The sequence below is a fragment of the Protomyctophum parallelum genome, assembly GCF_964188405.1.
Source record: "Protomyctophum parallelum genome assembly, chromosome: 10".
Classification (NCBI taxonomy): Eukaryota; Metazoa; Chordata; class Actinopteri; order Myctophiformes; family Myctophidae; genus Protomyctophum; species Protomyctophum parallelum.
Genome location: NC_139704.1, coordinates 31,442,527 through 31,586,705, shown reverse-complemented (window position 1 = coordinate 31,586,705; position 144,179 = coordinate 31,442,527). Strand labels below are relative to the sequence as shown.

Here is a 144,179-nt window from a genome sequence, read left to right as displayed (position 1 = left end):
ACAGCAGCAGACCTTCTACTGGGGTCAAGGCTGACAAAAAGTACCGTTTCCGGACCCAGAATGGACACTGGACAAAAGACGGCTCCGCGAGGCAACTATCTGGACATACCCACGCGTTCGGAAAGATGTCCTGTACCACACCCCACTCTCCGCTAAGCGGGAGAGGTGTAAAATTCACAGCAGCAGACCTTCTACTGTGGTCAACGCTGAAAAAAGTACCGTTTCCGGACCCAGAATGGACACTGGACAAAAGACGGCTCCGCGAGGCAACTATCTGGACATACCCACGCGTTCGGGGAGATGTCCTGTACCACACCCCACTCTCCGCTAAGCGGGAGAGGTGTAAAATTCACAGCAGCAGACCTTCTACTGTGGTCAACGCTGAAAAAAGTACCGTTTCCGGACCCAGAATGGACACTGGACAAAGAGGCCTCCGCGAGGCAACTATCTGGACATACCCACGCGTTCGGGGAGATGTCCTCTACCACACCACACTCTCCGCTAAGCGGGAGAGGTGTAAAATTCACAGCAGCAGACCTTCTACTGGGGTCAACGCTCAAAAAAGTGCTGTGCCTTGGGGCATTGACATGAAATCACTTTCTCTACGCAAGCTAAGTCAGGTCAAGGAGTTACCTCTAGCTTTGGAATGGGTGTCACTTGTGTGCGTTGATTGCATCTGTCTGTGCATTTATGCATTTGTTTGTCCTGACGAAACTTGATTATTTCTCGACTGTTTATTTTCTCGTATGACACGACATAGAAACTACTTGTGACTACTGTCTTTGTGTGCTGTCGAGCGGATGTTCTTTGCATCAAAGGTATAGCCTGCTGTGTCATTCGATTCATTTGTCCAGATATGCCATTTATGATCTTTAAGGATGTACAATGACGCATATGGTGGCCTGTCGAAAAATACACACATACTGGTCAAAGCATACTCATTTTGGTGGTACAGACAGGATAAATTGAACGTTTTTGGAATTTTTGTGCCAGCTCTTAACAGGAGAAGTAAGGTCTGTGGGCTGTTAATTACTTCATATGTTGATAAGCTCTTTTCCTGCTGACATGTTTCACATTGTTCAGATTGAGCAGGTAATATTTGTGCAATAGTGTCTAAGATGCCTTTTTGTGACACGTCAAGTGGCTGCACTATGAATTGTGACATGTTCTTTGTAGATGGTAAGGCCTTGTCACCACATTGAGTACAACTATACAGACTAAGACTTTTCAGGCAAAGCAGGTCATCTCCAAGGAAAGGAGACCGAAGTGTGTATTCTCCAAAGCTGTTTAATATGGTGCATTCTTCTGTCCTAGAACATTTCTGAGACACTAATGACACTGATGTGTTGGCTAGATTGAATTTCTCAAGTTTCCGTCTAAATGTTGAGTCCTGCGCTGCTGCTTCTTCAAGCCGTGTGTGACATTTTTTGATAGCAGATGTCTGTTGTAGAAATGTTAGAATTGGTAATGGTATAGCTTCACACATATTGTCATTTAGACTTTCATTGCATAAAACCACATCATCATCATCTTCTTCCAAATTGTCCTCCGTTATTGTTCTGTTAATTGCTTTCAACTGTCCAGGCACAGAATGTACAGATGTCTGTATGTTTTGCTTGAACAACTGTGTGGACACCACACATACTCAACCAAACTACTAGTTTGTGTATAAAATCTAATGGGTCATTGTGCATTCCTAAGGCCAAGTAAGATGCTATTCACTAGTTGTTGAGTGACACCACAGATTGTTTTGCAATCAAATGTGTGACCTGGATTTTGAAAAAACGCTTGAATGAGAGCTGCTAAATTCCCCGGCATAGATGACAACTGAACCATCGAAGTAGGTGTCAATGGTTTCAATTTATCTTGTACTACTTGTAGATGCAGTATACCCACGCGTTCAGGGAGATGTCCTGTACCACACCCCACTCTCCGCTAAGTGGGAGAGGTGTAAAATTCACGGCAGCAGACCTTCTACTGAGGTCAACGCTCAAAAAAGTGCTGTGCCTTGGGGCATTGACAATTATTTAATTAACGAATTAAATAACCTTATTTTATTCTGAAGGCAACCGGATGTCTTAAATTAGCTAGCTCTCAGACAGGAAATTCTAAATTAGCTCATAAGACGGAGCCAAATATCTGTCTGAGAGTGGAGCCTGCCTGGCAAATGACATGGGGGGTCCTTTTTGTGGGCTTGGCCGAAAGTGGGCGTTACCAAAAGGTGGGCGTGGCCATGGCCGCCAGAAGTCTGTCAGATTTTGACAGCTTCAAATTAGTGTTAAACATAATATAACCCAATTGACTCCAGTCCTCTCTGTTTAATATATCTATAATGAAACTATATAAACTATGCATATACCATGAAGTGCTATGACTACTAGCTCTGGTCCATAGCTCTAATGCGTTTCATTTAGAGCTATGTTACTCTAAACTTCCCCGCTCGCATGAATGCAGACCAGCCTCTACTCTTTGGCGTAAATAAAAAGAACGTTTTTGCTACACATAAAAACAAAGGCGAGTTGTGTCATTAGAAAGCCTACTTTGGTAATTGGTTCTAGTTCTAGTGAACAGAAATAATAAATAAATAGACTTGGTAACCTAACTGTAGGGAGTGCAAACACATTAAAGAACCTGGGGGTTATCATCTATGAAAAGGCAACACAATGAGCAGAAAATAAAAATGAACCATGTAAATACAACAAATTGAGCAGAGCACTGCAGGGAGTTGAACCCCATTCCGGTAAACCAGAAGTACCACAACCAGTGCCTTGGTTTTTGTTTTGTTTTACGAGGTCCATTCGTTGAAATGTAAATTTTGCATTGCAACGGTAAAGTAATTTCACAATTGACATTGTAGGCAATAATTAATAACGGTATGGCACCAGGCCAAAGCCATGGGGATAGAGTATGTTTTGCACTCTGAGTGTGTGTGTGTGTGTGTGTGTGTGTGTGTGTGTGTGTGTGTGTGTGTGTGTGTGTGTGTGTGTGTGTGTGTGTGTGTGTGTGTGTGTGTGTGTGTGTGTGTGTGTGTGTGTGTGTGTGTGTGTGTGTGTGTCCGTCAGTTTGTTAACAGCTAATCTCCAGCACCATTAACCCGGTCGATGCCAAATTTTGCACACACACTCCCTGGATGCCAACGATGAACCTCTGTCCCAAATTTTCCAGAACGGCCTGTATAGCACCACACATTTTTGTATGCTTTCCGAGACTATGGACTATAGCCTTTAGCTTTTCCGTGATTTTCACCTTTTTTTCAAATCCTCCGAAATCTTGAAAGACAACATACTATAGTATGCCCTCCGTGACCATGGACTATAGCCTTTCGCACTATAGCATGCCACTTAATGACCTTGGGGTCATCAAGGTCATTGATATTGATCAATGACCTTGAGCAGTATAAATGACCTTCAATAAGACTAGTAAATGACCTTGACCAGTATAAATGACCTTGACAAGTACAAATGACCTTGACCAGTATGAATGACCGTGACCAGTATATGACTGACCAGTATAAATTACCTTCATGAGACTAGTAAATGACCTTGACCAGTATAAATAACCTTCATAAGACTAGTAAATGATCTTCACCAGTATAAATGACCTTGACCAGTATGCAGTCTGTGACCATGGATTATAGCCTTTTGCTTTTCCTTGATTTTCACCTTTTTTTTTAAATCCTCAACAATGATGAAGAATCGCACACAATAGCGCGCCGCTCAATGACCTGAGACCATGGACCGATGAACCATGTAAATACAACACATTGATCAGGGCACTGCAGGGAGTTGAACCCCGTTCCGGACACCAGTGCCTTAGTTTTTGTGTTGTTGTTCATTTACAGGTCCAGGTGTGCATACACATGTGCGCCTGTGTGTGTGTAGGTGCATTTGTGCATGTGTGTGCACGCTTCAATGACCACTGTTGGACCCCATGGGGATCAAGGACCTCAGGGAGCCACCCATAATTCACAACGGTCACAGCGAACTCTGTTGCATCACAACTGGTGGCCAACAGTCGTAACCAACACCGCCACGACCCACAGGAGAATACCATCGCACAGTGGTATCAGACCAACCACAATCAGCCAGCCCTCAAACCAAACCCTTCGACCTAGAAGAACTCAAAACTGCAATGGGAAAGTTGAAACCCGGAAAAGCAGCAGGGATTGATGACATACTGGCAGAAATTATACAGCACCTGGAACCTAACGCAAAGACCTGGCTCGTGGGGATGCTGAACACATGCATGGCACAGAAAACCATCCCTTCTGTCTGGAGAAAGGCCAAAGTGGTTGCAATCCCCAAACCTGGCAAAGACCCATCATCCTCAAAGAGCTACCGACCCATTTCCCTCCTCTGCATCACCTACAAGATAGGCTGCTACTCCAACGCCTCATACCACTCATAGACACCAAGCTGACTAAAGACCAAGCTGGTTTCCGTCCTGTCCTGTGCTGGACAGAGCTCAACCTCACCCAACACATTGAGGATGGGTTTGAGGGAAAACAAATAACTGGAGCAGCAACTGGAGGGCGAAGCAAGCACGCAGGCAGCTTGTGCCTGCCTGCGTGCCTGCCTGCCTTCCTCATGTGGAAGCTGCATAGTTGAGTTTGTGTGTGTGTTTCTTTTTCTGTCTTTCTTTCTTTCTTTCTTAGGACGAAGATCAAGGTAGACGCCGTTGGAAGGCTCAACACAAGCCGATGCCCCTAGAGATCCATCCCAAAGCTTCCCTCAGGGAGTCCAGCAAGCCAGCTAGCCAGCAAGCCCGCCCAGTCAGCCAACGCAGCCAGCCAGCTCCGCCAGTCAGCCAGTGTAGAAAGTCAGGCTGCCAAGCCAGCGCACATCAGCCCTTGCAGTCAACCATTGTAGCCATACCAGCCTTGCTCAGTCAGCTCAGCCAGGCCTCTCTTGAGGCCTGGCTCTCTGTCTGCCTGGCCCGGTCTGCCCCGCCCTGCCTTGCAGCAACAGAACCAGCCTTGCTGGCAAGCCAGCCAGCTCAGAATACGAGCTCAGCAAGCCAGCGCAGCTGGCAAGCACGCAGTTAGTCTAAACCAGTTTCAGACTGGCAGGCCAAGGCAGACAGACAGGAAGACCGAGGCGCCTAGGCAGGCAGACAGGCCAGGAAGGCAACAAAGTGCAGGCAGGGGGACTATCCGGCCTACGGCTGCGCTGCAAGGGTTGGAGCCTGGCCAGCTCCTGCTGGTCTAGACTGAGTGGCTGTGGCTGCACAGTAAGGCTGCGGTAACCTAGTCTGGGCTTGCTGCTGCACTGGCTTGCTCAGCTCGCATTCTGAGCTGGCTGGCTTTCCAGAAAGGCTGGTTCTGTTGCTGCAAGGCAGGGCAGGGCAGACCGGGCCAGGCAGACAGAGAGCCAGGCCTCAAGAGAGGCCTGGCTGAGCTGACTGAGCAAGGCTGGTATGGCTGCAATGGCTGACTGCAAGGGCTGATATGCTCTGGCTTGGCAGCCTGACTTTCTACACTGGCTGACTGGCGGAGCTGACTGGCTGCGTTGGCTGACTGGGCAGGCTTGCTGGCTAGCTGGCTTGCTGTGCTCCCTGAGGGAAGCTTTGGGATGGATCTCTAGGGGCATCGGCTAGTGTTGAGCCTTCCTATGGCGTCTACCTTGATCTCCGTCCTAAGAAAGAAAGACAGAAAAAGAAAGACACACACAAACCCAACTATGCAGCTTCCACCTGAGGAACCGAGACGCGAGAAAAGAACTGAGCGTCACTTGGGATGGTCACAAACTCTCCAACCATACCCACCCCATGTATCTTGGAGTTACACTGGACAGGACACTCTTCTTCAAAAAAACACCTGGAGAACACAAAAGCCACGGTCAACACCCACAATAACATCCTGTGAAAACTAGTGAACTCCCAAGTGGGGCGCAGACCCACAAACAATCTGTGCAACTGCCATGGCCCTGTCTTTCTCTACAGCAGAGTATACCTGCTCAAGCTGGAGCCGATCACGTCACACCAAATTGGTCGACACAGCCCTAAATGACACCTGTCGCATCATCACGGGATGGGTCAAGAAAACACCTGTCCCGTCCGTGCCTTTATGCGCTAGCCGGCACCTCCCCCCGCACATCAGACGACTGTGTAACGCTCAAGATGAATGGAAAACACAGGAGATAGACAGTGAAGTCTGGAATGAAATGATAGAGAACACCTCACACACACAGTTTCCTTTCGTGGCTGTTTACATTCGAGGGTCGCCGGTCCTCTCAAACGGAACAGTTTAACGTCATGCCCAGGACGAAAAGATATAGAGAACACCATAATGACAAATGACAAATAACAGCAGGAAGGCATGGGCCACAATCCACCGTCTTGGCAAAGACCACACCACCCATAATTCACAACGGTCACAGCAAATTCTGTTGCATCACAACTAGTGTAGGTATTGGATGGAGCCCGCACACCACAGGTATAAGAAAGACGTGATGCAGAGGAGGGAAATGGATCGGTAGCTCTTCGGGGATAATGGGTCTTTGCCAGGTTTAGGGAATGCAACCACTTTGGCCTTTTTCCAGACAGAAGGGGTGGTTTTCTGTGCTGTGCATGTGTTCAGCATCCCCACAAGCCAGGGCCTTGAGTTAGGTCCCAGGTGCTGTATCATTTCTGCCAGTAGGTCATCAATCCCTGCTGCTTTTCCGGGTTTCAACTTTCCCATTGCAGTTTCAAGTTCTTCTAGGTCGAAGGGTTTGGTTTGAGTGATGGCTGATTATGGTTGGTCTGATACCACTGTGCGATGGTATTCTATGTGGGTCGGTGGCGGTGTTGGTTACAACTGTTGGCCACCAGTTGTGACCAAGACCGCCACCAACCCACAGGAGAATACCATCGCACAGTGGTATCAGACCAACCACAATCAGCCAGCCTTCAAACCAAACCCTTCGACCTAGAAGAACGTGAAACTGCAATGGGAAAGTTGAAACCCGGAAAAGCAGCAGGGATTGATGACCTACTAGCAGAAATGATACAGCACCTGGGACCTAACGGAAAGACCTGGCTTGTGGGGATGCTGAACACATGCATAGCACAGAAAACCATCCCTTCTGTCTGGAAAAAGGCCAAAGTGGTTGCAATCCCTAAACCTGGCAAAGACCCATTATCCCCAAAGAGCTACCGACCCATTTCCCTCCTCTGCATCACCTACAAGCCTATCCCGTCACACCAAATTGGTCGACACAGCCCTAAATGACACCTGTGGCATCATCATAGGATGCATCAAGACAACACCTGACCCTGTCCCAACACCTGTTTACATTCGAGGGTCGCCGGTCCTCTCGAACGGAACAGTTTAACGTCATGCCCAGGACGAAAAGATATAGAGAACACCAACATGACAAATAACAGCAGGAAGGCATGGGACACAATCCACCGTCTTGGCAAAGACCACACCACCCATAATTCACAACGGTCACAGCAAACTCTATTGCATCACAACTGGTGTAGTTATTGGATGGAGCCTGCACACCACCAAAAAAAAAGAAAAACAACATACTATAGTATGCCCTCCGTGACCATGGACTTTAGCCTTTCGCTTTTCTGCAATTTAACCTTTTTTCAAATCCTCAACAATGATGAAGAATCGCGCACTATAGCGTGCCACTTAATGACCTTGACCAATATCAATGACCTTGAGCAGTATAAATTACCTTCAATAAGACTAGTAAATGACCTTGACCAGTATAAATGACCTTGACAAGTACAAATGACCTTGACCAGTATAAATGACCTTCACCAGTAGAAATGACCGTGACCAGTATATGACTGTGACCAGTATAAATTACCTTCATGAGACTAGTAATTGACCTTGACCAGTATAAATGACCTTTAGAAGACTAGTAAATGATCTTCACCAGTATAAATGACCTTTAGAAGACTAGTAAATGATCTTCACCAGTATAAATGACCTTGACCAGTATGCAGTCCGTGACCATGGACTATAGCCTTTTGCTTTTCCTTGATTTTCACCTTTAAAAAATCCTCAACAATGATGAAGAATCGCACACTATAGCGCGCCGCTCAATGACCTGAGACCATGGACCAATGAATGAAATACAACACATTGAGCAGGGCACTGCAGGGAGTTGAACCCCGTTCCGGTAAACCAGAAGTCCGACACCAGTGCCGTAGTTTTTGTGTTGTTGTTCATTTAAAGGTCCAGGTGTGCATACGCATGTGCCCCTGTGTGTGTAGGTGCATGTGTGCATGTGTGTGCACGCTTCAATGACCACTGTTGGACCCAATGGCGATCAAGGACCTCAGGGAGCCACCCATAATTCACAACGGTCACAGCGAACTCTGTTGCATCACAACTGGTGGCCAACAGTCGTAACCAACACCGCCACGACCCACAGGAGAATACCATCGCACAGTGGTATCAGACCAACCACAATCAGCCAGCCCTCAAACCAAACCCTTCGACCTAGAAGAACTCAAAACTGCAATGGGAAAGTTGAAACCCGGAAAAGCAGCAGGGATTGATGACATACTGGCAGAAATTATACAGCACCTGGAACCTAACGCAAAGACCTGGCTCGTGGGGATGCTGAACACATGCATGGCACAGAAAACCATCCCTTCTGTCTGGAGAAAAGCCAAAGTGGTTGCAATCCCCAAACCTGGCAAAGACCCATCATCCTCAAAGAGCTACCGACCCATTTCCCTCCTCTGCATCACCTACAAGAGAGGCTGCTACTCCAACGCCTCATACCACTCATAGACACCAAGCTGACTAAAGACCAAGCTGGTTTCCGTCGCGTCCTGTGCTGGACAGAGCTCAACCTCACCCAACACATTGAGGATGGGTTTGAGGGAAAACAAATAACTGGAGCAGCAACTGGAGGGCGAAGCAAGCACGCAGGCAGCTTGTGCCTGCCTGCGTGCCTGCCTGCCTTCCTCATGTGGAAGCTGCATAGTTGAGTTTGTGTGTGTGTTTCTTTTTCTGTCTTTCTTTCTTAGGACGAAGATCAAGGTAGACGCCGTTGGAAGGCTCAACACAAGCCGATGCCCCTAGAGATCCATCCCAAAGCTTCCCTCAGGGAGTCCAGCAAGCCAGCTAGCCAGCAAGCCCGCCCAGTCAGCCAACGCAGCCAGCCAGCTCCGCCAGTCAGCCAGTGTAGAAAGTCAGGCTGCCAAGCCAGCGCACATCAGCCCTTGCAGTCAACCATTGTAGCCATACCAGCCTTGCTCAGTCAGCTCAGCCAGGCCTCTCTCGAGGCCTGGCTCTCTGTCTGCCTGGCCCGGTCTGCCCCGCCCTGCCTTGCAGCAACAGAACCAGCCTTGCTGGCAAGCCAGCCAGCTCAGAATACGAGCTCAGCAAGCCAGCGCAGCTGGCAAGCACGCAGTTAGTCTAAACCAGTTTCAGACTGGCAGGCCAAGGCAGACAGACAGGAAGACCGAGGCGCCTAGGCAGGCAGACAGGCCAGGAAGGCAACAAAGTGCAGGCAGGGGGACTGTCCGGCCTAAGGCTGCGCTGCAAGGGTTGGAGCCTGGCCAGCTCCTGCTGGTCTAGACTGAGTGGCTGTGGCTGCACAGTAAGGCTGCGGTAACCTAGTCTGGGCTTGCTGCTGCACTGGCTTGCTCAGCTCGCATTCTGAGCTGGCTGGCTTTCCAGAAAGGCTGGTTCTGTTGCTGCGCTGCAGGGCAGGGCAGACCGGGCCAGGCAGACAGAGAGCCAGGCCTCAAGAGAGGCCTGGCTGAGTTGACTGAGCAAGGCTGGTATGGCTGCAATGGCTGACTGCAAGGGCTGATATGCTCTGGCTTGGCAGCCTGACTTTCTACACTGGCTGACTGGCGGAGCTGACTGGCTGCGTTGGCTGACTGGGCAGGCTTGCTGGCTAGCTGGCTTGCTGTGCTCCCTGAGGGAAGCTTTGGGATGGATCTCTAGGGGCATCGGCTAGTGTTGAGCCTTCCTATGGCGTCTACCTTGATCTCCGTCCTAAGAAAGAAAGACAGAAAAAGAAAGACACACAAACCCAACTATGCAGCTTCCACCTGAGGAACCGAGACGCGAGAAAAGAACTGAGCGTCACTTGGGATGGTCACAAACTCTCCAACCATACCCACCCCATGTATCTTGGAGTTACACTGGACAGGACACTCTTCTTCAAAAAAACACCTGGAGAACACAAAAGCCACGGTCAACACCCACAATAACATCCTGTGAAAACTAGTGAACTCCCAAGTGGGGCGCAGACCCACAAACAATCCGTGCAACTGCCATGGCCCTGTCTTTCTCTACAGCAGAGTATGCCTGCTCAAGCTGGAGCCGATCACGTCACACCAAATTGGTCGACACAGCCCTAAATGACACCTGTCGCATCATCACGGGATGGGTCAAGACAACACCTGTCCCGTCCGTGCCTTTATGCGCTAGCCGGCACCTCCCCCCGCACATCAGACGACTGTGTAACGCTCAAGATGAATGGAAAACACAGGAGATAGACAGTGAAGTCTGGAATGAAATGATAGAGAACACCTCACACACACAGTTTCCTTTCGTGGCCGTTTACATTCGAGGGTCGCCGGTCCTCTCGAACGGAACAGTTTAACGTCATGCCCAGGACGAAAAGATATAGAGAACACCATAATGACAAATAACAGCAGGAAGGCATGGGCCACAATCCACCGTCTTGGCAAAGACCACACCACCCATAATTCACAACGGTCACAGCAAACTCTGTTGCATCACAACTGGTGTAGGTATTGGATGGAGCCCGCACACCACAGGTATAAGAAAGACGTGATGCAGAGGAGGGAAATGGGTCGGTAGCTCTTCGGGGATAATGGGTCTTTGCCAGGTTTAGGGATTGCAACTACTCCAGCCTTTTTCCAAACAGAAGGGATGGTTTTCTGTGCTATGCATGTGTTCAGCATCCCCACAAGCCAGGTCCTTGCGATAGGTCCCAGGTGCTGTATCATTTCTGCCAGTATGCCATCAATCCCTGCTGCTTTTCCGGGTTTCAACTTTCCCATTGCAGTTTCACGTTCTTCTAAGTCGAAGGGTTTGGTTTGAGGGCTGGCTGATTGTGGTTGGTCTGATACCACTGTGCGATGGTATTCTATGTGGGTCGGTGGCGGTGTTGGTTACAACTGTTGGCCACCAGTTGTGACCAAGACCGCCACCGACCCACAGGAGAATACCATCGCACAGTGGTATCAGACCAACCACAATCAGCCAGCCCTCAAACCAAACCCTTCGACCTAGAAGAACTTGAAACTGCAATGGGAAAGTTGAAACCCGGAAAAGCAGCAGGGATTGATGACCTACTGGCAGAAATGTTACAGCACCTGGGACCCAACGCAAAGACCTGGCTTGTGGGGATGCTGAACACATGCATAGCACAGAATACCATCCCTTCTGTCTGGGAAAAGGCCAACGTGGTTGCAATCCCTAAACCTGGCATAGACCCATTATCCACAAAGAGCTACCGACCCATTTCCCTCTGCATCACCTACAAGGCTATATGAGAAGCTGCTACTCCAACGCCTTGTTGCCACTCATAGATACCAAGCTGACTAAAGACCAAGCTGGTTTCCGTCCCAGCCGCTCCTGTGCTGGACAGAGCTCAACCTCACCCAACACATTGAGGATGGGTTTGAGGGGAAACAAATAACTGGAGCAGCATTCAGAGATCTCTCTGCTGCCTACGACACTGTCCAACACCGCACAATGGTCAGGAAAAGCCTCCTCAACAACAGGCGCTTCTATGTCCAGTTAAATGACCAGAGGAGTAAATGGAAAGCCCAAAAGAACGGCCTCCAACAAGGTAGCGTGCTCGCCCCCCTCCTTTTCAATATCTACACAAACGACCAGCCACTACCCAATGCCTAATGCCAGCGTTTCATCTACGCCGACAACCTCTGCATTACGACCCAACAAGCAGACTTCCAGAAGATTGAGTCTGTCCTTGAAAGTGCCCTCCAAGAAATGTCAAGCTACTACAATACAACCACCTGAAACCCAACCTATAGAGAACACCTCACACACACATAATTTCCTTTCGTGGCCGTTTACATTCGAGGGTCGCTGGTCCTCTCGAACGGAACAGTTTAACGTCATGCCCAGGACGAAAAGATATAGAGAACACCAACATGTCAAATAACAGCAGGAAGGCATGGGCCACAATCCACCGTCTTGGCAAAAACCACACCACCCATAATTCACAACGGTCACAGCAAACTCTGTTGCATCACAACTGGTGTAGGTATTGGATGGAGCCCGCACACCACAGGTATAAGAAAGACGTTCTTTGTTGAAATACTGACAGCGTTTCGATCCATTTGATCTTCATCAGGTCATGTGTACACAAAACATACACTTTTATACTAAGGGAGTGCCCCCATTAAACAATCAAAATACCACATTTTGGTGCCCCTCCCATCACTGCAGGTGTGACACGTCAACCCTGAGTGAGTAGGTGGGGACCCAGACATATTGATGTAAATATAGTCTGTTCAGAAATTGTAGTGCCTCTCATAGAGCTTGTAGGTGATGCAGAGGAGGGAAATGGGTCGGTAGCTCTTCGGGGATAATGGGTCTTTGCCAGGTTTAGGGATTGCAACTACTCCAGCCTTTTTCCAAACAGAAGGGATGGTTTTCTGTGCTATGCATGTGTTCAGCATCCCCACAAGCCAGGTCCTTGCGATAGGTCCCAGGTGCTGTATCATTTCTGCCAGTATGCCATCAATCCCTGCTGCTTTTCCGGGTTTCAACTTTCCCATTGCAGTTTCACGTTCTTCTAAGTCGAAGGGTTTGGTTTGAGGGCTGGCTGATTGTGGTTGGTCTGATACCACTGTGCGATGGTATTCTATGTGGGTCGGTGGCGGTGTTGGTTACAACTGTTGGCCACCAGTTGTGACCAAGACCGCCACCGACCCACAGGAGAATACCATCGCACAGTGGTATCAGACCAACCACAATCAGCCAGCCCTCAAACCAAACCCTTCGACCTAGAAGAACTTGAAACTGCAATGGGAAAGTTGAAACCCGGAAAAGCAGCAGGGATTGATGACCTACTGGCAGAAATGTTACAGCACCTGGGACCCAACGCAAAGACCTGGCTTGTGGGGATGCTGAACACATGCATAGCACAGAAAACCATCCCTTCTGTCTGGGAAAAGGCCAACGTGGTTGCAATCCCTAAACCTGGCATAGACCCATTATCCACAAAGAGCTACCGACCCATTTCCCTCTGCATCACCTACAAGGCTATATGAGAAGCTGCTACTCCAACGCCTTGTTGCCACTCATAGATACCAAGCTGACTAAAGACCAAGCTGGTTTCCGTCCCAGCCGCTCCTGTGCTGGACAGAGCTCAACCTCACCCAACACATTGAGGATGGGTTTGAGGGGAAACAAATAACTGGAGCAGCATTCAGAGATCTCTCTGCTGCCTACGACACTGTCCAACACCGCACAATGGTCAGGAAAAGCCTCCTCAACAACAGGCGCTTCTATGTCCAGTTAAATGACCAGAGGAGTAAATGGAAAGCCCAAAAGAACGGCCTCCAACAAGGTAGCGTGCTCGCCCCCCTCCTTTTCAATATCTACACAAACGACCAGCCACTACCCAATGCCTAATGCCAGCGTTTCATCTACGCCGACAACCTCTGCATTACGACCAACAAGCAGACTTCCAGAAGATTGAGTCTGTCCTTGAAAGTGCCCTCCAAGAAATGTCAAGCTACTACAATACAACCACCTGAAACCCAACCTATAGAGAACACCTCACACACACATAATTTCCTTTCGTGGCCGTTTACATTCGAGGGTCGCTGGTCCTCTCGAACGGAACAGTTTAACGTCATGCCCAGGACGAAAAGATATAGAGAACACCAACATGTCAAATAACAGCAGGAAGGCATGGGCCACAATCCACCGTCTTGGCAAAAACCACACCACCCATAATTCACAACGGTCACAGCAAACTCTGTTGCATCACAACTGGTGTAGGTATTGGATGGAGCCCGCACACCACAGGTATAAGAAAGACGTTCTTTGTTGAAATACTGACAGCGTTTCGATCCATTTGATCTTCATCAGGTCATGTGTACACAAAACATACACTTTTATACTAAGGGAGTGCCCCCATTAAACAATCAAAATACCACATTTTGGTGCCCCTCCCATCACTGCAGGTGTGACACGTCAACCCTGAGTGAGTAGGTGGGGACCCAGACATATTGATGTAAATATAGTCTGTTCAGAAATTGTAGTGCCTCTCATAGAGCTTGTAGGTGATGCAGAGGAGGGAAATGGGTCGGTAGCTCTTCGGGGATAATGGGTCTTTGCCAGCTTTAGGGATTGCAACTACTCCAGCCTTTTTCCAAACAGAAGGGATGGTTTTCTGTGCTATGCATGTGTTCAGCATCCCCACAAGCCAGGTCCTTGCGATAGGTCCCAGGTGCTGTATCATTTCTGCCAGTATGCCATCAATCCCTGCTGCTTTTCCGGGTTTCAACTTTCCCATTGCAGTTTCACGTTCTTCTAAGTCGAAGGGTTTGGTTTGAGGGCTGGCTGATTGTGGTTGGTCTGATACCACTGTGCGATGGTATTCTATGTGGGTCGGTGGCGGTGTTGGTTACAACTGTTGGCCACCAGTTGTGACCAAGACCGCCACCGACCCACAGGAGAATACCATCGCACAGTGGTATCAGACCAACCACAATCAGCCAGCCCTCAAACCAAACCCTTCGACCTAGAAGAACTTGAAACTGCAATGGGAAAGTTGAAACCCGGAAAAGCAGCAGGGATTGATGACCTACTGGCAGAAATGTTACAGCACCTGGGACCCAATGCAAAGACCTGGCTTGTGGGGATGCTGAACACATGCATAGCACAGAAAACCATCCCTTCTGTCTGGGAAAAGGCCAACGTGGTTGCAATCCCTAAACCTGGCATAGACCCATTATCCACAAAGAGCTACCGACCCATTTCCCTCTGCATCACCTACAAGGCTATATGAGAAGCTGCTACTCCAACGCCTTGTTGCCACTCATAGATACCAAGCTGACTAAAGACCAAGCTGGTTTCCGTCCCAGCCGCTCCTGTGCTGGACAGAGCTCAACCTCACCCAACACATTGAGGATGGGTTTGAGGGGAAACAAATAACTGGAGCAGCATTCAGAGATCTCTCTGCTGCCTACGACACTGTCCAACACCGCACAATGGTCAGGAAAAGCCTCCTCAACAACAGGCGCTTCTATGTCCAGTTAAATGACCAGAGTAAATGGAAAGCCCAAAAGAACGGCCTCCAACAAGGTAGCGTGCTCGCCCCCCTCCTTTTCAATATCTACACAAACGACCAGCCACTACCCAATGCCTAATGCCAGCGTTTCATCTACGCCGACAACCTCTGCATTACGACCCAACAAGCAGACTTCCAGAAGATTGAGTCTGTCCTTGAAAGTGCCCTCCAAGAAATGTCAAGCTACTACAATACAACCACCTGAAACCCAACCTATAGAGAACACCTCACACACACATAATTTCCTTTCGTGGCCGTTTACATTCGAGGGTCGCTGGTCCTCTCGAACGGAACAGTTTAACGTCATGCCCAGGACGAAAAGATATAGAGAACACCAACATGTCAAATAACAGCAGGAAGGCATGGGCCACAATCCACCGTCTTGGCAAAAACCACACCACCCATAATTCACAACGGTCACAGCAAACTCTGTTGCATCACAACTGGTGTAGGTATTGGATGGAGCCCGCACACCACAGGTATAAGAAAGACGTTCTTTGTTGAAATACTGACAGCGTTTCGATCCATTTGATCTTCATCAGGTCATGTGTACACAAAACATACACTTTTATACTAAGGGAGTGCCCCCATTAAACAATCAAAATACCACATTTTGGTGCCCCTCCCATCACTGCAGGTGTGACACGTCAACCCTGAGTGAGTAGGTGGGGACCCAGACATATTGATGTAAATATAGTCTGTTCAGAAATTGTAGTGCCTCTCATAGAGCTTGTAGGTGATGCAGAGGAGGGAAATGGGTCGGTAGCTCTTCGGGGATAATGGGTCTTTGCCAGCTTTAGGGATTGCAACTACTCCAGCCTTTTTCCAAACAGAAGGGATGGTTTTCTGTGCTATGCATGTGTTCAGCATCCCCACAAGCCAGGTCCTTGCGATAGGTCCCAGGTGCTGTATCATTTCTGCCAGTATGCCATCAATCCCTGCTGCTTTTCCGGGTTTCAACTTTCCCATTGCAGTTTCACGTTCTTCTAAGTCGAAGGGTTTGGTTTGAGGGCTGGCTGATTGTGGTTGGTCTGATACCACTGTGCGATGGTATTCTATGTGGGTCGGTGGCGGTGTTGGTTACAACTGTTGGCCACCAGTTGTGACCAAGACCGCCACCGACCCACAGGAGAATACCATCGCACAGTGGTATCAGACCAACCACAATCAGCCAGCCCTCAAACCAAACCCTTCGACCTAGAAGAACTTGAAACTGCAATGGGAAAGTTGAAACCCGGAAAAGCAGCAGGGATTGATGACCTACTGGCAGAAATGTTACAGCACCTGGGACCCAATGCAAAGACCTGGCTTGTGGGGATGCTGAACACATGCATAGCACAGAAAACCATCCCTTCTGTCTGGGAAAAGGCCAACGTGGTTGCAATCCCTAAACCTGGCATAGACCCATTATCCACAAAGAGCTACCGACCCATTTCCCTCTGCATCACCTACAAGGCTATATGAGAAGCTGCTACTCCAACGCCTTGTTGCCACTCATAGATACCAAGCTGACTAAAGACCAAGCTGGTTTCCGTCCCAGCCGCTCCTGTGCTGGACAGAGCTCAACCTCACCCAACACATTGAGGATGGGTTTGAGGGGAAACAAATAACTGGAGCAGCATTCAGAGATCTCTCTGCTGCCTACGACACTGTCCAACACCGCACAATGGTCAGGAAAAGCCTCCTCAACAACAGGCGCTTCTATGTCCAGTTAAATGACCAGAGTAAATGGAAAGCCCAAAAGAACGGCCTCCAACAAGGTAGCGTGCTCGCCCCCCTCCTTTTCAATATCTACACAAACGACCAGCCACTACCCAATGCCTAATGCCAGCGTTTCATCTACGCCGACAACCTCTGCATTACGACCAACAAGCAGACTTCCAGAAGATTGAGTCTGTCCTTGAAAGTGCCCTCCAAGAAATGTCAAGCTACTACAATACAACCACCTGAAACCCAACCTATAGAGAACACCTCACACACACATAATTTCCTTTCGTGGCCGTTTACATTCGAGGGTCGCTGGTCCTCTCGAACGGAACAGTTTAACGTCATGCCCAGGACGAAAAGATATAGAGAACACCAACATGTCAAATAACAGCAGGAAGGCATGGGCCACAATCCACCGTCTTGGCAAAAACCACACCACCCATAATTCACAACGGTCACAGCAAACTCTGTTGCATCACAACTGGTGTAGGTATTGGATGGAGCCCGCACACCACAGGTATAAGAAAGACGTTCTTTGTTGAAATACTGACAGCGTTTCGATCCATTTGATCTTCATCAGGTCATGTGTACACAAAACATACACTTTTATACTAAGGGAGTGCCCCCATTAAACAATCAAAATACCACATTTTGGTGCCCCTCCCATCACTGCAGGTGTGACACGTCAACCCTGAGTGAGTAGGTGGGGACCCAGACATATTGATGTAAATATAGTCTGTTCAGAAATTGTAGTGCCTCTCATAGAGCTTGTAGGTGATGCAGAGGAGGGAAATGGGTCGGTAGCTCTTCGGGGATAATGGGTCTTTGCCAGGTTTAGGGATTGCAACTACTCCAGCCTTTTTCCAAACAGAAGGGATGGTTTTCTGTGCTATGCATGTGTTCAGCATCCCCACAAGCCAGGTCCTTGCGATAGGTCCCAGGTGCTGTATCATTTCTGCCAGTATGCCATCAATCCCTGCTGCTTTTCCGGGTTTCAACTTTCCCATTGCAGTTTCACGTTCTTCTAAGTCGAAGGGTTTGGTTTGAGGGCTGGCTGATTGTGGTTGGTCTGATACCACTGTGCGATGGTATTCTATGTGGGTCGGTGGCGGTGTTGGTTACAACTGTTGGCCACCAGTTGTGACCAAGACCGCCACCGACCCACAGGAGAATACCATCGCACAGTGGTATCAGACCAACCACAATCAGCCAGCCCTCAAACCAAACCCTTCGACCTAGAAGAACTTGAAACTGCAATGGGAAAGTTGAAACCCGGAAAAGCAGCAGGGATTGATGACCTACTGGCAGAAATGTTACAGCACCTGGGACCCAACGCAAAGACCTGGCTTGTGGGGATGCTGAACACATGCATAGCACAGAAAACCATCCCTTCTGTCTGGGAAAAGGCCAACGTGGTTGCAATCCCTAAACCTGGCATAGACCCATTATCCACAAAGAGCTACCGACCCATTTCCCTCTGCATCACCTACAAGGCTATATGAGAAGCTGCTACTCCAACGCCTTGTTGCCACTCATAGATACCAAGCTGACTAAAGACCAAGCTGGTTTCCGTCCCAGCCGCTCCTGTGCTGGACAGAGCTCAACCTCACCCCACACATTGAGGATGGGTTTGAGGGGAAACAAATAACTGGAGCAGCATTCAGAGATCTCTCTGCTGCCTACGACACTGTCCAACACCGCACAATGGTCAGGAAAAGCCTCCTCAACAACAGGCGCTTCTATGTTCAGTTAAATGACCAGAGGAGTAAATGGAAAGCCGAAAAGAACGGCCTCCCACAAGGTAGCGCGCTCGCCCCCCTCCTTTTCAATATCTAAACAAACGACCAGCCACTTGAAACCCAACCCATCAAAAACCCAACTATGCAGCTTCCACCTGAGGAACCGAGACGCAAAAAAAGAACTGAGCATCACAAACTCTCAAACCATACCCACCCCATGTAACTTGGAGTTACACTGGACAGTTTAACGTCATGCCCAGGACGAAAAGTTATAGAGAACACCAACATGACAAACCCTACACTTAAACCCTCTATATTTAATAAAAAACAATTCTGGACAGGAATCCTGTATTGCAGGGGTGCCCAAAAGGTACATCGTGATCTACCAGTAATCACAAAGGCTGTGCAGGTAGACCATATGGCATGCCCCTGTATATAATCTATCACTTGAATTAAGGTGACTTGACACCAGCTCAAATGTTGCACACAAACATCAGTAGCAAAAGTACAAAGTTATTGTGACAGTAATAATTGCTATAGTGTGTGTTCAGTAACAGGAATATTCCTGTCTCTCCAGCTCTTTAATAAATAGAAAAGGGTTTAATCAGGAGTTGTAGTAGCCACAGGATAATCAAAGCGGTGGATATTGCTCTTGTCTTCATGTCTTTATGTATGTAAATTGTCTTGTTGTTTGTGTTATGTCAAATGCGTGTATACGTGTTCTGCATATACTTGGCTGCTGTGTTGCAAGATAATGGGAGTTACTGATACTATGGGACTGAATGGGAGTGAAAGGGAGGTACTGTTACTATGGGACTGATACTATGGGAGTGCATGGGAGTGGATGGGAGTGAATGGGAGGTATTGTTACTATGGGACTGATACTATGGGAGTGAATGGGACTGAATGGGATGTACTGTTACTATGTGACTGAATGGGAGTGAATAAAAGTGAATGGGAGTGAATGGGACTGAGTGGGAGTGAATGGGAGGTACTGTGACTATGGGACTGTGTTTAACAAAAAGCTGGAGAGACCGGGAGACCTCTGTTACTGAACAAACACTATAGCAATGATTACTGTCACAATATAGAGCTATTTAACACTGTTACTGAACACACACTATAGCAATGATTACTGTCACAATATCTATTTAACACTGTTACTGAACACACACTATAGCAATGATTTCTGTCACACTATAGAGCTATTTAACACTGTTACTGAACACACACTCTATAGCAATGATTACTGTCACAATACAGAGCAATTTAATTTAGGTAACCAAATTGACCCCAATAGTAGATCTTTACACTCTCAATAGTTCAATTGTTGTTAAGCATCTGCTTAATTTCCAAAAAACTACACAATTAGAGAATGTAGAAGATTGCTACTTTTGATCCTTTAATTATATAATGCTGATTGTAGCATAGTGGTTAGTGACTGAGCTTTGTTAACATGAGTGCCCGGGATCGTTTCCCACCAATTTCAAAGAATGTTTGTTGCTTCGCGCCAATTTTCACAGAATGTGTGTCCTTTACCTACCAAACAATACTCTTCTCACCTCTAGTCGATTATTTATTCAGCGTTTGAACCACGGACCAACATTTGACGCCATCTAGTCTCTCAGACCCATTTGAGCCACTGACCACCATTGTGAGAGTCTATTAATGTGAAATGGTGGTCCGTGGCTCAAACATGTTATCACTTTTTAAGTTACTTGTTGTGTTTAGAATCTGTGACCAGTGCCAGCAGAATATGCCTCAACTCGATTTTTACAGATTACAGTAAATTATTAAAGTACAGAATGTAAGCTTTCATATGATGTATCATTCAATGAAATTGGACAATAATTGAAGGAGATATGACCATCTAAAACTTGTTGAAACAGAAACCCCAAAGCAGAGAATAAGCCATGCAAAGAATCCTGAAATTTTAGCACCACTTGAATGGGTGTGACAATAGATACTTGTCCACAACCCTAATTTCTTGCATAATCACTCCCCCACCCACTAACCACTCCCCCACTAGGTTAAAGTAAAAGTAAGTAAAAGTAAAGAAATATAGGACTGAAGTTGTTTAGTGTATATTTTGTAATAATACAATCTAAAAAGTAACTAGTAGGCTAACAGAGTTTTCAATGGATATAGGCTATGTAGTTTTAGACCAATGCTTTAACATGTGTGCAATGAAACAAAGGGCAGAAGAATGAGATCTAACACCTTAGGTGCCCCAATAAACCCTTTTGAAAGTACAACAATTCAATTTAACTTATACACTACCTGGTTGTAAATAGCTGCAGTACAGAATTTTATGCAGGTCTACTTTAAGCAATCAAAGTCAGACAATTGACCCAGTATTTTGCTATTTAAAAAAAACAGATACAGCAAACAGCAAGTCATAATGATCATTAGTCAATTGATACCGTTTCGTAGAGACGGCCTACACGACGATCTTGGCGCTGGGTGCGCGAGGGAAAAAATAAAGCGATTTCCCGACATTTCCTTTTCAATTGATACCGTTTCATAGAGACGGCCTACACAAACGTTCTATATACCAAATGAAAGCCTGCATTTCATAGTTTACATAGTATATAACCTTTTTTTTAATGAGCAAGAAATGAGCGACACAGACGGCTAGCTAACTAGGCTAGCTTCTAGCCTGTTGTTTGTTGGTGAAAGACTCCAAGTTGGGAAGTGTATTTCAGCGAGTAGCTATACGTGGTTTTGTTTATTTACTCCAAGCTGGGAAGTGTATTTCAGCGAGTAGCAGCGAGGGTTATACTTTACAGAAAATAAACAAAACCACGTATAGCTACTCGCTGAAATACACTTCCCAGCTTGGAGTCTTTCACCAACAAACAACAGGCTAGAAGCTAGCTAGCCTAGTTAGCTAGCCGTCTGTGTCCTGTGTTAAAGAGCAAAGAGCCAAGATCATACGTCTTATACGTTCTTTTAATCATAACTCGCTCATTTCTAATGTGAGTCTATAAATGTAACATGGTGGTCCGTGGCTCAAATACTTAATGAATAATGGACCTCGACTAGATGGAAAAACAATTGTGTTTGTTTTGGTAAGAAGGAAAAACACTCGGTCATCGACGGGCCGTTGTTTATAAACCTTCACGGTTTCGTACAAACATCATATATAAACATCATAACAAGTAACTTCAAGTGATAGACGTTTGAACACAAAAACAACAACAGCGTTAAGTATTAAATAACATTTAATCACTTACTTGCTCCGAAGACGGACCCGGAAGATGGTGACGTGGCACTTCCAAACAAACACTGACCAAGCCGACCTCCACGCGTCTCTTCCGTATTTGAGGACGGCGGCACTTCCTTCCGGTGTGAGGCCACGCCCGCGAGATTTAACCGCGAATCTATTGTAGTCATCATTTGTAGTCCTCCTACGTTACATCCGGGTCCCTTGGTCCCATCCGCTTCTACCTTCTAATGCAAAATAGCTACATATGAACTCGTGAATCTTTTTTTTTTTTTTTTTTACAATAACGTTATTTGTCAGAAAGGAAGCCATTGAGGGTTAAAATGGGTCTTAATGCTTCCAACTCATATAACTGTCACCAACAACACTTTTAATGATATTACATGAAGCAGACAGCCCTGTGATGAAACCTTTAGCATTACACTGTGGTTAATACGTTTTTATTCACAATGGAATGTTATTGTACTCTTAATATATCATGGTGTAGCACAGCACAGTAGATTCATATTTCAATCGATCTGGGATGTTAAAATTGTGCAAAACTCTGTTCAATGAATGGCCTCTTCTGCTACATTAAAAATTACTAAACATTAAACGTTACTTATACCTGTTATTGAGACTCCTATAGAGCATGTTGACATGGACAGCTTGGTTAGTAGTATCTCTGTTAGTTAATGCAGTTTGATTGATTAAATTAATAGCCTATTTTATTAGACAAAAATGTAGAACAGTAGTGTCATAGAGTGGAAAATGCCATTTGGTTTAATGTCACAGAATGCAGTGCCACGTAGAGCAGCATGATAAATGGTTAACTTTATAGTGTGTTCAAAAATGGCAGATCTGCAAGTTCAGTGTCTTGAATGAGATGTGCTGTGAGTTTGCATATCTGCTATTGTCCAGCATAGGACCGTTGCACAGTGAAGTATAAACAAGGCTTTAGGATTTATAAGTCGTTTTTAGAATATAATAGAATATTCACTCCAGTGAATAGCATTTATCCATTTAGATAACTTTTTGGTGTTATTTAATTACTTATTTTTACACAGAAACATAATGTGTGTCTTTACAATAACTGTAATGCAATAATAATACTAATAATGTAATGTAATAATTATTAATTAAATAGCCTTATTTTATTCTGAAGGCAACCGGATGTCTTAAATTAGCTAGCTCTCAGACAGGAAGTTCTAAATTAGCTCAAAAGACGGAGCCCAGATAGCCAGGGTGGGAGTTCTGTGGGTATTATAAACAGTGCCACCGCTCCCCCTTGTGGACATGTCCTCACATTAATCATTTGGGCCAAATCTCAAAATCAGCTCCCCTAAAATTTAGGGTGGCTGATTTTGAGATTTGGCCTTCTTTAAGGGCCCTAAAAGATCCACTGGATGAACAAAAAACAAGACCAAAACTCTGACGACGACAACAACATGCTTACAGATTAATGTGACTGGGGAAGTCAATATCAGTGAAAGGATGGCCATTGGCCAGGCAAATAAATAAAATAAAATAAATCTAAGCAAACAAACAAAATATCTCCTCATCAAGCTGCAAACAGTCACTGACACAAGGCAGGTAGGGTTGAAGATGTCTAGGGTGGCAAAGCAGCCCTGGTTCATTCTGAAATACAGATAGGATTGGTTGATGTCATAAGTCATAATCAAATACACCTCCTTTTTAAACACAAACATCAGCCAAGTGATACAGACTTTATTCTCCAAAATATTCCAGCCAGGTCAAGGAGGACAATATAGGCCTACATTTGTGCTCTGTGCCAAAATACGTAAGCATATTTCCTTTGCCAAGAGTACAAAAAAGTGAAATGTGAGTATTGTGTCCTCCTTGACCTGAAATGTGAGATGTGCTCTTCTTCATATTTTTTGGGGTTTATGCTCACTGGATGTTGCGTTTACTCTCCACTGAGAATGCCATAGAAGTGTATTGTATAACTGTTAAATAGAATTTCAAATGTTATCTTGGTGTTATCTTATTCTTAATGACAAGAAAACAAGTGTTGACCTAGAATCTTCTAGGTCAACACTTGTCTCCTTTGTGTAAATGACATGCTACCAAAGGCACAGCAAAGCAACGTTAAAAATAACCATTGTTAGAGAGGCTTTCACGTCACCATGGTTGTTCATGCTAGATTGCTATGGTTACTCAATGAGTCCTGACTTCATGGGCTCCATATTTGAACTACGATAACCTCCTAGATTCCATATATATAATGGATATGCCATGGATAGTTGACCTGAGTTTCCATTTTTTGACATGGTTGATTCAATATTCCATATTTGGGCATGGATGACATGAGAAAACCCAGTCGGCCTCTATAAGGCAGGCACAGATTAATTTAGAGGGAAGTTTAACTTTTACCCGTGGCCTCGAGACATCAACAACTCAAGACTTAAGATCTTATAATGCTTCAAGTTCCAATGGACGACGGTGGACTTTACAATCCAACCTCCTCCCTAACTCTTTTACAACAACCAGGTACATTTGAATTTGATTATTATTCCAGGCACAGAAGATTTCACATTTTATCATGCTCGCTCATCCCACAAATGCGTGACATGTATTCTTAAAAAAAATAAAGCCTGTCTAATTGTTAACATACAAATTGTACATTTGTTAGGCTACATTTAAAAAAGGAACTAAACAGGATTTACAGTGGTATACAAGTTATTGCCAAGAAGCATTGTTAATTTAAACAGAAATAATCTACCAAACACACATTTCTGAACTTTCTTTTATTTGAAATATTAGATATTTTAACTCAACCTCACCAGCCTGTCGGCCTAGAACAAAAATGGTGACAAAGGGACTTTTCAAGCAGGGCTCCCAGGCTCTGGAACAGCCTGCCATCTGACCTGAGGTCTATTAGATCCTTGGCTATTTTTAAAACTAAAAATGTAAAACTTTTAATTACCTTGATAATGTAATTTTATTCTGCCTGCTGTTTGATTGTTATTGATTGTTATGTAACACTGTCACTGTGTGACACTGTCAAAAAAGGTGCTATATATATAAATAAAGTTTATTATTATTATAAAAACAAAGGTTTCTCTGTGACCTGGAAACCGAGTGACCATCTACAGCCATCTAGTGGTTATTCAAAGGTACATCACTTTAATCTGTATTTTCTGGGAAAGTGACCACCACCACCGGTACGTGCGCGCGCGCGTCAGTGTGCGTGCGTGATGGGGACACGTCATAATTATGCGACACGGCGTCTGTTGCTTGCAGAGTTCTGAAGGACGCAAATATCAGCATGGATTACAGGAGTGGGATGATATAGTATTATAAAGGTTGGTTTCATATAATGTCTACACTTAAAGCATCGATAGAACCAGGTTACTAGTATGTAGTCATATCACATGTTAATTGGCTGTAGCGTAATGGTAAACGTAACTAGCTATAACGGTAACCTCACGAGTCAGTTCACGACATCTGACATTTGTTGCATTATGGAAAATATACTACAATCCTAGTAAACGTTTATTCTCGTCTTCTCTACAGTGTTATATCGACCTTGTTGTAATGGCGGTGTCTTCTCTAAGTCGCGCTCTGCGGACGCTGTCTCTGTCCTCACAGGTAAGTCTACAATGTTGTTGATTGATCAATTGAAATATGTATTATCACTGCAGTTTGCAGAATTACAGTAGCACAACTCAATACAAAAACTGTTAACTCTGGACACGGTGTCAACGCAGTATGTGAATTTAACGAGAGTGTCAGTGTACTAAATCATAATGGGATGTTGAGTGAGGACACGAAATGATCAATAAATATCACTGGTGGAAATAGCCCTGGAACATGACTGCCATGATAATTATCATGACAGTCATGCAGTAACTTTGCCCTGTTTTTTGCAGTCGCTGCATTTACAAGATTTCCGTATATATAAACATTCAGATTTCAAATATAAAGTACTCACAAAGTGTCCCACGGGTGTTAGTTAGTAGCAGCGCGAGCGATTAGAATTGCTGCGTCCCGCGTTGTTTAATAAAAAGCATTTTTGTCCGAGCTCTCCGGCTACTTTTTTCAAACGGGGTTCGTTTCGGAAATCCACAGTTGCACACCGGGAGCGCACTCGCCTATTAGTCTGTATTGGCAGGGCGGTCAGCGTACCTATATCGAACACACCGAGTGCCACCCTCCTCCCGACCGATAGGGGCGCGTAGTTGAAAGCCAATGGCAAAATAACACCTCGGATAAAAATGCTTTTTATTAAACAACGCGGGATGCAGAAATTCTAATCGCTGGCGCTGCTACTAACTAACACCCGTGGGACACTTTGTGAGTACTTTATATTTGAAATGCGAATGTTTATATATTTTTATTATTTGTAAATGTAGCGTCTGCAAAGACCAGGGTGAAGTTGCGTCATGACTCTCGTATGAATACGAGAGTCATGTTTACAGGGCTATGGTGGAAAGTACTGTACAAGTTTGAGGTATTTGACTTTACTTGAGTATTTTCGATTTACAGTACTTTTATTTCTACTCCATTACATCTCGGATCCAAATATTGTATTTTTGTAAACTCTAGTTACTTTGTAGATTTTAATTATTACAAAACATGCATTAACTTAACCACTAACAGCCCTATATACATTTGGAAATGGCAGATGGACAAGCTCACAATGCGTTGCGACCATAGGGCTGCGACGCATTGAACTTTCCAAAATATTTTCATACATTTGAAAACTTGAAATGGGACATACTTTTACTTGTGGTAGTTTAAGTACGTTTTGAACAACAAGAGTATTTCTATATTGCAGCTTTGATACTTTCACACAAAAGTGAGGAGTACCTTTTCCACCACTGCCAAATCTCCTGTTTCCACTTTCCAGGTTCTGGGACAGGCTGTGCATAGAACAACTCACACCGTCTTCACGACCCAGTCACCACTAACCGTCCTCGGCACATCACCACTATGCAGAGGGTTCCTCACAACGGCCACTTTGGAGCAGAACCGGAGAGATTGGAAGGCGACGCAGAAGGCAGGGAAATACACCGTCAGAACCATGGGGTTGAAGAAGACAGGGGGCAGAGATCACTCTGGTATATAGACGGACTGTTAAAATATATCTTCTCTAAATCATGACAGTTTTCTGGAAAACTTATTCAGTGATGCTCAAACGTTTTTCATGTCAATTATCTATTTGGCCGCAGAACCCCATCTGAAAAAAAACTGTTCCAGTGATCGCCCAGAAGCAAATGAGTTAACTTAAAACGTTTGCTTTGAAAGAATAGCAACAAACTTTCACGATTATTATTAGCAGATCTACAAGCTTGTAAGCGTGGCACTCAGTGTCGCACTATTAGCTTGTAGATCTGCTATTTTTCAATAGTTAGTTTTAAAGTGGTTACAGTAAGTGGTTTAAAGCTAAGGTGACACAGATTGTAATGGTTTGCTTTGCCGGGTTTCACATTTTCACTGTTGTCTGTCACTCAGGAAGGATACGAACACACGGCATTGGAGGTGGACACAAACAGTTATATCGCTGGCTAGACATCCATCGACTTCCCCTAGAACCAGACAAGCCGGTCTTTGAAGAGAAGGTTGTTGAAGTCCGTTATGACCCGTGCAGGTGAAATGAAACTCCTCTTATTTAGCCCAAATGTCATTAACATGTCCTAAAAACGTAAGTAATCGCACGCAACTGACCCTACTACTGTTTGGCCTTTTCTTGTTTCTGAGTAGATCTGCAGATATTGCTCTAGTAGCCGGGGGCGAAAAGAAGAGATGGATCATTGCTACAGAGAGCATGCAGGCCGGAGATATCATCAAAACATCTTCAGTTATTGGACGCATGGCAGGTATGAGATCCACCTGGCTGGCAGCTTGTTTGGTTAAATTGCCTCACGTAGCCACTTACCATCGAGTCCCCCAGGTGTCTTTAATAGGCCTTTTTCCCCACCAAATACCTTTGCCGAAAACAGCTGATCTACAAGCTCGTGAGCGTGTAGATTGGCTATTCTGTGTGTCAGATTACACACGTGACTTCACTCTAATTATCTTAGATCCTCCACTGCTCAGTCTAGAGATGTGAATTTTAAGAACAACTTCATGACTTTGGTGACAACACAGTATGTGACCACCAGCCCTAGTTAACACCTGACAGTTTTGGTATGTGTTACCTTTGATACCAAAATAGAAAATACTAATGCATTTTGTCATAACTCAGTTCAAGCCAACGAGGGTGATGCCCACCCACTCGGAGCTCTTCCTGTGGGTACGTTGGTGAACTGCCTGGAGATATACCCAGGAAAAGGAGCCAAGTACATCCGTGCTGCAGGTAATTATCATTTACAAACTTACAAAGATTTTGCACAATTATAGGCCTATGTACATACAGTAGGCTATGTTTCTTACTAATTATGTTATGGGAATACAGAAAGCAGCCTAAATCAAACTCATTGGTATTAGGGATGTCCCTTTTTTTCACTTTCGATCCAAATACCTCAATATCTGTGTCAACCGATACCAGTGTCGTGATCTCATGTTGTGTTTATAGCAGACTCCTCACTCAAATGTGCACTTGCAGTTTGGGCAACTCCAAGGCAAACTCCACATGTCCCAATTTTATTTACCTGCCATAGATAGTGTCAACCCCTTACCCCTGTGTCGGATCGGTGGTTAGACTGACATATCCACCGATACCGATATGACAAATAAGGGCCGATCCGATACTTTTCCAGATACAACTATCGGGTCATCTCTAATTGGTATTAGTAGTTACAGTAGTTGCTGTAACCTTTGATAACTCTGTTGAATACTAAAATGTGTTGTTCTTTACTCAAAAGGCACATGTGGCGTACTGCTCAGAAAGGTCAATGGAACCGCCATTGTTCAGTTGCCTTCAAAACGGCAGGTTCAGGTAAAAATAATATATATATATATATTTGGGCGCTGACATCTGTCAAAGAACAAATGCATTTTACCTCAATCTATGAAATTATGTCATACACAGGTACTGGAGACCTGCATGGTAACGGTGGGCCGCGTCTCCAACATCGATCACAACATGAGGGTTATCGGCAAAGCGGGTCGTAATCGCTGGCTCGGCATTCGCCCCTCCAGTGGCCTGTGGCAGAGGAAGGGAGGCTGGGCAGGACGCAAGATCAAACCGCTACCGAAGATGAAGAATTACCTCAACCTGCCCTCGTATGCAGGAGCAAAATAACAACATGGACAATATCAACTCGACTCTCGATACTGTATGTTTTGGGACTGGTATTATTAGTCTCGCGTTACCAGACTATTGACTCTCGCTATTTCCAAATGCTTCATCATACAGTCTTGACCAACGGAAGAGCTGTCATGAGTAAGCGATAAAGCGGAAGTGGAGCCTCCTCCCCACTCCCGTTTCCTCTTTACAGTCGCCTGATGAAGGTCTGACGACCGAAAGGTTCCTCAATAAAATCAAAACTCAAGTGAAGACTGTGTGCGGGATTCTTTTTCTCTACGTCTTTACAGTCGCGCAAATGTATTCTAATATAAATCATCTAAGCATATATAGCTTGTTGCTTAGCAGAAAAGAAAATACAATAAAATGTAAAGATATTTTAAAATATATTTTCGTGAACTGAAATGGTAGCTTCCTTACTCAGCTCATGGGGGCTATAGTTCCAGACTCTACAGCATTCCTTACTCAGCTCATGGGGGCTATAGTTCCAGACTCTACAGCATTCCTTACTCAGCTCATGGAGGCTATAGTTCCAGACTCTACAGCATTCTGAGATTGTGGAATAGTTGTCTGGCTACGTGAGACTAGGACTGGTATTGACACCACCAGTTCTCACCGGACACATAAAAAGATGTATCTTGCATCGTAATAGAGTATAGTTTGTCATTAGAATGATGTATTGAGTGGCTCAATTGGTCAAAAGATTAACCAAATAAATGTTTGTTTGTACAGAAGATTAAAAATTTTATTAAACACAACTGCTTGTGAGAGCATGGAAAGAAACAAAACAATATAAAATTCCAAAACATATTTACATCTAGTAAAACATGCAAAGAGTAACCCATATTTTTAGTGGTAAATTTAAAAATACTGTCATGTCATTTAAAATAGGGTTTGTGCAAAGACACTGGGTGGCATTTCAAGTAGACCTCGAATTATATTTGGTCCTGCGCTCCTGTCGTACAACACGCAAATAGATCTACAGGCTCTGTCGCGCTGCGTCATGTCGTACAACACGCAAATAGATCTACAAGCTCTGTCGCGCTGCGTCATGTCGTACACACGCAAATAGATCTACAGGCTCTGTCGCGCTGCGTCATGTCGTACAACACGCAAATAGATCTACAGGCTCTGTCGCGCTGCGTCATGTCGTACACCCGCAAATAGATCTACAGGCTCTGTCGCGCTGCGTCTTGTCGTACAACACGCAAATAGATCTACAGGCTCTGTCGCGCTGCGTCATGTCGTACAACACGCAAATAGATCTACAGGCTCTGTCGCGCTGCGTCATGTCGTACACCCGCAAATAGATCTACAAGCTCTGTCGCGCTGCGTCATGTCGTACAACACGCAAATAGATCTACAGGCTCTGTCGCGCTGCGTCATGTCGTACAACACGCAAATAGATCTACAGGCTCTGTCGCGCTGCGTCATGTCGTACACACGCAAATAGATCTACAGGCTCTGTCGCGCTGCGTCTTGTCGTACACACGCAAATAGATCTACAGGCTCTGTCGCGCTGCGTCATGTCGTACAACACGCAAATAGATCTACAGGCTCTGTCGCGCTGCGTCATGTCGTACAACACGCAAATAGATCTACAGGCTCTGTCGCGCTGCGACATGTGCTTGTAAACCGGCTATTTGACGGTGTGAGACACCTGTGAGGCGCCACGTATAAATCGGGCATAACGGGATCAATGAGACGGCATGTTTTAACCCATTTAGGCCTGACCTCGAAATTAAAAAGAAATCTTCTAAATCCTCCAGTTTTCTGAAATAAATATTTTCACGATTTAAAAAAAATAGCAGACCTACAAGCTCGTAGTGCGCCACTCGGTGGCGCGCTATGAGCTCGTAGATCTGCTATTTTTCAATAGCTAAATTATAACATGTTCAAAACACCAAAAGGTGTTCCCGCCCAAAATGGGTTAACCCTGGAAGTTTGACCTCTTAAATGCAAAAGTGATTTCCCGTAATTGTTAAATTGAAACATTGCAGTAAGGTTAGCCAGCTCATTGATCCAGTAATATAAAACACCCCCATGCTACCTCCTAGATTTAGGGCGAAAAAACCCCCAAAATAAACAAGGTCAAACACATTGAAATACGCTTGTTGAATTGTGCCATTAATGTCATTTAAAGGGCTAGCTCACATGAATTTCCCCCTATCCACACACACACAACTGCCTTGGCTAGCACTTAATAGCCCAGGTATACAAAATATACAAGGGCCAGGTCATTCCTATCGGTTAAGAGAAGATAGTGAACACTTCAAAACTAAATAGACAACCCTGGCTGTACAATCACAGGCAAACACATGGTGGCAGGTGATGAGAAAGCCTTTCAATATGCGGCAACATAAAAAACAAAGTCGGAGAGCATTGTAGTTGACCAGACAACAGAAGGCGCTCAATTAACTTATCGACATAAACATGACCCCACTTTACTTTAAGAAGTGTCATGTCAACGCAGACAAAAAAAAACTGCAAACCTTCTGGTGAATGTGGGTAGTGGTTAATATTCCAAACATAAGTAACACTCCACCTGAAAACCAAATTGTGTCCCGATTTAGAGCTGAAAAGGTGAAGAAACCACAAGAAAAGTGCATTACATAGTGGGAGAGCATGTACAAGAATTGACATGTAGTAGTGTTTTGCATTGTACAAATCTAAAGTCATGGGGTTAAGGAAATATTTGGCATTTTGGGGTGGGGAAACAAGGGGGTAAATAGTTGTGCTTTCAATTTAGTGGAATGGACAGCTGCGGTTCACAAATGGTAACATCTTGTATATTTATATACAATACTATAAAAGTCTAACAAAGCTTGCAAGTCTTCCACTTTATAAAAGCAAACAGCAAAGAAAACCCATACAAACAGAAGGCCCTTTCTGTCCACATTTTTCCTATTGCAAAAAGTTCACACACGAGTAACACTATTGAGGGAGTAGTACCATCGAACACTTAACACGCCAACAGAGACACACAGGCAGTTTGACAGGAATATCTGGCAAGAATCTATATGCTTCCCCAAGTTCCCCCATCATCATCAGATCCTTTTAAAAACGGCTAATAGCTCACTTGATACTAGTTCTTTTCAAGTCGGAACAAATTCCTTTGAGAATCAAAACGTACAAAAAGAGAAACAATAGGCCAATACAATACTGAATAGGTAATCTGTCAGACTACATTTTAGGTTATGTACTATTTCCATATCTAGCCAATGAGGCTGTATTAACAGACTGCTAATATAATGTGTGCATGTATGTACAGTACAGCACACGGACATGTTTTAGAATATGGCCAAATATAATTATGCCAACACTTCACAATATATATATATATTTTTTTTTCTTTCCTTTTTTATTTTCCTTCTTTTTTATTTTTTTACAAACTCAGTACTCTCAATACAGATCTCTGTAATGACAACAAACGTCCAAGGCTATTAGCTGGCTGAAGCGTAATAAAGTACAAGTGTATATAGTTGAATGCTCTGCTGGTTGGACTGGAGAACAAATTCGACTTTGGCACATCTCTACATCTGGCTCTAACCGAGATCAGCACAGACCTTAGATCAGCACTACATCTGGCTCTAACCGAGATCAGCACAGACCTTAGATCAGCACTACATCTGGCTCTAACCGAGATCAGCACAGACCTTAGATCAGCACTACATCTGGCTCTAACCGAGATCAGCACAGACCTTAGATCAGCACTACATCTGGCACTAACCGAGATCAGCACAGACCTTAGATCATCACTACATCTGGCTCTAACCGAGATCAGCACAGACCATCTTGCTCTAACCGAGATCAGCAGAGACCTTAGATTTCAGACAACTGACAACTTCTGTCTGTGAGACAGACAGAAGTCCAATATGTCAATATACATATGAGCACATTGCGAAGTATCCAAACATATTTCGACCACTTGTCACAAACAAGTGGGAGCCAAAAACCTAAAATGAAATGCCAAATACACTACTAGGTGGAATTGTTGCAATTTAGAACGAAATTCGAAAAATCGATCAGCACCTTAAAAAATAATAGATGTGATGTATAGTCACAACTAAAGGGTTTTCTTACATTTGGCATTCAGCTGTAAGAGATCAACAAAATGTGTGTTCTTGTGTATCAGATGACCCTGTTTCAAAGTGGTTATGATAACTGCACAGTAACTCCAATGTCAGGTAATGAATCTACACAAAATCCTCAATGTTCAATTAAGAGTGAAATGTACGAATGTTAAATTTGTACACTATTGAGTTAAATGAGCAGTAACGATGTTACTGTGTATAACGACATGACACATCAACTTCAGCATCTACAATTAAATAAAGAGGGGGAAAAATGAATGGTCATCTTTTTTAAGTACTGCTTACATGTGTTATAAATGCATTATAGCTACATTCATAATAGCTACCTTCCCAAATATGTTGCTTGACTTGTTATAGATACACAGTGTGCTTTTAACAGCAAAAGGCAGAAACATTTAATATGCAATGTTCCTTTAGGATAAAAAAGAACAGGAATTGGGAGTTGAAAATATGAAATAAGAGACAAGTCAGGAAACAGAAGACTTGAGTTAGAAGGGAAGGATTCCATCTAGATTCACAGCAATATTCTTTTGACTTTCAACAAACACGAACACAGTCGCAAAATGATCTCGCGCACGCACGCACGCACGCGTGTGCACCACTGCACATCACCATCATACTTCTCCATTGTCTATAGAGCAACGTTTAAAAACGTAGGATTTCACAGAAATAATAAAATGCTAATGAGAACAAAGTGCAAACACAGCTGCCGTTACCGAAATGTGGCAAAATTGTCAGAAAAACCTCAAAAAAAGAAAACACACACACATTCGAGGCGGCAGCACAACTTACAAAATAGTACTTGTCGTTCTTTTTATATATCGTGTAAAAAAAAAACCCAACAACAACAACCAACAAGGTCAACATCGATAATATCAACTTGAACAACGTGAAATGTTTGTGTATTTTGAACACATGGTTACAAGTCAGTCAGTAAGGTTTCCACAGGAAAACTATTACTGCCGGCCCGGGGAGTTGGCTTTCCTCTCCTTCTCTGTAGCCTCGCCATGAGACAAGTGCAGCGGGGAGAGCGTGTCGGTGGCGGTCGGGGGGCGTGGCTAGGGTCACATGGGTTTGGTGTAACCGAAGACCCCCACGGGGAAATGCTTGACGTGCGTTGGCCACTGAGCGGCTAGCTGGAAGAACTTCACATCGTTCCACTCCACTCCGTCGATAGACACTGAAAACAAAGCCATTAACAAATCGCAAATTGAGCACCTGACGATAGAGGTATGCATGCTTAAAGTGAATGGCACATCGAGTGGCAAAGCAACATGCAAAGTGAGTTTAACATTGTTTAATGCAATCAGACTTTTCTGTTTGGAAGCATGGGTTGTCAAGGCCAGAAAGTAGTTTTTTGCCACTCAGTAGGCATTCCTGCGAAACTTCCGGGTTTGATGATGGTGTCACGCGCATACCCTCTATAAGCAAATTGCAATCCATCTTTTGGGAGTCTGGGGTTGTACGATATTGCCTGGACAATGACATACTGTATTCACAGTATGCACTGTATTATACACACACTATTTAAGTACACAATTCGTTTTATACATTCTGCTCTAAGAAAGTAGCTTCTCTTAACCCATTTTGGGCGGGAATCCTTTTTGGTGTTTTAAGCATTATGTTGTACTTTAGCTGTTGAAAAATAGCAGATCTACAAGCTCATAGCGCGGCACAGAGTGTCACGCTACGAGCTTGTAGGCCTGCTATTTAAAAAAAAAACGTGAAAATGTGGCCCAAATATTTGAATATATTCTTTCAGAGCGTTAGTTTTTAGCTCAAATCTTTGCTTCTGGGGGGTGGGTCCCTGGAACAACATATTTTCAGATGGGGGTCGGCGGCCAAATACATATAATTTTAGGGGTCTTTGACATTAAATAGTTTGAGAACCACTGACATAGAAACATAGGGTTTTTTCCGAAAACTCAAAATGCTCAGGTCAAAATGGGATAAACTATTGAGATTAACGTAGTGTCCGTTGTCATCCACTAGATGGCAGTAGAAGTCCTCCATAGTCTTACCTCTCAGCATGGTGTGCTGATGCTTGGCGGTGCAGATCAACCTGCTGATGCCATCAATCACTTGGCTCTTGGAGTCCAGGTCTTTCTCCTTCGGCTTCTTGCTGAGGAAAATCACTGCCGAGGAGAAGGAATCAATCATCTCACCGGTGTCAAATAAATACATCTATAAATATAATAAATAATCATTTAAAGTCCAACATCTTAATTACAGAATTAATACCTTTTTACACCTCTCAATTTTACATTATACCCCCAGGAATATGCCCCCAGGCTCCTTGTTGTAATGTTAATGATATGAGATTTTATATAACTGCTGAGTTACATGGAGATAGACTGGGAAAGGAGAGTTGGAGAGGGACATGCGACATAGAGCCTCAGGTCTGATTGGACCCCAGGCTGACTGCGCCTTAGGGCAGATTCACACTGAGTCCGTTTGATTCAAACGGACGCAGCGATCCGTATCCGAGTACACTTCATTCAACTGTATTCAGTGCTTTCACATTGCATCGATCCGTATCCGAGTACACTTCATTCAACTGTATTCAATGCTTTTTCACATTGCATCGATCCGTATCCGAGTACACTTCATTCAACTGTATTCAATGCTTTCACATTGCATCGATCCGTATCCACTATCCGAGTACACGTCTTTCAATTGTATTCAATGCTTTCACATTGCATCGATCCGTATCCGAGTACACTTCATTCAACTGTATTCAGTGCTTTCACATTGCATCGATCCGTATCCGAGTACACGTCTTTCAATTGTATTCAATGCTTTCACATTGCATCGATCCGTATCCGAGTACTCTTCATTCAACTGTATTCAATGCTTTTTCACATTGCATCGATCCGTATCCGAGTACACTTCATTCAACTGTTATTCAATGCTTTTTCACATTGCATCGATCCGTATCAGAGTACACTTCATTCAACTGTATTCAATGCTTTTTCACATTGCATTGATCCGTATCCAAGTACACTTCATTCAACTGTTATTCAATGCTTTTTCAGCTACAGATTGTGTGGGACAGAAGTGGAACTGGAACACTGATACATTGATGCTCTCTCCTCCTGATTGACTGAAAATGTGTCACCTACCTGAAAATGTATTTACTGTCTATCAAAGAGCATGAGAGAACAGTATTTTTGAGTGGTGCAACCACTCCAAGGAACAGCAATGTCCGAGTCCGTGTCCGCCTAGTATGTATGTGACGTTAATGAGCACGAGTATGACTATTAGTACCAGTAGGGGCGCTGTTGTGCCAGAAACAGAGAGAGATAGTGCTGTACTGTTGCCTGCTAATGAGAGAGAGAGATGGGTGGAGAGAGAGAGAGGGGAGTTGCAACAATCAGTTCACACGGGTGTGATCGTTTTAATCCCCACTGTGCTGTGGTCCGTACCTTTCTTGTTCTTCTCCTTGGTGACCACGGTCATGGCCATGCTGGGCGGAGGGCTGAGCTCTCCTCCGCCGGGCAGTCGGCTGACTTGGAGAGAACGGAAGTTGCTCTTCAGGGTGTTCTTCATCCCCACGTCTCTCTTCTCTCCCTCCTTCTTCTTCTCTCCCGGGCCCTGCCATGTCCAGTAGTCCACCTGGAGCCCCATCACCTCGCCACCCGTGCACGGAGAACTGGGAGCGCATCGCAAAACAAAAGGTCAAACTCTTGACACAGGACATTCAAAACATTCTTATATAACCCATTTTGGGCGGGAACGCCTTTTGGTGTTTTAAGTAAGCATTATGTTATACTTTAGCTATGGAAAAATAGCAGATCTACAAGCTCATAGCACGTCACCGAGTGGCGCGCTACGAGCTGGTAGGTCTGCTATTTTTTTTTTATCGTGAAAATGTGGCACAAATCTTTGAATATATATTCTTTCAGAAGGCTTTTTATTTATTTCGATGTCAGGCCTAAATGGGATAAAGGACATTCAAAACATTCTTATAAATAAAAGTCACCAGTATCTCCATAAATCGTCTGTCAGGTGGGAACCTAATATGTCCGAAACCGTTACTTTTCAGGATTCATTTCAAATACAAAAACCGCTAAAGTGGCAGTTCGTCAAATACAGATAATTCTGGGGGTCCTTGGCATGAAATACTGAGCAAATGATGATAAAGAAAACATAGGATTTTCAGAAAACTGTCATGATTTAGAAGTCATTTATAGAATCTACGTCAGGTCAAAAAGGGTTAACCCATTTTGGGCGGGAACCCCTTTTGGTGTTAGCATCATGTTATGCTTTAGCTATAGACAAATAGCTACCTACAAGCTCGTAGCGCGCCACTCGGTGGCGCGCTACAAGCTTGTAGGTCTGCTATTTGTTTTAAATGACTGACGACTGACATAGAAACATAGCTTTTTCAAAAAACTGTCAGGATTTGTAGAATCGACGTCAGGTCAAAATGGGTTAATTAAATGTCCACCACAGGGTGGTGTTGTCATGTGTGTGCAGGGTGGTGGTGCCTTGTCGTACCCAGCTCCATAGAGGTCTATGTGTTGGTTTTGTGTGTGTGCAGGGTGGTGGTGTCTCGTCGTACCCAGCTCCATAGAGGTCTATGTGTTGGTTTTGTGTGTGTGCAGGGTGGTGTTGGTTGTGTGTGTGTGCAGGGTGGTGTTGGTTGTGTGTGTACAGGGTGGTGTTGGTTGTGTGTGTGTACAGGGTGGTGTTGGTTGTGTGTGTGTACAGGGTGGTGTTGGTTGTGTGTGTGTGTACAGGGTGGTGTTGGTTGTGTGTGTACAGGGTGGTGTTGGTTGTGTGTGTGTACAGGGTGGTGTTGGTTGTGTGTGTGTACAGGGTGGTGTTGGTTGTGTGTGTGTACAGGGTGGTGTTGGTTGTGTGTGTGTACAGGGTGGTGTTGGTTGTGTGTGTACAGGGTGGTGTTGGTTGTGTGTGTGTACAGGGTGGTGTTGGTTGTGTGTGTACAGGGTGGTGTTGGTTGTGTGTGTGTACAGGGTGGTGTTGGTTGTGTGTGTACAGGGTGGTGTTGGTTGTGTGTGTACAGGGTGGTGTTGGTTGTGTGTGTACAGGGTGGTGTTGGTTGTGTGTGTGTACAGGGTGGTGGTGGTTGTGTGTGTGTGTACAGGGTGGTGTTGGTTGTGTGTGTGCAGGGTGGTGTTGGTTGTGTGTGTGTACAGGGTGGTGGTGCCTTGTCGTACCCAGCTCCAGAGAGGGCGGTGGAGACCGAGGGCGACTGAGGAGGAGTGCTTCCTATCTCTTTACCATACGGACCAGCCGAGGGGGGGGTGGGAGAGGACAGGATGCCGGGGTTACCCCCCATGGCGTCGTCAGAGTCCACTGCAAACAGGACAGAGAAATGGTATAAAGACACAGTGCTGCTTCCCCCAAAGCTTTTAGCTCGAGGACCCAAACAATTATTTTAATAAATACAATACAATATGAATGAACCTGTTGAGGCCGATTTAATTCTAAGGACGTCTGGAGACGTCTTGGGCACAAATTACTTATTCACTGCTGGACTAAATATAAATAAATAATTCTCTTCCCTCAGCTGTTACAATTCCAAACCCGCTTTAATTACTTCATGACTAGTATTAAATGACTAGTACTTAATGACTAGTATTAAAATGTCATTGTCTTTTTGTGTCCAATGTAGTTATGTTAACAGTTCATAAAGTTAACATAACTATAACTAAATGCATTTGAAATTCAATAAAAAGGTTACTTTTCAGGATTCCAATTCAAAAATAGCAAAAATGTCTGACATAGAAACATAGCTTTAGATTGTGGGGGCCTAAATAATATAGTAGTTTTTTATCAAGATTTGATCAATGTCACCACATGGTCCACACACTACAAATTAAGGGAAAAAAAATAAACCTTTATTTTTCTTTATTTTTTTTTAGAGCAAAATTGCCAAAAGGGCAAGGGGTGCTCTAGCACCCCCTAGTGTCTATCTGTGCACGCCACTGTTGGTGTACAGTATTCTTTGCAACTGCAAAACTCAATCCTGGACATAGTCTTTATGAGCAAAGATGATAGTCTCAGTATTTCAGTGAGTAATAAATCCGGGTCACTGGTTGAAATCTATACACAGCAGTGCGATGCATGCATGCTGCGCTCATACAAAAATACAAGCTGTGAAATGTTACAGCCCTTATAATATATTTAGATCAAAGAGGGGTATAATCCCTCGGTGGAGGAGACTGAAACTCTGCGTATGCTCTGCACCCCTCTCACCGTTCCTCCACAACTTCTCTGCATAATCACACCATATGTGGAGGAGGAGGTTTCACGTTGGTAGCCATTTAAATGTGTTGTGAGCTTGTCAAGATTGGCCAATTTCGAATATGTTGAAGTATGAAACGGTTATTAATTGTTTAATAAAGCAATAAGCCACAAGCGGTCTCACGTTACGGGGTATTTTATAATGGCTGAGAGGCGTAGTGAGACACGTGTGTCTCAAGACCCTTTCAACCATTATAAAATACACGATAAACTGGGGACCTCGAGTCGAGTGGCTCATTGCTTTTCTAAAACGGTTACAAGCATATAATATTAAAACCCATTTTGGGCGGGAACCCCTTTTGGGGTTAGCAGCATTATGTTATGCTTTAGCTATTGAAAAATAGCAGATCTACATTTTTAACTAAAATATTGGCTTCTGGGGGGTCCCTGGAACTACATATTTTGAGATGGGGGTCCGTGGCACAATAGAGATAATTCTGGGGGTCCTTGACATGAGAAAGGTTGAGCACCACTAAATGAAGCCTTTTTTTTTAATCGACCTCAGTCTAAAATGGGTTAACCTCGTAAAACTATTACATTCACAAAAGCAGGGGGGGGGGGGTGTAAGTTGTGGGTAATCAGCCAATCAGAATCAAGTATTGGGACTAACCGTTTTAGAATGTATGTTCTATAATAATAATAAATAAATCTGAAAAGTCCCTAGTAACTTGCGTTTTCAAATAATTGTAAAAAGGACATTGAGATGTAGCGGAGTAAAAATATAAATTATTGAAAAGTAAAGTAAAAGTAAAAGTAAAAGTATCGTAACTTAAGTACATAACTTGAGTAAATGTATTTAATTACTTGACATCGCTGCCTACTACTGTAGGTGTTGGCTACAGTCTAGACTAGAGACATACAGTTAGCATGCATTCAAAAACAGACGGGCTTACCCGAGGTTGAGAGGCTGTGCTCCACTATACCAACTTTCACAACCTGAAAAAAAAAATGAATAAAAACGTTAAAACAACCAAGTCTGGCACCGACCGAACACATTGCACTGACACACGTCTGTCACTGTGCACATGAGAAAGAAATTAATAAAAAATCACGTCGTCTTACCCCAATAAATGGCACGAATTTCTGACAGGAGTCGTCATCGGGGCTGTGAACAGAGACACAAGGTACAAGGCAGGGCTGTGAGCCAGATCATGGGGGAATTGCGGTTTTTAAAGGTTTCAACACTCCAGGGTTATCGAAAATGATGAATGACTCGATGGCCCTGGATTGGAAGAATGATGGCCTGTGTGTGCCGTGCGTACGTGGCCCACTACTTCATGTCTCATCACAGTGGGATGTGATGGCACATGCCTGGTTGGTTGACTGGGTGGAATGTGGTTATTCTGGGAAGGGGGGGGGGGGGGGGGGGGGTGGTGGTGTTATGCTACAATGAGATTAATGAAACGGCTCCGCTCCTTACAACCAAAATGACTCAGGGTGTGCGGGGGGGGCGAGTCCACTTCAATTCGACAGTAGCGCAAACATCGATCACTCTCTGCTGATTTCTGATCTTCTGCACCTTTGTTAAATTGACGCACACACACACACACACACACACACACACACACACACACACACACACACACTCCTCTCTCTCTCTGTCTGTCGCTCTAATGAATTAGTCTCATGACACGCAGAGGGGCGTCTAGATCCTGCCTGGAGCTAGCTGCCTATGCCATAGAAAGCATAGGTGGACCCCAGGCTACCAGATAAGTGACCAAACAGTGGAGATCAGGTTGGATTCGGTGGTGGTGGTGGTGGTGGTGGTGGTACGGTGTGCTTATTTTAAACCGTACCAGTGCGCCAATAAGGAAAGCGCCAGCTGCAGATTTGAAGGATTGAGCAGACGTGACCTTTTCAACATGCTAGGACTAAAACTGAACGGCCTTCTGTTGATGTGTTCCTCCGTCTAGAGGGGATTAACAGATGTACTGCATGGCGAGCAGTAACCACCTGCTAGGGCATTCACTTCTAGTCATGTTTACTAGTTGACTACGGTAGTTGTTTAACTACCTATTATGTAAAATATATATATATATATTTTTTGGAAATAAATATTTGTAGTTTTGTACATTTAAAAACTGTGTACATTGGTGACTATAACTATCTGATCTTGAGGCCTACAAAATAGTACTAGTCAACTAGTACGAACAATGTCGACTAGTGGATTTACTAGTCGACTAGTAGCTTAATGCCCTACCACCTGCCCCGAGGAAACTCACCCGAGGAAGATCACTTCTGTTGTTAACCCGTTTAGGCCTGAAAAAGAAATCTTTTCTGAAACACCTCATGTTTCTCATCAGTGCATTCAGTGGTGCTCAATATTTCATGCATGTTTGGACTAACGGGACTTTGGATCTATGGGCAGTCCCCTTCATGTCAAGGAGTCAGGACCCCCAGATATGATATGTAATTGGCCGCCGACCCCCCCCCCCCCCCCCATCTGAAAATATGTTATTCCAGGAACCCCTCAGAAGCATGTTTATAAAAATAATGTTAATCGACAGCGTTTTTTCCGCACGTGCGCGTTTCCAATGTCTCTCTGGGTTGAGAGGGTAATCAGGGTATAGCCTGAGATCAACTCTTGTGGTTTTGTTCTCCTAGTACTCAATCGTTTAACCACCGTTAATGCTTAATCCATTCTGGGCGGGAACCCCTTTTGGTGTTTCAAGCATTATCATGCTTTAGCTGTTGAAAAATAGAAGATCTACAAGCTACGAGCTTGTAGATCTGCGATTTTTTTTAAATCGTGAAAATATGACGCAAATCTTTGCATATATATTCTTTCAGAGCGAACGCTTTTAACTCATATCTTTGCTTCTGGAGACATATTTTCAGATGGGGGTCGGCGGCCAATTTCATATAATTTCTGGGGGTCCTTGATATGAAAATGTTTGAGAACGACTGCTATAGAAACACAGGGTTTTTCAGAAAACTGTCAGAAAATCTGGTAGAATCTGGTCTCGGGTCTAAATGGGTTAATGAATAGAGTACCAAAGTCCTGATGTCTAAACCACCACAGGGTCATAAATAAATGATCCCGTTCAATAAAACAGGATCTAATGGTGTGTCTTTCCTGAGGATCCCTCATGTAGGGATGAGGTGACGTCAATCCTGCTCAAACAGGGAGGCATGGACGGGGCACACAAACCTTCTCCTGGACCAAGGAAGGGCTTTCCAAACGTTTTCAGCTCCAGACCGAAAAGAGACATTTGGGGCTCCAATTTTCGTCACCGTTAAACCCCTTATCCCTAAACGTATTTGCCTTTTTTTTTAATTTATTTTTTACTATTTTGCAAAACATTTTTGAACTGTTAAAATTGCCAAAAAGCTCACAACGTGTCAAAGTAAATTGGGTAGTTGAACTATTCAAAAATGTTTTTCAAATTTGCAAAAAAAAAAGGCTAATAATTTTAGGGATAAGGGGTTTAGCGGTGACGGAAATGGAGCCCTTAGTGTCTCCCTGGGACCCAAACTTAAAAATCAATCACTTATTTTTATCACGTAAACCCCCCTTTAATCCCCATTTCAGGAATAGTGAAAATAGCTAATCTACATGACTCTAGCGTAGGCGGTGCTACGTGCCTATCGGGCCTGGCTCTTTAGCAGACTGGTAACAGACGTGCCAACGGATTTATAGGTCCCGGTTTCGCCTCCCGGCCAAGGCTACACTAGTATGTCGCAGTAAAAAGAAAGAAAAATCATTTTAGAATAGAATTTTAGATAGATCTAGATTTTAGAATAGAAATAAATCTTGATGACGAGCAGGGTGTGGTTTTGACATCAGATAATAGAGTCATGGGTCAAGTATGTCCCTCACATGGCAGCTCATCTTAAATCACCTTACATGACCAATGCCAGTTTCTTTCTAATTGAATGCGGAGGGTTCCGGAGGCCATTTTCGAAAAACTCCTATTCACTTACCATTGGGGCAAAGGGCAAAACACAACCATCAATGTCAATTGATGAATGTCACATGATGAAAGACGTGAGAATTCTCCTTAGAGTGTTATTATTGATTAATAAGGTTGTTAGGCATTTCTTTACACCAACAGAGACGGAAGGAATGACAGCGTGTCAGAATCAAAAGTCACAGCAAACCAGGACAGACAAGTCAGGACATGAGTGCGTCGTGAGGTTATGGGGGGTGTGAAAAAAGGGAAATGTGTTGACACACACGGTAAGACGGCTCAGGCCAAATGGAGGACAGGGGGGACGGGGGGACGGGGACGGAGGGGGACCAGGGTGTACAAACAGTTGAATTGGAATACCTGATGTAAAAATCAAAATACAAACTTCTCTTCCTTGAATGCAAAGCAAAGGGGAGCGGAAGAGGGGAAGAAGGAATGCAATAGTGTTAAATTGTCATGTCGCATCAAGTACCACCTGTGTGTCTATTAGGAAGCCACTCTGACAAAGAGAAGGGAGAGGTGGGGTTCCATCAAGACTCGAAGGAAAACAGACAGACAGACACGCAGCAAGCAAATAAACAAACAAAACAAACAGTTTGTTGTTAGCACTGTTTGAGGTACTGCAGCAAAGAAATCCTGATCTATTCTGGGAAGATGATGGACAGAAGTTAGACTGGTTATTTAATTATGAATTATTTACGACAGCCCAGTTTGTTTCTAGAGCCTGGAGTTAGAAGACAATCCCAGCTCTTCAAGTAGGTACATGTGTCTCCTGTCACAGCAGGCCAAAAGGTGTATTTTATTTTATGGTTATTTTATTTTATGTTGTATATTATGTAATCTGAATCGTAAGGATCTGGAGTGTCAGTTTGGTATTCACTTGATCATTGTTTGCAAACTGTCATGTGGGTTTATTGTCATTGTTTATGTAAACTGTAAAAAGTGTCCTGTAAGTTCATATTGGCTGGGCTTCTTCGGAAGCATGACACTTAAATAAAGAATCAATCAATCAATCAATCAATGAGTCCATGTTGTGTTTGTAAGGTGACCGACCGGGTTCAGCTCATCCCTGCCTGAGCCCGTGACCTCTCTGATGGAAAGTGAGCTTAAAACCGGTCCTGAATGTATTAACTCGTTTGTACCGTCAGACTCAAACCAAGGTTAATTAAATAAGGTTAGGAAGCGAAGACTGTACGTACGGTGGACTCCATGTTGCTCCCTGGAAGGAAAGAAACATGGGCAATAATGGGCTATATGCAGCCAACACTTCCGCGTTCCGCTTCCTTGGTCTCAACTGTGCATGTTTCTTTCCTTCCAGGGAGCAACATGGAGTCCACCGTACAGTCCTCGCTTCCTGTCCTCATTTAATAGTCCTTGGCTCAAACTAGGAAGTAGATCTTTATGTCGGAGATTACTAACCATGAGGTGCATATTAATCACACATCACAGCCGTCTGTGTGTGTGTGTGTGTCCACCATGGTACGTGCATGTTTTGTGTGTGAGCTTGCATGCATGTGCATATATTGAAATGTTTCTGCCGTGCAATTAAATGCATGTTCATTCACATCTCTCTCTCTCTGACAACGAGGATCAGGCCGAGCTTAGCCAACTGTAGCCCCTGACACTGCTTCTGTCCACATGCCATGCTAAGTAGAGACTGTAGCCCCTCTGACACTGCTTCTGTCCACATGCCATGTTAAGTAGAGACTGTAGCCCCTGACACTGCTTCTGTCCACATGCCATGTTAAGTAGAGACTGTAGCCCCTGACACTGCTTCTGTCTACATGCCATGTTAGGTAGAGACTGTAGCCCCTGACACTGCTTCTGTCCACATGCCATGTTACAGTAGACTGTAGCCCCTGACACTGCTTCTGTCTACATGCCATGTTACAGTAGAGACTGTAGCCCCTGACACTGCTTCTGTCCACATGCCATGTTACAGTAGAGACTGTAGCCCCTGACACTGCTTCTGTCCACATGCCATGTTAAGTAGAGACTGTAGCCCCTGACACTGCTTCTGTCTACATGCCATGTTAAGTAGAGACTGTAGCCCCTGACACTGCTTCTGTCTACATGCCATGTTAAGTAGAGACTGTAGCCCCTGACACTGCTTCTGTCTACATGCCATGTTAAGTAGAGACTGTAGCCCCTGACACTGCATCTGTCTACATGCCATGTTAAGTAGAGACTGTAGCCCCTGACAATGCTTCTGTCTGCATGCCATGTTAAGTAGAGACAGTAGGAGGTTACACACAACATCAAAGCATCATGTTAGGAATCATTCCAACAGAGAGGCATGCAAGATAACATAAAACAGAAACACAACACACACACACACACGCACAACGATAACGTCACATAAACCGAGTCAGCTTACCTCTTCTGTTTGTAGGTGAGCATGGCTTCCGAGATGGGGAACTGGTGGGACACATTAGCGCCTGCCAGATACTGAACAACACGTCCTGCTACGTCGATGTTATCTGCCAGAGACACACAGTGGCGAGAAATATGGGCTATGGACATTGTAAACGATGGAAGATGCATGCAAGTTCATTCAAAGGCAAATGTGTATGTGGGGTCTGGCTGCTACTAGGGGCTTGGTATAGACAAATCCACAGAGGGTTTCCTGGGTGCGGCCATTACTGAGGTGTACCATTAAGCACAGCAGCACTGATTAGCTACACCTGGCCTAGAGCACCTGCTCCATGGATTACACCTCAGTAATGGCCGCGCCCAGGGCACCCCTCTGTGGATTCGTCTATACACAAATACCTACTTATTGTATTAAAGGAGAATTCCATGCTAGAAGGCTTTCTTACCTTTATTTGTAGTTGTTACGTCCTCACCAAAGAGGTCTAGGTGTTATTTTGTGCAAACGCCCATTATTGGCTATTAGGGGTAGGGGTACCCCCTCAATGAATTTAATTGAATGGGGCATTGGGGTGTTGTGATAATTTGCTTATTTCCATCGCTCAAACATATTTTTTTTGTATATATGCTCTCTTCATAATGTAAATAGTATCCCAAGCGGCACACTTTACTACTTATTTGGATAGAAATAAGCGAATTAGCACAAAAACCCAACCCCCATTGAGGGCTTATATTAGGGGAAATAGCCAATAACGCACTTTTGCACAAAATAAGACCTGGACCTCTTTGGTGGGGACGTAACAACCACAAATAAAGGTAAGAAAGCCCTCTAGCATGGAATTCTCCATGAATGCTTTCACAATAAGATGTGGTTGAGGTCGACGGCAAGATACCTGGGAGGAATTACATGTCAGGCACAAGACAAATGGGACAGATAATATGGGCCGCTCGCTAGTTCTGTGTACCACAAAGGGAGGAACCTTCGCCATATAGTTTTAGACCGTGACGGAGGGGCGCCCTAGTTTTAGATCGTGACGGAGGGGCGCCCTATAGTTTTAGACCGTGACGGAGGGGCGCCCTAGTTTTAGACCGTGACGGAGGGGCGCCCTATAGTTTTAGACCGTGACGGAGGGGCGCCCTATAGTTTTAGACCGTGACGGAGGGGCGCCCTATAGTTTTAGACCGTGACGGAGGGGCGCCCTAGTTTTAGACCGTGACGGAGGGGCGCCCTAGTTTTAGACCGTGACGGAGGGGCGCCCTATAGTTTTAGACCGTGACGGAGGGGCGCCCTATAGTTTTAGACCGTGACGGAGGGGCGCCCTATAGTTTTAGACCGTGACGGAGGGGCGCCCTAGTTTTAGACCGTGACGGAGGGGCGCCCTAGTTTTAGACCGTGACGGAGGGGCGCCCTAGTTTTAGACCGTGACGGAGGGGCGCCCTATAGTTTTAGACCGTGACGGAGGGGCGCCCTATAGTTTTAGACCGTGACGGAGGGGCGCCCTAGTTTTAGACCGTGACGGAGGGGCGCCCTAGTTTTAGACCGTGACGGAGGGGCGCCCTAGTTTTAGACCGTGACGGAGGGGCGCCCTATAGTTTTAGACCGTGACGGAGGGGCGCCCTATAGTTTTAGACCGTGACGGAGGGGCGCCCTAGTTTTAGACCGTGACGGAGGGGCGCCCTAGTTTTAGACCGTGACGGAGGGGCGCCCTATAGTTTTAGACCGTGACGGAGGGGCGCCCTAGTTTTAGACCGGGACGGAGGGGCGCCCTAGTTTTAGACCGTGACGGAGGGGCGCCCTATAGTTTTAGACCGTGACGGAGGGGCGCCCTAGTTTTAGACCGGGACGGAGGGGCGCCCTAGTTTTAGACCGTGACGGAGGGGCGCCCTAGTTTTAGACCGTGACGGAGGGGCGCCCTCCGTCCCTCTCAAGCGAACTTGAGCCACAAGAGACACCACCGAGCGAGCTATAAAGCCAGCGGGTTGTCGTGTCAAGCGCTGCATGCGAAGTTCACTTCGAGCCGACTCAGTCCCGTTGGAGTTGCGATCCGATAGGCAGAGAATAGTAAATCCTCGTCGACCCCCTACAACGAACACAGCAGGAGGAGCGCTCCCTCTACCCCGCTGACGGCCGGCCCATCTCACCCAATTACAAGCCCTCCCCTCGTGGTGCGGTAAACGCATATGGGCCGCCGCACCACCGTCAGATGTTTTGAATTCAAAGCGGCGGCTCAGGGCGATTTGGCTCGGCACTTCATTTTAGCTCAGAGCTTCACTACGCTTCAGCTGGCAAACAGAGTAGATGAAGAATAAATCCCCTCTCTGTAAGCAAGCATGCACAACATCGCCTACAGTGTTGTGCAGACATATTAATGAATAATAATGCGCCGGGCTCTCGCGGGCTGTCACAGGAGGAAGCAGTAACTTCTGGTCCAGCCAGTTCTCCTCACTTGTCCTCCTGACCCCAGTGTGAGCGTGTTGACATGACGGTATGTGACTCTATGTGGGCCTGTTTCCCTCAAAGATGTACTTCATTATTATTGACTCTATGTGGGCCTGTTTCCCTTGCAGATGTACTTCATTATAAATGAAACGTTAGGGTTGAGTGACAAGAAAGAAATGGGTTTGACACCGGTTAGAACTGAGGGGCTGGATGGAGAGAGGCTTGTGTTTGAGTGTGTGTGTGTGTGTGTGTGTGTGTGTGCGCGCTCTGTCCTCACAGCCTATGGCAACTGGCAACCCGTCTGAGATGTACAAGCTGCATGAGGGTTTGTAGTTAATTGGAAGCCTAATTACAATTTCACTTCAAATCTGTAAAGACAACATTAACCACTTAAGCCCTGTATACTTCGTCGTACAACAAGTAGTGTAAATACTAAACAGACGATCTACGTGCTCAAGTGTCACGGTGCAACATGTTGTGAGCTTGAGCTTGTAGATCTGCTTTTTGAGTGGTGCAACCACTCCTATAGAGCGCCGCAGTCCCGCCCCCTTTCATGACGACGCCAGGAAACAGTTCCCAATGCATTTTTCCCTTTTTAGCGTCGGACAAAGCCAACTCTTGTCGTGACAAATCATGACAACAAACACAATATTTTGGACCAAACAAATAATTACAAAGAAGAAAAACAACAAAAAATGTGTTGTAACCTGCCGTTTTCTTCTTCTTTCTAATTATTTGTTCAGCCCGAAAAATAGTGTTTGTTGTCATGATTTGTCACGACAAGAGTTTTGATTGATTGATTGATTGAAATCTTTATTAACAGTTTGTAGAATTTACAGTACATTTTAAGCACAAACTCAATACAAAGACTGTCAACTGTGAGTGGACGACCCAATTAAGCATTACACTTGTTTACAACAGGGTCCACATTGTTCAATTCATCAAAACATTTAAAGACATACAAACATTTAGAGACATACAAATAGACATTTCTCTGTAGGTAAAGAACAGAACAGGAATTCATCATATAGTTGGCTTTGTCCGCGGCGTAAACGTCTTTAAATAAATACTTCCTGAAAAGTCTACGAGGAAAATGAACGGCGATTTCTTTTCCGGGTCTCTCGAGGGGGCGGGACTGCGACGCTCTATAGACAGCTATGTGTGTGTGTGTAACAAGACAACTCACCCCTTTTCCGTTTTCCTCCCCGGAATTTCCCCAGGGAGAGGCTTTGAATTTATCTAAACTATAAACTTTCGCAACAGCAGAACAGACCGAGTACAAATATAATTTATGAAAAAGCTACTACAGTGAAGTCAGTTCACGGAAGTTGTTGTAGGCCAAATGGGGATTATCTGACGAGGTACCATTTGAGCGGGCAAAACCTTACATATACTAAATTATACTAAATTGTGTATAGGGTCAATATAAGTAAAATAATATAGCCTTTCCACAGGAGTATCTTTTTATATTTTTCCAAAAAGAATACAAAAGTTATCCCCCTCACTGGGGAATATTCCGGGAGGAAAAACGGGCAAGTTATCCAGTATTCGTCTCCCTGTGTCCGAGGAAGATATACGAAGATATATAGCGTTCACCACCAGGTGTCACTGTTGCACAGCCTAACACACAGACAGGCCAGGGAGGAGGGCTTGTACAGTACAGTACAGTACAGTACAGTACAGTACAGTACAGTACAGTACAGTACAGTACAGTACAGTACAGTACAACTCACTTCAGACGGGATTGAATTGGATGCTTGGATTAAGTCAAATGTTTTCATTCACTAATGTTGGCTAGCAGATAAAACACAAACACACACAGACACACACACACACATACACCCCCCTTTGGAATTCCCAATTACAGGTGACCACACAGCCGACCCCTGGTCGTCTGTCATCTGACATTTTTACTGTAGCTTCTTTGGCTCTGATGGAGTTCGACAAACCCTGGAGAGGATAAATGATTGAATTGCCCCGGAGTCTGTGGTGTGCGGATGAGCGCTTCCTTTCATCACAGCGAGCCCCAGATGGGGTTTCTATAGCGGTTAGGATGATGGAACCGAGCCCTGTCCCCACAGTCCTGTCCCCCCTGTCCCCACAGTCCCTCCCGGACCTCGCCTCTCCTCCACATCCATCAGCCTCTGACCCCTCGCAGCACTCTGATCCCATTTCTTCTCTCTTTCACGGTGGGTGAACACGAGACACACAGTGGCCTGTTCTGTTCTGCGTCCAGATCCAACAACTACTACACACTGTGGTAATCCTCCTGAGTCCCACCAACTGAACCCCGTTGAGTTTGTAACCTATACGTATATGACGGTAATCACCCTCTTGTGTTGATAACAGTGTGAGTTCACCCGAAAGTGCATTATTGGCTATTTCCCCTAATATAAGCCCTCAATGGGGGTTGGGTTTTTGTGCTAATTTGCTTATTTCTATCAAAATAAGTAGTAAAGTGTGCCGCTTGGGATACTATTTACATTATTAAGAGAGGATATATACAAAAAAAATAAAAAATTGAGCGATGGAAATAAGCGAATTAGCACAACACCCCAATGCCCCATTCAATGCAATTCAATTTATAGAGGGCTTATGGTAGTGGAAATAGCCAATAATGCACGTTTGCACAAAATAACACCTGGACCTCTTTGGCGGGGACGTAACAACTACAAATAAAGGTAAGAAAGCCTTCTAGCATGGATTCTCCTTTAATACAATAAGTAGGTATTTATTTTGTGTATACCAACCCCCTAGTAGCAGCCAGACCCCACATACACATTTACCTTTGAATGAACTTGCATGCTCATGTTCTGTGTCCAGATCCAACAACTACTACACACTGTGGTCTCACCAACTGAACCCGTTGAGTTTGTATAACCTATAAGTATATGACGGTATAATCACCCTCTTGTTGTGTTGATAACAGTGTTGTTTTTGGGATTTCTATTTTAGTTTAGTCATACTCTCTGGAATGAAACTTCATTTAGTTTCAGGGCGCGTTCGGAAATAGCGCACTGAGAGCACTGTGCAATGCAAACTAATAGCCGAGTGCGCTCCGGTGCGGTGTTTTCCGAGTTTTTATTTGTTGACAAAATCGACAGTATATTCAGTCATAGTCACCCCATAGCTTAGTTTTTCATTTAGTTTCCATTTAGTTTTCGTCAGTGAAAAAAGGATAATTGACACTGGGTGGAAAAAAATTGGTCTGCAAAATCGTGGGATCAGAATTATATGAAAAATAAATAAAAACCCTGGTCAGCGCCGGTCCTACCTGAGGTGGGTTAGGGTTAGGGTCCTACCTGAGGTGGGTTAGGGTTAGGGTCCTACCTGAGGTGGGTTAGGGTTAGGGTCCTACCTGAGGTGGGTTAGGGTTAGGGTCCTACCTGAGGTGGGTTAGGGTCCTACCTGAGGTGGGTTAGGGTTAGGGTCCTACCTGAGGTGGGTCAGGGTCCTACCTGAGGTGGGTTAGGGTTAGGGTCCTACCTGAGGTGGGTTAGGGTTAGGGTCCTACCTGAGGTGGGTTAGGGTTAGGGTCCTACCTGAGGTGGGTTAGGGTCCTACCTGAGGTGGGTTAGGGTTAGGGTCCTACCTGAGGTGGGTTAGGGTCCTACCTGAGGTGGGTTAGGGTTAGGGTCCTACCTGAGGTGGGTTAGGGTTAGGGTCCTACCTGAGGTGGGTTAGGGTTAGGGTCCTACCTGAGGTGGGTTAGGGTTAGGGTCCTACCTGAGGTGGGTTAGGGTTAGGGTCCTACCTGAGGTGGGTTAGGGTTAGGGTCCTACCTGAGGTGGGCCGCTCCGTCCTGCAGAACAGCTCCCGCCACGCCGTGTCCATGAAGATACTGTTGAACCTGCTGTCGAAGGAGGCCACGTATTTGGCCAGAGGGTGAGAACCTGGAGGGACGTACAGTACAACATTATATACTGTACTCCATTATATTAACCAGGGGGTGAGAACCTGGAGGGGGACATACAGTACAATATATACTCCATTACAATACAATTCCAATACATTCCAATACATTATGTACTCCATTATATTAGGGATGGGTAAATGTGTCCAAAATGAAAATCGATTTGTATAATTCAATATTAACGATTAATCGATTAATCGAATTTTGGGGGGGGGGGGGGGGGGGGGGGGGTTTATGAACCCTACAAATAAAATAAAAATCTTCCCCTTTCCAACAGATTTTCATTTAAAAAAAAAAGAAAAAGAAGAAAAAAAAAAGATTATCGATTATTAATTTTCATAATCGATTTCGGGTCCTATCAACGATAATCGATTAATCGGACCCATCCCTACATTATATTAACCCATTTTGGGGGCGGGAACCCCTTTTGGTGTTTTAAAGCATTATGTTATACTTTAGCTATTTTCTTTTAATTGTGCAAATGCGGCACAAATCTTTGAATCTATATTATTTCAGAGCGAACATTTTTAACTCAAATCTTTGCTTCTGGGGAGGTCCCTGGAACAATATATTTTCAGATTGGAGTCGGCAGCCAATTACATATGTTTGGGGGTCCTTGACATGAAAACGACTGACATAAAAACATGGGTTTCGTCAGGCCTAAATGGGTTAACGTAATATTGTTTTTGCAAAGAGGTGTGAAGTGTCCCTTTGACCTACCTATGGGATGACCAGAAAGGGTCCCTTTGACCTACCTATGGGGATGACCAGAAAGGGTCCCTTTGACCTACCTATGGGGATGACCTTTGACCTACCTATGGGGATGACCAGGAAGCGGATGTAGCTGAGCCAGTCGGGCGTCTTGTTGGCGAGCTGCTCCACGAAGAACCGGAGGATGGTGCTCAGGTAGCTCTGGTCCCCCGCCACCGCCACCTTGATGGTGGGCGGCGTCTGGGCGTTGCAGTTACAGCTGGAAGACAGGGTGACGGAGAGAGGGTGAGAGAGACACTCAAACCTCTTTAAAACAGGGTGACGGAGAGAGAGTGAGAGAGACACTCAAACCTCTTTAAAACAGGGTGACGGAGAGAGAGTGAGACACTCAAACCTCCTTAAAACAGGGTGACGGAGAGAGAGTGAGAGACACTCAAACCTCTTTAAAACAGGGTGACGGAGAGAGTGAGACACTCAAACCTCTTTAAAACAGGGTGACGGAGAGAGAGAGTGAGACACTCAAACCTCTTTAAAACAGGGTGACGGAGAGAGAGAGTGAGACACTCAAACCGCCTTAAAACAGGGTGACGGAGAGAGAGTGAGACACTCAAACCTCTTTAAAACAGGGTGACGGAGAGAGAGTGAGACACTCAAACCTCTTTAAAACAGGGTGACGGAGAGAGAGAGAGAGTGAGACACTCAAACCTCTTTAAAACAGGGTGACGGAGAGAGTGAGACACTCAAACCTCTTTAAAACAGGGTGACGGAGAGAGAGAGTGAGACACTCAAACCTCTTTAAAACAGGGTGACGGAGAGAGAGAGTGAGACACTCAAACCTCTTTAAAACAGGGTGACGGAGAGAGAGAGTGAGACACTCAAACCTCTTTAAAACAGGGTGACAGAGAGAGAGAGAGTGAGACACTCAAACCTCTTTAAAACAGGGTGACGGAGAGAGGGTGAGAGAGACACTCAAACCTCTTTAAAACAGGGTGACGGAGAGAGAGTGAGAGAGACACTCAAACCTCTTTAAAACAGGGTGACGGAGAGAGAGTGAGACACTCAAACCTCCTTAAAACAGGGTGACGGAGAGAGAGTGAGAGACACTCAAACCTCTTTAAAACAGGATGACGGAGAGAGTGAGACACTCAAACCTCTTTAAAACAGGGTGACGGAGAGAGAGAGTGAGACACTCAAACCTCTTTAAAACAGGGTGACGGAGAGAGAGAGTGAGACACTCAAACCTCCTTAAAACAGGGTGACGGAGAGAGAGAGTGAGACACTCAAACCTCTTTAAAACAGGGTGATGGAGAGAGAGTGAGACACTCAAACCTCTTTAAAACAGGGTGACGGAGAGAGAGAGTGAGACACTCAAACCTCTTTAAAACAGGGTGACGGAGAGAGAGAGTGAGACACTCAAACCTCTTTAAAACAGGGTGATGGAGAGAGAGTGAGACACTCAAACCTCTTTAAAACAGGGTGACGGAGAGAGAGAGTGAGACACTCAAACCTCCTTAAAACAGGGTAACGGAGAGAGAGTGAGACACTCAAACCTCTTTAAAACAGGGTGACGGAGAGAGAGTGAGACACTCAAACCTCTTTAAAACAGGGTGACGGAGAGAGAGAGAGAGTGAGACACTCAAACCTCTTTAAAACAGGGTGACGGAGAGAGAGAGTGAGACACTCAAACCTCTTTAAAACAGGGTGACGGAGAGAGAGAGTGAGACACTCAAACCTCTTTAAAACAGGGTGACGGAGAGAGAGAGTGAGACACTCAAACCTCTTTAAAACAGGGTGACAGAGAGAGAGAGAGTGAGACACTCAAACCTCTTTAAAACAGGGTGACAGAGAGAGAGAGAGAGTGAGACACTCAAACCTCTTTAAAACAGGGTGATGGAGAGAGAGAGTGAGACACTCAAACCTCTTTAAAACAGGGTGACGGAGAGAGAGTGAGACACTCAAACCTCCTTAAAACAGGGTGACGGAGAGAGGGTGAGAGCGACACTCAAACCTCTTTAAAACAGGGTGACGGAGAGAGAGAGTGAGACACTCAAACCTCCTTAAAACAGGGTGACGGAGAGAGAGTGAGACACTCAAACCTCTTCAAAACAGGGTGACAGAGAGAGAGTGAGACACTCAAACCTCTTTAAAACAGGGTGACGGAGAGAGAGTGAGAGAGACACTCAAACCTCTTTAAAACAGGGTGACGGAGAGAGAGTGAGACACTCAAACCTCTTTAAAACAGGGTGACGGAGAGAGAGTGAGACACTCAAACCTCTTTAAAACAGGGTGACGGAGAGAGAGAGACACTCAAACCTCTTTAAAACAGGGTGACGGAGAGAGAGAGAGAGAGTGAGACACTCAAACATCTTTAAAACAGGGTGACGGAGAGAGAGAGAGTGAGACACTCAAACCTCCTTAAAACAGGGTGACGGAGAGAGGGTGAGAGAGACACTCAAACCTCTTTAAAACAGGGTGACGGAGAGAGAGAGTGAGACACTCAAACCTCCTTAAAACAGGGTGACGGAGAGAGAGTGAGACACTCCAACCTCTTTAAAACAGGGTGACGGAGAGAGAGTGAGACACTCAAACCTCTTTAAAACAGGGTGACGGAGAGAGAGAGAGTGAGACACTCAAACCTCTTTAAAACAGGGTGACGGAGAGAGAGAGAGAGAGAGAGAGTGAGACACTCAAACCTCCTTAAAACAGGGTGACGGAGAGAGAGAGTGAGACACTCAAACCTCTTTAAAACAGGGTGACGGAGAGAGAGTGAGACACTCAAACCTCTTTAACCAAATGTTATTTTAGATTTTAGCTGTTGAAAAATAGCAGATGTACAAGCCCAGTGCTACGCTACGAGCTTGTAGATCTGCTATTTTTTTGCAAATACATACAATACATTCTGGGGGTCCTTGACATGAAAATGTCAGGGCAGAAATCGGATTAGCACCTCTGAGGGCCCCTGGGCACCTCTGAGGGCCCCTGGATTAGCACCCTGGGCACTGAAAGCTCGAAGGCCCCCACCGCCCTGCACAAAGTGTACATGGACGTGCAGACCCGTGAGCAAATCCTTTGCGTTTTTTTGGGGGGCATTTTTATGCGGTTATTTTTGGCCTATTCCCTCACAGGCCTCCTCACCGCCCCCAGATTGACAGCCAGCCAGGCAGTAACAAACACGTCTTTGATCCCACCAGAATCACCTCTCCACCTGTCACCCACACCCACCCACCTTGAACGACAGCCAATCTAGCGCATTGTTGCTGCTTTACAACAATAAAACACTCATTTTGAATAGATAAGAACAAAATGAGGGGAAGTTTCCATGGAGCTAAAGAAAAAAGATTGAGCTAGCGAGATAGACTTTAATCAAATTTAGTTTCCAGTAGGAGTTATTTACACGACTGCGCGAGGTGAAACGGAAGCGGGCAAATGACTCATTCTCAGAGCTTCTGAAGGACAGACGGGTAGGCGGAAGGAAGTGTTTGAAAACTGTTGGAGACGAGCAGCGCGTCAGAGAGAGAGAGAGAGAGAGAGAGAGAGAGAGAGAGGGGGGGGGGGGGGGGAGAGGGAGAGAGAGAGCACTCTGCAGCCAAAGCAGTTAGAAGTCATGGAGGGAGGGAGCGTATGGACTTCAGAGCGGTGTGTGCAGCGCTCTGCAGGACACAAGCCCCCCCAGACAGAGCAGACGGGGTCGAGTGAGGAGCAGGTGTGAGAGAGAGAGGAAGTCTCTCTGTCCAGACAGATTACTATGAAACAGGAGATGGGTTGGTTTGACAGGGCAGAGGAGAGACAGTGGACCAGATTACTATGAAACAGGAGACGGGTTGGTTTGACAGAGGAGAGGAGAGACAGTGGACCAGATTACTATGAAACAGGTAGCCTCGATACCCAGGCTTTCATTTCGTCTGCGCGAAAGATGAAAGCCTGGAAAAAGCAGTGGGCTGAACCAGTCTAAAAGTGGGAGTCAACCCTTCCGGGTGGGTGTCGCTCTAAATGATGTGACGTAGCGCTGCACTAGGGGGGAGAGGAGGGGCCGGGGGTGACGGACAGATCGATGAGATCCAAGCAGGTTGCGCGCATTTCTGAGGCGCGACCCGCCCCTCTAGACCAGAAATGTCTCTGCTTAGGTCAGGCTATGAAACAGGAGATGGGTTGGTTTGACAGGGCAGAGGAGAGACAGTGGACCAGATTACTATGAAACAGGAGATGGGTTGGTTTGACAGGGCAGAGGAGAGACAGTGGACCAGATTGCTATGAAACAGGAGACGGGTTGGTTTGACGGAGCAGAGGAGAGACAGTGGACCAGATTACTATGAAACAGGACATGGGTTGGTTTGATAGGGCAGAGGAGAGACAGTGGACCAGATTGCTATGAAACAGGAGATGGGTTGGTTTGACGGAGCAGAGGAGAGACAGTGGACCAGATTACTATGAAACAGGACATGGGTTGGTTTGATAGGGCAGAGGAGAGGAGAGACAGTGGACTGAGGCTACACCTTCTCCCACTGACACCATGTCCTGAGGAGAGGAGACATCGCATCAGGGAGGAGGAGGAGGCTGACATGCAAAGGCCTTCACCGAGACGAGGATGAACTCAGAGAGAAGGAAGTCAAGGGCAGGCAGCACTCCTGCAGATGTGGCTGGCTGGCTGGCTGGCTGACTGGCTGACTGACTGACTGACTGACTGACTGACTGGCTGGCTGGCTGGCTGGCTGGCTGACTGGCTGACTGGCTGACTGGCTGGCTAACTGACTGGCTGGCTGGCTGACTGACAAGATATTCAGAGATTAAACAAAGCAATGTGTTGTATGATTCTTTTGAAGAACACCGTTAGATGTTGAACGGTAACTTAAAATATGAACTGCTGTGTTCGTGCAGGGGTTAGGGTTCCTACACTTTTCCCCATTTCAAAATTCAATACGTTTTTCAGACAAAACAAAACCTGAACTCTCTGTAGATGGCCAGACATGGGTACAAATAGCTAGATGTATATTATGTAAATAATACATTTTATTTTAAAATCTAACTGTTAATGTGTATGCATACTAGGCTATGCTATATATATTGCAGTGTGTGTGTGTGTGTGTGTGCGCACGCACGCGCGTGTGCATGACTCACAATCTCTGGATGCGTGTGACGATGGTGTTGAACGCAGCCTGCACGTCAGCAGCCGAGCAGGTGGACACGATGGGCTGACCTTGTTCATGGAGCACCTCCGCTACATACTGTAATTACATTACAATTACATGGAGCACCTCCGCTACGTACTGTAATTACATTACAATTACATGGAGCACCTCCGCTACGTACTGTAATTACATTACAATTACATGGAGCACCTCCGCTACGTACTGTAATTACATTACAATTACATGGAGCACCTCCGCTCTGTACTGTAATTACATTACAATTACATGGAGCACCTCCGCTACGTACTGTAATTACAATTACATTACAATTACATGGAGCACCTCCGTTACGTACTGTAATTACAATTACATTACAATTACATGGAGCACCTCCGCTACGTACTGTAATTACAATTACATTACAATTACATGGAGCACCTCCGCTACGTACTGTAATTACAATTACATTACAATTACATGGAGCACCTCCGCTACGTACTGTAATTACAATTACATTACAATTACATGGAGCACCTCCGCTACGTACTGTAATTACAATTACTTTACAATTACATGGAGCACCTCCGCTACGTACTGTAATTACAATTACATTACAATTACATGGAGCACCTCCGCTACGTACTGTAATTACAATTACATTACAATTACATGGAGCACCTCCGCTACATACTGCAATTACAATTACATTACAATTACATGGAGCACCTCCACTACATACTGTAATTACAATTAGTTTGAGGCATTTAGACACCCTTATCCTGTAAGCAAGGTAAATCAATTAAATCATTAAAAAGCAAACGTTTCGGTCCTAAGACCTTCGTCAGTGCTATATGTGGTATAGCACTGACGAAGGTCTTAAGACCAAAACGTTTACTTTTTAATTGCACTTTGAGCACAGAGCACTTTATCAGCATGATAAAATTAAATAAAAAATATTGTCTTAAGTCTCAGTCTAAGGAGTTTTACTTCTATTTTCTATGCGGTGAGCGAGTCTTTTTCAGTCAAAATTTCCCTTATGTTTTTGAGACCACCGCTACCGTAGTCAATTTTGGGAAAAAAAGGACGAAGAAAGGCGCAACAGTTTTCTCAGTGCTTCAGCAAGGTAAATCATCACATACATAGAATGCAGAGAGAACAATAGTGCCACAATAAACTAGGATACCAGGTAAACCATGAAGCTAGCTTTTGTCTAGAACAGGGGTTTTCAACTGATTGTGAACCAGGGACCACCACCCTGACTTAGAATCAACCTGGGGACCACTGTTGGGTTGGGTGGGGATATGGGCTATAAGATTAATGCTTTTGTAACACTTGCTATGCATCCCAGGTGTGTATACATCCCACTGTTTCTCAACCAATGGTCCATTGACTACTAATAATTTCCTAATAATAATGACTCATCCAGACATTCCGGTGAACTTCCCCCTCTTGAGATTCTTACTCCATACAATAGTCAGCAAAATGGGCAGAGGTTTTGCAGTCACAAGAAAGTGTCAATCTTATGTTCATTCTGACATCATGGGTCAAGTTTGTAAATCATTCGTTTTGTGTCACTTGGATTATTGTTCAACTGTATTGGTCATCTACGTCTAAAATGAATCTAGCTAAATTACAGGTTGCAGCCAGACTTGTTCTAGAAGAACTAGTATAGTAAATATGCAGTCCAGTTTCTCATGGCTCACTATTGACCAAAGAATTTCCTCAAGTTTGGCCACATTTTTCTTTGACCTCCAAACTTGTCAGTAAATGACTACAGTTCATGGATGGCCATCATATAGGTCACTGGGTCATTCAGTTCACTGCTTCTCAACTAGTGGGACGACATTTTTAAACAAATCCTACATTACTAAATGCATGGTCAAGGACCACATGCAATACTTCCAGGGACCACCAGTGGTCCACGGACCTGTTGAAAACCCCTGGTCTAAAGTAAACAATATAAGACTTGCAGAGCAATGTGGTCCATGAATAACAATCTGTACATTGAAACATTGTCCCTGATTTTGTCGAGATAACTCTATTCCTCATAGCTTGTCCTCGCTCATTACATTTTGCTGAGATAACTCTATTCCTCATAGCTTGTCCTCGTTCATTACATTCGTATTCCGTCCAATCTTTAGTCTGCAAATGAGTAGTTAATGTTTACAAAGGCAGAGCCTGGCGAGTTGTCGTCCACAGCGTTCAGCTTTGGTTCTGCCTCATTTGTGTACAAATGATGCCCCACAGCAGGGTAACACTACGAGATTGGTGCCGCCACTATTAATATATAAATAACACTGTCTGTGTTGTGTTAACATTTTATGATTAAACTGAATTAAATAAGATTAAACCTTAGACTTAGGCCAATTTACTTACAGACTGATTCCTGATGACAGCCAGAAATTGCCTATTTTGGCCGAAGTCACACTCATTTTACTAAAAAGGGGCGGGATAGCATGTTCCTTTTCAATTCGGATTTTGGCCAGTGTCATGAGGAGCTGACTTAGGCCAAAAAACGAATTTCTTAAAAAAATGACTTTGGCCTTTAGTTTAAGGTTAATGTTATCTATCTGACTGAGGCGTCCACCCCAATGCGGAAATAAATATATACTAGAGGGGCAATGTGCTTCCTCTAGGGCAGGGTTCCCCAATAGGCGGCCCGCGGGCCATTTGCGGCCCACAGAGCACCCCCTTGTGGCCCATGAAAGAATTTCCACAAAAAAAAAAAATGTTTTTTTTTTTAAGGGTCCAAGATATAAATGGCATTAAATGGGGGTCAGTAGCCTATGCATGTCAAACTGGGCATCCTTTTCAAATGGGGTCTTGCCCTGAAAATGAATTTTCAGGGCAAGACCTCGACCTCGCGCGTGCACTCGGCCCCCAGCCTGGTACGCTAGTCAAAATATGGCCCTTGAGGAAGATTTATTGGGGAACCCTGCTCTAGGGCTTGTAAATCCACACTAATGGTGGAGGAAACACAAAGTGTTTACTTTGTATTTAGTAATATATATAAGTGCAAAATTGCAATAAAGAATTTAAGACATTTATTATCCCTATTATGTAAAGGACTGGTGGCATTACAAACTAGCACGTGTGCATCAGTGAGGATGGGGACTTAAAAATAACTTGTTTGATGTGGCGGTTGTCTATATTGATACTTGTTTGAGGTGATGGCGGTTGTCTATATTGATACTTGTTTGAGGTGATGGCGGTTGTCTATATTGATACTTGTTTGAGGTGATGGCGGTTGTCTATATTGATACTTGTTTGAGGTGATGGCGGTGGTCTATATTGATACTTGTTTGAGGTGATGGTGGTGGTCTATATTGATACTTGTTTGAGGTGATGGTGGTGGTCTATATTGATACTTGTTTGAGGTGATGGCGGTGGTCTATATTGATACTTGTTTGAGGTGATGGTGGTTGTCTATATTGATACTTGTTTGAGGTGATGGCGGTGGTCTATATTGATGTTTTCACATGGGTGTCTCTATAACAATTACCTGCCTTGTCTATATGGTGGTCATGTGACCCCACTACACCTTTAAAGGGAGATTGTTATCCGATCTACAAGCTCATAGTGCGGCACCGAGTGCCATGCTATGAGCTTGTAGGCCTGCTATTTTTTAAGTATCGTGAAAATGTGTTGCAAATCTTTGAATATATTATTCTTTCAGAGCGAGCGTTTTTAACTCAAATCTTTGCTTCTCTCTGGTCCCTGGAACAACATATTTTCAGATTTGGGGTCCTTGACATGAAAATGTTTGAGAACGACATGAGGTTTTTCAGGAAACGGTCAGGATTTAGAAGGCATTTGTAGAATCTTTTCTCAGGTCTAAAAATGTGGTTAAACGACTTAAAAAGAGTAGTCATTAAAAAGAACCACACGTACCTGTCCTTGCCATTCCACAGTGTTGATGAGGATGATGCTCTCTGGCAAGCGTTCGTCAGAGATGAGGATCTGGTTCAGCTGGTCGTACACAGACTTCCTGGGGACCTTTAGAGCAGGGAAGGGCAACGTTGACAATGTGTTTTATGTGATGTTATGCGGTGAAATTGCTAGGTCTAGTTAGGTGACCTGTAGGGTTAGAAGATCGGGTGTGTTTATTGGGTGTCGTGACGATATACCTGCGCTATGAGCCGCGACTCCGGAGAGCACTCGCTGTCCATGCTGCTGGTCCTGTCGTTGTTCTGGGCCTTGGAGTTCTGCCGGTCCTTCATGGAGGTGCTGCGGGGCCGGCGCTGGAGCTTGTTCTCCGCTTTGCTGTGTGGGAGAAGAACGCACATTATACAGCAAGAACAACACATTGGTAATAAATCAAATACATATAGTCATCATAAATGGTACCTGGGAGACATGTGGTTCTGGGACTCTGTCTTGCAGAGTTTGCCCGCGGTGGTTCCAGCCAGTCGCTCCGTGCTGACGTCCCAGCCGCTGTTCACCTCCCCGCCGGGCGCCGTTACACTGTCATCCATCTCCGCCTCCTACAAAGAGCCAGCCGAAAAAACAAAAAGATAAACCTAACGCGACGCGCCATCGTCCCGCCAGGCTTTTTTTGGTGGCTTTGTGCGATGGGGGCATCCATGCAACATCACTTTTACGAGAGATGGAAGACGAAGAGTGAATGAATGTATAACGTTAAGAAGAAGAGAGAGAGGAGGGATGGTGCAGTTTGAGTTGTAGTCGAGTCTGGAGGCCGGCACTTTTGGGGCAGCGGTGGCCTAAGGGTTAGGGGAGCGCCCTTGTTGGCCTAAGGGTTAGGGGAGCGCCCTTGTTGGCCTAAGGGTTAGGGGAGCGCCCTTGTTGGCCTAAGGGTTAGGGGATCCCCCTTGTTGCCCAAAGGTTGCCGCTTCGATTCCCCGGACGGGCAGGAAAATCTGGGTGGAGAAGTTGTACTGGTTGTACTGGTCAGTACAACAGTATCAGACTGAGGTTGTACTGGTCAGTACAACAGTATCAGACTGAGGTTGTACTGGTCAGTACAACAGTATCAGACTGTGGTTGTACTGGTCAGTACAACAGTATCAGACTGTGGTTGTACCGGTCAGTACAACAGTATCAGACTGTGGTTGTACTGGTCAGTACAACAGTATAAGACTGTGGTTGTACCGGTCAGTACAACAGTATCAGACTGTGGTTGTACTGGTCAGTACAACAGTATCAGACTGTGGTTGTACTGGTCAGTACAACAGTATCATACTGTGGTTGTACTGGTCAGTACAACAGTATCAGACTGTGGTTGTACTGGTCAGTACAACAGTATCAGACTGTGGTTGTACTGGTCAGTACAACAGTATCAGACTGTGGTTGTACTGGTCAGTACAACAGTATCAGACTGTGGTTGTACTGGTCAGTACAACAGTATCAGACTGTGGTTGTACCGGTCAGTACAACAGTATCAGACTGTGGTTGTACTGGTCAGTACAACAGTATCAGACTGTGGTTGTACCGGTCAGTACAACAGTATCAGACTGTGGTTGTACCGGTCAGTACAACAGTATCAGACTGAGGTTGTACCGGTCAGTACAACAGTATCAGACTGTGGTTGTACCGGTCAGTACAACAGTATCAGACTGTGGTTGTACTGGTCAGTACAACAGTATCAGACTGTGGTTGTACTGGTCAGTACAACAGTATCAGACTGTGGTTGTACTGGTCAGTACAACAGTATCAGACTGTGGTTGTACTGGTCAGTACAACAGTATCAGACTGTGGTTGTACCGGTCAGTACAACAGTATCAGACTGTGGTTGTACTGGTCAGTACAACAGTATCAGACTGTGGTTGTACCGGTCAGTACAACAGTATCAGACTGTGGTTGTACCGGTCAGTACAACAGTATCAGACTGAGGTTGTACCGATCAGTACAACAGTATCAGACTGTGGTTGTACTGGTCAGTACAACAGTATCAGACTGAGGTTGTACCGGTCAGTACAACAGTATCAGACTGTGGTTGTACTGGTCAGTACAACAGTATCAGACTGTGGTTGTACTGGTCAGTATAACAGTATCAGACTGTGGTTGTACTGGTCAGTACAACAGTATCAGACTGTGGTTGTACTGGTCAGTACAACAGTATCAGACTGTGGTTGTACTGGTCAGTACAACAGTATCAGACTGAGGTTGTACTGGTCAGTACAACATTATCAGACTGAGGTTGTACTGGTCAGTACAACAGTATCAGACTGTGGTTGTACTGGTCAGTACAACAGTATAAGACTGTGGTTGTACTGGTCAGGACAACAGTATCAGACTGTGGTTGTACTGGTCAGTATAACAGTATCAGACTGTGGTTGTACTGGTCAGTACAACAGTATCAGACTGTGGTTGTACTGGTCAGTATAACAGTATCAGACTGTGGTTGTACTGTTCAGTACAACAGTATCAGACTGTGGTTGTACTGGTCAGCTCCCAGGTTTTAATGTCTGTCTGTGTGTTTCTATGTGCAGGGCGTTGATGAAAATGAGCACTTGTGCTCAGCTACTCCCCTGGTTAAAATAAAAAAGGGAAAAAAAAATATATATAAAAAAATAAAATTAAGAATAAATAATTGAGAATTCTACAGGCCGGGCCCAACCTGGAGGGGCAAAGAAAAGACACGACTGCTGCTCTGCTGTTCAGTTTGAACAGCGTTAGTAGCAGAGCAGAATGAAGGAAAATGAAAATGGAAGGTGAGAGTGAGGAGAGTAAAAAAAACATGAGATGTACGTTATACAAATGATGACATCCCCGACAAAAAAAACATACCCCAACAGGTGTGTCCGCAACGCTGTCATCCTGATACCTGGACCCTTGACCTTTACATCTCTCTACGGAGAGGAACTCTCCCACCTGGACAGACACACACCACACACACACACTTTACCACTGCGGTTCTAAATAAAAGTCACACACTTTGACAGCCCCAAATGAAGTTCTACGCTCCACCTGTGCGGTGTGCAGAAGTCCAGACTGTCTCAAACAAGTGGACCCGGCGACAGTGGCAGAGTTCAAACATCTCAGAGCAGGGTACCTGGTTGTAGTTGTAGGACTAATGACTGGTCTAACCCATTGACACCTGGTGCAACGTATACGTCGTTCTACCCTTGATGCCAGCGCACGTTCTGTGTCTCATCAGCTATTGCTATACATGTAGCAACATAACTATTCTTTTTTTAAATCATCAGAATTTGAAGGTTTTCAGAAACCTTAGGTCGGGCCCTAGAAGGCGTTCCCAGATTCGGCCTCAGGCATCAATGACTAGTCTAAACCAAAAACTGTCTAAACTAAGTACTTTGATGTCTGCTCACTCTCCAATGGTGCACACATATTATATTGTATTTATTTTTTTCACGAAGTGAACCATCGCTCTGCTCAAACATACCCGAGAAGGGTGTGATTCCTTTCTGCACTCGGTTGATTCAGTCATATCCAGTTGAGTGATTATGTACATCGGCGTTTGATGAAAACACATTCCTTTGTGCTGAACCCATTTGGGGCGGGAACCCCTTTTGGTGTTTTAAAAGCATTATGTTATGCTTTAGCTATTGAAAAATAGCAGATCTACAAGCTCATAGCGCGCCACCGAGTGGCGCGCTATGAACTTGTAGGTCTGCTATTTTTGAAAAATAGTTAAAAAGTGCCTCAAATCTTTCAGAAAATTGTCATGATTTAGAAGATTATTTTTTTTATTTCGATGTCAGGCCTGAATGGGTTAAGGAGTGTCTTATTTCGAGATAGAGAGACATTTATTTAATAGAGTGACATTACGGACGGTATACTGGAGAAAAGGAAAGGCCCTTAGGCTGTAGTAATAATGCCGGCTGAAATCAACTCTCAGATATTTATAAATACTCGTCTCCCTGCTGGTCATCAGACACTCCATCTCTCTTTGTTCTCTCTCCGTTCCTGTTCTTTCCAACAAACCATAAATGTCAAACATTACAGCAATTAGCCTGTCGCTAAGTCCCACCCAAGCCCGTTGTTGGCCAATACCACGTTAGCAACGGTTACTAGGTTATAGGATCCTGGTCAAGCTCTCAATGCTGGTCAAAATGGTTAAGCGGTGTCAATAAATATATTTGCTGTACAGCATGTGTGGACCTCAGAAAGAGGTTCGTTTTCTTACCAGTTATGAGCAAACTAGTCCATTCCATGAATTATTTCGCTCCGTTGTGCAGTTTAATAGTATCTATAAAAATAGGCTCTCATTGACTTCCATTGTAACGGGGAAACAGCTCTCAAAATCAGTCAGTTAGCACATAAGCGAACACAACAAAAGCTGATTCTGACAGTTTATGACATCAGGAAAACTCATGCGTTTTATTTTCGTCTTTTGATAGATTTATAAAGTAACTATATTGGTTGGAGATATACAGCGGTTCTGGTGTTCCTCGATCGTTTGTAAACAAGTCGCCATGCTGTTTGAGATGCACCCAGCTGCAGTCCCAGACATTTCTCCTAAAGCGTCTCCCTCAAACACGTCCAAAATTGTGTATGGTGTTTGCGACAAGTGGACGAGATCAGATACATTATTTTGTTTACATCCAACGGTCTGGATGGTAAGTCTGGGACCGAGGCTATACTTCAGGAGTGTGTGTACAGATTTGGACCAATCAGATCGTTTTGTAGGCAAACTTGTCAGGGTTGCCAAGTCTGCTTATTTCCCGCTACTTTTGGCTTAAGGCTAATAATTAGTACTGTAATACATTACCAAAACATTAATTATCATAGACATAGGCCTACATAGTATTTATAATGATAAATGCATACAATATTCTTATTAGGATTATATATGGTCATATTATTGTGTTTGTTTTGGCTTGTTTTTCTTGATTTGGCTTTAAGAGTTGGCTTGTTTTTCGGCAACACCGAAGTCAAAACAAAAACATGTTTTTTATTTTTTATTAAAAATAAAACCGCACGAGTTTTCCTGTCATAAACGGTCATAATCAGCTTAGTGTTATAAAAGAGTGAGTTTGAGAGTTGTTTCCCTGTTACAATGGCTACTATTAAACTGCACAACGGAGCGAAATAATCCATGGAATGGACTAGTTTGCCCATAAGGTAAGAAAACAAACCCACACATGCTGTACATCAAATATATTTATTGACACTGCAAAACCATTTTGACCAGCATTGAAAGCTTGACCAGGATCCTAACCTACTGTAGTAACCGTTTCTAACGTGGTATTGGCCTGGGTGGGACTTAGACTTAGACTCAATGTCTGCCAAGGACTTTTAACTGTTTTTTTATCAATGTCAATCCCTAAGTACCCAACTAGTAATCGTAGTGTTGTGATGTATTATTATAAATTAATTATTTCAGACAATAAAATCACTTAAGATGAGCTGCTAAACAGCAGTTAGCCTGCTATCTAATCTGTATATTTAGTTTTTTACTGACAGATAACTATCCTGAATATACCGGGCATAGCGATACATATTTAATAAATCACACTTAATTTCCAACATTGCCGTCAGATTGTGTAGCGTTTTTCCATCCTTTCCGTGAATGTGGTCTCACAACTGTATATGTACAGTAATGGCTGCTACAGCTAGTTTGGGTCTGTTTAGGCCGAGGCATATTAAGAATGTGGCCCAGCCTGATGTCTTCAACCTCAGTGGATGTTCTATTATTACATTAGCCATCCGGAGGTTTATTATAGATCACGGTTGAAGGTCAGTGCTATCCGTTAAGGATGGGGGGGCTGTCGTCAGAGAGGAGAGATGATAAGACCGAGTGCCAACAAGATGTACATAGTTGTAAGAGTTATATCAGGAGTCTGAACTTACAGGGCAGGACAGTTCTCGTTGTTGGCTCTTTTGGCTGTGCACGCTTCCGATCTCCGTCTGGGAGCTGGAGTGGGACATCCCTTCGAAGAACGGCCTGAGAGTGCAGAGGTTTTTTTAAAACTGTTTAGCAAAACTTGAAAGACGTTAAATACGGTGTGTGTGTGTGTGTGTGTGTGTAAATACTTATAAAAAGGGGTAGTGCTCGGGAGAAGAGTATTTGTTGCGTAAGCCACAGTTTTCTTTTTTCTTCCCCACGCCTCAACCCTTTAAATGATTTACACACAGTTTTATAACAACGAAAGCGATGAGACTGTGGAAGTGAAGTCTACTGTTCTGCTGTCAGAAAATGCATTAAAACGGTGCCCCACTGAATCACTCTAATGACATGGCTTGACTGCGAGTGTGTATTGGGAAATGTGAAAAGGACATTTAAAAGCTCACATTTAACCACACAGCGTGACGGGAGTGAAGTGACAATGGAGTATAATTGAGCCTCTGTGTGCGGCCTTGCATCAACCTCAGAGATGTAGGCTACGGCCTATGGCCTTTCCAATTGAAGTCACATGGTTTGACCAAACATTTTTGGTTGATGGGTGTGTTCTGCCCCCCTACCCCCCATCAAACAAAAATGTTTGCTCAAACCATGTGACTTCCATTGTAAGTGCCTTGGAGCGGCCATTAAACACGGACAAGACACGGACCAGACGGGCGTCTTTCAGGTGTGAACGAGGCCTCTGAGATCAGGGGTGGTAGTAGTACATACTTGAGTTTTGGCTTGGGCGTGCTGAGGACGCTCTCGTTGTCCTCCATCTCCGGCCCACTGTCGCTCTGGTTGTAGACCTCCAGGCTGTCGTAGAGCAGGTCCAGGTCCTCCTCCACCTCCTGGGTCTGGTCCACGGGGTCAGAGTCCAGCACCTGGCACGGACCAATGAAAACACAACCGCGTCACTATAGTTCTGTAATGAGGTAGGGTCAGTAATGGACGCCACGCTGAATGAAAAGGGAGCGTTAGTCACCGCTGCTGTGCATTAACCCATTTTGGGGGCGGGAACCCCTTTCGGTGTTTTAAAGCATTATGTTATACTTTAGCAGATCTACAAGCTCATAATTGTAGGTCTGCTATTTTTGGAAGATCGTGAAAACGTGGCGCAAATCGTTGGATATATTCTTTCAGAGCGAGTGTTTTTAACTGAAATCTTTGCTTTTGGGGGGTGCCTGGAACAACATATTTTCAGATAGGGGGTCGGCGGCCAATTTCATATATTTTTGGGGGTCCTTGACATGAAAATATTTGAATACGACTGACATAGAAACATGGGTTTTTGATTTAGAAGACATTTGTAGAATCGTCCTCAGGTCTAAATGGGTTAACTGATCTCTCTCAGTGATGAGCTGAAAGTGACTGAAGGCGATGCATCGTCGAGATCTGTTATGCTATAAAGGCATATACAGTAGCTACGTTCCAATCCTCAATCGGCCTAATTAAAAGGTGAGTGAGTTACTGTAGTGTACAGGGAGGTGGTACAGTATAGGAGGGCTGAGGAGGTGCAGGAGTACAGTAAGGCAGCCGGGTCGGTTGGGGGAATAATCATCAGGTGATTAATGCTACTGCTGGCAGGGAGCAGATAAACACAGTCTGTCCACCTCTCACCCTCCTGGACAAGGATTTATACTACCGTTTGCACAGACTCACTGCCACGCCGCAAAAGGCGTGTATTAGAGAAGGGGGGGGGGGGGGGGGGGGCGAGGTGATAAAAGACGATCCAGGTCAACGGGATGCTTCCAGAACCATCCAGCTGAGCATGGGTCAAAAGGCCTTGGGTTCTAATGCCAGGTTAAGCTTCACAAGAACAGTAGAGACCAAGGGCCATATTTCAGTCAGTGCCTTACCCCTTAACTTCTTCGCCTTTTTCTTTTCTTTTACGATATCGAAAAACATTTTTTTAATAGTTCAAATAGCCGATCTACAAGCTCACAACGTGTCAATATAGATCGGGTAGTTGAACAATTTTTAAATCTATTTTAATATCATCAAAAAAAATGACAAAGAAGTTTAGGGATAAGAGGTAAGGCACTGACGAAAATAGGGCGCCAAGAGATCAGTGAATTTAACTACGCTGAAAAGATGACCCAAAAAAAGAACAGAAAACGCATCAATCCCAGATCCTTGTGTAGTCTGAAACTCTCAGTAAGATTTAAAATGGGAGCAAATACATCAAAGACACGTACTAACTGTACCCATCACCATGCTTGTTCTTTAAGTTACGAGCCATATCAGGAACAAAATGATTCAATTATTTCAATTATGGACATGGCTACTATACTCTTATCTCTGCTGCCGGAAGAACACTCCGCTCTATATTACATTAGAAAGGACTAGCCTTTTAAGTGATACCATAACATGCTCAGAACGTCGTCCAAGTCAGAGACAGCACAAGTAAAGCCAGCCGAGCTGAGCCAACTGAATGTAACTCTACTGCCCGTTGGCAGAGGGAAGGTGAATGTAACTCTACTGCCCGCTGGCAGAGGGAAGGTGAATGTAACTCTACTGCCCGTTGGCAGAGGGAAGGTGAATGTAACTCTACTGCCCGTTGGCAGAGGGAAGGTGAATGTAACTCTACTGCCCGCTGGCAGAGGGAAGGTGAATGTAACTCTACTGCCCGTTGGCAGAGGGAAGGTGAATGTAACTCTACTGCCCGCTGGCAGAGGGAAGGTGAATGTAACTCTACTGCCCGCTGGCAGAGGGAAGGTGAATGTAACTCTACTGCCCGCTGGCAGAGGGAAGGTGAATGTAACTCTACTGCCCGCTGGCAGAGGGAAGGTGAATGTAACTCTACTGCCCGCTGGCAGAGGGAAGGTGAATGTAACTCTACTGCCCGCTGGCAGAGGGAAGGTGAATGTAACTCTACTGCCCGCTGGCAGAGGGAAGGTGAATGTAACTCTACTGCTCGCTGGCAGAGGGAAGGTGAATGTAACTCTACTGCTCGCTGGCAGAGGGAAGGTGAATGTAACTCTACTGCCCGTTGGCAGAGGGAAGGTGAATGTAACTCTACTGCTCGCTGGCAGAGGGAAGGTGAATGTAACTCTACTGCCCGCTGGCAGAGGGAAGGTGAATGTAACTCTACTGCCCGCTGGCAGAGGGAAGGTGAATGTAACTCTACTGCCCGCTGGCAGAGGGAAGGTGAATGTAACTCTACTGCCCGCTGGCAGAGGGAAGGTGAATGTAACTCTACTGCCCGCTGGCAGAGGGAAGGTGAATGTAACTCTACTGCCCGCTGGCAGAGGGAAGGTGAATGTAACTCTACTGCTCGCTGGCAGAGGGAAGGTGAATGTAACTCTACTGCTCGCTGGCAGAGGGAAGGTGAATGTAACTCTACTGCCCGTTGGCAGAGGGAAGGTGAATGTAACTCTACTGCCCGCTGGCAGAGGGAAGGTGAATGTAACTCTACTGCCCGCTGGCAGAGGGAAGGTGAATGTAACTCTACTGCCCGTTGGCAGAGGGAAGGTGAATGTAACTCTACTGCCCGCTGGCAGAGGGAAGGTGAATGTAACTCTACTGCCCGTTGGCAGAGGGAAGGTGAATGTAACTCTACTGCCCGCTGGCAGAGGGAAGGTGAATGTAACTCTACTGCCCGCTGGCAGAGGGAAGGTGAATGTAACTCTACTGCTCGCTGGCAGAGGGAAGGTGAATGTAACTCTACTGCTCGCTGGCAGAGGGAAGGTGAATGTAACTCTACTGCCCGTTGGCAGAGGGAAGGTGAATGTAACTCTACTGCCCGCTGGCAGAGGGAAGGTGAATGTAACTCTACTGCCCGCTGGCAGAGGGAAGGTGAATGTAACTCTACTGCCCGTTGGCAGAGGGAAGGTGAATGTAACTCTACTGCCCGCTGGCAGAGGGAAGGTGAATGTAACTCTACTGCCCGTTGGCAGAGGGAAGGTGAATGTAACTCTACTGCCCGCTGGCAGAGGGAAGGTGAATGTAACTCTACTGCCCGTTGGCAGAGGGAAGGTGAATGTAACTCTACTGCCCGCTGGCAGAGGGAAGGTGAATGTAACTCTACTGCCCGCTGGCAGAGGGAAGGTGAATGTAACTCTACTGCCCGCTGGCAGAGGGAAGGTGAATGTAACTCTACTGCCCGCTGGCAGAGGGAAGGTGAATGTAACTCTACTGCCCGCTGGCAGAGGGAAGGTGAATGTAACTCTACTGCCCGCTGGCAGAGGGAAGGTGAATGTAACTCTACTGCCCGTTGGCAGAGGGAAGGTGAATGTAACTCTACTGCCCGCTGGCAGAGGGAAGGTGAATGTAACTCTACTGCCCGCTGGCAGAGGGAAGGTGAATGTAACTCTACTGCCCGCTGGCAGAGGGAAGGTGCAATGCCTTCCCTCGTCAGACACACACCACCAACACATACTTCCCACTCAACATCCCGGTAATATTCCTAGTCCACAATCAGCACCAATGCTATGACTGAGTGCCGACTGGGCTTGGACCATTCATGAATCTGTGTGAGCCAGAAACGGCCCACCGTCCTCGAATTATTGGCACAGGCATAAAACGTGTGCAGAATATGGCACAGGGGATGGTCATCACTGGCACATTGGAATAAGTGTGTTCATTTTCTTTCATTTTCTTTTTTTTGCACGTGATTCTACATTCATTCAAACTCTTAACTCTGTCTGTGCAGATAGGTGAGGTTATTGCTCCTGAAGAAGAGAAAATAATTACGGTTATTGGAAATAGTTTATTTTGATGTTGAGTAATCAAATGTGTGTGCATCGTGTGGGTGCAAACTGTATTCACAAAGAACTGCAGGATTTTACCAAACTGTTAATATACTTGTCAAAGCCGAGTCTCAGTCATCCATCAGTGGACCGACAGAGAACTAAACATGTTCCAGCAGGCTTCTCTTCTCTGGCCAAAACACATGTTTCTGTCTGCAAACCTGCAACCGCTACGTCTGATCAACACTGATGCTTTCAATCTGTTCTGGAGACACGGACACATCTTCAAAGCTCCAAACAACTTCCCACTCTGGTGTTCTCTACATTGTTTATTTGTTACACACACCACAGTCCACCCTGTCCACAAAAAAACAACCTTTACCCCGCCAGGTCAAGAACAACTATGAAGACTCGGGATGTTAATAGTTAATAGGACGTTAAGTTCTTCAATAAAATGTAACAGTTAATCGAACATTCAGTAGTTCTATCATTGGGTGGTTTTGTGTGCATGTAATGCTGTCTGTGCGTGCACGGGGTCGAGGAACACACACGTGGGCCGGTAAAAAAAACTCCCCCCCCCACCTTGGTAGCCACAGAAACATCTCTGCTTTTGCATGCGATGTGACTGACAAGACAGAGCACTTTTCATTTTATTCCTCATACAAAGATGCCATTGCCTGGCCCTGTATCTCAAATGGCCAAATACATATTTGATATGCCTTGCCGTGGTTGCACACTGGACACGTTTTTCGGAAAATTGATGGAGAAACGCCGCTAAAAATCAGGAATAAAACGCGATCGGTGTGCAGGGACCTTTAGTCGTCGTTTCTTCCCTGTTCTACTGCTTTCCTTTGAACCCGTCTCTCATCTGCAGGTCACTGATAGGACAACTAGAACAGACTGGCATCATATTTACTTCCACCTAGAAAAGATTTTGTAACCCATTTTTCACCCGTGTCAATCATCTAATGTGATCCTGGTCTCTACACACCCTCCGCCAACCTAGTCCCCATATATGGAGGACAAGGGGAGAGCAACAGACTTGAACTCATGCTTCCTTCATGCCTGAGTGTCCAAGTCGCTCCTTTACACCTGACAGGGGGGAGTTTCCCTGGTTGGACGTAGCGCGTGGAAGGAACACGTTATTCCAACCAGTTCCTTTCCCCTCCATCAGGCTGGGCCAGGGGGAGGCAGTTTAGAGACCAGGATTACTGCATGTTTTTTGTGAGGGTACCTACCCTAGGGGACACGGGGTGAACATGTGAGGGTACCTACCCTAGATTCTCTTTAATTTCATGTAATGCATTTTAAGCTGCATGTTTTGTATGAAAAGGTGTTATTACAAATAGAGTTCATTAGTACTACTACTACTAATTAATCCTAAATAGTATGCAGTAATATGTAAAACTAAATCTTTCACTGGAACAGCTCATTTGCAAATTGCATGAAGCAAGATAGATGCAAATAGCCTTTTCTGCTGCTTTCTGCTGACCTGATTCCAAACCACTACTGTATGCAGGACGTTCCATGGAAAACAGCCACTGAAAAGGACGCTAAAACGGGCCCTGAATTGGCTTCGAAGTTTATGAGCCCACATTAACATTAGGCTAAAGCGGTTGGGAATGACAACGATAATGGATTCACTGCGTAGACGCACTGCTTCTCGTAGCAATGTATGAAACGCGCGCGCACGCACACACACACACACACACACACACACACACACACACACAACCACACACAACCACGGTGGAAACACAGCCTTTCACCATAATGATGCGCCAACAACATCCATTGAGGCCATCATTTCTTTACAGGCAATTCTCCTCCGGCCTCAAAACACATTAGCGGTGATGTAGCGATATGCTGTTCTTCAGATCCTGTTCACCATGTCCAGAGAGAGCACTTTTAATCCATTTAGACCTTTCTATATTAGTGGTTCTCAAACCATTTCATGTCAAGGACCCCCAGAATTATAATGTAATGGGCCTCCAACAGCTCATCTGAAAATATGTTGTTCCAGGGACCACCCCAGAAGCAAAGACTTGAGTTTAAAACGCTCTGAAAGAATATATATATATATATATATATATATATATATATATACAAAGATTTGCGCCACATGTTCACAATAAAAAAGCAGATCTACAAGCTCATAGCGCGGCTATGAGCTTGTAGATCTGCTATTTTTCAATAGCTAAAGTATAACATAATGCGTGAAACAACAAAAGGGTTTTTCCGCCCAGAATGGGTTAACAACGGACCCTTTTCATACGAGGCGGGTGGACAGCATCGGAGAAGAAATATGTATTCATAAAGTCCTGCACACTTGACAAAATATGTCACCGCTATCTCTCTTTGATCACGCAGTGCTGCTGAGGTTCCTTTTAACCCATTTTGGTGTTAGCATCATGTCATGCTTTAGCTATTGAAAAATAGCAGATCTACAAGCTCATAAAGCGCCACCTAGTGGCGCGCTATGAGCTTGTAGGTCTGCTATTTTTGAAAAATCGAAGAACGACTGACATAGAAACAAACAACTTTTTCAGAAAACTGTCATTTTCAAACAGACATTTTTAGAATCTGATCTCGGGTCAGAATGGGTTAATAGTGATTAATAATTGATTCATTAGATAATTATTCTCTCACAACTTACCTCGTCTGTTACCTTGAACCTTTTCAGCAAGGCCACAAACTTCTGCTTGAAGTTGGGTTGCTGTTGAGAGAAAAGAAGGAGAGCATTATATTACTATGAAAGAGAAACTTCCGGAAGGGGTTAGCGATGCTCCACATGAGAATGAGAATGGGGTTTTGGCATCCCTGGACTCTGAGTTTAACCCCCTCTCTCTTCCCAGTCGAGCATCCACTGGATTACTCATTCAGAGAGCCGGTCCACGTTTTTGAGTGCCATTAGAATCACTCCAGTGAGCACATTACATTCATTTACATGCTCATCCACATCCTCCTAATGGGCCTGGGACTAAATGGAACACACGGTTCTCTCTCTTCGTCCCCTTAAAAGCCCTGAGCAAGGCAAACACAAGGCTCTGCAGCTATTCTCGCACAGTCAATGATTGACTGTGTGAGGTGTGGGGAACAGGCTCACCCGGGTTAGGGTAATAGTAAGAAGGTGGCGACACTAGCGTTGACTCCCATTGGAATGGGGAAGTGCTCATTCTATCTCAATGGGATAGTTCCAGCCATAGGAGCAATGTTTGGAACTATAGCCCATAATGAGCCCGCTTTGCGGCGAAATCAAAGCGTGTCGCTACTCTCCTACTCTATACTCTGACCTGGGTCATGGAAGAGGAGGTATGAGAGGGGAACAGACTCACCCAGGAGGAGGTATGAGAGGGGAACAGACTCACCCAGGAGGAGGTATGAGAGGGGAACAACAGACTCACCCATGAGGAGGTATGAGAGGGGAACAACAGACTCACCCAGGAGGAGGTATGAGAGGGGAACAACAGACTCACCCAGGAGGAGGTATGAGAGGGGAACAACAGACTCACCCAGGAGGAGGTATGAGAGGGGAACAACACTCACCCAGGAGGAGGTATGAGAGGGGAACAACAGACTCACCCAGGAGGAGGTATGAGAGGGGAACAACAGACTCACTCAGGAGGAGGTATGAGAGGGGAACAACACTCACCCAGGAGGAGGTATGAGAGGGGAACAACAGACTCACCCAGGAGGAGGTATGAGAGGGGAACAACAGACTCACCCAGGAGGAGGTATGAGAGGGGAACAACAGACTCACCCAGGAGGAGGTATGAGAGGGGAACAACAGACTCACCCAGGAGGAGGTATGAGAGGGGAATAACAGACTCACCCAGGAGGAGGTATGAGAGGGGAACAACAGACTCACCCAGGAGGAGGTATGAGAGGGGAACAGACTCACCCAGGAGGAGGTATGAGAGGGGAACAACAGACTCACCCTGGTCATGGAAGTAGTACGGATCATTTTCCTCCGTGCTTTCTTGGGCTTCCTGACCTCGTCGTCCTCGTCGTAGAGGTCCTGGAACGCCACCAAAAGGAATTACATTACATTACAGCAGTGCTTCCCAAAGTGGGGTCCGGGGACCCCCAGGGGTCCTTGAGGGAGTTCCAAGGGGGACCCCAGCTAAATGATAGTTTGGAACCAAAGGGACCCTTATGGGTCTGTAACTCTGAGACCCTAACGGGTCCATTTGGTTCCAAAAAAAGTACTCAAATGTTTTACTTACAGTAAAAGTATCAATACTGCACCATTTCAAAGTAGAAGTCCGGAATTCAAAATGTACTTGAATAAAAGTACAAAAGTATTGGCATTAAAATGTACTAAAGCTAATATGTCAAAAATGTAATTATTTTTTCTCTCGTTCTTTTTTTGTTTTCAGACAGCCAGCACTGGGTAGAAGTAGAACGCTCTCTGTGACACGTCTAGGGGCCACAATCTGCATTAAAATGTTTTCCTATAGAAACCCACCTTTTCAGACTCCATCATGGCCCGTAGGACTTACCCTACCCCCTTAGATAGCATTTCTGTAGACTTAGATAGCATTTGATACAGACTTATAGCATGTTATGTAGACAGCACTATAATTGCATTGTATGTAGTCATAGCACGTCATAGTACATACATATGTATAGCATAGTATAGTATAGTTATGTATAGTTTATATGTATAGTTTCTTATATAGATATTCCACTGTTACGTTTCATGATAAATGCTTTTTATGTAATTTTATGTGATGTATTCCCATGCTTTTTTGTTCTTGCTTAATGTAAGTCACTCTGGATTAAGAGTGTCTGCTAAATGCCTAAATTGTAAATTGTAAGCTTTGTCATTGGTCGATTTGCCTGTCTACTTCCTGATTGGTTAGTCATTGCGATCTGGGTTTTTTTTTTCCCGACCAATGACAAAGCTTCTAGGAACATCTTTGAATGCAGATTGCGGCCCCTAGATGAGTCACAGAGACTCAAAACATTTTGGGAGCGTTTTACCCGTTTCTGGCTGCAAAAAAAGAAAGAAAAAAAAGTTCATACAAATGTTGACATATTATTCCTTATAGCAGCTTTAAAGTACCAAAAGTAAAAGTACAAATTATGCAGAATATATAATAAATAATAATAAATGGTCAAAACGTAATAAACATTTTTGTTATGCTTTTTCCCCCATGCACATCTCTTGTTAACCTTTAACTATTATAAACCTTTAATTTTTGCCAGTCTGCAACTTTTCATAGCCAGTAGTCAATGTGAAATAAACATTATAATGTTTTGTTCTCATGCAATTTCACAGATGTGTTGATTAAATCAACTGATCAAACAAATCGACAAATTCTACTACTTGTAGCCGACTATTAGTCGGCTACAAATTAATTTAGTCAAGGACAACCCAAGTTGCTAAAAATAAATAAATAAATAAAAAATAAATTACAATGTAAAATCACTGAAAATGTAAAATGAATGAATGACAAAAAATCAAGACTGTGTCTGAACAAATGCCTCCATGTTGGAATGAAGTGACAGCAGCATTGTGCCAGTGACATAATGGGACACATGGACGTGGCATGTGTTCAACTGATAATACTTCAATGTTCATCTGGAGTGGTTGCATAATAAGCCACAACACGCATCTTTATTTGGCTCACACACACACACACACACACACACACACACACACACACACACACACACACACACACACACACACACACACACACACACACACACACACACACACACACACACACACACACACACACACACACACACACCGACCTGGCCGTGCACCGCGTCATCGCTGGCTTCCTGCTCCGATGAATAACTGTCATCGTCCTCCTCGGAATAGTTATCCATGTCAGGGGATCGGTCTGAGGAGGAGACAACAGGAGGCACGCACACACACACACACACACACACACACACACACACACACACACACACACACACACACGCGCGTCAGACTCAAAACACACGCAGGGACATGTTCACAGCTATATCAAGCACACACTATAACAGACTACCCATTTTGACCTGAGATCGGATTCTAAAAAATGTCTTTTACATCCTGACAGTTTTCTGAAAAAGCTATGTTTCTATGTCAGTCGTTCTTCGATTTTTTAAAAATAACAGACCTACAAGCTCGTAGCGCGCCACTCGGTGGCGCGCTATGAGCTTGTAGATCTGCTATTTTTCAATAGCTAAAGCATAGCATAATGCTAACACCAAAAGGGGTTAACAGAGTCGACGGTATGAGGCATAGCAGATCTACAAGCTCACAGCGCACCGCAGTGCGGCGCGTCGTGAGCTTGTAGATGTGCACTTATTGGCATGGCGACGTCCGTTGTATGATGAAAAAGATGTATTTCAGGTACACTTAGCTTCCCAAACACCACGTGAAACGGTGACCTACATTTTACAGATGCCGTGAAATCACGATCCAATAAAGACGATTTCTTTTTTGCTTTACATTTTTTAGATATCTTATGTTGTAATACATACAAATGTAATATCATGTACACCATGTAGGCCTTTTAATCTCTTGAATGAGGCCAAATAATATTTTCAATTCATTCTATTTAAAAGAAAAGTGAAAAGTGAATTTCCCTACGAGGATTAATAAAGGTTCAAAGGTTCATTCAAATGTATTCATGAAATTAATTATATAAGATTGGGACAAATGTGGTGAATGTATAAATACATCCTTTTTGTTCTGAACAGTTAAATATTTAGTTTGCTAGCAAATTAGTCTGTAAAGGGCTTTCGGGAAAGCAATGAATCAAAGTACGAGCTTTTCCAGCCGTTGAGAGTGAGAGTTTTCATTAGTTTGAAGTTCAAACGCTCAAATGGCCTAGAATTCTGCAGGCTTTGACAAATTGGACTGCAGCAGCTGACAAGGCCAGCTGACATATAGTGAAAACTCACTTCTTTTGATAACATGAGTGAGATTATATCCCACATTGCGGGTGATGTGCCAGTTGAGTGTGCGATATGTCGAACAATACGTTCCAGTTTGTTGTTGTTGTGAGCTTGCAGATCGGATATTTTCCACTAGTGTTAGCTAGCATGACAAAGTATATATACGGCTTAAGTGGTTAAGGATCAGTGGAAAGAAAGATAAACATCTTTCTTTCCCTCTGAGTGACACTGTTCCAATACTTTGTGCATGAGTTCATCTGTTATGTTTTAGCAGACTCCTTAATAACAACCAGACCGGGGAGGGATCAACTCCGCTGGATGAAGGCATGTAAGCCTGTCCCGATCAAGCACCGATACCTGCCCCCCCCCCACCCCTTCCAGAATTAGTCCACTGAAAGGCAATATGGGGGACGGGACGGGACTCTCCCAATGAGCATTATAACCACAGCCAAAGAGAATAGCATACCCATGGCCACATACAGTACGCACTGTCATGGCTCTGGGATTAGTAAAGTATATTCTGCTCTTGGACAGGGTGGAAATAGGAGCTGTGTGAAGGAGCGGGAACAGAGAGGGGCCTGGGCAGGCAGGGAGGGAGGGAGAGAGACGCTATAGCTCTGGGACGGAGACTGAAATGACACTCTGTGGGCAGGACAGGACAGGACTTGGCTGCATGGGGAGCCTGGCTTTTTAGACGCAAGGGCACTCTTTTAGCCCCCTCCCAAGAGCCAAGAGAGAAATTAAGACGTTTGTCCAGGACCCAACGTAGTGAAACTAGTGAAAATAGCAGATCTACAAGCTCACAACACGTCACTATACGTAGGTAGGTACCCCCACCTGAGGCTTTGGTCTTGCGTCCGGCCTGCCCGCTGCTGTCCTCGTGGTCGATTGGCTGGCTGGACAGAGAGAACACGCTGATCTCCGCCACACGCACCGGCGCCTCCTTCACGTTGCTATGGAGACCCAGGATCTGGCCTCCGTCTGTCGGGTGTTGCATCACCTGGAGTGACAGCAACGTGTGAAGTTTAGGGTCATTATCCCCTTATAAGACCTGAGACAGATTCTAAACACGGTGTCTTCTAAACAGTTTTCTGATTTTTTTTTTTTTTTCTATTGTCAGTGGTTTCATGTCAAGGAGCCCCACAATCTTGTAACTATACAAATGAAAACCTGGTGTCCACAAACTGTGGACACACTGCGTCCACTGGGTTTACAGAGGTCATTTCTTAACCGTTTCGGACGCGGGGCGGCTCGCCGGAAACCAGGAATCCTTCCTCCACTTTGAGTTACAAATGTTTGCTTTAAAAAAATATATATATTCAAACATTTGAACAACTTTTCACGATTTTTCCTAAAAATAGCAGATCTACAAGCTTGTAGCTAAGTTAAAAGCTAAGGTGACACATCATGCGTTCCAGGTCTTAATGGACCAGGGTTGTTATGGGAAAACAAAACAAATCTACTCAAACAAAATGCTGCGGTGTGGAGAAACGGCAGTAAGCCTCAAGACCTCAGCAGCCTGTCAATAGTTAAGTGTTCTTGACGGCATCATCCATTCTGAAATAAACAACTGTCAACATGACTTTTGATAAATGAAATATATTGTCCCTCAGTTATCGGAACTCTTTCAGCCGTGTCCATCAATTTGTCAAGAGTGTTATGTTGAAGTGGAAACGGGTCTCATGCAAATGGCAGTTGTTGGGCTGTAGTCGGAATTGATTCGCTCTCTTCACTGAAAAGACACAGATCTGACAGAGACTCGGATGACTTTATTACACTGCTTCACTTCACGCCTGCAGAGATTTATGTACCCGACGTTGATGATAAGTTTACAGCTATGCACTCGATGAATAAATACATCTTCACTCCTGCTGCACTGCTATCAGCACTTGGCTTCACCGTGAGAACATCCAGATTGCTTCGAGCATCGATTCAAACATGGTGTGAATGAATAATTTAGATCAGAGTAAAGAGCTTTCATTTTAGCACTACTAGCCAGGGATAGTTTTACTAGTAGAGCACTGGATTGTAGAGCCCGGCGGATGCCATATTTCTGGGATCTAGCTCAGAGATTAAAATGGGGTGCATTTTGCATCCCAAAACGCAGTTTATAGTTAAGGGACGCAATAAAACAACGACCTCTGCATCCATGGGATGCACTACTGTACTGTTTTTTTATTCTAGTTTATTTTGCTAGCTTTAGTTATAATACTAATTTCTTCTTCTGCTTTGAAGTGGGACTCATAAAATGTCCCTGTGACACATCTAAAAGACCATCCCTGCATCCTGGGACTCATTTCTAAAAGGCCATCCCTGCATCCTGGGACTCATTTCTAAAAGGCCATCCCTGCATCCTGGGACTCATTTCTAAAAGACCATCCCTGCATCCTGGGACTCATTTCTAAAAGGCCATCCCTGCATCCTGGGACTCATTTCTAAAAGGCCATCCCTGCATCCTGGGACTCATTTCTAAAAGACCATCCCTGCATCCCGGGACTCATTACATTGAAAACCTATTTACATCACTGCTAGATCACAGCGAGTCGTATCGTGATATGCATAATTGCTGATATACTGATGATGATGAAGAAGAAAAGTCAAATAATTGCATATATTTGGGCCTAACAGGGCTGCTGAGGGACTAATTTAGCTCAAATGCTGGCAAGGGGCAACTTGCAGGACTCCATAGTGAGTACTAGAGACCAGACAGTAACCCACTTCCTCACCACTAAATGTCCCGTCATATTCAAAACAAGGGCACATGAGACCTTATTCTGTAGCTGATGACAATATAATTACCCTACGGCCTACAATAATGAACAATCTGGTCTTAAACATAGAAGGCTGTGGCTTGTTCACTGCTGCAGCATATGCATGAGAACAGCATTCTGAATCATAATGATGTGTTACTCTCGTTTTCAGATGTCAATCAATGCCCACCATGGGACTGTGGAGAGAGACACACACACACACACACACACACACACACACACACACACACACACACACACACACACACACACACACACACACACACACACACACACACTAATTCACTATAATTAACGTCGGGTCAGTGTTATTTGTGCTTGTACACTTGCATGAAGAAAAGGCACCATCTAGGTTCAGAATCTGTGAGCTCTTTTGACACACACATCGCATACCGTGTATAGGCATTACACCACCAGCATTGCACACAAATGCCAATATTGTGTTCAATGTTCAGAAGTGCATGGTTGAACACACTTGTTCACACTTGTTTTAGAGAAAGGAATATAGTGCATATAACTAGCTCCAGATGGCCCTGTGATGTCACATAACACAGCATGTGTGATCAGCCTGAATCATTTAAAAAGGATGTGCTCTCTCCTCCCTCTCTCCCCTCCCTCCCTCCCTTAATGGCTGTCAGTCAAGCATCAGAGAAAGGCCAGCGCTCAGCAGGCAAAATGATATGTTTTGCTGTCTGGAGGAAACCTAGCATGTCCTTTTCAGCAAATGGACGAAAAGAAAAAAGACTCCTGTGGATCTAATGTAGTTATTATTTAGTCACAAGCTCCTCTTAATACGTTTTATGAGTTCAATATTTATAAATTAATGCTTTATCCAAGGCGCTTTACATAGATTGTGCATTACATTCACCCATTCACACACACACATTCATACACCGATGACAGATGGAACCATGCAAGGCACCAACCTGCACATCAGGAGCAATCAGGGGTTCAGTGTCTCAAGTCAAGACACTTGGACACTAACTCTGGGGGAGCCCGGGTTAGAACTGGCAACCTTACGGTTCCCATGCGGCCACTCTACCCCTGAGCCACCGCCCACTCTATACCACAATATATATACCACGCCACACTAAAACTTCTCTTCAAAAAACACAACAAAAAAACCTTCACAATGAGGTTGTAGATCTGTGATTTGTGAGACAGCATGAAAGGAGTGCCTCCACACCATACACTAGCGCTGGTTCCTAAACAATTAACTAATATGTAGGACTGTGATGTTTAGACGCCATCATTCCATTTCTCGATATTGAGGCTCACATTTTATGTTATATCCGAGACCATTGCGGTTTTATTGAAGATACTTCTGAACATGTCTTCTATTTCTAGTATGACCACTTAAAATAGCTATTAATCTAACTAACATCTCTTGCAACTGCGACTGAAAATAGCGCTGCGACGTGTTGTGAGATTGTAGATCGGCTATTTTCAGCGCCTCCTATAGTAGACAATACAGAGGTAATGCAACAAAGAAATCCTGATCTATTCTGGGAAGATGATGGACAGAAGTTAGACTGGTTATTTAATTATGAAGTATTTACGACAGCCCAGTTTGTTTCTAGAGCCTGGAGTTAGAAGACAATCCCAGCTCTTCAAGTAGGTACATGCAGGCCAAATGGTGTATTTTTTTTTATTTTATGGTATTTTATTTTATGTTGTATATTATGTAATCTGCCTCGTAAGGATCTGGAGTGTCAGTTTGGTATTCACTTGATCATTGTTTGCAAACCGTCATGTGGGTTTATTGTCATTGTTTATGTAAACTGTAAAAAGTGTCCTGTAAGTCCATATGGGCTGGGCTTCTTCGGAAGCATGACACTTAAATAAAGAATCAATCAATCAATCATATAGACATACTGGCTGCTGTGGAATGCCAATTACTGAAATCAGTCGTGGTGACTGATGAGGACTTGTCTTTAATCCATGAGGTCGGCTATTCTTGTTACTTTTGTATGATGGGGTATCAATCTACATAAAAAAAACATTGACGCATATAGAAAATTAAATTCATGCCTAGACCCCCCCCCCACACACACACACACACACACACACACTGGCTGTGCTGTGTGCAGCAGTACCTCTGCCATGTTGATCACTCCCACCGCCAGCGTCTTGTATCCCAGGATGGTGCGGTTCTTGTAGCGCTTCCTCCGCTGCAGCATGATCTGGAGGCGGTTGGCGTCCCTCTTCAGGAAATGGGGATACTACAGACAGACAGAGACAGACAGACAGACAGACAGACAGACAGACAGACAGACAGACAGCAAGATCAACAACACGGCATTACAATTCATGAACCAAGACATGTTCATCATCCAAACGATCTCTGGAGTTGTGTTCTCTCCTCCGCGTCACCAGTGTCCATACCCTAGATATGAGCCTTTCTCCGTGTTCGTTGCACCCCGATAATAAAAATCACACCCGTGTTAACTGAGTGGTGCAACTCCCCTCTCTCTCTCTCCTCCCCCCGTCACATAGGTAGGTGAACACGGACATTGCTGTTCCTTGGAGTGGTTGCACCACTCAAAAAAACGCTCCAGTGCCTCCCTTTCTCCTGTTTTCCAAAAGTACCAGAGGGAACACAGACAAAACAAATACCTTGAACTTATGTCAACATGCACAAGATGCAACTTCTTTGATCAATTACATCAAATACAGGTTTGATGTATCACCAATTATGCTTACAGACATCATAAGTCAAACCTTTTATCACATCACTCATCTTTGGGAAAGTGCTTGTAAAGGTAGCTATGGATTTTAAACATGTTTAGGCATGTCGAGCAACCAAAAGGGACCATGCTGCTTGTGTTGCAAGTTTAGCCGACTCAATAACTCACTGACTTAGTTTTTAAAGGAAATTCCAAAAATAGCCAATGTACTGTACAAGGTCATTAAGCACATGCAACTCACATAGTCACAGTATAATTTACTGTTCAGGGTTAATCTTTTTTTTTTTTATGTAATTCTTTCAGTTTACCTCTTTAAAAAAGAAACTCAACCGTTGAAGATGGACTGTAGAAACTAGGGATGTCCGATATTGACTTTTTTTTAACCGATATCCAACATCCGATACCGATATCAACCGATACCGATATATGCAGGCTTTTTCCAGTGGTGGAAAAAGCCCATATGGAATATGAAGGATTACTGTGATTATGGTAGACTCACATTTCTCACACCATACAGTAAGAACTCCTGTAACTTCCAATACCTATATTTTCCGATATTATTTTTCTATGCCTATATCGGCCGATAATATCGGACATCCCTAGTAGAAACCAATTGGCAACATTTCATGTGCCATGAATAAAAGTAAATAAGCACGTGTATAACCTAGGCCAGTAATGCTTGGAGCACTGGACAATGGCAAGTATATTGAAAAATCATTTCAATTCACAGTTCATTTCAGAAACAGAAGGTTTCTATGATAGCACACAACGGTCAACCCTGCAACTCATTTCAACAGTTCTTGTTCATACAGTTCCAGTTGAGCTCCATGCCAGTCTGTATTACTGTATGTACAACACTTAACACCATCAATCTTTATAAGGGAAACTCTGTTACTCATTTACATAGTACAGTACATATCCGTCAGATTGTCAGGCAGCCTAGCTCAGAGCTCAGAAAAAAACAAGCAATCAGTGCGACCGGGTATGAACTACAATGGTCCTTCCACAGCAAAATGAGCAATTCCTCCAATGGGAAATTAATAATCTGATTGCTCAAAACGCTGACTGGCTGAAATATTATGTATGCAATGATCCACAAGGTACCGCATATGCTCCTGTACCGTTTCCTGATTGACAGCACAATCCTTCACCCTATATTTTGATTCATGATTTAAATGTGCGCTGTGCACATTTTCCATCTACCAATAATAAACTGTTTAAGAATGTATGAGAAATTGAGAATATAACCATACTTTGCAGATCTTTTTTTTTTAACATTGATTGTAGAGTCTACGCATCAAGCGGTAAATATAAACCGGGCTCTGGTGAGGTTACTGCTTGCCGTGCAATGTTTGTGTAAAAAAATATAAAGAGAAATTGTGTAATTGTTCCAAAATTCAAAAACCTACGGGATGCTTTGGAAGTATTGTAACTAGGGTTGTCCCGATCGGATCGGGTGATCAGAAAACGAGGCCCATCACGTCATTTTCAAATGATCGGAATTGGATCGCCCCCCCGCCCCCCCCCCCCCCCAAAAAAAAAGCACACCTACAAGTTCAATCTACAAGCTTGTAGATCTGCTATTTTTCAACAGCTAAAGCATAACATGATGCTTAAAACACAAAAAGGGGTTCCCGCCCAGAATGGGTTCATCACTGCAGTCAAACTGTTGCCAACGTTTTGCTTAGTTTCCTTACCTGTAAGGAGAAGGTGAGCTCCAGATCGGTCTCCATTAGGCCACTGGGTGGGAGAACGTACTCATTTGATCTCAGAAGCCTTTTGGAACCCTGGACAAGGAAGGAGAAGTAAAGGTTCATCAGGAGATCATAAACGTACTATAAATTCAGATTTTCTTTCTTTTATAAATATGTGCCGTTATATGAGCCATTACCAGTAGCAAACGATCAACCCGGCAAGCATTCCTTTTTTTTTTTTTTTTAAGATATTTTTTGCGGCTTACGCCTTTATTGATTTTTTAAGGGATAGAAAGTAGGCTGACAGGAAACGGGAGAGAGATGGGGGGATGACATGCGGTAAAGGCCGTGTCGGGTCCGGGAGTCGAACCCGCGGCACACCGCGACTGGATCACCAGTCCGGTGCCCAGACCGTTACGCTACGGCCTGGGCCCCGGCAAGCATTCCTAACAGTGACATCTTCCTATACTGGCTTTTGAATCCCAGACATATGTCGTTTGTTTCTCAATGTTGCTGCAGGCATTTAGAAATTACTGGCTGTGGCACCCGACAATGAAAGGATTATTTTATGCATGAGATATAGTCAGATGCTTTATTGGCCAGAGAAAAGTATTTGGCCCGTGGGAAATTGTTGTCGAAACCTTACAGAACCTTTAAAAAGGAGGCCACATCTTTGACGCATGGCAGCACATCCAGCCTAGTTCACAAACGTCTTAAGTGTCCAGAATTAGTTCAGGTAACTAAATAGCCTTGCACTTATTGTAAAATAAGATTTGGGGTCGGAGCACCACGGGACAACAGGGATATCCTGTATCTGACTTTAATACCCCGGAGAGAGACCCATTAACCCATTTTGGGCGAGGAACCCCTTTTGGTGTTTCAAGCATTATGTTATGCTTTAGCTATTGAAAATCACACACGTGTGAACTGAGTGGTGCAATTCCCCCCCCCCCCCCCCCCTCTCTCTCTCTCTCTCTCACTCTCTCTCATTAGAGTCACTACCCCTCTCACTGTTTCTGGCGCCCCCTACTGCTATTATTAAGTCACATACTCATGCTCACACAGACAGACACACACACAAACAAACAAACAAGTACGAGGACATTGCAAGCTGGTTGTAGGAGTGGTTGCACCACTCAAAAATAGCAGACCTACAAGTTCATAGCACTCGGTGCCGCGCTTAGAAAAATCGGGAAAATGCGGCACAAATCTTTGAATATATAATTTCTTTCAGAGCAAACGTTTTTAACTCAAATCATTGCTTCTGGGGGGGTCCCTCCCTGGAACGAAATATTTTCAGATGGGGGTGGTTGCACCACTCCTTATAAAAAAATAACAAACCATGTAACATTTCCAGAGAGTCAAGTCTAGTGAAACCAAAGCTTGTTTTGTTAAATACTTCTGTCCCCTCCCCCCTCCCTTTTCATATCTACAAAACATGTTGACGATGAGAAGAGAGGGATGACTGAAAACCCTAGATATGGACAAGATAAGCATCAATACAAGTGAAAAGGAGCCAAGAACCCGTTCATCTCTGCTAATGAGGTGCTGAGGGGTAGAGGAGAGTCACAGCCCACAGAGCAGGCATATAAACAACCATGCTTCAATTAACTAACACCGTCAGATCAATCGGCCAGGAGGAACAGCGGAGTGCGAGCAACACAAAGGCCTCACATAATCCTTCTCCCTCTCCAGATCATAGTGGCAGATAAATAGGCTACGTTTATTTTTGATAATGTAAACATCTTCCCGATGTCACTGTTCAGTAGAGATTCTCCGATACCATTTAGTTTTTTCGGACCAAGTACTCGTCTTACTTTGGCGTTGTTTTGCCTTTATTGATAGGGTATACAGTAATTATACAGGAAAGGGGGAGGGAGCTGGGGAGTGGCACACGGCAAAGGCCGTCGGGGCTCGGGAGTCGAACCCGCGGCATGCCGTTCGGTCTGGCTTGGCAGCCTATTAGGTGCCCAGACGGTTGAGCTAATCGCCCGGGCCACGAGTACTTAACTTTGAGTACACGCCGGTATACCGAGTACCGATACGAGTACTTTTTGTTAGTTTTTTGTTGAGCAATCATTTATTTTATCCCCCTTTGATTCAATTTCATCTCAATTTGATGCATTTTGTGTTGTTGTAATTTATCAACAGGCACAATACAATACAACAATGGTGTTCTTCTGGAGTCGTTACTACAGTGTAAGCACAGAGCAGAACCCTTACAGGGTCCATGTTTTACTACAGTGTAACAGAACCCTTACAGGGTCCATGTTTTACTACAGTGTAACAGAAGCACAGAGCAGAACCCTTACAGGGTCCATGTTTTACTACAGTGTAACAGAAGCACAGAGCAGAACCCTTACAGGGTCCATGTTTTACTACAGTGTAACAGAACCCTTACAGGGTCCATGTTTTACTACAGTGTAACAGAACCCTTTACGGGGTCCATGTTTTACTACAGTGTAACAGAACCCTTACAGGGTCCATGTTTTACTACAGTGTAACAGAACCCTTACAAGGTCCATGTTTTACTACAGTGTAACAGAACCCTTACAGGGTCCATGTTTTACTACAGTGTAACAGAAGCCTTTACGGGGTCCATGTTTTACTACAGTGTAACAGAACCCTTACAAGGTCCATGTTTTACTACAGTGTAACAGAACCCTTACAGGGTCCATGTTTTACTACAGTGTAACAGAAGCACAGAGCAGAACCCTTTACGGCGTCCATGTTTTACTACAGTGTAACAGAACCCTTACAAGGTCCATGTTTTACTACAGTGTAACAGAACCCTTACAGGGTCCATGTTTTACTACAGTGTAACAGAAGCACAGAGCAGAACCCTTTACGGGGTCCATGTTTTACTACAGTGTAACAGAAGCACAGAGCAGAACCCTTTACGGGGTCCATGTTTTACTACAGTGTAACAGAAGCACAGAGCAGAACCCTTTACGGGGTCCATGTTTTACTACAGTGTAACAGAAGCACAGAGCAGAACCCTTTACGGGGTCCATGTTTTACACTCAGCATTTTGCCGGCGTACAGTATCTGCATCTCTGCCAAAGCAATGCCTCACAGAATATTCAACTGTTACATAATCTCTTGTCTATACATCATGGCTCTCAGTCAATATGCTGTGATGACGGAGCACGTTGGCAGTAGCCTTGACAGTATCTACAGTGGATGTTTTGTGCAGAGAACAGAGGACGGGGGGGGGTAAATCATGACGGGCCAACCTTGTCACTAACTGTAGGGGCCACAAAGCCGGGCCTTGTATAGCGCTCCTTTTCTCAAGCTTAGTAGCTAGTACAATGAATCAGGGAACAAAAGCCAAGTGCTCTCAAACTGCCTGACATGCATTAACAATACGGAGCCTTGGAGCGGGGAGAGAGAGCAGAGAGAGAGAGAGAGAGAGAGAGAGAGAGAGCTTGGACTCTCTCTCTCTCTCTCTCTCTCTCTCTGCTGCTATTGAAAAATAATATAAAAAATATTTATATGATTTGAAAAATCGGAGAACGACTGACATAGAAACATAGGTTTCTCAGAAAACTGTCAGGATTTAGAAGACATTTTTTTAAATCTGATCAGGTCAGAATGGGTTAAAACATGCAAGAATTTTTTCCACCACTGAAGATTCCTGAGCGTCTCTCGGGGCTCGATGGGAGACAGTCTGCGACAACGCCTCCCTTCTGCCCAGCTCCAAACGCCTGTCGGAAAGCCCTGGCAACACCACCCGTTCCCCACCACTATACTACCCAAGTACACTCTCAACAATATCTATTTTTAAGGACGTACAATTCCCTCTACATGGGAGTCCCGTCTCCACACAGCTCAGACATGAGATGATTCAGGGTCAAGGACTCCATGTACTGTATGACTGTTAAATAGATTTAGATGTTGGGGGGGGGGGGGACTTGCACAATACACACGCACGGCACAACTGTATCATATCGAAGCCGTTAACGGTAAAGTGCTTTGGACAGTAGCTGGAGGAGCAAAGGGGGGGGGGGGTTCTTTACAGGACATGGCGGATGTCTCGTCACGACCCGAGGCTCCCCAGTCAGTCCCACGCAGATGAAAAAGGCTGAGTGCATACTGGTGTTGCAGCCCATGTAGTTAGCAGAGCAGAGCACTCTGCAGCAGCAGTGGAGCATGTGTGCGATAGAGATAACAGATTGGTTATCAGTCAGACAGGTTCGTCTGAGGAGGAGGCCTGTTGGGTCTGGCTGCAGGGAGGAGGAGGAGGAGGCCTGTTGGGTCTGGCTGCAGGGATAGGAGGAGGAGGAGGAGGAGGCCTGTTGGGTCTGGCTGCAGGGATAGGAGGAGGAGGCCTGTTGGGTCTGGCTGCAGGGAGGAGGAGGAGGAGGAGGCCTGTTGGGTCTGGCTGCTGGGAGGAGGAGGCCTGTTGGGTCTGGCTGCTGGGAGGAGGAGGCCTGTTGGGTCTGGCTGCAGGGAGGAGGAGGCCTGTTGGGTCTGGCTGCAGGGATAGGAGGAGGAGGAGGCCTGTTGGGTCTGGCTGCTGGGAGGAGGAGGCCTGTTGGGTCTGGCTGCAGGGAGGAGGAGGCCTGTTGGGTCTGGCTGCAGGGATAGGAGGAGGAGGAGGCCTGTTGGGTCTGGCTGCAGGGAGGAGGAGGAGGCCTGTTGGGTCTGGCTGCAGGGAGGAGGAGGAGGCCTGTTGGGTCTGGCTGCAGGGAGGAGGAGGAGGCCTGTTGGGTCTGGCTGCAGGGAGGAGGAGGAGGCCTGTTGGGTCTGGCTGCAGGGAGGAGGAGGAGGCCTGTTGGGTCTGGCTGCAGGGATAGGAGGAGGAGGAGGCCTGTTGGGTCTGGCTGCAGGGAGGAGGAGGAGGCCTGTTGGGTCTGGCTGCAGGGAGGAGGAGGAGGCCTGTTGGGTCTGGCTGCAGGGAGGAGGAGGAGGCCTGTTGGGTCTGGCTGCAGGGATAGGAGGAGGAGGAGGCCTGTTGGGTCTGGCTGCAGGGAGGAGGAGGCCTGTTGGGTCTGGCTGCAGGGAGGAGGAGGCCTGTTGGGTCTGGCTGCAGGGATAGGAGGAGGAGGAGGCCTGTTGGGTCTGGCTGCAGGGAGGAGGAGGAGGAGGAGGAGGCCTGTTGGGTCTGGCTGCAGGGAGGAGGAGGAGGAGGCCTGTTGGGTCTGGCTGCAGGGAGGAGGAGGAGGCCTGTTGGGTCTGGCTGCAGGGAGGAGGAGGAGGCCTGTTGGGTCTGGCTGCAGGGAGGAGGAGGAGGCCTGTTGGGTCTGGCTGCAGGGAGGAGGCCTGTTGGGTCTGGCTGCAGGGAGGAGGAGGCCTGTTGGGTCTGGCTGCAGGGATGAGGAGGAGGAGGAGGAGGCCTGTTGGGTCTGGCTGCAGGGATAGAGGAGGAGGAGGAGGAGGCCTGTTGGGTCTGGCTGCAGGGATAGAGGAGGAGGAGGAGGCCTGTTGGGTCTGGCTGCAGGGATAGAGGAGGAGGAGGAGGAGGCCTGTTGGGTCTGGCTGCAGGGAGGAGGAGGAGGCCTGTTGGGTCTGGCTGCAGGGAGGAGGAGGAGGCCTGTTGGGTCTGGCTGCAGGGAGGAGGAGGAGGCCTGTTGGGTCTGGCTGCAGGGAGGAGGAGGAGGCCTGTTGGGTCTGGCTGCAGGGATAGAGGAGGAGGAGGAGGAGGCCTGTTGGGTCTGGCTGCAGGGATGAGGAGGAGGCCTGTTGGGTCTGGCTGCAGGGATGAGGAGGAGGCCTGTTGGGTCTGGCTGCAGGGATAGCGTGTTCCAGCCAGTCTGTGATGTGACAGACTGACTCAAGGGACGAGTTGCCCAGTGGGAACAGGCAGCTTCCAGGAGACTGAAGCTGAACTCTTCATCATCGTCTTCATCATCATGCTCGATCATTAGAGATGTCCCGATACTGTATCGGTCCTTTTTGGTCATATCTCCAGTCTTATATTTCTGATCCTATGTGCTCTATCACCCCTGTGGTAGAGCTTTTGTTATAAGGAAGTTGGAAGTTGATTCACCTGTATAATTAACTTCCACTGGAAGTTAGACAGGCTATACCTCACTGGGCACTTTTAAAACTATCTTAAAGACTCATTTTTATAGGACGGCTTTTTGTTAGAGCCTCTGGCTAATGCTTGTGCTCATTTGATTGCTTTTGTTTTAAATTGATTGTGCTCTGTATGTTTGTTATACGCATGTGTTTTTTGCCTTTGTGATTTGTTGTTATTTGTGTTGTTCGAAGCACTTTTTCTAAACTTGCATTTGAAAAGTTAATTATTATATCAGGTATCAGTATCGGTGAATATGCCAGTCTAACCACCGATCCGACACAGGGGTAAGGGGTTGACACTATGGCAGGTAAATAAAATGTTTGCTTTTCGAGTTGCCCAAACTGCAAGTGCACATTTGATTGGGGAGTCTGCTATAAACAACACGAGATAAAATAAGAAATGTTCTTTTTTTTTAATTATTATCATAAATATTATACTCTGGTATCGGTATCGGAATAGGTTAACACAGAAATTGTGATATCAGGATCGGTTCGGGAACAAAAAAAGTGTATCGGGACATCCCTATCGATCATCATCATAATCGTCATCAAAAATCACTGGACTTCAGCCAACTTTATCATTGCTTGGGAATTTGGGAGTGGGTCTAAAAAAGGTTGATAGTTTAGATTCCCATGGACGCAGCCAACTGAACCCCACCAAGCCTCAGGGACATGGAGACGCACAGCGTTTCGCCATGCAGTGCGCGAGGCTCTCTCATTAGCCCTTCAAGTCACAAAGAAGCCTCATGTTCTCCCCCTCGGCTCCCACAGCTGCGGTGCCCCCTTCATCTCCTTGACGGGGTCTCTGTCCTCTGCAGCCCAACCTGCTGGAAATTGGATTTAATGCTCCAGTTTCCCGAGCTGTACTCCATGAGGAGAGCCTATAGCGGAGCTGGCTGTGGTGTGCTGTGTTTGTCCCGCGGGCGGCCACAGCCACAAATGGACAGATTTCACGCTCCGGAGACAATGCGGGGCAGAGTGGATGATGACGCAAGGCCCACACTCGGGTCGCTCGGGTTCTCCTTCAGGACGAGAGGCAAAATGAGGGACTGGGAATTGAATGGTAAATGATTGCATAACATATTTATTCATTTTATTAAGGCGTATATGATGAGGAGGAGAAAGCGGACTTATAGGACACGATACAAGGACCGTAAATACATAGAGCTCATGGCGCCATCGGCCGCCATCTTTATAGCCACGCTAGTCAATAACACTCTCCTGTGTATTACCGTCTTAAGCTAACGACTCCTAGGCACTGCTCGGCGTATCCCGATGTTTTGCCATCCCTCATAATAGTCAAATGCTGCTTCCCCATGTTTTGTTCCAACTATCAGCAGGCCAGCCTCAGATGACCTGAGGGTTCTAGACTGGGTTCATATGGCTTCAGCATGTCTGAGATGTAGCCGGGCCGGGCCCAGAGCCACACACACATTTATAGACGACCAATTCTCTGTGAGACTGGTAGGATTTATATAGTGGCCCCCCCTCCATCTTTAACCCATTTTGGGGCGGGAACCCCTTTTGGTGTTTTAAACATTATGTTATAATTTAGCTATTGAAAAATAGCAGACCTACAAGCTCATACGAGCTTGTAGGTCTGCTATTTTTGAAAAGTCGCGAAAAAGGGGCCGCAAATCTTTGAGTATATATTTCAGAGTGAACATTTTTACTAAATTATTGGCTTCTAGGGGGTCCCTTGAACAACATATTTTGAGATGGGGGTCGGTGGCCCAGATAATTCTGGGGTTCCGTTTTTCAGAAAAATGTTTTAGAGGCTGGATTTAGAAGCATATGTTTTTATCGACCTCAGTCCAAAATGGGTTAAAGGTCCCTGTTCTAGACGGGCCACAGGACGGTGGCACACAGCAGCACCATCAAAAAGGGACAGAACCACCGACACTGTGTGTAAATTAATCTCACAGCCCTTGTTTACATCGTCCACAGTCAGAGGAACGCTGGCTTGGTGAAATAGAAAACTCCCCAAACGACACCGACTCCATATCAGAGAAACATCTGATGAATCATCATGACTCTGCAGCAGGAGGAGGACATCAAACTGCCATCAAGTGACCTGATATTATTGTCTCCACCAGGCCGAAGGCATGGGGGGAGAGTATGTTTTGCACTCCGTCCGTCCGTCCGTGTGTCCGTCCGTCCGTCCGTCCGTCCGTCCGTGTGTGTGTCCGTGAGCAGCTAATCTCGGCCACCGTTAACCCGGTCGATGCCAAATTTTGCACACACACTCCCTGGATGCCAACAATGAACCTCTGCCCCAAACTTTCCAGAACGGCCTGTTATAGCGCCACTAGGAGGCCGCTTTGTGCAAAACAAGTTTTTGCACAGTACACCTACAGATTTTGTCCAAACATCACGCAAATTGGTACACAGTCTCTCTAGAGCCATTCAACGAAACCGGTCTTTCAGATTTCTCAGACTCCATCCTGATTGGTTAAGATTGGCTTCCAAAGTTCACAGGAGTGCTCAGTTTCAAACAAAATGCTGCAAATCATGAACACATCGCGTGATTTCCGTGAAATTGTGCACCCACATTCCCACTAGGCCGAGGACGAAATGCCACATGAACAATTTCAACTCAGCCTCAAGGTGGCGCTATAACTGGCCGAAAAGTGTTTTTACCTCCAATTTACTTTAGTTGCCCTTTTATCCAACCACCAGATGAAGTGTGGCAATGTCCTACATTCCTATCCTGGTGGAGACCTGTGCCCAGAAGGGCACTTTTTCTAGTTATTATTATTATTATTATTATTATAATTATTATTCACACGGAGGCCATTTTGCAGGGTGTTCGTTTCGTTGGTACGAGTTATGATGCAAGAGCAAAATGTCTGGCAATTTTCTTGGGTTAACCGCTTCAACATGAACACCATGGGGGACATATTGTACAGTATATGTACAGTATAATGTACGCTACAGTATACTGCATGTCTTTGCACACACGTGTGTGTGTGTGCGTGCATGTATGCATGTGCATGTGCGCATGTGTGCATGTGTGCATGTGTGTGCGTGTGCGTGTGCGTGTGCGTGTGTGTGTGTCTGTGTGTCTGTGTGTCTGTGTGTGTGTGTGTGTGTGTGTGTGTGTGTTGTGTAATATACATACTGTGAGGAGCACACACTGCCCTCAGCGCTCCCCCTCTAAACTTAACCAAAGTGTTTAGAAGGCAGTGGACCATCATATTCACAACCACTGCTAGGACCACTACTGAGTGCACTGCTCTCTAGGGTGATGAAACCCCAGTCTGACTGCACACACCCACGTCTTCTAACAATCACCGTGTGCCAGTTGAGATCAGTGGAGGTAAGCCAAGACGTTCCCTGCTGTGAGGGAGAAGGATATGGTACGACAGACAGTACTCTCCTATTTTTAGACAAGACAAGACACAGGAAAAGAGGACGGGCAACATGGGCACTGGGGCTTTAAGCTGTAAGAAATGCTTCCGCAAATCAATACAAGATGCCAAATCCTGCTTATCGTACTTATGTTCCCTGCTTAACTACTTCAATGCCTGTTTTGCCTTTTCAAGTGCCTTGACTAGATGTGGCTCAAGGGCTTCGTGTAAAGGGTAAGTGGGCCTGTGTCCATCGGAGAGGGATTAGTCTATAGGTACCTATAGGCACACAGTGATTTATATTCTGTTGCACACACAAGAATGGTTGCGAAATAGCAAGAGCGAAGAGACCGTCCGTGACACACTGCTATGAAACAGGCTTTTGTTCTGGCCATTGTTGACGTGCGATATAATAAAACCAACCTGTATTTTCACAGCTATGGACAGCGAGTTGAGTTCTTTATCCAGTTCTCTGAGGACGATGAGCTTCTTCAACGTGAGACTGCAAAGCCTGCATGAGAGAGAGACGGTGGGTAGAGAGACAGTGGGTAGAAAGCAAAGCCAGTAGGAGAGAGAGAGAGAGAGAAAGACAGAGAATAAGGGAGGGAAGGAGAGATGAGAAATAACAGATTAGTGTCATGACTAACGTTCAGCACACCTTTGTTTATTGCGACGTATGTTGGTTGATGGATCATGAATGATGCACGAGAGCATCATGAGTGAAACACTAAAGCTCCTAAAGCCAAAACAACTCCCGTTGTTGTTGCCCGACATCGTATTCCCACTTGTCTCTTTATTCTCCATTTTGTTCTGAATGAATAACATTAACCCATTTTGACCTGAGATCAGATTCTCAAAATGTCTTCTTCTACATCCTGACAATTTTCTGAAAAAGCTATGTTTCTATGTCAGTCGTTCTTCGATTTTTCAAAAATAGCAGACCTACAAGCTCATAGCGCGCCACCGAGTGGCGCGCATAGATCTGCGCGTGTAGATCTGCTATTTTTCAATAGCTAAAGCATAGCATAATGCTAAGTTGCTAACACCAAAAGGGGTCCCCGGCGCCCAAAATGACCCTCAGGCCCCTTTTCCACCAAAATAACTTTGGTTCTAAGATACTTAATGGAACCTTGATGCTTTTATGGAACCGGCAGCCTTTCTTGGTTCCAGTTCCAAACCAACTATTTGTGTTCAGAACCAATTCATTCTCAGTGGAAACTGGTTCAATATTAGGCGGGGAAATGTTCAGTTCAACCCCGGTGGGTGGGGGCGGGGGGAGGTGGGGACCTCAGCGAGTGAGTAATCGTGATTCAACGCCATCTGTTCAGTATTGACTAAAAGTAGGAGCACTATAACCCCCCCCCCCCCTATTTACTGATACACATTGTCTCTCAGCATCATATGGTAAAGTAGACCGGCGTTCATGTTATGTGGAAAAAATAATGGATGGACTCTAGTGACTATAGTGTGCCAAGTTGCCAACATTAACAGAAAACAATATTTAACATATTCAATCAGATATTAGCATGTGTTGGCTGCAAACAATGATCACGTTTTTCTGCCTACTTCAGAATCTCCAATTTTTACACTTGTCGTCTGAACTGAAGAGCAATGACTGCTTCCTCTTCTCAACTGTTACTGGGTGCAATCACAGACAGTCAATGTAGCATTATTAAATAAAGTACTATAGACGAATAACAGTTTAGGTCCACACTAATTATCCATAATGTATAAATGATGGATAAGGGGTCAGGACAACGAGGCCTTTTCGTGGAGGGGTCAGAATAAAACTGGACTTTCTTTTACTATAAACTGTTATTCGTCTATAGTACTCGGTTTGGCTGTGGTTTAGAGACCATAAACACGTCGTAGGCAAGCAACTTCCCACTTCCCAGTGGATAACAAGTCAGACAGACATGCCAGCCAATTTCTGCCAAAAAGAAAAAAATAGCCAGAGTTAGTCATCTACTCTTTTGCCATGTTTTACTATTTTGAAAAACATTTAAAAATAGTTTCAAATGGCCGCTCTACAAGCTCGCAACATGTCGATTTAGATAAGCAAGTTGAACGATTTCAAAATGTTTTTCAAAATAGTAAAATCTGGCTCAGTTCCCCATGAACTCCAGTCCAAACCTTCCTGACCTTTAAAAAAACAAAAACACACACAGAGAGAGGGAGAGCACTTATAACTAAAAAAGAAATAAAGAAAACAAACTGGCTACTACAGCAAGACGTCAACAACCTTCCCCGGGCCAAGTTTACACGACTTTCTCCTCCTGACCCACTTCACTATCCCCACCGCATCGTGTCGAGCCTCAGCAACCACAGCCACTGAAAAAACAAACAAACAGATCACCTTTCGCTCACCGTTTCCTAAAGAAATAAATAAAAAAAAGGCTGAGTCATGGACTCTCAAGCCTGATTGACGTTGTTATGTGCCGGTGTCGTGTGCAGAAAGTCCTGTCGCAGCGTGATGTGTTGTGAGCGTGCCCTGTTGCACATCTGCTATTTTCAAGCCTCGCACCCTCCCCTCCCTACTTAGGTTAATCACGTCAACCAATTCATGTCCTTTCCCAGCTGCCGTCACAGAACCGGCTATGCTTGATTCATCAAGTTCCATCAAGTTCTGAAGCACAAATAATGTGACAGTGAAGCAGAATAAGTATAGAAGACAAAGAAAAACAATTATTGGTCTATCAATAGAGCTGCACCGAAGTCTGACGTCAATATCGGTAGAGGGCGCAGGTACTTTTTATTTGCATTGTAATCCCCATAGGGGAGATTTTAGATCGCCTCATATGAGAACTGTGTCATCCCGGCCGTTTCACTCATATGCATATGAAGAATCAACTGACTGAGAGAAAACGCTATTGTTACATATACTACTGAATTAGTTACATTTTCGCTAGAAACAGACGGTATCAAATATGAGTGACTGACGGTCGTAAACGACACAGAGACACCTCCATGACAATAACGCAGAGACAGCTGGTTTATTTTTGGACCACAATGCTTATATGAAACTGATTTTAAGATGAGCCCATGTTATTCTCCATAGATTAATTACTTCCGTGAACCAGGGGATGAGTGAGTGACGTCAGGACTTCGGCGCTCTATAAGAGGCATGAAAAAAGAAAACTAAAACAAAACAATCTGCAACTGCGAATGTACCGAAATGTTGAAACTACGTCTAACACCACAGGAGGAAATTAAAGCTTAAATCGGGTTTCCACATTCATGCCGAGGCTGTAAAAGGGATTGCTGACGTATTGTAAAGCCTATGAATGCAGTGTGGGGCACAAACAAACCTGTATTTGTGAATTCACTGAGCTACAGTAGGGAGGATCTAAGCAGCTTTCTTTTTACCACTCCAACAACAAGTCAATTTATCCCAAGGACGAGCAGAGATTAAAATGGGGTGCATTTTGCATCCCAAAACGCAGTTTATAGTTAAGGGAAGCAATAAAACAACGACCTCTGCATCCACGGGATGCACTACTGTACTGTATTTTATTCTAGTTTATTTTTGCTAGCTTTAGTTATAATAATCATTCCTTCTTCTGTTTTCTACATGAATATAAACACATTATAACCATATAAAATGAAATGGGAGTTAAATGCTGCAATTTGTTAAAAAAAAAAAGAAAAAGGCAAAATATGACTCCTAACGTCGTTGAAGTGGGACTCATACAATCTGATCTAAAAGACCATCCCCTGCATCCTGGGACTCATCTAAAAGACCATCCCTGCATCCCTGGACTCATTACATTGAAAACCTGTTTACATCACTGGACGAGGTGAAATAAACCACAGATTGCGTCTCTGTGAGTGACCGCAATGTGAGCCTTCCAAGTCCAGCAGGCCTTGAGCGCCCAGTGCTCCGTGTTCCCATGTGGAACCTCCCTCCCTGCATTGGGCCAAACGCTGCATTCCACTACCTTTTACAAGGAAGTGTTATAGCACTTCGTTAAAATGTATGGTGTAGGGGGCACGGTGGCAGTCTGTAGTGCTGTCGCCTCACAGCTAGAAGGTCCTGGGTTCGATTCCCGCTGGGGACGCTGTGGGTGCTGGGGGCGTGTTCCCTCCTCCGCGCCATCAGTGCCCATACCCGAGGCGGCGTTGTCAAAAGGGCCGTTCTGTATGTTCTCCCCTAGGGTAGGTAGTATAGGTACCCTCACAAAATCTACCTCCCCCTGGCCAGCCGGGGCGCCTGATGGCGGGGGAAAGGAACTGGTCGGAACTGTGTGGACTTCTTGTAAATTCAGTGATGCAGATGTCCAACAATATTTTAACTCTTGAGAGTTAAATTGAAACCAAATTAGACCCTTCTGGGTCCATTTGGTTTCATTTTAAAAGATCTATAATAAGGGTCCATTTGGTAACCAACTTTCCATTATTTAGCTCAGTGGTTCCCAAACTGTGGTGCGTGCACCCCTTCTATAGGGGGTGCGCGACAAGAAAAGGCTAATGGTGGTGCTATGGTTTTATTTAACGGTGAGCATGAGTGTCATCAGCCAGCCTCAGCATGAAGGGCAGAGAGTGGTGGGAGATGAGAGAAAGACGTGAAGATAACAAAAAGCCAACCGAAATGGACAGAATGACTCAGTGAGTCACATGAAAGCAAACAGATATACAACAAAGGCAGACACTATGAGGAGAATCAGAGAGAGAGAGAGAGAGAGAGAGACAGAGAGAGAGAGAGAGAGAGAGAGAGAGAGACAGAGCAGAGCTGAAGGTCTCACTTCATCTCCATCCCAGCCCAGCTCTCCATGGACGTGCATTCAGATGTAATTAAAAGGCCTGGAGGCGCTGTGGGGTCACCCAGGGAACGATGGGTCTTTTATTAGACGGAGGTGCCGTTATCTCCACCGTGTCTGTCATCATGTGCAGCCTGGAAGTGAAACAAGTCCCCCCCCGCCATCTGGCCCGGTCTATACCGTCCACCTCCTCCACCTGTGACACCTTTCAATATCGCGGCGCGCAGCGACAACAGTGTGTGTGTGTGTGTGTGTGTGTGTGTGTGTGTGTGTGTCTGTAGATTTGCCATACTGATATTCGGAAGCCTGGGCCATGTGCAATAGCTGGCATGACAAAGAGCAAAGCCAAACAACTTGAACATGAACTGTCAACCCCGTTATATTCGTTTCCTTGTAAAAAGTAATTGTAATTTGTGGATTCAAACTAAATTGTGTAAACACAAACATTGTCCTAACACAAACATTAAATGCCATTGATAATGAAGCGACAGTTTTGAGTGTTTGTGTAAACACAAACATTGCGTAAACACAAACATAGAAGACGAAGGCGAGGACGCAAATTTGGATTGGCCGGAATGAGAAGATGTATGATGATGTAGTACGATAAGAGCGCCCCTCACTTCACACGGGTGTGATTTTTATTCTGAATGCCAGATATTGGCGGGGAGGATAGCATCCCCTCAGAAATGAGCATAACTCATGGAAACTGTTTCCCAGATGATAGAAACATCCCTATCTCAGTCTCAGTGCTCGCACTGGTTAAGCTTCGTCGGTTGGGTCATTATTGTTATGGCCCCAGTTTATCGATCCTCACTGTTGTATGCACTTTAAGTCAATTTGTCTTTCACAAACTCTCTCTCTCTCTCCCTGCCTCCCTCCCTCCCTCCCTCCCTCCCTCCCTCCCTCCCTGCTTCTCTCCCTCCCTCCCTCCCTCCATCCCTCCATCCCTCCCTCCCTCCCTCCCTCCCTCCCTCCCTGCTTCCCTCCCTCCCTCCCTGCCTGCTTCCCTCCCTCCCTCCCTGCCTCCCTGCCTCCCTCCCTGCATTTAAGTGCTGCATTTAAGTGCTGGTTAAACAGTGGTTTAAGGACAGGCCGCAACTATAAAGAGTGAGCCTGATATAGTAAAAGCCTCATTTAAATTACTTATGTAGATCGGGGCTAATAACGCAACACAACATTCCAGACAATGGAGATCCAACCTTTTGCATTGCAGAGCTGCGTATAGAACAGTACCAGAACCAAGTAACTACAAACCAACTGACAGCCTTTGACGTGATTCTGTGACGGACGGCAATGCGGTCAAATAGGTTTGTGGAAACCCTAATAGGTTTAGCCTCATGGCATCAGTCACTGCAGCGCGGCCAGCGCTCTGCTCAATCTAAGTCCATTAGTGCATCCGGTCGCTCGGCAGCACTGCAGCGTCATTAAGCGCTGACCTATTGGACCTGAAAGCAACACGCAAGGTCATTTACAGTATATCTCTCTCTCCCGCTGATCTGAATGTCATTACTAATATTGTTGAGGAAATGTGTGTGTGTGTGTGTGTGTGTGTGTGTGTGTGTGTGTGTGTAGGGGCAGGGAAGTATTAAAATATTAGTGTGACCGAAGGTTGCAGTTAACTATGGAATCTTGCATTTTTCGTCACTCAAAATCCCCATACATGGGGAAAGCCCCCATATATTGTTCCCAGGACTCGTGACATCACTATATGACATGATCAGGGATCAAGTCATAGTAAATGTGACCTGCTGTCGCAATTAAGCCCATATATGGAGATCCCTGATGTCATCAATATTAGCATATATGGATATATGTCAGAACCCGTTCTTCCATATGTTGATCTGACCTCATCAACCTCGCCCTTTAGGTTGGTCCCCTCCATTATACAGTTGTGATGATAGTCAGCTCCATATATGGAGATCCATGTGTTGAACCGACTTTATTCATTTGCAAGTGTGACTTGCGTCGCGGCAAGCTCACCAGTAAGTAAGTAAGTAAGTAAGTAAGTAAGTAAATTGTATCTGTAAAGCACCTTTCAAGACAAAGTCACAAGGTGCTGAACAGAACACAGAACAAGCAAACAACAAGTTAAAACCAAACAGGAAAACATAGCACAATAAAGTAAAAAAAGACAATAAAGAATTTAACGAAGAATAAACAAGGCAAAAACTGAAAACATAGGCATGTAAACTAGAGGCAGAATCACAAAAAACATAAACATAGTGGTATGTAAAAATAAATCAGGTAAGAACTACATGGGAAAATAAATACGGAAATAAATGCGTCTTTAACTGTCTCTTAAAAGAGTCTACTGACTCAGCATTTTTTATCATGAGGGGCAGGGCGTTCCAAAGAGTAGGGGCAACCACTGCGAAAGCCCGGTCGCCCTTTGTTCTTAGGTTAGACCCCGGTATCTTCAGTAGATATTTGTCTGTAAGATGACGATGCCGCTTCTCTTCAACCCATCTTCATATAATAGGTCCTCACTAATAATCACAATTTATTTCTACTCAGTCTGTGTCTCATAGGAGAGCTGTGGGCAGTTTAGAAACCGTCCTCCAGTGACATCATCATTAGGCAGATTTAAACAAGATTTATTTTTACAAAAATGTTTAGATTTGTATTATCGTGAGAACGATGGCTTCCATTTTCTCATTGCAACTTTTCAGGACTAGAAAGCCTGCAGTTTTGATTAGCTTGTATATTCCCCATCGATGATGTCACTGGAGGACGGTTTCTGAACTGCCCACAGCCCTCCTATGAGACACAGCGAGTAGACTTTTGTTGTCATGATTATTAGTGAGGACCTATTATATGAAGATAGGTTGAAAAGTGGTGAAGTGGTCCTTTAACTATGGAATTGTGCGTTTTTGGTCACTCAAAATCGCCATACATGGGGAAAGCCCCAATATATTGTGCCCAGGTCTCGTGACATCACTATGACATCATCAGGTATGCTAGGTATGGTAAATCAGGGATCATAGTAAACACGATCTGCTGTCGCAATTAAGCCCATACATGGAGATCCCTGATGTCATCAATATTAGTAAGGATATTTAGGGATATTCTTACTGGTGAGGTTGCAAATGAACCAAGTTGGTACAACACATGGATCTCCATATATGGAGCTGACTGTATGGAGGGGACCAACACTGACATCATCGGCCCACATCTACGTCTGACATCACGTATTCCATATAGGAGGGTCATCACCTGGATCTCCATATATGGAGCTGAATCCTGCTGACATCATCAACTGGATCTCCATATATGGAGCTGAAACCTGCTGACATCATCAACTGGATCTCCATATATGGAGCTGAAACCCGCTGACATCATCAACTGGATCTCCATATATGGAGCTGAAACCTGCTGATATCATCAACTGGATCTCCATATATGGAGCTGAAACCTGCTGATATCATCAACTGGATCTCCATATATGGAGCTGAAACCTGCTGACATCATCAACTGGATCTCCATATATGGAGCTGAAACCCGCTGACCTCATCAACTGGATCTCCATATATGGAGCTGAAACCCACTGACCTCATCAAATGGATCTCCATATATGGAGCTGAAACCTGCTGATATCATCAACTGGATCTCCATATATGGAGCTGAAACCCGCTGACCTCATCAACTGGATCTCCATATATGGAGCTGAAACCCACTGACCTCATCAAATGGATCTCCATATATGGAGCTGAAACCTGCTGATATCATCAACTGGATCTCCATATATGGAGCTGAAACCCGCTGACCTCATCAAATGGATCTCCATACATGGAAATGACGACACATCACTCCGACATCAGGATAACTTGAATAGTATAAAAGAAGCAGCACTCCCCTATTATATCATAAAATATTACAACCAACACACTCACTGTGACTTTCATAACATAGAGACAGGGAAAGAAGAGGGAGGGAGTAATAAACAGAATCCTACGAGAGGAACCTAAACCTGGACTCGTCCCCATCACAGTCCATTTACTGTATGGCATCATATTTGATAATGGAAGGGAGGAGCGAGTCGAACTATGTCCAGACTCGGGTCTCCTGTTCCGAGTGTCCATATGCCTGTGCCTTCCTCCATCAACACGCCAAGAGGAGCCACGAAGACCTCCACTGCCAACCACTGAGGAATGAACAGATCCCTTCAGCAGCCTGTCAGAAAACCGACAGCCCTGTAGCCAATGAACAGATCTTTTCAGCAGCCTATCAGCAAACCGACAGCCCTGTAGCCAATGAACAGATCCCTTCAGCAGCCTGTCAGCAAACCGACAGCCCTGTAGCCAATGAACAGATCCCTTCAGCAGCCTATCAGCAAACCGACAGCCCTGTAGCCAATGAACAGATCCCTTCAGCAGCCTGTCAGCAAACCGACAGCCCTGTAGCCAATGAACAGATCCCTTCAGCAGCCTATCAGCAAACCAACAGCCCTGTAGCCAATGAACAGATCCCTTCAGCAGCCTGTCAGCAAACCGACAGCCCTGTAGCCAATGAACAGATCCCTTCAGCAGCCTATCAGCAAACCAACAGCCCTGTAGCCAATGAACAGATCCCTTCAGCAGCCTGTCAGCAAACCGACAGCCCTGTAGCCGGCCGGAGACAAGGAGACACGGACGGACCAAGATATGACAGCCATCGACAGTCTACCGAGGATGCAACTCAGGCGGGAGACGTAAAGACGCATCGGCTGAGTCACACAGGAAAGAAAATGTACACCTGCAAACAGTGTGACGTGAGTTTCACTAGGTCCGGTCACCTGGAGTCACACCAGCGTATTCATACCGGAGAGAAACCATACCACTGTCAACTGTGTGACAAGAGTTTCAGTCAGTTATCTAATCTTAAGAGTCACCAGAGTCTCCACACTGGAGAAAGACCATACATCTGTAAACAGTGTGACAAGAGTTTCAGTCGGTCAAATCAATTACAGTCACACCTGCGTCTCCACACTGGGGAAAAACCATACATATGTAAACAGTGTGACAAGAGTTTCAGTGAGTTATGTAATCTTAAGACTCACCAGCGTCTCCACACTGGAGAGAAACCATACCACTGTCAACTGTGTGACAAGAGTTTCAGTCGGTCACATCATTTACAGTCACACCTGCGTCTCCACACTGGAGAAAGACCATACATATGTAAACAGTGTGACAAGAGTTTCAATGAGTTAAGTAATCTTAAGACTCACCAGCGTCTCCACACTGGAGAAAGACCATACATCTGTAAACAGTGTGACAAGAGTTTCACTGAGTTAGGTACTCTAAACAAACACCTGCGTCTCCACACTGGAGAAAGGCCATACATCTGTAAACAGTGTGACAAGAGTTTCACCGAGTTAGGTACTCTTAAGACTCACCAGCGTCTCCACACTGGAGAAAGACCATACATCTGTAAACAGTGTGACAAGAGTTTCAGTCAGTTAGGTCATCTTAAGACTCACCAGCGTCTCCACACTCGAGAAAGACCATACATCTGTAAACAGTGTGACAAGAGTTTCAGTCAGTCATGTCATCTTAAGACTCACCAGAGTCTCCACACTGGAGAAAGACCATACATCTGTAAACAGTGTGACAAGAGTTTCAGTCAGTTAGGTCATCTTAAGACTCACCAGCGTCTCCACACTCGAGAAAGACCATACATCTGTAAACAGTGTGACAAGAGTTTCATTCAGTCAAATCAATTACAGTCACACCTGCGTCTCCACACTGGAGAAAAAACATAATACTGTAAACAGGATGAGAAGAGTTTCGCCGACTTAGGTAATCTAAAGAAACACCAGCGTATTCACTATTCACACTGGAGAAAAACCATACCACCGTCAAGCATCGTCAAGCAGCAGCGCCTCAGTGTGGTGAAGACCATATTATGCAGTGGTGAGCTGTGGATGTTTTAACTAGCAGGGCTGTATTTTAATGACGTCACGTCACACTTATGCATGTGCACGTAGCCACTCAGCTCGTGCTAGTTAGGCCTATATGATGGAAAACCAGCTATTCTAATGTCATTATATTACTTATTATTAGTTGCATTAAAGAAAGAAGAAAAAAAAAATGGTTCAATCAAGCCCATCAATTAAGATTCGAGTGCCAACCCTAACGAGAGAACATTCGAACCCTGGACACAGGTTTAACTCTGCTTCTTAAAAAGGTATATTCTGTGATTTCACTTCATTCAAAAATCACTTATTTTTTTGTTTTGTTGTGATAATATAAGGAGTTCCTCCCTGTCCCCAGTTAACCCTGGGGTCAAAAAAAAGCATAGGTTTCGTTTTTGGCTATAGGTGGGCGGTGGCCCAGCCTTCATCCAATCAGGATAGAGAGGGACCTTCCGCTAATCATGATCGAGTGGGGGCGGGCCTTGGTGTGTGTGTGCTGTTGGCCTGTTGCACGTCACCCCACTGTAGTGCGTGCATGTGCACATCTTGTTACCGGGGCAGACCAAGGGGGGGGGGGGTTACTGGTACGGTATACACTGAGCTACAGTATGACCATATTGAGTAGAGGCTTGGAACCTTGTGCATTTTGTGGGACACCTTTTCTTTCTGGCAGGTGAACATATAGCACAAACCACCCCAACACCATAATGCCCAACAAGGCTTGTCACCCACCCTACACTGCATTAGTATGGGCTAATCTGAGCACTAGTACAGACATCAATTCACAATTTAGGCATTTAGCAGACGCTCTTAATCCAGAGAGACTTACATTAAGCAAGAACAAAAAGCATGGGAATACATCACAAAAAAGCATTTATCATAAAACATGCGTAAGCTAAGAAAGTAACAGTGGAATATCTATATTATGAGACTATACATAGAAACTATATATATATATACTACTATGCTATACATAAATTATGTACTATGGCGTGCTATGACTATATACAATGCAATTATAGTGCTGTCTACATAACATGCTATAAGTCTGTATCAGATGCTATCTAAGTCTACAGAAATGCTATCAAAGGGTGCACTACAATGAAGTGAAAAACCCTGCTCCTGCGTCCCAACACCGAAATGAAAATACACTTCAGGCTTCTAACGCACTCCTTGTTTGACGAGGGGGGGGGGGGGGTGGAGCGCCACAAATGGCTATAATTTGTCTCTCTCAGTGTGGGCAGGTTCAACTTCATCGCAGTGACATTCAGAGGGATATATTTGCCAGACAGACAGACAGACACGAGTAAAGGGCACCTGTAAGGCTCTTTTCAAGTCAGTTTCCCTCTAAAAAATAATTTCGTTTAAATGTTATCAAAAATCTCAGATAACCGGGGGAGGGGGGATGTTTTAACCCATTCTGAACAGGAACCCATTTTGGTGTTAGCATCATGTTATGCTTTAGCTATTGAAAAATAGCAGATCTACAAGCTCATAGCGCTCCACCGAGTGGCGCGCTACGAGCTTGTAGGTCTGCTATTTTTGAAAAATCGAAGAACGACTGACATTTTTAGAATCTGATCTCAGGTCAGAATGGGTTAATCAGACCAGTGTGTGTCCAGTGGAAACCTCGTATGAATCTGATCTCAGGTCAGAATGGGTTAATCAAGTCCGATAAACCTCTACTACAGGTCCGGAGTGGCTCATTTGGTGTCATAGCTAATCCCACCGATGGATTGCGACGTGTACACACGTCCAAGCGCTTTTTCATTTATTTCAAACGAGAAAAAAATATTCCGATATTTTTTTCTTTTTTTGGGGGGTTGGCCTATCCTTCTGCAATTTTTGCGCATGCGCGCTGCCATTCACTTCCCTGTTTGGCGCTCAGAAAGAAAGGCTCGCCACGCGTAATCTAGGGAGCTGGTTTCGACCAGATGGCTATAGTTCAGTCTTCATTTATTTTTTTAAGATATGTTTTTGCGGCTTACGCCTTTTATTGGTTTTTTGAAGGGACAGACAGTAGGCTGACAGGAAACGGGAGAGAGATGGGGGAAGACATGCAGTAAAGGCCGTGTCGGGCTCGGGAGTCGAACCCGCGGCACACTGCGACTGGATTACCAGTCGGGTGCCCAGACGGTTACGCCACCGCCTGGGCCTTCCGTCTTCATTTCTGACTTTATTAACGCTTCTAGAGAGACTCAATCTTAATCATAGCGAGGTAAGCAAGGAACATTATGCCTCCCGGGTTTTTGAACGGAATGGAAGCCCCCGGCTTTCAAAGTAAAAGCATCCTGAGCTTCAATTTTGAAAGAAATCCCGGCGCTGATTGTGTTTTGGGCTTAAGAAAGTGTGAACTGCTCCATGCAGTGGTTTTACCATGATGTATTATGAAAAACATCAGTCCAGGAAAAACACCAATTATTCATCGAAAGGTTTCATGACTCTAGGTTTTAGAATTAAAATTAATAATGAAGCTATTCAAAGATGGTTATTTGCCATAAACTTGTTGTATAATAGCCAAAATATTAGATATTAGATAAGAAAAACGATCTTCAGTGAAGGATATTTTGACCTATTCACCTCTTTTAAACAACAAATATTTACCATTTACAGCTTAAGGATTTGCTTAATGCTCTTAGCGACTTAGCAAACTGTAATGTCAATATTACAAGCGACATTCCCTGTCAAATGGTCTAAGTCAGGCAGACCACAACAAGCTCAGTGGTCTCAAGCTATGAAAATGTTTTATGAACATATTGGTCTTTCATTCCACGTTATATACTGCAAATGAAAATGTTTTATGAACATCATATTGGTCTTTCATTCCATGTTATATACTGCGTATGAAAATGAAAACCAACTAATTTATGTGACCCACAGTTATGTTCTTGTGTGCTACTTCAAAGTATTGACTGCAGTGTTGATTTTGGCGACTAAAACTAAGACAAAAAAATCACACCAGTGTGAACTGAGTGGTGCAACTCACCCCCCCCCCCCCCCTCCTTTCTCTCTCTCTCTCTCTCTCTCATTAGCAGGCAACAGTACAGCACTGTCTCTCTCTCTGTTTCTGGCACAACAGCACCCCTACTGGTACTAATAATCATACTCGTGCTCATTAACACATACATAGGCGGACACATAGGCGGACATGGACATTGCTGTTACTTGGAGTGGTTGCACCACTCAAAAATGTCCGTCGACTACCTTTTTTCACTGACGAAAACTAAATGGAAACTAAATTAAAACTAAGCTGTGATGACTAAAACTAAGATTAAATATATTGACAATTTCGTCAACAAATAAAAACTAGACTAAAATCTTAAGGAGGGACTAGTGGACACGAGATCCAGTATAAGTCATTTTACAATTGAGTACCACAGACGAAAAACAGTCTAAGTCCAAATTTCATTCTGACCCCTCCACGAAAAGGCCTCGTTGTCCTGAACCCTTATCTATCAGTTATACATTATGGATCAATAGTGTGGACTTAAGACTGTTTTTCGTCTGTGGCATTCAATTGGTTGCATGCTGAAAATAGCCGATCTACAAGCTCAGCACGACGTGAGCTTGTAGATCGGCTATTTTCAGCAAGTGTAAAATCAGCCATTACGACGCCATCAAGGCCCGCCAAAATACAATTTAGTCGACTAAATCAACTGTAGATTTAGTCCACTAAAACCAGACTAACACTAAGACATTCCAGGTGACTAAAATGCGACGGCTTCACGTTGCAGTGTTCAGAGTATGCAGCCAATACGGCTTCACGTTGCATCGTTCAGAGTATGGGTTATATGACGTTCAGTCTATGGGTTTTATGGGTAAGTCTCCCATTGGCTTAGAGACAGCCTAGAGGGAGCCAATCATGAAAAAGTGTATACTAATATATAGCAGCCTTTGTGGTCGCTAGTAGAGAAGTAGCAAATGTAATCCAGGCGCTTTTCAAGCACCTGGCAAACGACTGCTATCACCTCCAACACTCCAACAGCCAATGGCTTTAGTCTATTATCCTCCAACAAAACCATTACAGGCAGCTTTACATGGGCAGTGTGTTTTCACAACAACACACACTTAAAACACCTGTTCTAATGAATAATGATGATATCAATTGTTAGAACTATCCTGTAGCCTCGAACTTCTTTTTAAAGGTATATTCAGTGATTTCACTTAATTCAAATATCACTTATTTTTTTGTTTTGTTGTGATAATCCTCCCTACTATAGAGTGTGCTGACCATATAAGGAGTTCCTCCCTGTCCCCAGTTAACCCCTGGGGGTCAAAAAACCTTAGGTTTCGTTTTTGACTCTCTATCCTGATTGGACGAAAGGCTGGGTCCCACAGCCAAAAACGAAACCTAAGGTTTTTTGAGTGAAATCACTGAATATACCTTTAAGAACTGCCAATGACAAAATAATATACAGGACGGACAGGTACACAGTAGAGAAGGGAGCTACTGTCCAAGGCCCTGCGCACGCTGATTTTTTTCTTCTTTTTTTTTTACATTTATTTGTACTCTGTCAACAAATCAACTTATCAGGAAGCCTTGGACAAATATTTGGTTTAGATAAGAGAGTGCTGTGATTATAGGCCATGCTTCAGGTGAATTATCTTATCTTTATCTGTCCACCTCACCCATTAGTCTGCACAGTAACTACAAAGACGTTGTAATAACCTACGTACGTCGACTGGGATAAGCCTAAGCCGAAGTATAGCGGAGTGCAGGCCTGCCACTGCATTGCTTAATGAAGACAAGACATCTAAGGTACCTTTCCACCTCGGAGGAAAAAGTAAGAAAGATTGACAGACTGGGCATTAACGTTTACAATTTTTTCCAAGCCTGCGGGCGTTGTACAAACAAGTCAGCAGATATTAGTGAACGTCTGAATGCTCGCTCTCCATGCCATGCAGCGAAGTGTGATTAATTGTGGCCCACCTGTATCGGTTCTGGTCTGGGACATCCAAACTAAAAGGAGAACAACATTAATTTGTGGGAGGCAGATCAAAGCCAGGGAGTAACGCCCAGGGGCATTACACAGTTCACACAGTCAATAATCCGTTTCATCGCCCCCTCTGTGACCTCCTGAGTCTCAGGTTGGCTATAGTTTACTGCAAGGCCTCCATCCACATGTCCCACTGAGATCTACGGCTCCATTTTCGTCACCGCTAAACCCCTTATCCCTAAACTATTTTTTTTACTATTTTGACCAGTCTACAAGCTCACAATGTGTCAATGTAGATTGGCTAGTTGAACTATTCAAAAATGTTTTTCAAAATAGTAAAAAAAAAAAAGAGGCAAAGACGTTTAGGGATAAGGGGTTTAGCGGTGACAAAAATGGAGCCCAGAGCCTAAAAAGGCACCGCTGACCTCTGCCAGAAGGTGTTCAGTGTTTCAGTCTTTTGACCGAGTCAAGTCACATGCTACTGGAAGCATCCACAACTGTGAAATCACAGTAAATGCCCCAAAAATGAGCGGAACTCCCCAGACCCTGAGCCTTATCATAACATATAAAAAGGTAGGTGGCTAGCGCACATCCAGTTCCTGTCTGGTGCTGGACTAAGGTAAGTACAGTGAAGAGAGGACAGTCCGCACACAGGTTTGCTCCAAGGTGTTTGCTTTTTATTCAATACACCATAAATAAGACAACGTTTCGGCCGTGAACGGCCTTCATCAGGTGATCGGCCTTCATCAGATCACCTGATGAAGGCCGTTCACGGCCGAAACGTTGTGTCTAATTTATGGTGTATTGAATAAAAAGGAAACACCTTGGAGCAAACATGTGTGCGGACTCTCCTCTCTTCACCTTATCATAACATCTCAGAGCCTGAGTATGTGAATACGGGGAAATGGGAATAGTTATTTTGGTTGCCAGGGCAACCCAACCGTGTTCATACAGTGGGAGACCTTTCAAATTGCATTGATATTAATTGGGACAATCAAATAAGGGTCTTGATTGTACGAATCCAATGGAGCCACAGTGTCAACATACAGAATTTGGCCACATGTAGAGCAAAAATGTCAATGTAATCCCAAACATGCTGGTATATGCAACCATGTGTGACCGCTCTATTTCAGGACCAGTTGAGCAAAAGAAAAAATGTTAAGAGTCTCACAGGACTTGGCAACTAATCATGTCACCGCAACGTAGGATACGGTTGCCAACATTGGTCGTCAGTGACTGAGTGCTTGACGTTACTAGGGGTCGGCTCCGATTTTACCGTTTTCCGGCTCCTTAACGAGTCCCTCTTAGTCCGATGCCTTAATGGTTCCCTTTAACTGTTAAAGGGAACCATGTTCGTGTCCATTTGGAACACGCTAAGGAATTGTTAAAGTTTAACAATTCCTTAGCGTGTTCCAAATGGACACGAACAGGTCTTGTGTTCACTCTCAGAGTTATGGTGGTCCTTGACATTTAAACGTTTGAGAAACACCAGTATTGTAGATGTTATAGCAGACATGAAGTCCACACGCAAGGAATATCACCTCTAATACTAAGCATGTGTTGTATGGAGAAGAATATAGGTTGCTACCTTCAGGAAGGAGATATGGTGTACAATACCATACAATAAGGTCAGACTAAAGAGGTCCTTTGTCCACCAGTCGACTTTGAGGCTTAATCAGGAGCTCGTCTTTATGTATGTAAATTGTCTTGCTCTTTGTGTTATATATATATATATGTGTGTATGCGTGTTCTGTATACTTGGCTGCTGGGCCGCAAGACAAATTCCAGTGTGAACTGACAATAAAGTACTATATCATACTATATCTGCTCTGACAGTGTGATAAAAACAACTATTTCACAAACGGTTCCAAATGTGATGCAAGTATTCCAACCCTAGACGTTGCGTTGCCCATAATGTTTAGTATCAGGTGAACAGAACGAACCGCAGATACTTCATTTACCCGTCCAGTATAGCTAGCCCATTGAGACCCCAGGACGATTCTACAAATCCTGACAGTTTTCTGACAAACCTACAGTATGTTTTCCATGTCAGTGGTTCTCAAACTATTTCATGTCAAGAACCCCTAGAATTATATGTAATTGGCCGCCGACACTTGAGAAAGCCCGGAAGGGGCGAAACGTTGTTGTATTTATAGGTTGAAATAAAAAAGACGGGGAGCAGAATTATATCGTGTGCGGACATTCCACTTTTTTCTTCATTTGGCCGCAGACACCCCCCATCTGAAAATATGTTGCTCCAGGGACTCCTCCAGACACAAAGATTTGAGTTAAAAACGTTCGCTCTGAAAGAACATATTTTCAAAGATTTGCGCCACGTTTTCACGATTTTTCAAAAATAGCAGACCTACAAGTTCATAGCGCGGCACTCGGTGCCGCGCTATGAGCTTGTAGATCTGCTATTTTTCAATATGCTAAAGAATAACATAGTGCTTAAAACACCAAAAGGGGTTCCCGTCCAGAATGGGCTAGTGACCCTGCGGATGCTTCGCATCATGTATTCATTTCTGCCATGTATGGCAGAAAGAAACAACGTTTCAGCCCAAGAAGAGTTGCTATCTGGAACGTCTCCAGTGCTGACAGAACAGCTGCTGTCTCCTCTCATGTTACAACGGCACACATACTCCGCATGACATCAGGAACAGCTCGGGCCAAAGCAGAGCAGAGCCGCTGAATTGAACGACATGCTGCCTAAACAAAAACAGACTTTTTCTGCAATTCTTTTCCCCCTGGTCAGCATTCCAGATTATGTTTTTGCCAGTCCCATGCCCTCGGATCACTGCACAGCAATTGTCAGAGGCACAAAAAGGGGGGAAGTGGAGGACAAGAGAGTGAGTGACGTAACCCCCGGGAGCTGAATGAAAAAGAGACCGTCTATGTTTGGTGTCCGTGTGGGAGGGAGAGAGAGAGAGGGGGGGGGGTGAAAAAGAAAAGAGAAAACTTTTTTTTTCTTTTTCAAAACGAGGCTTTCAATGCCTTCAATGTGTGTGCTTTCACTGGAACACTCTGCCCTCTGTCATGAATGTTACAGGTTGGATTCTCTCTTCAGGAAGCATGTTTGGACATAATGCCGTGCGGTAGGGTACAAGCCTGTTCCTGGGGAGGGGCCGGGCCGGGGGGAGGTCATAGAGAAGCCCCCTTTGGCTCCGAGTGAAAGCCCCATGTTGACAAAAAGCCACCAGCACTTTGTTCACTTCATAACCGCCATTACCTGGGTCGTGTCTATAGCTCAGGGGGGCAGTCAGACAGATATTTCGTGAAGCCACTAAGGAAATCGGGACTTCCTGAAAGTTCATATAATGGCCTGTTGTGGCGCTGTCATTGGGCCCAGAAAAACCCATAGCTCCATAGAGGCCCATGTATTTGGGCCCAACTTCACCTAGACTGTATTACCTTAATAAACATGGTCATGAATACTTTCTGCTTCCAGTCACTAGTTTAAAGTCTCATTTCTCATGTCATAATATTCTTTTTGGAAAACCATGGTCCCATTAATTAAAAAAATTACCATAAAGTCGCGTATGTTCTGAGGGGCGTGGCTACCGTTACAGTCTATGATCGGGAGCCACCCCCGTTCAGTCAAAATAAAAACCAACGAAGAAGAAGGGGGGAAGTCCCGCCTCGTTGTCTGGGCCAGCCAATGGCCAGCTGGGCCCAAACGGAGCCAGCCAATGGCCAGCTGGGCCCAAACGGATCTACAAAGATGGCGACTTACAGTTCAAGGACTGACAGGCTTCATTTTACGTCCATATAAGACCCGGAGAACGCTTTGTCCATATTTTTTACAGTCTATGGTCTAGCTGCATAATTGAGTCCAAATAAAGTATGCACTTGTTTAAGAGCTACTTCCCCTGAATATTTCATTCCCCTACGAGAGGAGTTTCAGCACGGACAGTCTGTTCGTGCTTATGACTGGTTCCAACCTTAAACACTTTTTGTTCATTTTCTTTTTCCATTCCAGCCGGCAGTGCTTAGACTGATATGACAGCAGTGGAGGTTGAAGAGACAAGTTTTAAAGGTGCATTATTGAACTGGTTGGAATAACGTGTTCCTTCCACGCGCTATACGTCCAACCAGGGAAACTCCCCCCTGTCAGGTGTAAAGGAGCAACTTGGACACTCAGGCATGAAGGAAGCATGAGTTCAAGTCCGTTGCTCTCCCCAGGTTGGCGGAGGGTGTGTAGAGCCCAGGATCACAATAGATAATTGACACAGGGGTAAATCAAAATCGTGGGATAAGAATTATTTAAAAAAAAGAAAAAAGGTGCATTATTTTGGAGATGTTCAATATATATTTTTAACCAAATCTACATGATCGGTAATGAAGAACAATCTGTGAGTTTGAAGGGGTCAGTCCGACCGACCGCACAGGCGCACACACAAAGAAACTGAAAATTATTTTTTTAAGTATTCATGAATTTAGGCTTACTACATGCATAAGATAAATTACATATATCTAGTTCATCTGTACCAAATGCCTGGCCATATGTTGGATGGGGTTTTATTCTCTGCGTGAGTTAAAGATAAGGAAGCCATTCATTTGACATCCCTGGCTGATAGCGCAGTTCACATTTGACTTACACAACACATGTTAGGAAATGATTAATGAAATGTCCACCATCATTGGTGAACTTTTAATCAACTTCAGTTCCCATCAGAAAATAAAACAATGGCCCCAGATGATGTCAAGCCTTTTAACCATTTGAACCCTATACAGCATCTCTATTCTGGGCATGTCATAATAGGCAAACTATGGTGAAAACCATAACCACGACCCAGGGTCATGGTTTAATTACCCGCTGAATATAAGGTATAGAAATGCATCAGTCGTGGCACTGCTGACTACTGAAACATCTAACATGATTGTTTTGTCATTTCCTATGAATTGCGTTTGTGATAAATACTCATTTCGAGCCGTTTAGGATAGCAGATCATGCACCTGACCCAGTGTTGGCATTTGCAACCTGCTAAGAAAGAAGCAACAGTCAGATCTGCTAAACCAATAGAAGCACTTCACAGTTCAACCAATGCTGCTAAATGCTAAAAAGATAATTTCTAATAGAGGTTACGGTCTTATCATCAGATTGCATATTTTCTCTCATGGATATCTTCCTGCCAACAGGTTATGAGTAGGTATGAGTCATCTCTACAAGGCTGCAGAGATTAAAATAGGGTGCATTTTGCATCGCAAAACGCAGTTTACAGTTAAGGGACGCAATAAAACAACGAACCACAGGATGCACTACTGTACTCAGCATGTACAGTAAAAATAATACACAGAAAAATGGCGATATTTTGCTAGCTTTAATTCTAATAATAATTTCATATTCTGTTTTCTACATGAATATAACCACACTATAACCATATTAAATGCTGCAATTTGTAAAATGGCAAAATATGACTCCTTAACGTCGTTGAAGTGGGACTCGTAAAATGTCCCTGGGACTCATCTAAAAGACCATCCCTGCATCCTGGGACTCATCCAAAAGACCACCCCTGCATCCTGGGACTCATCTAAAAGACCATCCCTGCATCCTGGGACTCATTTCTAAAAGACCATCCTTGCATCCTGGGACTCATTTCTAAAAGACCATCCCTGCATCCCGGGACTCATTACATTACAAAACCTATTTACATCACTGAAGGCTGGGAAGTGGGGATACGGAAGGACGGTTTTAACTGGGCTTTATAATCCAATTAGGACGGCTCTGTCTGTGCGACACCAAACTGTCTTTGCACCTTGCCGCCCACTGGAGAACAACAAGCTCATCACAGAGACTATAGTCTACCTTAATATAAGCCGTCTGACCTAGTGACAAAGCAAAGCCTGTCAACACCGCCAAGCCTTGAATGAACTAGTCCCATGTTTCAAACCGTCAGGCGTGGTCAGGCTCTACCGACGCCTGACCGGTTACAGTGTTTAACATTACAGTTTAGCCTAAATACATTTTTTTATATATTTGTACATTTAAAAACAGTGTACATTGGTGACTATAACTTTAATCTACCTGATCTTGAGGCCTACAAAAATCGTGATTTAAAAAATATATATTTGAGTGGTGCAACCACTCCAAGGAACAGCAATGTCCGTGTTCACCTATGTGTTCACCTATGTGACGTTAATGAGCCAATGACTATGAGTACCAATAGGGGCGCTGTTGTGCCAGAAACACAGAGAGAGAGATAGTATTAGTGCTGCACTGTTGCCTACTAATGAGAGAGAGAGGAGAGGAGGGGGAGAGAAGGAGAGAGGAGAGGAGGGGGGGGGGAGAGAGGGGAGTTGCACCACTCAGTTCACACGGGTGTGATTTTTTCTTATCAACTAGTACCATGCAGCAAGGTCGACTAGTGGATTTACTAGTTGAATAGTAAACGAGTCGACTAGTTGCTTAATAATGCCCTAATACAAAAAGTATCGTCGCTATGCACTGCAGGCAGAAGTCTTCTATATCTTCATATTTCATGTTGGTATGCATTTTCAATCAATCAGTGTCTTTTTTTGTACTGTAATGCCAGCATCACACAAAATTAGAGAGGCGAACGGAGCAGAGCTACAAGATCACAAAATGTCGATTGGCTGTAAATAACCCAAACGGGAACCCCTTTTGGTGTTTTAAAGTATTATGTTATGCTTTAGCTATTGAAAAATAGCAGATCTACAAGCTCATAGTGCAGCACCGAGTGCCGTGCTACAAGCTTGTACGTCTGCTATTTTTTTTTAATCCTGAAAATGTGGCACAAATCTTTGAATGTATATTCTTTCAGAGCAAACGTTTTTTTAACTCAAATCTTTGTTTCTGGGGGGGGGGGTCCCTGCTGGAACAACATATTTTCAGATGGGGGGTCGGTGGCCAAACATGATAATTCTGGGGGTCCTTGACAGGAAAAAGGTTGAAAAAGGTTTTTCAGAAAAATGTCAGGACTTAAAAAGAAACATTTTTACAGTGAGGACATGAATAACAAAAAAATAAAAGATCAATTAAAAGCAATGTTGTAGAAGTGGGTCTTGAGCTGAGCTTTAAAAATGTCTACAGAGGCTGCCTGCTCATAGTGCAGCACCGAGTGCCGTGCTACAAGCTTGTACGTCTGCTATTTTTTTTTTATCCTGAAAATGTGGCACAAATCTTTGAATATATATTCTTTCAGAGCGAACGTTTTTAACTCAAATCATTGCTTCTAGGGGGGGGGGGGGGGGGTGGGGTGTCCCTGGAACAACATATTTTCAGATGGGGGTCGGCGGCCAAATACATATCATTTGTTGGGGTCCTTGACATGAAATATTGAGCACCACTGATACAGAAACATAAAGGTTTTTCAGAAAACTGTCAGGATTTTGAAAACATTTTTGAAATGTTGACGTCAGGCTATAGCAACAGCACTAGCAGCACGGGGACTGCAGCGCATTAGTCCGACAACCCCTTACTCTTGTAACGGTTATGGTTAGGGTTAGTCTGACATAGCGGTTATGGTTAGGGTTAGTCTGACATAGCGGTTATGGTTAGGGTTAGTCTGACATAGCGGTTATGGTTAGGGTTAGTCTGACATAGCGGTTATGGTTAGGGTTATTCTGACATAGCGGTTATGGTTAGGGTTAGTCTGACATAGCGGTTATGGTTAGGGTTAGTCTGACATACCGCATGCGGTTATGGTTAGGGTTAGTAATGCCGGAATAACAAGCCGTCGGACTAAATGACAGAGATTATGAAACACAGGAGAGGTACAACAAGAAACAAAACAAAAGATTGATAAGTGAAACAATAAGGTCAGCACCCAGTCCAAAGTAATGACCACTTCTGACAAGACTACAAGTGTGTGGATAAAATGGGGATTTTATTTTCCCCCTCACACATTTTTGCTAAATGTGGGAAGATTTACACAAAAGACAGCTCATTCCGCTGCTGGCGTAGTGTCTCCAAATGACTAACTGACTGCATTTACCCAAGCTCCAGCTTCTGGAGTTTCAGTGAACTCTAGACTTTGTTTTTCTTCATAATTATGTAAGCAAAAGTATTTTAACATCAGTACAGTCAAGGTTTCATTTCAACTTGGACCATGCATGCTAGTCGGAAAAGCCGTAATACTGTGAAGCCAATCCGTGAAGCTGACATCAGGGAAGCCAATGCCCACGGCACGCCCCGCAAACAATCAGATTTGGCGCGTCCTCCACAGACCTCCCGATCCAATGGAGAGTTATGCCTGGGACAGGACAGGCAGACACAGGTTCCGTCAACTAATAGAGAGATCATTGTGAAAAAGGCTAATAGCTAAAAGGCCGAATAGTACAAACGATGCCAAACTGATGAGCTACAGCGTCAGACTAAAGTGCAACATGTTCATGTAGATCAGGGCTGCCCAAAAGGTAGATCACAAAGGCTGTGCAGGTAGATCACATGACATGGCCCTAAAGAATATTTAATTTAAATAAATAAAAAACTACTTTTGGCATCTGCCACTTGAATTAAGGTGACTTGATTGATTGACATAAAACACGGGCCTGTCAGCTCAACCCAACAATGCAATATTTTGTTTTCAAGAGTGATGCTGTGCACAAAAGCTTCGGTAGCATTACAAATTAAATACAAACAACTTTGTATTTCTCCCCCTCTATATCCCATTCCAAGTGCATTTGTCTTACATCTAATGCCAGCTCCGTTATTCCAAAGCCCCCTCGGGTACATATTTAAACTATTTTCAACAATGATATACAGTATATATATATATTTTTTTTTTGGTGGGAAGATCTTGTTGAGCAGGTCATTTTGGAAGTAGTTCTCAAGTCAAAAAAGTGTGGGCACCCCTGATGTAGACGAAGAGGAGAAGGAAGGTCAGGAACAGATGTGACCCATATGGGGGAGATAAGGGATGGAATCATTTGAAACTGTATTGAACGCGACAGCTGGTGGACTGACAGACACGTCAAGATGTGCTGCGGATTATTTCAGACAAGGCATCTTTCCTTCCTCATGTTCCTCAAAGCTGCTCCCAGTTGAATTTATCCATTCTGGGCGGGAACCCCTTTTGGTGTTTTAAGCATTATACAGTATGTTATACTTTAGCTATTGAAAAATAGCAGACCTACAAGCTCATAGCGCGGCACCGAGTGCCGCGCTACGAGCTTGTAGGTCTGCTATTTTTTGAAAAATCGTGAAAATGCGGCACAAATCTTTGAATGTATATATTCTTTCAGAGCGAACGTTTTTAACTGAAATCTTTGCAGGGGTTCCTGGAATAACATATTTTCAGATGGGGGGGTCCGGTGGCCAATTACATATCATTTTGGGGTCCTTAACATTTAAATATTGAGCACCACTGATACAGAAACATAGGTGGTTTCAGAAATGTCAGGATTTAGACGTTTTTGTTTTTTTTTCTGACGTCAGGCCTAAATGGGTTAACCGGGGTGTGCGTGCGTGCGTGCGTGCGACCGTGCGTGTCATGACGATGGATGATGACAGCTCAAGTTCCAGTGATGCCTCCCTCTGCACGTCTCCATACTGTCATCTACAGAAGTTGGAGTGAGTTAATGCTGTAATGAGAATACTCTGGAATAAAACTAAAACGCACCTTAACCACTTTCAATCTGGTGTCCCTATTTTGGACATGTCATTATAGTAAATTATTTAACCCATTTAGACCTGACGTCGAAATTAAAAAAAGAAGTCTTCTGAAATAATATATATATATATATATATATATATTCAAAGATTTGTGCCGCATTTTCACGATTTTTCAAAGATAGCAGACCTACAAGCTCGTTGCACGCTACTCGGTGGCACGCTATGAGCTTGTAGATCTGCTATTTTTCAATAGCTAAATAATAACAATGTTTAAAACACCAAAAGGGGTTCCCGCCCCAAACAGTGTTGTAGCAGATCTATAAGTTCACAATGCAAGCCTGCCCGGTGGCACGGCTGTTTTTTCACCTTGAAATACGTCTGATCATTGTGAGCTTGTGAATAGACTCTCTGTTGTTGTTGCTTTGTGACCTTGTAGATCGTCTTGTTTTCTTGAACGTTGTGATCTTTCAGTCTGGCTTTTTCCGCCGGTACGACAAAGTATGAAATATGTAGGGTTCAAGTGTTTAAGGATCAACTCTAATTACAGGGGTTAACTTGGTACTATTTTCACAGAATACGGAAAGGAAAGGGTCGCAAAGAGTTGTTTATCCTGCAGACCTCCTACCTATACAGTACATCCCACTGTAAAGCTACAGCAGTGCCATGTGAAGTCGAGTGAATACTGAATGAGTGTGTGTGTGTGTGTGTGTGTGTGTGTGTGTGTGTGTGTGTGTGTGTGTGTGTGTGTGTGTGTGTGTGTGTGTGTGTGTGTGTGTGTGTGTGTGTGTGTGTGTGTGTGTGTGTGTGTGTGTGTGTGTGTGTGTGTGTGTGCGTGCGTGCGTGACATGCGTGCGTGCACGCATGCATGTGTAATAGAATAGCCTATGCTTTAAGTAGCACACATGTTTCATATGGCTTGTCATGTGCATTCGCTCATTGCACACAGCACTGCAAAAGGCCAGAGTGTTTTGTCCTTGAAATAAACATGTCTATGTTGCTGCTGGCACACATAGCTCAGGAAATGCCTGAGGGGAGAGGTGGAAAATAAGAGGAGAGAGAGAGAGAAAAGACAAGCCTGAAAAATATTGTCTCCCTTTTCCCCTTATTTTGACAGCATCCTCCCCCATGTCAAAGGACAGCTTCCTCGCCTCTCGCTTCTTGGCTCGGGGAGAGGGATCTCCCTTCAGTCCCCTTGATAAGTGTAGAGAGACCTTACAATTCTACCGTGCTCAATTCTGGCACTGCTCCCAAATTCTGTAGCACAGAGATTGCGGGGAGGGGAAAGCTAAATCTAACCTTTTTTTCCAACTTTCTGAGGACTTCACCATAGCCATTCAGTGCATGGTGTGATGGTGCCATGGTCCCCTTCTACCACTCCACGAGGATGTGCGACCCACCGCTCCAGCGTTGGCCCCTCCTTCTAGAAGGCAGAGAGCAGGTCAACAACAGGCTTCCAAAAAGGGGTGGAGGATAGAATAGAGCAGAGCTAGGGCTGCCTTTAGGACTTTCTATAGCAGCTCTCCTCTGGTTGTGAGGAATGGAGAATAGAATAGAGCAGAGCAGAGCTAGGACTGCCTTTAGGACTTTATATAGCAGCTCTCCTCTGGTTGTGAGGAATGGAGAATAGAATAGAATAGAGCAGAGCTAGGGCTGCCTTTAGGACTTTCTATAGCAGCTCTCCTCTGGTTGTGAGGAATGCCAAACGTTTCCCAAGGAAATTCCTCCTCCTCCAGGAAGTGAGGGGAAGGAAACCGAGACAAGCTTGACACATTTGGGGGCAGCGGGAGGAGATGTGAAGTGAGCTAACTGAAAGGGGTGCTTAGTCTACTGATAAGACGTCCTATCAGGCTGTGAGCAGAGAGGAGGGGCTTCGGTTCAGAGAGGACTGCCCGAGTCCACTGGATCTTTTCCAGATGATTAGACACAAACATGAACCGGGTTCACCCCAGCGCATGTCATCAATTAGACAGGCTTTTTTCTCTCCTTTGTTATTATTATCTTTCTCCAAATTCACCACCAACTTAAGAACAAATTGGCCATTTAAAATTGGTTACACAATTTAGCTCCTGTTTGATATAATTATGAGCAATACGGATGGTTAGACCAATAGCCCACATATAATACTGTAACTTGGCAATAAGCCTCGTCTTCTATTCAGTGTGAAAAACTCCCACACTCGGCTACACTTGGCTGGTTTCATTCAGCCTTCTCAGCTTCCAGTTTCTGAGGTCAATCCCAGTATTTTGGCCCTGGATTGTTAACATAATTTCACTCTAGAGTAGACATATAATTCAACTTCATCTCATCATCAACAACTACAACAACAATGAAAACAGTTTGTTCTCTGGGACACACCTAAAAGGGAAAACAATATATTACGGTACACGCCTAAAACCATCAGCTGGAAATATTATCAAACAGAGAAATAAGTGGGACGGTCCTACCCAACACAATCTCATCAACAATGAAACTTTTCTTCTATTCTGACCAGACCTACTCCTCAACACATCATGAAGATTTGAGCAACAGGCCGCATCTCAGCCGCTTCTAAAGCACTTTGTCCTTTGTCAATATTCATGTTGTAGCAGAAGCAAGAAGATGGAAATGGAGAGTGTTTGTGTCACATTCCTAGAGGGCCCTGGAGATGTCAAACGGGTCACTGTTTATGATTCCAAAGGAGCTGGGAGATTAAGCAGACAGGGCCCTGTTGTGTGCAGCTTCAGATTACTAGCTCATCTTCTTTTCCTGTTATGAAATCAGATTAATTCAGCACAACTGCTGGGAGACATAATTTCCGATCATGCCCAATGGTGGTACGGGTGTCTGGAAGGGCAAAGAGCAAAGTTAAAGTACCTCATATCATCTGATTGAAATAGACATGTGGGCTATATGCATCTTAGTTTAATGGTTCCATATAGGAACAACGACATATTGTGAAACAAACATTACATCTGTGAGATTAAGGTCAGAGATGAGTAGGACTTCCAATTAGGACCTTTTATTATCTGCATTGCTCCATAATGGATAAGTTTACAAATGCAGAATTATTACTGATGCTCTCCTGACAGAACATTAGAACAAAATCTTTTATACACTACACATCACAACAGGCTGTGAGCTTAATGTTAGCAATTATTGCGTGAGACGGTTGTACAAATAGGTTTTAAAGGTGCTGATATTAGTGTGATATTATTATTCTTATTCTCCTGACTGATGAAATTGTTATCCTGACCTGAAAATGTCTTTTCTGTTTACCAAAGAGAAGGTGAGAGTGACCCGTGTACTGATTTTAACGTTTATTATACCCAGTATATTTTTAAACATTTCTCTGGTTATTTGATTAATCGAAAAGGTTGAAGATAATGGATAGTTGCAGCGCTAGACGCTGTTGCTAATATTAACAGTAACACCCTACTTGATCATACGACTACCCCAAAAGTAACAGATCCACAAGCTTGAAACAGCGCCATGAGACACCCTTCGAGCTTGTTAGATCTGCTACCTTTCCTCTTTTCTTCATTCGAATCCTGACAACTAAAGTAACAGTTTTGGAGGACATAATGAAGTTTCCAGTTTCCACCCGACACAGAGACGATATACTACATTTGATTTTCTGCCATTACATGAAAATCAGCCCTTCAAAAGTCTCAATTACCAAATGGGATTAGCACAAAGCCGCGGCCCTGCCAGTCCCCAGGGGAACATGGCCATCTTGGGCCTCACTCATGCATCAAACAGGCAGAGATGTCACACTCGCTCCAGATTAACATCCGAGGGGATGTCTGTGTCGCTGTAGTAGTAGCTAGTAGGCACACATTTAAAAGATATCTTATTTTTCCACTTCCTCAACCAAAGAGCAAGCTTGAATAGTTGAAGTGTTAGTGGTAAATTTGACTATTTCTACCAACAACTGTCCACTTTAGATGCCATGATTGCCATCTAGGCTAGATAGCCCAAGAACGTAAACACAACAAAATAGTTAGCTTGGAAACCCCTTTCTAATTACAGATATGGCTAAAGGGCAAGACTTTTGACCCAGAGTTGTCAAAGATCCTGTGACTTGGTGGGACTGGGGAGCAAACTCCCCCAGCAGCACCGATAGATTCTACAACCGTAGCAGATAAATATGGCACATTCTTGACCCCTGTGTGTTAGTATCATACCTCCAAATACCACACACTTTACACATCAAATGCCTACGTTGCGAAACTTAGGCCAACTTAGGCCAATTATTTACCATCCAGGTAAATGCAGGCTACAGTGCATGGAATTAGAAATTGATCTATTGAAGATTCTGACTCTCAAATGTACATCATTTGTTTTGATTGTATTGTTGTATTGTGCTTTATCAATGTATATGTATGTTTTCTCATGCCAATAAAGCCCTTGCATGTTGGCAATGCTGCAAGTCACTCTATATAATGGGTTATCAACATCAGATGTTGATGTTTTAGCCATTAGATGTTGATAACTGGGGAATGAGATCTCTACCTATGAAGCACCTTATAAGCGCTTGGGTTGGGCAATGGACAAAACTGACTGTAACGTCTTGCTGTTGTTGTGTAGACTAGATAAGATACATTTCATACATTGATGATTGATTATATTTTTTCTTAACTAAATACTATGCTGCCACTATTCTAAATAGACTGTCTTTCAGACTTGGTTAATAGAATTAGTATTGGGTTGTATATATGGGCTCCACAAAAGGCAAGGAGTGTGACTATCATGTTAAATTTATCATAGAAACGAACAACATACACAGTACAGTTATCTTTATCAACATTTTTTTTTGTAGTGTGAACTGTGTTTTTGCCAAGAGGAAGCAATTCATGCGTTTTTCCCTTTTGCTATTTTAGGTTATTCAGCAACATTTCCAAAGCTTTGGTCAGCATTTGTCCCTGGAACAGAGGTCACGGAGAGAAAGTAAACACAATACAGTATGTACTGTCCTCCAAAACTACTGTCTAATTTTAGTATGAAGGACGGTAGGGGTTTTTTGGGGCCTATGAAAATCTGGAAGACACATAAAATTTGTCACAAGCTAGTGGGGAGAAATGGTATAGAAAATTAGAAGCAGGCAAGCAGCGCAGAGTTGGAATGAAAACAATGCAAACCAGCCAACAGGCAGCAGCCGCAGTTGTGTTGAGATGCCACAAAAACAAACACAGTCAGTTACACACAGTCAAACACACACAGTCACACACAGTCACACACACAGTCAGTCACACACAGTCACACACAGTCACACACGATGTGGAATACTGCCGCTGTCTGGAAGAAACCGTGTCTCGTTATAATTAATCTTTTTGTTTTCATAAATCATATTAGTACATCATAGTGTCACACAAAAACAGCTGATCTACAGGGTGACACATGGCATTGTGACAGGTTGTGCGCTTGCCTTGTAGATCTGCTATGTTCAATATTTTTGGGGAAATGTTATCAATGACATGACCAAAATAGGTCATATCATGAAAGCGGAGAAAAGTCTTTCTCTGTGTGTATTTATAACTAATTAATAGAGCTTGTTGTGACTAGTAAATAACTACATTAGACGGTTGGATCCATTGGGACACAGATTCCTTGAAAGGTCAATGTTTTAGACATGCAAAGCTTCCACCAGACAGTGACAATATGTCTGCATGTTGTGTAGAATATACTTAAAATCATCAACATCACAAGAAACAATTAGGAAGGAAGAACTGTCTGGCAGTTGAAGTAACGTATTTTCACATGAGATATAGATGTGGTAGAGCAGGTAGAATAGTTGTTGCTTGTACAATAATGAATGTAACTACTGCACTATGCCATACATCAAGAGCAGAGCTGTCCCAGAATCACAACGCTGCACAGAGTGAAGATAAGCTATGAGAGAGAAACGTACGTACTACAAAACAAAGAATATAAATGGACTTGCATCACCAACCTTAACCCGGTCGTTTTAACGGACCCCTCACCAACCTTAACCCGGTCGTTTTAACGGACCCCTCACCAACCTTAACCCGGTCGTTTTAACGGACCCCTCACCAACCTTAACCCGGTCGTTTTAACGGACCCCTCAACAACCTTAACCCGGTCGTTTTAACGGACCCCTCACCAACCTTAACCCGGTCGTTTTAACGGACCCCTCACCAACCTTAACCCGGTCGTTTTAACAGACCCCTCACCAACCTTAACCCGGTCGTTTTAACGGACCCCTCACCAACCTTAATCCGGTCGCCTATAAAACAAGCGCCCCCCTCAGTGACCATAGACTACCAGGCTCTGCATAAAAGGTCATCCCGTAAAAACACAGCAGATGTGTGGGTACAGTTTTGAGGGAGTGCCACACTGCCACAGTAAAAAGTAAATAAGAAATATCACACCTGTGTGAACTGAGCAGTGCAGGCTGCTCAACAACACCGTATTGCAGCTGTTCGTACGACAGACAGACAGACGGCCAGTCATTGGAGTGGTCACGAAAAGTTGCAGTAGTTCTATGAGCTCATTTGAAATGGTGCCACTCAGCTGGACAGCCACATATGCTGTGGGCTAACTGAGCAGCAGACAGCTGCAGACAAAGAGGCCCAGCCCCTGTAAGAAAGCCAGAACCTCCACAACAGAGAGGCCCTGGCCTGGCCTGGGCTGGCCTGGCCTGGGCTGGGCTTGGCTGGGCTGGCCTGGGCTGGGCTGGCCTGGGCTGGGCTCACGCATGGTCTTTCAAAACAGTCAATGCAAAGACACAGAGACACTGGCTTTAAAACACCACACCTAACTCAATTATTCTGCAAGACACTGTGGCATTCCATAGACAAAATTACAATCAAGCTGGTTGACAGCCATCTAAGCTAAATAAATAAAGAAACTGATATTTTATAGCATTCGTCATCTTGCCGTAATACGATTTTCATCCAATTACAAGTATAACAAAGGCTTATGGCAAGCAGCAGCTAGTCTTCTGCTGCACTGTAATGAGTGATGAGCCCATTAATAATCTATAATCAGCCTCACCCTTATTGATCTTTAAATGCCATCAGCACCTGCTGTGTCATCCCATGGAGAGTGTAGATAGGGTACAGGAAGAGGCAGGGGTGTGGGATTATTAAATAGTGTTGGGCCTTGCCCTTCAGCACTGCCTTGTATGGCACAGTCTCCAATGCATTTGGCCCCAGATAGTCTTAAAGCCTTAAATCAATCATACAATTACAGGCAGCATTCACGCTACACCCACTGCCACTTGGCAGTTGGCACCCATAACATAAATGGTGCATGGTAAATGGTGCATTTACATATGGTTATAATCCAAAGCGCTTTACATAGATTGAATAGATGAATTGCATTCATTCACCCATTCACACACATTCATTCACCCATTCACACACATTCATTCATACACCGATGTCAAGGCAACCAGGCAAGGTACCAACATGTACATCGGGAGAAATTAGGGGTTCAGTTCAGAGTCTTCAACACTAACCCGGGGGGAGCCCAGGGATCGAACTGGGAACCCCACGGTTCCCATCCGGCCACTTGACTCTACCCCATTGCGCCACTGCCGCTACTGCATAGTGCATACATCACCAGAGCTACTGTATTTACAAAACAATACTTGTCAAGCGTTCACTACAGGCCTAATCGCTTCACGTTGAAGAAGACAACACAAGAGCTATGGAAACAACCTCAGGCAATGCTGATGTCATCGTAAGTCTTAAGTCTAACATCAATGCTCAATGCTGCCTTTAACAGTGTGTTTTTAGTATGAAGAATATGAACAAATGTAAAAAGGGGCATGCAACCCCAACTAGGGAAAAATACATCCATGCGACATGCGTCACTCTTTTCAGAAATATTACAAGAATGACAAAAAGACAGCCCAACTGTCAAATTAGAAAGCCATTATTAGACCATCACTTCGAAGTCTTACTACACTGCGGTAGACTCTTGACGTGATGATGTTGACTGTAGTTAACTACAGTAATATTCACCATCATCATCACCACCCTCATAGGCTGGCTTCCAATGAGCTCTGAACCGATACTGATTCACAGCCCAGATGGAAATCATGCTCAAACGCACATCTGAAAAGATCACCATCAGCGGATACATTGTGCGTGTTTTCATCTTAGGGAGATTATTTTGCCCACTCTTACACACACACACACACACACACACACACTTGTGCACACAGCCCGCACGGAAGGCAGGCATATACAGTATATGTGAGCAGTGAGCGCGTGCACACACACACACACACACACACACACACACACACACACAGTGGAGGAACCCTCTCCTGGCCGTGCCCCCTTCTCGTCCAGAGCCTGGAACAGATCTAGGTCAAAGCTGATTAACGTGCCCACAGCTCCCGTGAGCTTTCCAGTCAGGTGGTGGTAATGCCTGCTCCCTGGCTATGGTTACCAACACGGAATATCACAGATCTGTAGTCAAGACCACTATAGTGCACAGTTGATCTGTAGTCAAGACCACTATAGTGCAGTAAGTGCACAGTTGATCTGTAGTCAAGACCACTATAGTGCACAGTTGAATATCACAGATCTGTAGTCAAGACCACTATAGTGCACAGTTGAATATCACAGATCTGTAGTCAAGACCACTATAGTGCACAGTTGAATATCACAGATCTGTAGTCAAGACCACTAGTGCACAGTTTACAGTCTTCAGTTTTAGTAAATGGCTTTCAACCTGGTGCGGCGATGTCCATTTTGATTTTTGAGCATGTCATTATGGGACGAATTGTCCGAACATGTCCGTTCACAAATTGTAAATATTAAAGCGCATAATACATACACAGATGGGCTATATGTTCACTCTAGATGTCGTATGGCGAACTATAAAGGGCTTAAGTGATTAAAGACAACATGGGTGGGTGGGTGTACCGATAGGGACCAAACATAAACACGTTACACTCCGACAGTTATTACTGGTGTAGCACCTCAGAGTATGTTTATACTGTGTGTACGGTTTGGTTTTATTTATATATATATATATATATATATATATATATATATATATACAGAGGCCTTGGGGAGTTGGCCGGCAGCGGGGGTGACTCACGATAAGCCACAACAGACCATGCTGAGATGAATGAAACTTCTGAGAAAATAGCAAGTTATTAATAAATCTACAAGGTTTTGCTTGGATTGGATAGCTCAAGCTCTGATGACACTTTCACTTATCGACATATAGTGCTCAAGAATTAAAAGGATGGCTGCTACTTTATAACACATGTAACATACTTACTGAACAGAGTACAGTATCCGAGTTACTGTGTGTCTAAATGGGTTGCAGTGGGATGGCATGCATTCCATAAACCAAATCATTGCCACCATGGAATTAAGCAACTATGATGTGAATGTCAGGCCTATTAATTTACTCTAAGAGCAAAAGCTTGTAATAAAGCAGCAACAAACAACACTGTACTGCAACTGCACGCCATCTTATTGACACAGTTGGCTGCACGTATAGGATAACTGTATACTGTACTGTACATCAACCCCAGGAACAAAATACTATAGAATGCAACAACCCCCCCCAAGGGGACCATCTATGGCCATGCTAAATGTAACCTGTACATGTCTCTGATATTAGGTCAGCCAATCCCATATAAGCATGTTTGAATCATTAGCTGGCCCAGTTTGTAGCCATATACCACCACATTTTTTTTAAATGCATGTTTAATATGAAGCATGAGATAAATTCAGCTGTATGGCTTGGGCAGCTTTAGCATTTAGCAACGTCGTTGGGTTGGGTTAGCTTGCTAGTTAGCCCAACCTAACCACATAACACTTTGCAAAATGTGGGCAGCCAGCTATTGACTACATAACGTTGCCCTCCATAAAGGCAACGTGTGTCTTTTGCAAGCGGGGAGGAGAGGAGGGCGAACTGATTTGTAAACATTGCAATGCAAAGCTGCTCCGCTCCCTCCTCGACACACACACACACACACACACACACACACACACACACACACACAACGGTATTATCATCATGGTATTTACCTTGGAACACAGCTCGGGGACGAGCGGTCTATCTCCCAGGTCGCGAAGAGGTTCATCGGCACGGGCACGGCGCCGCCAGAGCCCCCCGAGCTGGAGCCCAGGACGCCCGCCCCGGCCACCGCTCCTGTCGGGAGCGTTGTCGGCGCCGAGGACGGTCCTCCGCCGCCGCTGCCACTGCCGCCGCCTCCTCCTCCGCCGCTGCTTGGGTTCAGGAAAGCGGCCCGGACGCCTCCTCTCTCTACAGCCGCCGCCATCATCACCACCTCCTCCCACTGCCTGGAAGCAGCTCTCGAGCTAAAAAAAAAAACTAACTAGTCGGTCGGACTATAGTAGCGCGGGAGGGAGTCTGTCTGGGAGAGAGGGGAGCTGCTGCGGCTCTGCTCGCTGCTCTCTCTGTCCTCCGTCGCGTCGCCAACGCTGCTCTCTCTCTCTCTCTCTCGTGCGTCTGCTCTGCTTCTCTACACAGAACGGAACGCACGAGCCCCCGCTGCACTGCTGCTGCACGCACTCTCACACACACACACACACACACACACACTACCCCATGTAACGGACTCTCTCTGAGTGAATGACTGACTGACTTGAGTGGAGGCAGAGCCATTGCGTTTTAAGACAGAGTTACGCAAACTCCGTTCACTTCATGGGGCCATAGCCATACAGTCCAACAATGGCGGCTCCTCTTCTACATAGACTTCTATTGGTTTGTCCCTATTTGAAGGCTTCAAATAGGGACAAACAGGAGTTTACGGAATGCATTGCCGTCTATGGGGCTCGCGCGAGTACATGAACCACGTGACCGGGCTGTTTTCTTGCCCCCCCTCAATGTCGCAACTCTTCTATTAGATCTCTGAGTGGATGGGCGGGGCGTGATCATCCTGAAGCTCCCTGTCCAGGCGATAGGGGGCAGCAGAAAGCCTAAAATGTATAATATTCCTACATTGTTTCTCGCCAAAAAGACTGGCATTATTGGCATAAAAGGGATATCATATATACAATATACGATAATCATTTTGATCACGGTCAGTTATGTGGAATTAGTTTAGGCCATTAGTCCTATTCTATACACAAAGTTAAGTAATTCTGGAACAGTTTACAAGAAGCATACACACATGATGAATGGTGTTTATTCTAGAACAGTTAGCTACCGGTATGGGTATCGATAGGTTTGGCTAAACTTAAAGGACTGATGTTGATGTTGACTATGCAATTATTGCTGATGACTATGTGGTTAGTGGTATGATAATATCCATGTATTTATCCATCTTCAACCGCTTATCCATAGTCGGGTCGCGAGGGGGCCGCTCCACCAGAGAGCTGCAGACATCCCCCTCCAGAGCAACATTAGCAACTTCATCCTGGGGGGAATCCCGGACCACACTGCAACAGTGTTGTCTGACTGAGATATATTTAAAATAGAATACAGCTACTTGGTGTTAAATAGAGGGTTAAATAAACAGTTCAAACTAAGTGCCCTGGGCCGCCGTCTCAAGCAAACTTGAGCCATGTGAGATACTGTACCACCAAGCGAGCTAGTGAGCGAGTTGCCAAGACAAACGTTGCGAAGTTCGATGAGGCCGACTCAGCGCCATCCGAGTTGCAACCCGATATAGGCACAGATTCGTAAATAATGTTTTCCCCAACTGAGATAATGGGCCTCTGTCACCGTCGAAACAGTAGTAGTGTAATATGTATGGATTTGGGGGTGCAGGAGGCACTGCTGGGATGCTGCTGCTGTAAGAATCTCTTTCTTTGAATAGGCGAGTTTGCGTGCACGCATCAGCCTCGTTGACGGCAGACTGCTGGGCGAGCGCTGGCGCTTTGGCATGGGGGGTCAGATCAACATGGAATGAATTATGTACTTCCCATAAGGAGCATGTCTTGAGTGTACAGGGTTTGATGAGGTCAGATCAACATATGGATTATGGAATGTCAGAACAGGTCAGCTCGTGGTACCGAAAAAAGAAAAAAAACAGTACACTACCGACAGTACAGTACAGTACAGTACCGTACAGACGCTTCTAGTTCACTCAAATAATAATAATAATAATAAAATAATTGAATGATTCTGCTTTCAACGTGTAAAAAATAGTATTTAGCATTATTTGATCAACTTCATCATCATCATCATCATCATCATCATCATCCTTCGAGTGCAGGATGGGAGGAATCAAAGAATGTATTAATTATGGCCTTAACAGGGATCACGCAGAGTGATACTATCTTTTCCTCATGCTTCTGGAAACACATGTGTATGTGTTTTTAATTGAAGGACTGTCTGCAGTAAAACTAGTCTGTTACATACAGTAGGCTATCTCTGTGGGGTTTTTTTTAATTGTGTCTTGTATTTCCCTGTTTTTTTTCCCTGACCCATTGTGTCTGAAATAAAGTTTTCAATCAATTCAAATGACATTAAACAATAAGCTAAGCTTACATGATTTTGTGACGGGAGATTTGCAGACGGGAAGTGGATTTCTTTTTTTTATATATTGTTTTTATCCCACGATTTTGTAACCCATTTTTCACCCCTGTGTCAATCATCTAATGTGATCCTGGGCTCTACACACCCTCCACCAACCTAGTCCCCATATATGGGGGACAAGGGGAGAGCAACAGACTTGAACCCATGCTTCCTTCATGCCTGAGTGTCCAAGTTGCTCCTTTACACCTGACAGGGGGGAGTTTCCCTGGTTGGACGTAGCGCGTGGAAGGAACACGTTATTCCAACCAGTTCCTTTCCCATCCATCAGGCGCCCCGGCTGGCCAGGGGGAGGCAGTTTACTGACCAGGATTACTGCATGTTTTTTGTGAGGGTACCTACCCTATAGGGACACGGGGAGAACATGCAAACTCCACACAGAGAGGCCCTTTTGTCAACCCCGCCTTCGGGTATGGGCACTGATGACGCAGAGGAGGAAATACGCCGCCAGCACCCACAGCGTCCCGAGCGGGAATCGAACCCAGGACCTTCTAGCTGTGAGGCGACAGCACTACCAACTGTGCCACCGTGCCCCCAGGGAAGTGGATTTCTGGGTTAGGCCTGTGTACAGTATACATTACAGGTCAAATAAACACAACGCCACTCTTTGGAAATGAAACACACACGCACGCACACGCACGCACGCACACACACACACACACACACACACACACACACACACACACAGTTTAATTATTAGCGCTTGCCTTGACATTGACACCGTGCATGATTATCATGATGGCCGCTCTTTTGATAGGTCTATTTATGGTAAGAAGAGGAGTGGTTTTCTTCTCTAAGCAGGAAGCAGACTAGACAGGCTTCATAAACAGCGTTTCCAGACCTGAGCCGACAGCCGCGTACATTTTCCCTGTCGGCCGGCGTCTTTTCCGGGTTTTTAGACAGCTGGTGGAAGGAAAAGAAGCTCCACCCACGCGGCTGAATGCCGCGACGGCCAGATTCCCGGAAACGCTTTGCCCCCCAGCGGCAGTCAGCTGCGTGTGGGTGGAGCTTAATTTCCATCCACCAGCTGTCTAAAAACCCGGAAAAGAAGCCGGGAGACAGCGGAAAACGTCCGCGGCTCTCTGGTAAGTCTGGCAACAGCTAAAGAGAGGCTGCAGAGAGCCAGACAGCACCTCCTCAGCCATGCTCCTCTCACAGAGCACCTCCTCAGCTCTGCTCCTCTCACAGAGCACCTCCTCACCTCTCCTTCAACACAGCACCTCCTCACCTCTCCTTCAACACAGAACACCTCCTCACCTCTCCTTCAACACAGCACCTCCTCACCTCTCCTTCAACACAGAACACCTCCTCACCTCTCCTTCAACACAGAACACCTCCTCACCTCTCCTTCAACACAGCACCTCCTCACCTCTCCTTCAACACAGCACCTCCTCACCTCTCCTTCAACACAGCACCTCCTCACCTCTCCTTCAACACAGAACACCTCCTCACCTCTCCTTCAACACAGAACACCTCCTCAGCTCTCCTTCAACACAGAACACTTCCTCACCTCTCCTTCAACACAGAACACCTCCTCACCTCTCCTTCAACACAGAACACCTCCTCACCTCTCCTTCAACACAGCACCTCCTCACCTCTCCTTCAACACAGAACACCTCCTCAGCTCTCCTTCAACACAGCACACCTCCTCAGCTCTCCTTCAACACAGCACCTCCTCACCTCTCCTTCAACACAGAACACCCCCTCACCTCTCCTTCAACACAGAACACCTCCTCACCTCTCCTTCAACACAGAACACCTCCTCACCTCTCCTTCAACACAGCACCTCCTCACCTCTCCTTCAACACAGAACACCTCCTCACCTCTCCTTCAACACAGAACACCTCCTCACCTCTCCTTCAACACAGCACCTCCTCACCTCTCCTTCAACACAGCACCTCCTCACCTCTCCTTCAACACAGCACCTCCTCACCTCTGCTTCAACACAGCACCTCCTCACCTCTTGGTAATGGCCCCTACACTCAGTGCTTTAAACATATAGGGCCTGATTCTTCAAAAACGAAATGCGCCAGAGTGTAACGGTGGCGGAAACGGATATCGTATTTATCCGTCCGATCATCCTACGTTGAGAGGACGTGTTATTCAGGGAAGCTGGTGTAATCACTTCATTTGTGCGGATCGCCGAGTGTATCCTTTCCGCATTTTTCCCAAGCGATTCGCCTGGTGTCGCCTGGTTAGTTGGAACATCCACGCCCATTCTACACCATATAAGGGCAACAGGATTTCAATTCTATACAACAGCGCGATGATCTTGTAGAGTAGTTAATTTTGACAGGATGAATGCACTGCAGGGTTATAAAAAAAGAAAGGCGCCCTGCAAAAGTAAAGAGATATCCGATACTTTTTTTTAATCAGAGCTGCATTGATTCATTCGGGGAATAGATTAATATCATCTCACTGTCAGCTGTCTGAATGCATATAGTGGAGAATGGATTTGTTCTGAGCATGGACATGTAGGCATAGCTATTTAGAATTTCAACCATATACAGCGGGTAGCCTATATCCTCTTTGTCAGATGTAAGTGCATGGTTCATTTCATGATGTCCTCATATTAAAATGATTCGCGGGAGTCGGGACACTTGGCAAACTTGATTGATCTCATGATGAGATCAATGTAGTAGCCTACAGCCTACACAGCTACAACGTTGCCCATATTATAATGAATTAAGGTGAGCTGGCTTAAAACTGACTGGCCAAATTGCACGCGCTGATGCCATAATGTGGATTTATAGGGCTAATTAGCCCTCGTGACTGCTGTCTGTCTGTCAGACCAGCATGTCTGTGAACCAGAATGTCAGTCGGGCCGGGCCGTGTTCTGTCCTGGCCGGGCTCACCGCGCCGTTATATTAATTTTCCAATGTAAATTTCACCCAGATTGGACTCGGTCCAGCGGCAGCATGCTGCTGTCCGCCCCACACACACACACACACACACACACACACACACACACACACACACACACACCGACAGTCAAAAGAACTGACTCACTAAACAATACAGTCACTAACACACACTAAACAACGTTAGATTCGTACAGTGCAAAATGCAGATAAGTGTAGGCCTATATGTTCTTATTATAATTGTGAGTTTGTTTTTTAACATGCGCGAGAGCCGATCTACAAGCTCACAACGCGTTGCACTGCGAGTATAGCCTAGAGAAGGCTGTCAAGTGAGCAGCGCAATCGCGCATGGCATGCTATATAAATATCCTAATAAATAAATAAAAAGGTGTCGGGGCTTGCAGGGGCAGTTTCCTTATGGGACTCTATAGGCTAACTTGCCTCTAGAATGCATGCATTTAGGCATACAAGTGCACTCTTTTATATACTGTATATATATATATATATATATATCGTTTTTTTATGTGCTGATCGACCAATATGTTGGGGACACATGCCTACATATTTTATCTGAGAAGTGTATGCTTCCGCAAATTTCTCCGCCACCTAAAGAGGTGGCGGAGGATTTAGCGGAATTTCCGACCAACCAAAGACAGCGTCAAGTTCACGGCCATTTCCATGAATTCCAAATTAATGTGGGAAATCCACGTAAATGCCTTTCCGCTAGCGTCACGTCAATATATAAGCGGAAGCGCGTTGAAGAATCAGGCCCATACAGAGGTAACAGTGGTGTAGTGTAGGCTGAAGCCCAGGCTTTATTATGCCAACCCAAGAGTAACTTTCTAACTTACAAAACCAAACCAGGGGGTCCCTATAGCCAAATGATTGATTTGGGAACCAAATGGACCCTAAATGTTAATAAATTTGAGTTGAATTGAAACTACGTACAAATGGAACCAAAGGGACCTTTGATTGATTGATTGATTGATTGAAACCTTTATTTCAGGGGAATCCAATTGAGACCAAGGTCTCTTTTTCAATGGCGCCCTGTATACAAACAAAGAACAATTACAGCAATGATTTTACATACATGACCAACACACAAAAATATATAATACAAAAACACATGCACCAGAAAACAGAAACAGAATCTTAAAAACACATATTACAAAAAGCAGGTGCATACGCCTTCTTCTAGTGTGAGGTCAGTTAAAAATATTTTAGAAATAGCATATGAAACAAGGACATCCAGCTTTATACGAAGTTACGGGTCCATTTGGTTCTGTTTGCACGCTCGATACTACAGCGTACATAGGGGGTCCTCGAAATCACTGCTATACCTGTAAAAGTGTGTTATGGGGGACCCCGGCATATCTTTTTAGATGGGGGTCTGCGGCCTATGGCTGTGTTCATTTGGGGGTCCTTGCCATAAACAAGTTGGTGCACTGTAGCAGTATGTGCCCCCCCCAAAAATGTGGGTTACAAAAAGAAATAAAAATGTGTGTAGTTTCTTTGACACACTTGGCATTGTCTGGGATGTCTGTCTGTCTGTCTGTCTTCATGCCCTCATTTGAATGCAAACAAAAGTGAAAAAACAGAACACATCTTAAAAGAAAAAAGAAAAAAATAAAGAACAGCATAGCCTGCCCTACATAGTAGCCTATGTCAAAAAGTGGAGTGATAGAATATTGTGTGCAGGGTGGCAGTATGGCCTCTAGGTGGGGCTATAGTGAGGGATTTTACACTAGACTACAGGTTCCAAAACGTTTCCATGTGAAGCAAGCCCCAAATAGCCCCCCCCCCCCCCCCCCCAAGCCCAAAGCATCAGGCTTTACAGAACAGTGGCTGCAAATACAATACAATTAGCAGCTCTATATGAATTCATTTATTTTCATAGAGACATTTAAACATTCATCTCACGGCTTCTTGTGTTTTATGAAGCATATTATATCCCTATGGACTTCAGAGTTGTGTTTTATGAAGCATCATAATTATATCCCTGGACTTCAGAGTTCAAAGTCTGAGCTTCAAAAACAAGACTAAAGACTAGTACAGTAACAGCTCAGCATGTGGACATGACGTCCAGATAGTGGACCTTCTGCTCTCGGTGGCAGCTGTCTGTGTGGTCAGCTGTCTGCGTTGGCTTTGCTGTTTGCAGCAGCAGAAAAAGGTAAGATTAAGAAACACATATAGGCCTATATGCATAGTTTCACACGCACGCACAAGTGAGCTTGTAGATCTGCTATTTGCACCAAAGGGTATAGTTAACTTAAAACCATGCTTGTGACAGAATGCACAAACTACACGTCCAGAACTCTTCTTATTGATATACTGTCTTTGTGCCTGCAAAAAAGGGAAAAATGTATGTTTTTGACAACCCGATATGTGTACAGCCTCTAACGAGTTACAGACATCAACTCAGAAGTGGTTCCACGTCTGAAAACAAACTTCATAGTATATAGAAACACTGTAGAAAGTTTCATGCTTTAGTCATAAAATGCACAATAGGTTTGGTTAACTGCCGTACTATATCCAGCTGATCAGTCAGGGCACGAAAAGCTACTATAGTTGTTGCGGCGGTTTAAAGGCCGCCGCGAGGAGCTAAACATGAGAGTAAAGAGACGCTTGTATGACGCGCACGCAATTAATTCAGGTCCATTCCAGCTGTAAGTTTTACCGTTTATTCAGTCACCACACGTAAGTGTTCCCAGGCTTTTAGCTATAACTAAACGTGGTTGTTAAGGTGATAAAAGGTACGTTTGATATGGTCAACAGAAATGTCTTCTCCCACGCTCACCTCCTCTCTCTATCCAACTTCCCTCACCCAAGTGACAGGTAACGCCATGAAACTAGAGTGGCAGCGCCCCAGCCCCGGTGACACGCCCACTACCTGTGCAGTGCCCATTAAAGTGACATATACCTTAAGTTACATCAATCATAATAGCACATTAGAAGGCAAACACATTACGGCTCCTACAATAGTGTATCCGCATGAGGCCTGTTTTGAAACTGAATATACAAAAGATATTTCAACACTACTTTTCTTTCACTTAAAAGAGGAAACTGATGACAAAAAGATACAAAAAGAGAGAACTATGACTCAGGTTGACATATCCGTGGTGCAGTAGATCATATCATGGAGATGCGGTCCGGTACGCTCTTAACCCATTTAGACCTGAAGACATTTCTGCAAATGTCTTCTAAATCCTGACAGTTTTCTGAAAAGCCTGTTTCTATGTCAGTCATTCTTAAAGTTTTTCATGTCAAGGACCCCAAAAATATATGTAATTGGCCGCCGACCCCCATCTGAAAATATGTTGTTCCAGGGACCCCCCATGAAGCAAAGATTGAGTAAAAAACGATCGCTCTGACAGAATATATATATTCAAAGATTTGCACCACATTTTCACGGTTTTTCAAAAATAGCAGACCTACAAGCTCGTAGTGTGGCACTCGGCTATGACTGAGCTTGTAGATCTGCTATTTTTCAATAGCTAAAGTATAACATAATTCTTAAAACACCAAAAGGGGTTCCCGCCCGTCACTACACCATTGGTTCTCAAAGTTGGGGTCTTTCCTTAGAAGGAAAATAAAATCACCCAGAGAATGTATCATTCATATACTGTACAGTACTATTCTGCGTGAATAAACATACAATTTGATAGCATACAGTAGATCACCCAGGTTTTATGGTTTTTCAATCCCCACACATGTGTGTGTGTGTGTTGCAACACTTAAAATGTACAACTGGACAACAGATGTCAAAATGAAGTTGAGGATAACATTGACCACTTCTGTGTCTTAGTCATACTTCAGTCCTTTCTTTCGTAATCAGCCGGACAGCTTGGTCATATACTTCTCTCTTTGTTGACGTTTTTTAACTCTTCCTCCTGCTGTTAACCCAGTGGTGGAAAGTAATTATAAGTACATTTACTCAAATTCTGTACTTAAGTACAATTTAGATCTACTTGACTGTATTCCAATTTCCAATACATTTACATTACTAAACTGTAATTACTAACTACTCCACTACATCTCAGAGCCAACATTTGTACTTTTACTCCACTACAATTATTTGAAAACTTTAGTTACTAGTTACTTTGGAGATTTACATTTTGTTTAGAAAGACATACATTACTGTAACCACTTCAACCCTATATACATTTCGACCATTTGAAAATAGCTGATCTACAAGCTCATGCATTGTGTGCAACGGTTACATTTCTTGCATTTGCGGCGCCCCCTATGGATGAAAATGGAATTGCTTTTGGAACTTGTTTGCTTGAACCACCCGCGACATGCAATTCAAATTTGGAATGGATCGGACATTCCGTTCGTGATTTATGGAATTTTTGGTAAAATAGGCCCCTCCTACTATATATTCGGACGACGATTACGGCCGAACGATACGCACTACCAAAATTCTGCAGTTGGTGTTTTAATCGGATAGGTCCGGAGATCATGTGTGCCAATTTTTGTGAGATTTGGACAAAATCTGTAGGAGGAGGTATGGGCGTGAGTAAGGCTATGGACCAGAGCTACATCCCTACCTGCTTTCACTGAACCATTCAACTCAACTCAACCACCAGGCCGTTTCCAAATGTTAAAATGTAAAAGACGGCCCAGACGGTGGCGTCACCGTCTGGGCACCCGACTGGTAATCCATTCGCAGTGTGCCGCGGGTTCGACTCCCGAGCCCGACACGGCCTTTACTGCATGTCTTCCCCCATCTCTCTCCCGTTTCCTGTCAGCCTACTGTCTGTCCATTCAAAAAACCAATAAAGGGCGTAAGCCGCAAAAAAAATATCTTTAAAATGTAAAAGACCAATATTATTATGAAGAAAACAAGATGTTAAGACCGCTAAACCAAATAGAATAAAGTTTACGCGTTGTTTATGGCTTCTGAATGTACGTCTTTTTAACATGTAAAGTCTATGGAGTGTTTATGGCTTCTGAATGTAGGTCTTTTAACATGTAAAGTCTATGGAGTGTTTATGGCTTCTGAATGTAGGTCTTTTAACATGCAAAGTCTATGGAGTGTTTATGGCTTCTGAATGTAGGTCTTTTAACATGTAAAGTCTATGGAGTGACGTCACGTCAACAGGAGTGAGGACTTAAAAATAAAATAACACATAATTATGCTCCCAAAACGATCTATTGCACAAAACATTACAAAATAAAAGTGTCAATAAATAATATGGCATTTGAGGGATCTTTGGTGGAATGCATTCATTCACTTGTATATCTTATATACCTGCTACATCATTTTGACTAAAACCTGTCAGCTCAATAAAATGTGTCGTTAATTGTCATTGAACTTTTATTTAAAATCGTTGGTGATGGTGTTCTTAAAACTGGACAGTTGTGTGTTGTGTAACTTTAGAGAGATCATGACATGATAGCAGGGAAACTGCATAAGCGTGTGTGTGTGTGTGTGTGTGTGTGTGTGTGTGTGTGTGTGTGTGTGTGTGTGTGTGTGTGTGTGTGTGTGTGTGTGTGTGTGTGTGTGTGTGTGTGCGTGCGTGTGCATGTGCGTGTGTGTGGGTGTGTGTGCATACAGTGTGAGCTGTCAAAATAACAGTGGTCATCGTTTAGGGTAGTGAAGATAGTATATGATAGGAACAGGTCAAAAACCTGCAGGAAGAATTGAAGTCATAAAGGTACAGATGGCTGTAGCGAGGCATTCTGAAAACATTGAGGTCCAAGATGGAGACCAAGGACATTATGAGAGTCTTGATCTGCACAAGATAGGCGATGCCGTCTATGGAGATCTACGGACCAAGAAGAAGCCGTCTGGTAAGAGATATTACTAAGACTAAAAATCACCAATACAAACACGTTTTAACCTTTTAATTTAAACCATAGGTTCTCCCACAGTATGTATATGTGTGCATGTGTGTGCGTGTGTGTGTGCATGTGTGTGCGTGTGTGTGTGTGTGTGTGTGTGTGTGCGCGAGAGAGAGAAAGAGAGAGAGAGAGAGAGAGAGACACTGTAGCAAAGCCCCGAATGCCAAGATAAAATAGCATTCACGCTCGCATTACATCTTATGTCTATTTGTGAGTTCTCTGACTGAATTAACATAATTCAACATTACGTATTTATTTATTTGCAATATAACCAACTTAATAAGAATCAAACAAACAAACAATACTACAGTTCTAAGGTGGAGTGTGTTATTCAGTAGATCAGTAGTGTGAGTGGATGTGTGGTGGGTGTAGTGTGGGGTGTTGAATGGTGCAAATATGCTGCTGCTCTCATGGATTTTGTTAGCTTTTTTGTGGATTAATTGTGAATTAATTGTTAATTGAAATTGTGAATTGTAATTCACTTGTCATCATAGTTTTGTCCTCATAGTTTTCTGTCTGAAATGGTTGGTCCATCATTTTGTTGTCAGTACGTACGTATCATGTGAGAGCTCCGTGTGGGAGCTGTTTACAATTGGAAATGGCAGGAGTAGTCTTCACCAGGCTGGTGCAGCTGGGAGACAGTGTTGTATCTGTCAGGCTGTAGATGGTTGGAGGTGTAGATTTTGGTTTTATCCTGTCTAGTATGCGATTTGACTCGTCAGGCCAGAATGGCTGGGAGGCAGTGTTCGTTTCCCCTGTCCTTCTGACATATGGGTCGGTTGGGGAGGGGGGTTTGGTCAAGGGCAATGCTGGATGGATAGGTGTGGGGCTTTGTGCGCACTCCCGGTTGGGGAGGAGCCGCCACCTTGGGTTTAATTCAGGTTGGCCTTATTAAAGGGTACTGATTCTACTGAATGACTGACTGGATTTTGTATGTTGGATCAGAAAATGTTGTGATGGAGTGTCTTATGTTGGACAACGTGAACTGAATTTTGTCATTTTCAAGTCTGGCCTGTTTTTCTCGTATCTACCTTATATCCCTGTTCCTCTATTCTTAAATGCTTTAAGAATACCGGTAATCTTAGTTGCTGATAGAAGGCCTGGTGTGCTGGGTGCAGATGGAATTGGTTGGGCTGAAATTAATTTTGAGTAATTGTCTTAATGTTGGTTTATAGTTATCTTATGTAAATTATGTCTGGTACGTTGGTTACATTGGTTTGGTTAAGTTGGTTTGGCAGGTGTATGGTTTGCGCAGATTCCCATCCTTAAAAATAATGAATGATGAATTGACTATATAGCACTTTTGTGTTATTGCTGATTGTTAAAATGTGTATGTCTCTGTTTGCCTTGTGGTAAACTGGTCACTGGTGTGTCAAAGCTGGCAGCTTTAGATGGTGAAACGTCATGCCACAGTGTGGTAGTTTTATATGCTGGGGGGGACGATAGTCTCGGCTGGCCTTCCGCCTCTGAGAGGTGGAGTTCCAAACAAGCTGGTGCTGTTGTGCATTAGGGCTAGAGCTGACAGGGTTACCTGCCCCTCACCCAGATACTGCCACTGTTAAGACTCTTTTGACTTCAGCAAGCATATAGGTTGTGCTCTATTTTGTATTTGTATTGGTTTGCTGTTTGCATCTAAATTGGGGGGGTAAGTCTCCGCAAACGGTTCGGTTTGTTGTGGGAAAAACAAACATCAGCCAAACAGACTTTGGTCACATTTTTGAAGTAATATTATTTTCTAAGCTAAATGACCCAAATGTTGAATGATATTTTGGTTGAGATAGTGTCTCGGTCCCTTAAGGGTCCTCGCTTTGTAGGGGGAGGGTGTCACAGCCCCTGTAGTTTGGCCTACTAGGGCCTGTGTGGTTTGAAAGGTAGGCCTAGTCTTGTGCTTCCCACAGGTCCTGCCGAGTTGCTGATCAGGTGCATTGGGAGCACCTGGC

General features: G+C 44.6%; 2 protein-coding genes across 3 annotated transcripts; one reads left to right on the top strand and one right to left on the bottom strand.

Moving 5' to 3' along the window:
- Positions 1-25,162: 25,162 nt before the first annotated feature.
- mrpl2 (mitochondrial ribosomal protein L2) lies at positions 25,163-29,389 on the top strand. Its single transcript, XM_083774764.1, has 8 exons — positions 25,163-25,243; positions 25,455-25,529; positions 26,791-27,001; positions 27,396-27,531; positions 27,645-27,760; positions 28,129-28,239; positions 28,748-28,821; positions 28,915-29,389. The coding sequence occupies exons 2-8, from the start codon at positions 25,476-25,478 to the stop codon at positions 29,125-29,127; spliced, it is 915 nt and encodes a 304-aa protein (XP_083630890.1). The 5' UTR covers positions 25,163-25,243; positions 25,455-25,475; the 3' UTR covers positions 29,128-29,389.
- Positions 29,390-29,861: 472 nt separating this feature from the next.
- On the bottom strand, positions 29,862-131,499 carry LOC310866210 (phosphofurin acidic cluster sorting protein 2-like). Of its 2 annotated transcripts, XR_014569900.1 has the most exons (25): positions 131,056-131,499; positions 96,320-96,407; positions 86,526-86,615; positions 84,238-84,363; positions 80,208-80,370; positions 78,231-78,322; positions 76,402-76,482; positions 75,121-75,180; positions 68,506-68,657; positions 67,743-67,836; positions 64,716-64,799; positions 62,316-62,452; positions 62,096-62,231; positions 61,860-61,964; positions 57,958-58,064; positions 52,947-53,101; positions 52,001-52,111; positions 45,786-45,888; positions 40,560-40,602; positions 40,391-40,433; positions 38,408-38,546; positions 36,650-36,876; positions 35,246-35,359; positions 32,952-34,404; positions 29,862-32,831 (listed from the first exon to the last, which is right to left on the bottom strand). XR_014569900.1 is itself a non-coding variant. In XM_083775685.1 (24 exons), the coding sequence occupies exons 1-24, from the start codon at positions 131,310-131,312 to the stop codon at positions 34,289-34,291; spliced, it is 2,823 nt and encodes a 940-aa protein (XP_083631811.1). In that variant the 5' UTR covers positions 131,313-131,499; the 3' UTR covers positions 29,862-34,288. The 2 variants fall into 2 exon arrangements, 1 of the variants encoding a protein (XP_083631811.1); XM_083775685.1 differs by having other exon boundaries at positions 29,862-34,404.
- Between the last annotated feature and the right edge of the window lie 12,680 nt (positions 131,500-144,179).

What these genes read in the sequence shown, in the direction of transcription:
- mrpl2 (XM_083774764.1), top strand. Translation starts at nt 25,476, where the DNA reads ATGGCGGTGTCTTCTCTAAGTCGCGCTCTGCGGACGCTGTCTCTGTCC. An exon ending in AGGGGGCAGAGATCACTCTG is followed by an intron (nt 27,002 to 27,395) that starts GTATATAGACGG and finishes TCTGTCACTCAG; the next exon opens with GAAGGATACGAACACACGGC. An exon ending in AGTTATTGGACGCATGGCAG is followed by an intron (nt 27,761 to 28,128) that starts GTATGAGATCCA and finishes GTCATAACTCAG; the next exon opens with TTCAAGCCAACGAGGGTGAT.
- LOC310866210 (XM_083775685.1), bottom strand. Translation starts at nt 131,312, where the DNA reads ATGATGGCGGCGGCTGTAGAGAGAGGAGGCGTCCGGGCCGCTTTCCTG. An exon ending in ATGACGCGGTGCACGGCCAG is followed by an intron (nt 76,483 to 78,230) that starts GTCGGTGTGTGT and finishes GTGGCGTTCCAG; the next exon opens with GACCTCTACGACGAGGACGA. An exon ending in CAAGGAGAAGAACAAGAAAG is followed by an intron (nt 35,360 to 36,649) that starts GTACGGACCACA and finishes TCTCCTCGGCAG; the next exon opens with TGATTTTCCTCAGCAAGAAG.